Consider the following 144,179-nt stretch of genomic DNA (forward strand, 5'->3'; position numbering starts at 1 on the left):
GCCTCTGTCGCTCGCTCTCCCCCAGTGGTAATTCGGATCTCCTGTGCCGTGAGAAACTCCCAGCGCATTAAGCTCTTTTATGTACGAAGGCGGAAGGGTGGGGTTTATTTTATTTTATAACTTGAAACTTTCGACCAGCACCGTAGATCTCGCTGCCCGAGTAATTTTTGCATACGATTGCAGCCTTGACAGCTGCGTATATATCGGAGTCTTGGAAGGTACATGAGCCCCAGGATTTCTTCTTTTGAACAGTCCGTCCCCCCCGCCCCGAAGTCGTCTGCTGAGCCCTTCCTACAGCCGTTTAGGTTAACTTGTTATGCTAACTTTGTTAACTCCAAAAAAGGGAAATTTCCTGAGGGAATCCATCCGCTTGATTTCTTTTCTCGCTTTTATTCAGAGTCTGTGACTCATGACAGCTGAATGGCAGTTGTGGGGCTGAAAAGGTGTAGGTTGTGCTTCTTGGTGTTGTGAACGCTTTCAGCCCTGTGCACACTTTCCTGGAAGGAACTAAATAAAACTCTGTAAAGGCTGTTTGCTGGGTTCACTTTTGAGTAGACATTCATATTATTGCACTGTAAGTTGAGGTGTTATGGCACTGTTAGAGCTGTATAAGGCAGAAGTGGTGAAGGAGGACTGGATGCAATAGAAGGTGGGGCATCTTGAATTCATGGAAAGATGTTCTTGCAGACGCAAATATTTCAAGCCCTGTGGTGCTATAACCTTGCAGCCTACATCTGCCCAAACTCTTGCTGCTATCCAATTATTAAAGGCGCATCTCAGCACCATAAATATTAGGTGTGCCCTCTCCTTGACAATGCTTGTTCTGTGAGCTGACATGGAGGTATAGCAAGTTTAATACATAATTTATACTTTCCACCCAGAATGAAATGAAACTCTTTGGATCTTAAATATTACAATTAATCACATAAAGGTGATTCACTTACACAGATCTTCCATATAAGACTACAGTCCTATGCACATGTATGCCTGTACTTGCTTACTCCTGGATATTAGTCTGCACGTGCGACTTCAGCCTGTGAATGTGTGTAGACATGATTTACAGTAGAATTTGCTAAGATTTGCACAAAGACTGATATTGTTCCAGAATTTATTGTATGAGCATAAGAGTACCCTTATAGCATTATGTTTTCTTTGTGTAAGGGGATAAGAGTTTAATTTTGATAATTAAACTGTCAATGGTGGTGGTGGGGAAAGTGTACCCTTAAAGCAAATTAGATTGATCCATTTACCATAGCACTTATTGACAGACAGCAGCTTTTCAGCAGAGTGTTTTTTCCCCTAGTTTTAATAGCTGAAAACTTTTAGCTAGAGATACCAGTTAAATCTGAGACTTTGCCTCGCAGGCAAGACCACATGTTCTGACACTAACCAATACCTGTTTATATTTAGCATCCTGAAGAAACTGGGAGGGGTGGCTAACACCCCAGAGGACAGGATCACACTTCAAAACGACCTTGACAAATTAGAGAACTGGGCAAAAACAAACAAGATGAATTTTAACAGGGAGAAATGTAAAGTATTGCACTTGGGCAAAAAAAATGAGAGGCACAAATACAAGATGGGGGACACCTGGCTTGAGAGCAGTACATGTGAAAAGGATCTAGGAGTCTTGGTTGACCACAAACTTGACATGAGCCAACAGTGTGACGCGGCAGCTAAAAAAGCCAATGCAATTCTGGGATGCATCAATAGGAGTATAGCATCTAGATCAAGGGAAGTAATAGTGCCACTGTATTCTGCTCTGGTCAGACCTCACCTGGAGTACTGTGTCCAGTTCTGGGCACCACAGTTCAAGAAGGACACTGACAAACTGGAACGTGTCCAGAGGAGGGCAACCAAAATGGTCAAAGGCCTGGAAACGATGCCTTATGAGGAACGGCTAAGGGAGCTGGGCATGTTTAGCCTGGAGAAGAGGAGGTTAAGGGGTGATATGATAGCCATGTTCAAATATATAAAAGGATGTCACATAGAGGAGGGAGAAAGGTTGTTTTCTGCTGCTCCAGAGAAGCGGACTCGGACCAATGGATCCAAACTACAAGAAAGAAGATTCCACCTAAACATTAGGAAGAACTTCCTGACAGTAAGAGCTGTTTGACAGTGGAATTTGCTGCCAAGGAGTGTGGTGGAGTCTCCTACTTTGGAGGTCTTTAAGCAGAGGCTTGACAACCATATGTCAGGAGTGCTCTGATGGTGTTTCCTGCTTGGCAGGGGGTTGGACTCGATGGCCCTTGTGGTCTCTTCCAACTCTATGATTCTATGAAACATTTGTATGCTGGCTAAATACACACACCATCAGACTGGATTCACCCATGCAATTAACAGATTATGGGTTTTGTTGACTCAACATTTGTCTGTTTAGCATGCAAAAGATTTTGTAAGAGGTTTACCAGTACCACCACTCTCAATCCAAACTTTTCCCTGCTGTTGTACTTTTAAAATCTTACATAACAGAAATTTACCTTAGTTGCTAGACCTGTTGTATGACTTTGGACGTACACCAGGAGAAAACATCACACAGCTCTTTTGTGTGAGAAAGATCTCTTTAGGATACAGAGTTGTATGTGTGGCACAGTTTTGTCTGTCTCAAGTCTTAAAAGATGTTGATTAATTAGGTCCAGATAGTCTGTGGAAATTGGGTGTTGTTTCTGAAAGAAATTGTAATAAACTTTTGTAAATTAGGAAGATAAAGCTGTGATGGGAACACTAGGCAAGATGACTCATACAACAGCTTCTGTATATATATTCAATTTGGTTTTACAGTGATTTTCTGTAACTAGGTAAAGCCCACCACCTGAACTAACAAATTAAACAAGCACATTATGAAATGAGTCTTAACTGATGTGGCTAGGCTCTACTCCATTTTCCATCATTTGTATTGCAGAGTTTTTCAAACTGTTAATAGTAAGCCTTTCTGTGTCAAGGGAGGAAAAAAAATTCCCTTTCTCTCCCAAAGGATAAATAAGGCAAAACTAGAACTTAAACACACAAAAATGGCTAGTTATTAAACACACACAAAATGGGGAGTATGAAGAAAAAACAGGGGGGGGGATTAAAAAATTGTCCAGTAGCAACCCAGACACCAACTAAGTTTTTTCTTGGTATAAGCTTTTGTGTGGTATAAGCTTTCATGTGCATGCACACTTCTTCAGGTATCTTAAGAAGTGTGCATGCACACGAAAGCTTATACCAAGAACAAACTTAGTTGGTCTCTAAGGTGCTACTGGACAATTTATTTTATTTTTTTATATATTTCGACTGTGTCAGACCAACATGGCTACCTACCTGAATCAAGAAAAAACATAGTTTGGGATATGAAACATTGGGGCTTCTGTAATGCCCTGTAACTTTTTTTTCATCTTCTGTGTGTGTGTGTGTGTCTTAAATTAAGAGTTCTTATAAAATGTGCTCACTATTTTGTTACATGGTAGCTGGCCTTATTGAAGACCCTGCCGTTTGCTTTAGATTTCACCTTTACGTTTTAGTTCTGCACAGTGTTTTTTCTAGAAAAATAGGTGCCAGTACTCACAATGAAGTTGTTACAGTAGGTAGCACATTTTTAACAACAAAAAGGTGCCATACTGAGTACCCTTGAGTATCCCCTTGGGGGGGGGGGAGCACTGGTCCTACACTTGATTTCCCCCTGCTGTATCTAAATGAAGTTATGTCTAACCCTTTCAATGAAAAATTAAAAGGAGAGTTGATTGTTAAGTACAGCATTCAGCAACATACTTTGCTCATAGTAAAGAAGTGTGTGGATGTAGCTTGAAGTTGCTAATAAAGCTGATAATAGGAACGCTTTGTTTTTAGTTCTCCAGCAGAAGGAAACTGGCTTAAAATGCAGTGAAAAGGAGGAACGTGAGAAGGTCAGAGGAAGATTAAAAAACAACGGGGATGACAGATTTGAATCATTTATTGAACTTAAATAATTTTATCACTAGCTAAGGACTTATAAAAAAAGGCTTGTAATTAAAGGCTGTTGTAATGCATTATGTCATGTAGGCTGAAATATGTAGTGTGAGCTGTATTTTGAATACTTGGTTATCTTTCAATGAATGTTACCCTTTATACAGAAATAATTCTTAAAAAGTAGAACTGAAAGTACTAGAATGCTGTAATTACAGATAAGGGAATGAAATAAGTTTAGTATTTTTGCAAGAATCCCTTGAGAACAAGGACAGCTGGCCATTCCCTAAAATTAACATAATATAGACAGAATTAAGCTTATTTTTTATTTGTATTATCGCCATATGAATATGTTGGGCATCTTTGCTACAAACTAACTTCAATCTATTTGTTTCCAAACTCTTATTTAAGATTGTTGATTGATATGGGTGTTTGCATCACATGTTGGAATTGCATTTTACTGTGGGTTCTAAAGTTTTACTTCTCCCACTTTTATTCTTTTATTGTGTGACAGTCCTGAGCATTACTTAATTCAGTTTGAGACCTGGTTCCATGCAGATACTTGTCACATGGCAGATAAACAGGGGTGCTCACATACTATTGCCATAAAGCTTGCAGTATAGGGATACGGGAACCTTGAGCCCTGCAGAGTATTATTGCACTACAGCGCTAACCATCCTTGACAATATCGGTCAAGACTGATGGAAATTGGGAGTCCAACTTCTAAGGAGCCAAAGGGCAACATTCCAATAACAATGTATCAGTATTAAATCCTAATACTATAGAGATGTTGCCTGTGGAAACAGAAAATAACCTCATTAACATAAAGAATACAAATGTTTGTTACTAACAGAACATGTGGTAATGCATACCATTAAAAATGTTCCCCCTCCATTGACAGACTCAATATAGTAAACTATTTTTTTTACTTAACTTTTTAATATTCTGTTGGAAGCCGCCCAGAGTGGCTGGGGAAACCCAGCCAGATGGGTAGAGAATAAATAGTATATCATTATTATTAATCATATAATTAAAAGCATTTTTTACCATCCAATGAAATATAATAGTTTCATGTACTTTCACTATGATCTGCAAGCTACAGGACTGCCTTCAGATGTCTTCTAAAAGTCAGAAAGTTATGTCCTTAAGATATCAATGACTTCCCTTCTTCTTTCCATTTCATGTATCACAAATCCCTGCATATTATATATATATATAAAAAAACCTATACCAGGGATGTCCAAGCAGTAGATCACGATCTACCGGTAGATCCCCAGCTGATTCTGGTAGATCGCTGGATCCTTATCATGTACAAAAAGTTATGGGGGGAAAGCTAAAAAACTCGGTGCAATCCCCCCCCCCAAGGTCAACAACTCTGGGCACTTCCCTCCTAAAGAAATTCTGGACAAGCCATCCATCCCAGGCTCGCTCCTCCTCCCTCCAATGACAATGGGTAGATCACTGCCTGTTTTTTAATACTAGGAGTAGATCACAGTCTCTTGGGAGTGGAACATGCCTGCCCTATAACCATTCAGTATTCCATTATTTCATCCATGAAAACTTGGAAAGGTGGGCTTTCACGGGGGTGCCAAAAGTACGTCAGTGAAGGCGGGCCCCAAATTGGGGGCCGAATCCTGGCTTTAAAGCCCTCTGCATCAAAGAAGATGAAGATCTAAAGGGGCTGGGTCCGTTTAATCTCCCCAAATACAGTGCGATCTCGAGCGGCAAAGAACCTGACGCGTCAGAACTACCCAGCCGATCCTACGACAACTTCTCCTCGCTCCTGGCCCCGCAAGGAGAAAACGCCACGCCGCGGAAGATCGCCCAAGAAAGGGCCGCGTGCTCCCTTCCCATCCGCCTCGTCCATTCCTGAACCCGGCAGCAGCCTGCGCTCTTAACAAACCCGACGCGCTCTCGGCCCCGCCCACCTCGCTCCCGTGGATTGGTTGGCGGCGGGCGGATGACGATGACGGCGGCGCAAGGGCGGGGCGGGGCCTCCGTGGCTCCGCCCCCAGAACGCGCGTCGTCGTCGTCGTCCGCGGGGCTGGGAGGTGCCTGGCGCCCTCGCGTCCCGCTGCTGCTCCTCCCCCGCCTCCCTCCCTCCCCTCCCCCGCCGGCGCGAGCGCTGTGGTGAAGCCGCCGCATTGTTTGTGCCGAAGGGGGGAGGAGGAGGAGGGGAAGGTTCTCGGCCACGGGAGCCTCGGCGACCAACCCGCAGCCGGTCCTCCGCCCCCGAATGCGTCGCGGCAGCCGGAGACAGCAACCGCCGCCGCCGCCGCCACCGGGAGCCCCAAGGCGGCCGGGACAGCGCGGACGACGAGGCCCCTCCCTCAGTCTCCTCACAGCCGCTCGGCGTTAGCAAGCTGAGGGAGCCGCCATTAGCCCCGGAGTCTCGCAGCCAAGGGAGGGGTCGGCCAGCTCCCTCAGGTGAGCGCCCGCGGCCCGTCAAACCGCGACTCCCACCCCCGCGCGCCACCACCCACCTCACGGGCGGGCGGGCGGGCGCCATGTTTGCGGCCCGAGCATTGTCCCGGGTGGGGGGAGGAAAAGCGAGGCGGGCCCGGCGGGGAGAGGTAGGGCCTCGCAAAGGATAAGGCGCCGGGCCTGGCGTGGGAGGAACCACTCGGCGAGAGGGGAGGGGCGGTGGGGGAGGGGAAGGAACCATCGGCGCTCCAGCGGGAGGGGCGCCCGCTGTTGTTGATGTCGCGGCCGGGCGGTGGGGGGAGGCGACGTTCGGGGAAGGGGGTGGGCGGCGGCGGGGGTTGTACGGGAATCTCGTGCAGGGCGCAACCATTCCGCGAAACCGAGGAGGGGGGGTTGGATTGGGAAGAGGGAGGGTGGCCCGCGCCTCCCGCAAAACCGATCGAGTCTTCCTGTTTCGCCTCGTTCCCGTCGGGGAGGAAAGGGTTACTTCCTGGGGAGTTCGCTTTCGTTTTCGGGGCGAAGCGCGACTTTCCCCACCTTCCCCCTCGCCTTTCTGTTGTAACTCCCAGCTGGGAGCTGGCCCGGCCGGATTCAGCGCACCGGGTTCCGCAGTTTGTAAGAGGAGCGTTACCTCCCAGGGACCAGGGCCTTTTAACTCGTCGGCATGCAGTTGGAAGAGGCTTTCATCTTCCTTTCTGTAACAAGAGATGATGTAAGACGCTCCGCAAATGGACGTGTGATTTATTATTTTGCGTTCCCAAGGGAACTGCAGATAGGGTAAACCCTGACTATAGTACTATAGTAGAAGCCTCGCAAACGGTATGCTTCTTGAGGAAGGCTTTATTTTGGCTGTGTGGTCTGGTGATAAAATGTCACTTTTAAGACGCTTTGGCTGTTGCTGAACTTCGAGAAATGTTGATGATGATGATGATTTATACCCCGCCCATCTATCTGGGTTTCCCCAGCCACTCTGGGCAGCTCCCAACAGAATATTAAAAACACAGTAAAATATCAAACATTTAAAACTTCTCTAAACAGGGCTGCATTGAGATAGTTGTTTGCACATACGGTAGGCATTTCTTTCTGTCATTCTTCTAGACGCGGAATTCATTATCTCTGAATTTATGATAGAGGAATACGCTCTCAGAATAACTTGCATGGTTCTTCCTTTTCCCATGGTTTTCCTTCTTTTTAAAATCCATGGGGAAACAGTTGTAGTTTAGCACGAATATTTCTTCCAGTTTTAGTTCAGTTTTCATTTATATGATGTTTGAGATTTCGAAATGAATTATGGCTGTCAAATAGTACTGTAAACACAGCTTGGGTATTTTAAAAGTTTGCTTGGATCTAAAAATGTCTGGATGCGAGATCCATTTCTGTCTTTCTCATCAGTTCACCAATTATAAAATGAGAGAAGTAGTGGCCTACCTCACAAGGTTGTCAAGTCAGTTGGCTCTCCAAGGATTCATTCTGATTCAATGTAATGGGTAAATCCCATTGAAATGGAAAGCCATAGGATTATGTTGCAATAGCTCTCTATAAAAAGCTTAGAAATGCTCCCCATTGTGTGTACACACACAAACATAGCCCTCTTTCTGTTACAAAAATTGAAATGTGACATTGGATTTGATGCAGTTCAGTCTGGAACCAGTAAAAAAAAAGCGGGGGAGGTGGGAGATGAGTTGCAAGCTACCAGAACAGGTCTGAGTGGCTGTTTCATAAGAGTGCCAATTTTGATGAAGGTTTGTATAGATGCCTCTTGCATTTGGGTGTTCACTTGATGAACTAGCTATTAAAACACTGCAATTTCACAAAGTTCATGTAGCGTCTGCTCCTCTTTCTTACCCCTCAGTATTTGTGATTAAGGATTTAGTGGGAATATTTGGACTTCCCAAAAGTGCTTATTGTGGGGAAAATGTCAACACAATTTGAAAATAAGGAATATTCATCCTCTGTAACATGGGGAAGTGGGAGAACTGTCATTTGAAGGGAGGGCATTGACACAAATGTTTCAAATAGAGTTGGTGCCATGCATTATCCATGAATATGTGTAAAATGTTTTCCCCAGTGCAGACATTTGTTGAGTGTTGCTTGTTTTATGTCTTCAGATATCATTGCACAGCTACCCTATTCTTTTCTTACTAACAGCTGCGGTTACTGGAAGAGAAAATGATGATTACTATCCAGTAGTCTTCTATTACTACTTTTTTTTAAAAAGCAGCTGTTGCCTGTTGAATTGCTTTCTGATACATGTTTTGCAGTCTGCACAGTTTTCTAAAGTAATATATCAAAGCTAAGTTTTGCAGTGATAACTTTATAAATACTATTTTGTTTTGTGCTTCAGTTCTTTTTATAAGGCTGTATAAGAAGCTTGAGAAATTACGACAGTCTAAGCTCAAATAAACCACAAACACAACCAGTTATTGGGTAATAACACAAAAAAGATTGTGACCTAAGAATCAATCTGCATGTGAAGGCGTGTAGGACTTGGGGCCTGTGTCCATAAAATGTTTGAGCAAGGTTTTTTTAGGCATTCATTCCTTTAAGTGTCTGTTCTAGCTTTGTAGTCCATGGGGGAACAGTGGGAGGAAGGGAGATAGGGTGCTTTGCTCAAGATTACCAAATACTAGTAACCCTTTACAACTTTAACTCCATTGGCATACTTGTCATCTGGGTGCGTGGACCTTCCTGTTGTGGTTGTAGCATCCGCAAAGGCAAGGGATACCCATAGTATTTCTGTCCTGCTACACCCCACTCGCAGATGAGTGCTTCCCAAACCACAAACTCATTTTTCTTGACTATATTGTGGATATGAGAGTTGTACACAGACCAATATTTCCTATAACAGCCTAGTTCACTGAGTGTTCATATACTGAGCTGGAGGACATGGAAATACAGGACCATTGCCCTGTTCATTTGGGGGATTCTGTGTACGTGTACATACAAAGGATTTTTACTTCCCGTGCTTTTTAAGGTGAATACGTGAATGCACATGAGCTATCGGTGATGTGGGCAATTAAAATTAAATACAGTCTGGAGTAGGCATATGTGATCTTGTGTAGGTGGCATAGGCCCTTCAGCGCACTTGATGCACACCCTCTTGTGCACTTACTGAAATGAAATAATTAGCTTTTTATCAAACCTCTCAGAGGAATTGAGTGAACTTAGATAATGGTTGAAAAAAAATATATTTAATTTAATATGCTTTTACTAACTGCATGAAATTATTCTAATCCTCAGGGAGCAAAGCTTTCCTTAGTAATGTTGAATGGTTGTATGGCTCAAAATGATCAAGGCTAGCCACAGTTTTTTACTGATTAAAACAAGTTGACCACTTACTGTGGTCCATGTTCAAAGAAGCTAATTCATTGTTGACTGTGTTATAGTTTAGTCTGGAAAATAGCACTGAGGCTATCCAGATAATACTTTGTTTTATTGTCTAGTAGTCATAGTCCTGCTTTGATCCTGATAGAAAGAGTAAAATTGATCCTGTGGCAGTGAAGGTTGGTGCCTTGGGGAGAGAATCTGATGCTGTGAGACAGTCTTCTCCAACCTTTTGTCCTCCAGATAGTTTGGACCGTTGGCCATGCTGGCTGGGTCTGATGGGAGTTGTAATCAAAACATCTGGAAAATCTGGCTTAACTGAATACTTGTTCAACAGATAGTTTGACAGAGTTTATTTATTGAATGAAAAATAATTGCTGTATACAGAACAATAAAATTTGCCTACACTGTTTGTAAACAGGAAAGTTCACAGAAATGGCCAAGGTGTGATTTTGTTCCTTTCGTTTTTGAAATCAACTCACTTTATTTCCTTTCTTTCACATTTTGGCATGTGAATTTTTACAACATAACTCTTCTTTTTCTCTCTTGCCCTGTTCCCCATTAGAAGCACATTGGATCCCTCACAGGTGCTGCCTCGTACTTGCATTTATGTACTGTACTGTATTAAACATCAGCATTTTCCAGCAAATTTCTGACCCTATTACAAGACAGAGCCATTCAAATATCATTTTTCTGCTGATGAGCAAGTCAAGCAATTCACTAAAGGGGAAGGAACCAATGTCCCACTTCTTCCCAAGCATATCAGTCATAATTATGTTCCTCCAAGTTTTCTCCAAATGATTTTTTTATGGGCTCATTTACACTGCATCACAACATTTGCTGGTTCATAACTACAAATTGTATCAGTGTCTGCTTTAACCTAGAACCTGAAAGTGTTGCTATATTTCATTATGAAAACTGTCCTTTCTCAGAGGCAAGTAAAAGAGCTACGTACACAAAATATACCATCCTCTGTATAATTTCCAGACAGTATGTATTAAAAGCTACACAACCATAAACACAAGTGAAATCCTATAACATCAGGTAAAATGGTTCCTATACCACATAAGAAAAATAAGAACATTATGAAAACAATCTTTGTTGAAAGTAATAGAGGTCACAAACATGAATTATGTATATATTGTAGTTGAACAAAAATATCTACAAATTCAACTATGGATTTAATTCTGTGGATTTCACGTGCTGGCTTAGATCCAGACCATGAGAAAAATTAGGGTACTTGTGCAACAGAGTTGTTTCTTTACCCCTAAAATCACAGTTGGTGTGGGGAGAGACTCCTTTCTCACTGTAGCCCTCCATGTGCAATCCCATGTTACTTGGCTTTGCAGAGTTCTGTGGGTTACAGTCAGAAGGAGTCGGTGAGGAACCACTGCATGAAAGACCTTGTGCAAGTCCTTTTTTCATAATTAGAGGCCCATTTTGTTTGATAGAAGAGTATAATGCAATCCTCAATACTGTGGAGCTAAGGAGAATAAAAAAGTTTTAAGTACAGTGGTACCCCGCAAGACGAATGCCTCGCAAGACGGAAAACCCGCAAGACGAAAGGGTTTTCTGTTTTGGAGGCGCTTCGCAAGACGAATTTCCCTATGGGCTTGCATCGCAAGACGAAAGCCCATAGGGAAATGCTGGCGGTCGGGAGCAAAGACTTTCGCCCACAGCCGGCCTTCAGAAGAGGACCTCTTCTGAAGGCCGGCGGAGGGCAAAAGTCTTTGCTCCCCCCCCCCCCTGCCTTCCCCCCGCCTGCCCCGGGCGATCTTAAAATGCTGTTGGGCGGGAGCGAAGCGTTCGCTGCCGACCCCCAGCATTTTATAATCTCCAAGGGACAGCAGAGAAGTCTCTGTCCCGGGGAGGTTTTAAAATGCTGGGGGTCGGGAGCGTTCGCTGCCGACCCCCAGCATTTTAAAACGCTGTTCCGAAGCGGGGGGCGGGAACAGCTGCCCCAGCCGCCCCACTTCGGAACGATGTTCCGAAGTGGGGAGGTGGGGCGGGAACAGCTGCCCCAGCCGCCCCACTTCGGAACGATGTTCCGAAGTGGGGAGGTGGGGCGGGAACAGCTGCCCCAGCCGCCCCACTTCGGAACGATGTTCCGAAGGGGGGAGGGGGGCGGGAACAGCTGCCCCATCCGCCCCACTTCGGAACGATGTTCCGAAGGGGGGAGGTGGGGCGGGAACAGCTGCCCCATCCGCCCCACTTCGGAACGATGTTCCGAAGGGGGGAGGGGGGCGGGAACAGCTGCCCCATCCGCCCCACTTCGGAACGATGTTCCGAAGGGGGGAGGTGGGGCGGGAACAGCTGCCCCATCCGCCCCACTTCGGAACGATGTTCCGAAGGGGGGAGGTGGGGCGGGAACAGCTGCCCCATCCGCCCCCCTTCGGAACGATGTTCCGAAGTGGGGAGGTGGGGCGGGAACAGCTGCCCCATCCGCCCCCCTTCGGAACGATGTTCCGAAGGGGGGAGGTGGGGCGGGAACAGCTGCCCCATCCGCCCCCCTTCGGAACGATGTTCCGAAGGGGGGAGGTGGGGCGGGAACAGCTGCCCCATCCGCCCCACTTCGGAACGATGTTCCGAAGGGGGGAGGTGGGGCGGGAACAGCTGCCCCATCCGCCCCACTTCGGAACGATGTTCCGAAGTGGGGAGGTGGGGCGGGAACAGCTGCCCCATCCGCCCCACTTCGGAACGATGTTCCGAAGGGGGGAGGGGGGCGGGAACAGCTGCCCCATCCGCCCCACTTCGGAACGATGTTCCGAAGGGGGGAGGTGGGGCGGGAACAGCTGCCCCATCCGCCCCACTTCGGAACGATGTTCCGAAGTGGGGAGGTGGGGCGGGAACAGCTGCCCCATCCGCCCCACTTCGGAACGATGTTCCGAAGGGGGGAGGTGGGGCGGGAACAGCTGCCCCATCCGCCCCACTTCGGAACGATGTTCCGAAGGGGGGAGGTGGGGCGGGAACAGCTGCCCCATCCGCCCCACTTCGGAACGATGTTCCGAAGGGGGGAGGTGGGGCGGGAACAGCTGCCCCAGCCGCCCCCCTTCGGAACGATGTTCCGAAGGGGGGAGGTGGGGCGGGAACAGCTGCCCCAGCCGCCCCCCTTCGGAACGATGTTCCGAAGGGGGGAGGTGGGGCGGGAACAGCTGCCCCATCCGCCCCACTTCGGAACGATGTTCCGAAGGGGGGAGGGGGGGCGGGAACAGCTGCCCCATCCGCCCCACTTCGGAACGATGTTCCGAAGTGGGGAGGGGGGGCGGGAACAGCTGCCCCAGCCGCCCCACTTCGGAACGATGTTCCGAAGTGGGGAGGTGGGGCGGGAACAGCTGCCCCAGCCGCCCCACTTCGGAACGATGTTCCGAAGGGGGGAGGGGGGGCGGGAACAGCTGCCCCATCCGCCCCACTTCGGAACGATGTTCCGAAGGGGGGAGGGGGGGCGGGAACAGCTGCCCCATCCGCCCCACTTCCGAACGCTGTTCCGAAGTGGGGAGGTGGGGCGGGAACAGCTGCCCCAGCTGCCGGGCTTCGTAGCGCTGCTGCAAAGCCGGGCGGGGGGGGTGGGAACACCTTCTGAAGGCGGGCAGGGGGCGAAAGTCTTTGCTCCCCCCTGCCTGCCTTCCCAGGGGCTTTTAAATCGCCCCGGACAGCGGAGAAGTCCTCCGCTGTCCGGGGCGATTTTAAAATGCCGCCCGCCAGCATTTTAAGATCCCCCGGACAGCGGATCTCCTCCGCTGTCCCAGGGTTTTTTAAAATGCTGGGGGTGGGAAGAAAAGCCCTTGTCCCCCCCCCCCCAGCCTTCAGAAGAGGTCCGGGGACAGACTGTCCCCGGACCTGGCCTGAAGGTGGTTTCCCTAGGAACGCATTAATTGATTTTCAATGCATTCCTATGGGAAACCGTGCATCGCAAGACGAAAAACCCGCAAGACGAAGAGAATTGCGGAACGAATTAATTTCGTCTTGCGAGGCACCACTGTATTTGTTGACATCTGTCAGTTAGTTGCTGTAACAAATCCTTCATAGAAATCAGCATCTGATGCTCACTTCACATTTCTTTGAGCCATTTTTGTAGAGGTCCATTTAAAAAATATTTCAAGACATCCTGTATTAAAAACAAGGTGGTGGATTTTTATTTTCTTTCTTTCGCACTGGTGGTGGTGGGAGGCCCCAGGGATTACCTGATGGAACATTGTATTGTATAGCTATCACCTCTCCAATGATAGCCTTAGATGCCTTCATTTACAGGCTGTATTTTACTGGTACCATTCCGTTCCTTGCACCAAAATTTCAAGCTCTGGTATACCGTATTTTTCGCTCCATAGGGTGCACTGGACCATAGGGTGCACCTAGTTTTTAGGGGGGGGGAAATAAAGGGGAAAAAAATTATTTTCACCCTAGCCCCAAAGAGCAAAGAAGCCAAGACAGCCAGCGGGATCCATCACTGACCCCTCTTGCTCTCCAGGCTTCAGCAAAAGCCTGCATTCGCGCCATAGGACGCACACACATTTCCCCTTCATTTTTGAAGGGGAAAAAGTGCGTCCTATAGAGTGAAAAATACGGTAATTCAATATCTGTCTTCAGGATAATCCATCTAAATAAAACAAATAAGTGCAAAATAAACTTTCCAAATAATGTTAAAGTGTTTGATCCAAAAGGCTATGCACAGTATTCTGCAAATGCATTGGAGCTTCCTAGCTCCTTTCATTGCAGGTGTACTATCTCTCACTCTGTCATTCAAACACACACACACACACACACACACACACACACACACACTCTTACTTTTCTCCATTCTGCCTCCTTGCTTTTGGAAGTCACAGGACCCTTCAGGATTCTTCATGCTGTGAAATGCTGCAAAAATTGGCAGCCCCAATCCGTACAAGCAGAAGGTTTTTTTCTGCCTGTGCATAGGACTCTGGTGTCAGTGAAGTGTACCTGTTTCAGTTTATGCTATGCTATGTTACACCTGTGACTGATGGATAGTTGTTTGAACGTGAATTAAGGAGTGGCTCACTATTTCAAATATATATAGTGAAAGTAGGAAGTGGCATGCCCAATGAATGATTAATCTCTCCAATAAACAAATCTGCATTCAAAGCTTGCTATTGCTTGAAGGACTGGTTCACATTCTGCACACTTCTGAAAGCACAAGTGCTTTGTTCTCCCTTTGCTTCTGCCAGTCCTTAGCTGCAGGAAAGCAAACCAGAAGCTAGCTTTCCATTATGCATGAACCAGAAGTAATGGTTTGTTCCCTGCTCCCACACAAGCCATGAGCAGTATGGCTGGGCGATATATCATCCAAAACAGTTTTGAAGTCCATGTAATGATACTGGTTTCATAAATTTTAACCGGGCAATATATCATGAATCATGATGAGTGTTAGGGCTGGGCGATATATATCGTCCCAAACCTGTTTGAAGTCCATATTGTGATACCAGTTTCATAATTTTTTACCTTGCAATATTTTACAAACTGTGATGTGTGTGTTTGTGTGCTGTGCAAAAATCACAATGTAGGAAAAACTGTGAAGCCATCCAATGCCTCTACATAGCTCCATCCTTATTTCAGACATTGTGATATATTGCTACATTGCATTGTTTAGCTGGTGATATATCACGGTGTTGAAAGGCCAGCCTTAATGAGCAGTATGCAAATATTTGTTTTTGGCTTACACTGTGTGGTGTGTGTGCGAGTTCGGGCAAATGACAACCACTGGGTTGTAAGTAACTTGAAGCCACCCTCCAATTTCTTCTCCAGTGTGCTGAAGGCAAAAACAAAGCACAGTATTTCAATCAACGTGCTCCAACACACTGTTTGATCACTTTATACCAGGCCAACTCCCAAGAGACTGCAATCTACTCACAGAGTTAAAAACTGGCAGCGCTCTACCCCTTTTTGAGGGGTTCAGGTCAAAGTTTATGAGCTTTTTTTTTTTTAGGAAGGGGGAAGGCCTGTTTTTGGGGGGGAGCAGGGCGAAAATGATGAGCTTTTTTAGGGCAGTCAAACTTGTTGAGTTTCTTTGGGGGGAGACAGTGATCTACCTGTGATCTACCACAGACATTCAGTGATCTACCAGTAGATCATGATCTACCTGTTGGACGTGCTTGCTTTATACCATAGTTTATTTTAAACTATGTTTTAAAATGACATGTGAACTGGACTGTAGACAGGCTCACCGATCATCTGTTCAAGTTACTAATGAATGTACTGCATATTACATGCTGTTAGTCTCTTTCCCCTTTTATTTAATATCAGGCAAAATGTGCTATGCATGCATTTTTATCAGCGCAATATTTACATCGACTTCAATGCCCCTTACTCCCAAGTAAGCGTGCATAGGATTTAAGCAATGCTGTCACCAGGGAGGCTCTTATGTTGCCATCACTAAATAGCTTCAGGTTTCAGGTGAAAACATTCCTCTTCAACCAGGCCTTTGACTTTTAACAGTATATAGCCTTTTAACGTTTTTCTTTTCATTTCTGGTTTTAACGTTTTATGTGTTTTTAAAAAATGACTTCCTGCCCGAGGCAAAAAATGCAACACACAAATGGAATAATAATAATAAGTGGAAAAACTACTTATTGTTAAGAAATGGGCTTGTTTGTGCCTTGTGTGAGTAGAAAAATGCTTCTGAAACCTTGCTGAATTATTCTGAATATACCTGCCCTGCTGCAACTCCCTGTTTCTCATCCCAAGCCATTAGACAAGGGCTCTCAACCCTCAGGAGCAGCTTCGGGGTGGTTGTAGTCAGGAAAGCCCTATTGTACAAGCAGATTTTCTCTGACAGTTCTCTGGATCCAACTCATTTTGAATTCCAGTGACCAGCAAACCAGTAAATATATCATGCTACTAGATCACACTATACCTCTGTTTCTTCAGATACTGTTAAACTACAATCTTCATTACTTCTAGCCATTGTGGCCAGTAGTCAGGGATGATGGGAGTTGTAGTACAACAACATCTGGGTAGCTAAGGTTGGGGAAGGCTGACTTAATGACAGCACACACATCTGTTTAACTGCAGGGATGTTTTATAAAATGAATTGTTAAGAGTTTTCTTAAATTACAAAAATGTGTGGAGTTCTTACTGTGGTCTTATGAAAGTATTTTGTTTCATAGTTTTTAAATGCCTTCAAGATACTACATTTAATTTTTATCATAGAAACCACCTAGTAGGTAAAAAAATGTTTCTCCGTTTGTCTTTCCTGTTTTCATATTAAAATATACAATTTCATCTTACAATCATGCTTCTAATTTTAGGTAATCAGTACCAAATGAGGAGGAAAGGAAGATGTCATCGAGTATCTTCAGCAAGACACTCTTCTTCTCCATGCAGTATTAAACACTCCCCTACTAGAGAAACTTTGACCTATGCCCAGGCTCAAAGGATGGTAGAAATAGAAATTGAAGGGCGATTGCACAGGATCAGTATCTTTGAACCCCTGGAAATTATATTAGAAGATGATCTTACAGCCCAAGAATTAAGTGAATGCAACAGCAATAAAGAAAATAGTGAAAGGCCACCAATCTTTCTGAGAACAAAGAGGCATAGAAACAACAAAGTTAAAAAGAAAAATGAAACGTCTCCGAGTGCGCATGGCATCCCGTCTACAGCAAGTACTCTTCCAGAACCCAAAGTTCATATTGTTGAGTACAGTCCACCTTCTGCACCCCGGAGGCCTCCATCGTACTATAAATTTATTGAAAAGTCTTCGGAAGAACTTGATAATGAAGTGGAGTATGATATGGATGAAGAAGATTACGCGTGGCTAGAAATAATCAATGAAAAGCGAAAGAGTGATGGATTCTCGGTTGTATCGCAAAACATGTTTGAATTTCTTATGGACCGTTTTGAGAAAGAATCTTATTGTGAGACTCAAAAACAGGGTGAGCATCAGTCTTTAATTGATGAAGATGCAGTTTGTTGTATTTGCATGGATGGAGAGTGTCAGAACAGCAATGTAATTCTTTTTTGTGATGTGTGTAACTTAGCAGTGCATCAGGAGTGTTATGGGGTGCCATATATACCTGAGGGCCAGTGGCTCTGCAGACAGTGTCTACAGTCCCGTTCACGGCCTGTAGACTGTGTACTGTGTCCAAACAAAGGAGGTGCCTTTAAAAAGACAGATGATGATCGATGGGGACATGTTGTTTGTGCTCTTTGGATTCCGGAAGTTGGATTTGCCAATACAGTTTTTATTGAGCCAATAGATGGAGTTAAGAACATTCCCCCTGCCCGATGGAAGTTAACATGCTACCTCTGTAAACAGAAAGGTGTTGGTGCCTGTATTCAGTGCCACAAAGCAAACTGCTACACAGCATTCCATGTTACATGTGCTCAAAAAGCTGGTTTGTATATGAAAATGGAACCAGTGAAAGAATTAACTGGTAGTGGCACGACATTCTCAGTAAAAAAGACTGCATATTGTGATGTACATACACCACCAGGTTCCATTCGGAGACCTCTGAACATTTATGGAGAAGCTGAAATGAAAAATGGCCTCTATAGAAAAGAGGGCTCTGCCAAAACAAGGTCCACATCAAAGGTCAGAAAAAAGGCTAAAAAGTCAAAGAAGACACCGGCTGAACCCTGTACAGTTATGCCTGCAGTATCTGCTCCGTGTATCCCTCCTCAGAGGTAAGAAAAACGTTAGAAGTCAATGCTTTATTTACCTTAATAGTACGCTAAAGTTCAATTTGCTTTATTTTAATTTTCTTTTAGTTCTCAGCTTATTGATAGGGAATGAAACCTGCAATACTTTATGGCACTATTTGACAAACAAGTTAATAGAATTTTTTTTAAATCTTCTTACTCAGTAACTTAATATTTTTGTAGAAGAGTGAGGATAGCTTTCAGAGTCATCATTGCTGTGGTTTGAGTTCACTTACCGTATTTTTCGCCCTATAGGACACACCGCCCCATAAGGCGCACCTAGTTTTTGGGGGGGAAATAAAGGGGGGGAATTATTTCCCACCCAGGCGCAGGGCTGGGGTGGGGGAAGCCCAAGCTTCCCCCGACCCCAGCCCCCAGAACAGGCAACTCTCCGCAAGCCGCGGGAGCCCAGCGCCAGGCTCCCGCGCTTTGCGGAGAACTGCGCGAAGCCTGGGCGCGCTGAGCTCAGCGCACCCAGGCTTCAGCATGCAGGCAACTCTCCGCAAGCCATGGGAGCCCAGTGCCGGGCTCCCACACCTTGTGGAGAGCTGCACGAAGTCTGGGCGTGCTGAGCTCAGCGCGCCCAGGCTTCAGCATGCAGGCAACTCTCCGGTGCGGACTCCCACAGCTTGTGGAGAGCTGCGTGAAGCCTGCATTCGCCCCATAGGACGCACACACATTTCCCCTTCATTTTTGAAGGGGAAAAAGTGCGTCCTATAGGGCGAAAAATATGGTAAATTGAACAGGAAACCTTTAAATTATTTGCCTAGATCACAGGTGGATGGTCTGTAGCCTTTGACCTCATTTTATTCAGCCTTCAGTGTTTCTTGAAGCTGCCACCTTTCCCCATCCCATCAACATTTCTTCTCTGCTCATACATTTCCTACTTACTCTTCTTTGTTTTTCAAAGTGTTCTTCCCCTCCTTATGTAGCTTCGGAGCAACTGCAAGTGGCAGTATTTTGCTTAATTTAAATTTATGTTTGTTTCTCTAAAGAAAATAAATTCCCCTGCTTGTATGGCTTGAGGAAATGGATGTCTGAGAACAAATGGATAGGCTTTTGCTGTTTGTGTGACCCATCGAAAGAATTACTTTTACTTGCTTTCCAAAACAACAGCTATTAATCTGTTCTAAAAAAAAACCAAAAAATCCCCTGTATGCTTATTTGAGAGCAACCCGGTCACAGTCCCATGAGACTTTCTTCTGAGTAGACTTTCACAGAATGGTCTTGATTCTCACATTTATCTAGTCAATGTTTCTAGTTCTACGCATCATCATCATCTCTGTTTCTGTCCACCACTGAAATGCAGCCCTGAAAAAGGGGTTGCCTACCCCTGTCCTACATCCTCAATTAGCAGTTAGAATTTATTTTATTTTCTGGGGTTCCCTGTTTTCCCCCAGCTATGCTATGTTAGTGGAGATGGGTTTGTGAATCGGGGGGCTATTCAAGAGTGACTTCCTGTTTGTATGATGGTGTCAACCTCTAAACATTCAGAGGGGTTAAACACAAAACATCATGTATATATTTAAATAATTTCATGGAACTCATTAATTTTAGAAAGTAACCTTATTGGCTACATATTGCTTCTTTATATTTTAAAATTACAGTGGTGCCTCGCAAGACGAAATTAATCCGTTCCGCGAGTCTCTTCGTCTTGCGGTTTTTTCGTCTTGCGAAGCACGGCTATTAGCGGCGCTTAGCGGCTATTAACGGCTTAGCGGCTTTAAGAAAAAGGAAACAAACTCGCAAGAACTCGCAAGACGTTTCGTCTTGCGAAGCAAGCCCATAGGGAAATTCGTCTTGCGGAACGACTCAAAAAACGGAAAACTCTTTCGTCTAGTGAGTTTTTCATCTTGCGAGGCATTCGTCTTGCGGGGCACCACTGTATATCCTGCCTTCGTCCCCAGAGGAGCCCAGGGTACTTACTGTGTGTGATGTGATACCCACACTGGAAATGGAAGGTTGGGTGTTGCATACTTGTACTATTTCATATATTGACTTTGTTTATTTTGAGAAATTGATTCTTAAAGGCAACCCTAACAGGTGTAATATCTTGGGACATATTTGCCTCAACCCAGAAAACTACCGGGCAGATTATTTGATCTAATCTCGGTATTTTATCTGATAGTAGGAAGTGTTAAATATTTCCCTTTCCCCTGTGCTTTTAATAGTGTACTACTGCCTATGAAATAATTACATATACAGACCTATGGCCCAGATCCAAGTCTGATTGTATTCAGGGAGGTTGGGAGGGTTGCCAATCTTGCTTTTGATTTATAGCTCCTAATTCTGAATTTAAATTTACTCTTGATGGTTCCCAACCTTCAGGAGCAGTGGAATAGGCACTTGGAGAGAGAGAGTGAGGGTTACATTAGGATGGGTGGCCAAAAAACCCCCTTGTATATGTGCATGTGCAGTTCTTTGGATGCTATATGCGGTTCTAATACCTTCATATAATCCCTTGAATAAAATTAGTGAAGTTACATGCAGAAGTGTAAGGAGAATTGTTTCTAATAACAGTTTTAGCACTCATCTGTAAATTTGTTTTCCAAAAAAAATATTTTGGCTAATTACTAGAAGGTTATTTCTGTCTCAACATTCCTAATGCAATCCCCTATTATCCAGATTGGCATGCCATGAAGAAGAAAAAACTAGTGGAAATAAGATGCACCTGTTGGTACTTAGATAAAGCAAACACAGCTGGCATAGTAATAGAAATATAGCAGTCTGATACATCAAACTTGTAAATGGCAACTTGCCTGGATCTTATATCAGTTGAGAATTATCTCTAGGCAACCAGGTTAATTGAAAGAGAGTTGATTCTTTTTTTAGTATTACACAGCCAAATGTGACTTAACAGGTATGTGTTTGGGCATATGATACTATAAGTCTTGTAAACTTGCTTCCCAGGCTTCACTACATAACTTCAGTAGCAAAACTGTTAAATAATTTAATCAAAGAAAGGAATTCAATGAATATGTATTGATTTGTCAAAGGTATGTCTTAGGGTATGTATGTAGTTCAGGCTCTTTCTTTTCTTTTTTGGTCTTTATTGTGAAACATTCCACAAGGAAATAACAGGTGAAAATAACATTCTAGCTATATCAGGTTTGTAAGATTTATGTAACTGTTTATAATACCCTGGTACTAAAAGTATGACTAGCTCCCAAGTACCTAAAAGAATTTTCAGTTAGTGTTTCTTGGAGAGCAGTCCCTTACCCCCAGTACATGGTAAAACTTTTGAAATCAAGGGGAATTCCAACACAAGTTTGCGATGTAACATAGGTGTGTCATCCAAAATAAAGGGGGGGGGGGACACCTGGCTTTCCTGAAGTTCTTTTTACACCAGCCCATGTAAATGTTGTATCATTTCAAAACAACATTTCCGATTCAGAAGTATTCCATTTTCTTTCTTAATTAAAATATGCAGTGCTGAGTTACAAAAATTAATATGTTTGTTTCCCCCCTATGCTTTAGATTAAATAAAATTATGAATCAGGTGGCTATTCAGCGAAAGAAGCAATTCGTTGAAAGAGTACATAGTTACTGGTTACTTAAAAGGTTGTCCAGAAATGGTGTCCCTTTATTGAGAAGACTGCAGTCTAGTTTGCAGTCACAAAGAAACACACAACAGGTATGTATCTTCCGTAATTTCCAGCATAATTAAACTGCTCATGTGATTTGAGTTGATAATATATGGCATAGGTAGCTAGGAACAGTATAATTGTGTATTAAGTGAAAATGAAGATGAGATTTTAATTCCTATCTTTGTTCTATCAGAGAAAAATAGTATACCTGGAATTGTAAGTAACTTCACAGGCTAGCTGGACTCAAAATTATTCTTGAAATGCTTGCTAGAAGCTACTGTTAGCTGTAGAGTTAAGAGCAGAATAACATAGAAACTACTACTTTTCTTTCGTAAGAGGGAAGATGATGAAGAAACCCAAGCCTTAAAGGAGAAGTTGAAGTACTGGCAAAGGCTCCGTCATGATCTGGAGAGAGCACGGCTGCTGATAGAACTTATACGAAAACGAGAAAAGTTAAAAAGAGAACAGGTATATGAGTAATTTCATTTATTAGGATTTTGAAGGGAAACGTTGCCGAGTCAGGATTGATTCAAAGGATACACACTCGGGGACCCACAAATCTTGAGTGGCCTTGGTAGCCGCCAGAATTTATGGTTACCAGAAACTTGCTCTTCTCATAATGAGGGAGGGGTGGGATCCCCTTGTATCTGACACCACACTATGTGGAGGACATCTCCGAAGCACAGTGAAATGTCAGGAAGAACCCCTTTCTCAAATTCTAATCTCCAGGGGTTTTTTAAGCATGTGTCATGCTCCATTTCTGAAACACTTTGGACGCCCACAAAGTGAATGTGCATGAATCCTACCCTCTTCCCAATCTTAGAGCTTTGGGGATCAGAGATCTCATGCATTTGTACTGTGCTTGCTCATAGAATTGGAAGGTACCCCAAAGATTGCCTAGCAAACCTAGCGCCGCATCCCAGATGGCTGGCCATCCAGCGTTAAAACACTTTAATGAATGAGAGTCTACCTGCCAAGACTCTTTGTTCTACTGTCAAGCAGTTTGCATTGTCAGAAAGTTGTTTCCTAATGTTTAGATTAATTCTGTCCCGTCCCCCGTCCCCCCCGCTTTGTAATTTGAACCCATTGTTTTGGGGTCCTGCCTTCTAGAGCAACAAAAGACGAATTTGCTGTTACTTATGTGATGGCCATCTTCAAATATTTGACTACGGCTATCGTGTCATTTTTTTAAAGTCTCTTCTCCAAGCTAAATATACCCAGCTCCTTCAACCTTTCCTAATAGGACTTAGTCTCAAGATCCCTTACTTTCTCTGTAGGTGTTCTTTGCGCATGTTTCAGTGCAACGTGGAACAGCCTTAGAGCACCTTGGTAGCGTGGGGTAACTGGGAAGGCTCCAGACTTTGAAAGAGCACCATGATTATGTGTCGTGTTTTCTTTGGTATACTCTTTAATGTTACCCATGGCTCTATGTTAGTTGTATTGCCAAAAGCACACAGGGTTTTGTAATTAAGCTGTAAATATTGCCAGATACAGGCAAATCAATTTTTTCCTGTGTTATTGCACATTGAACATACATCACATTTAAGCTGCAGTCCTGTGTACACTTACTTTGTGAGTAAGCACCATTAAACTTGTTGGAATTTATTTCTGAATACAGTTGCTTAGGATTGATAAATTCAATTTTTCATACTTGCAGTCTGCAATCGTATCCATGAATGAAATGGGCTCTGTTTGTCTTCCATTGCATAGATCAAAGTGGAACAGGTTGCCATGGAACTTCAGCTAACTCCATTTACTGTACTACTGCGGTCAGTTCTAGACCAACTACAGGAAAAGGATTCTGCTCGCATATTTGCTCAACCAGTGAATCTTAAAGAGGTGAAACTTTAATATTTCTGATACAGTTGATCAGTTTTGTATTGAAGCGCTAGCTTGGTAGTCATAGGTGTCATGGAATTTCATGCAGGTGAGTGAGTAACCTGGCTGAGGATGAACAGATCCACTCCATTTCTCCTCTGCACTCAGCATAGAGATTGAGGGAGTTGCCTGAGGAGAAAAGTCCCCCTCTGCCATCAGCATGGAAATACACTGCAGGATGTGGAACCTGGTATCACCAGACTTGCACATGAAGGATAAAATGCTTTAATTTGCAAACAATAAAACGTTAATACCTTCATTTTCTAGACTTTGTGAAAGCATAAATATAAAAATAATTATTTTGTTAAAATTAAACATTAAAGGAGGAATCCAGTATCTGTTGGTGCAAGGATTTCTGCTCCTGCTAGTGCAACTGTTTAGTTCAATCCAGCCCTAATATTTGATTCTTCAAGCAGGTGATAGCATTTAATCATACAAATCTCAGAAGAGTACTTTAGATTATTTTCTAGCTTAAATATTAAAATTAATTTGTCTGTGCCCAGGTCACTTTAAAATAAAGGTTGCCTTTAAAAGTAGATTAAGGGAACAGAAGTTTGGAAAGTGCAAAGCTTCAAATTATCAAGGTCACAAACGTACACATTTATACATTTCTATGTATTTCACCGAGTTAATATTTTTAGGAAGAAATTAAGTAATTTTTGCTTTCTGTTAATATTTATATTTCTGCTTCAATCAAAGAGCAAAGAATATATATATATATATATTTAAAAAATGTACTTGCAGGTTCCAGATTATTTGGATCATATTAAACATCCCATGGATTTTTCTACTATGAGAAAACGGTTGGATGCCCAAGCTTATAAAAATCTCAACGAGTTTGAAGAAGATTTTAACCTTATCATTGAAAACTGTATGAAATACAATGCAAAAGATACAATATTCTATAGAGCTGCTGTGCGGTTAAGAGATCAAGGAGGTATTGTTCTGCGACAAGCTAGAAGAGATGCGGAGGCAATTGGGTATAATAACGAAACTGGAATGCACTTACCTGAACGGCCTAAACTTGAATCTCCTCCACCTTTTACCTGGGAAGATGGTAAGGACGCATCAGAATGAACGCTGATATAATATTTTCAGGTTATTGAGTGGGTCAATTCTTGTTCAGAATTCTTGAAGCCTTTTAAACAAGGTGTGTTTCTCACACAAAGCTCATCTTTGCCTATAGCACTAAGCTAACGTGGTTTATTAAAATCTACTGTGCATGAGCTGTGTGCAACCCAAGCATTCCTATGTCACTCCTCTTCTTTCACAAGTGGAAAGAATCTATGAAGTGGAAAGTTTGATGTTATATCCAAACCCAGCATGTAATGTTAAGTACAAGCCACAATTTATAGCCAGCTTTAAATGATGGTTGTTGGCTTAGCCATTAAAAAAACAACAACATGATCTCAGGTTCGAAACACAAAAGCTAGGACCATTGTGATTTGGTTAGCCGCTCCATTCCCAGGAACAAAGGAGTGAAGTTAGGCAGCGTATGCAGTGTGGTTCGATAAATGAAGCTTCATGGCTTAGCAGTATATGCAATTGGTACCAAAGTGAGGCGCTTTAGAGATATGGCAAGGGTTTCCTGCACTTGTGGCATCGTGGGGACTGCTGTAATGTAGAAAGCCCTATCACAAATTATTTGCATCTCCGCGATTAAAGATCATTTTGTGATGTGAAGCAGGAGGACTGCTCCTTAGGAAAGTAAATACTGAAATCCTATTGTTTATTTGCATGTTTTGTGGACTCTGCTTCTGGAATGTAGGGGTTGCAATAGGAAAAAAGTGTTGGACAGTAAAAAAAAACTTATAAGAGCATAATAAAGCAAAATAAAAATAATTTAGAGTAGAAAGAAGGCAAAATATTTTAACATGGGAGGTTAAACTAGGGGTGAATGGACTTTCCTCATTTCATTCTGGATTCCTTCCACAGATTAACTGACAGTGCCTCTTATGTTTGTCTTCCAGTTTATAGTGAATTTCTAGAACATGTACTATTTGCTTTTGCCACAGCTTCCTGTTTCTACCATTAATTTGCATAATTTTCCCATCTACTCACTCCTACCTCGATATGATTTATATTCCTGCCTGTATCATAATTATCATTCTAGCCTCCTAGGAAAAGAAAGGAATCTTGATTTCAGCTTCTGTACATACAGAAGCAATTTTTAATGTATATGTCGAGAGGGTTAATTAAATCTGTGGTAGGCTGTCTTCCTTCAAAAGCATTATGTAAACTAGCAGTAGTGCAATAGTAATCCATTTGTTATTATGCCGTGAGATTTGAGAAAAAAGCACTTCACATACATTCATATGAGATTTTGGGGATGGCAAAGAGAGTTTTTATAGCAATTCAAAAAAACATACTCCCAGTGCAGAAGACTTTACAAATCCCTGGAATGCAGAGTGGAAGAATAGCAGAAAGCAAATGTATCAGTGCTGTTTCATGACCTGTGCAAGGTAAATTTGAGTCGCTAAATCTGTGGAGAAATTCACAGGGAGGAAAATTCTACATACAGGCTTACACATATAATTTGTTTCAGATTGGATGGCCAAATACATTAGTAGGTTTGATACAATAACTCATAAAGGCATTTTTATGCCCTTCAGAACATAAAATTCATGTTCAGTTCATGTTGCAGAGGGGCTGGATGTGGAAAGTGAATGAGATCATCAGTAGAGCTTGTGGAACTGCCAGGACAGCATTGAATATTTGACACTGCCATCTTGAATCATACCATTGGCTCATTTTGCTCAGTATTGTTCATTGTGATTAGCTGTAGCTCTCGGGTTTCAGTCATAGGTTTTGCCCAGCCCTGCTATTGAGGGTCCTTTCAAGTGGAGATGCCAGTGATTACACCTGGGTCCTTTGGCATGCAAAGTTAGTACAGTCGCACCTTGGTTGTCGAGCGCCTTGGTACTCGTACGTTTTGGCACCCGAACACCGCAAACCAGGAAGTGAGTGTTCTGGTTTGTGAACATTCTTTGGAACCCGAACATCCGACTTCTGCTTCTGCGGCTTCCAATTGAGTGCAGGAAGCTCCTGCAGCCAATCGGAAGCCGCCCCTTGGTTTTCGAAGTTGAACGGACTTCCAGAATCTGTTCGAGAACCAAGGTACGACTGTACTTTGGAACATCTGCTTTGCATGTGGAACGTCCACTGCACAAGAGATTTCCTAGGGATGTTTTAATGATTTTAGTGAAAACTGCTGTTGGGACAATACCAGCTGCAGTGGGAGAACAGAATCCTACACTTTATCAAGTGTTTCTGCTGCACCCGTGTCACACTGTTTTAGCTGTGCTCTTAATGCTATAGGGTGGAAAACATTGTTCAAATGCCTATATTTTTAACTTCAGTGGATAGGTTACTGAATCCTGCTAACCGAGTGCACATGTCTTTGGAAGAACAGCTGAAAGAGTTACTAGAAAAACTTGATCTCACCTGTGCAATGAAATCCAGTGGTTCTAGGAGTAAGCGAGCAAAGCTTTTAAAGAAAGAAATTAACTTGATTCGCCTCAAGATAAGCCAGCAACAGCATCAGCCCTCTCAGATTGAATCAGGTATTGGAAGTTTTGAAGAAGAAAATGCAGTATTAGAACAAGAAGGCGAAGAAGGTAAGATCTGTTAATTTAAGCAAGTATTAATAGAAAGTTGATAGAAAGTTGATAGAAATTGCCACAATCCTTGAGTGAAAGGGGATAAGAAATTACTTAGTGTTATCAAAAGCCCTGCACTTCTGTATACTTTTGTAGGTTCTAAATACAAATGTAGGAATCTAAACTTAATTTGGTTAGTATATAATCAGAGGTGGGGGTTTTTCTCTTATGTTCCCTGCCCAGATTCCAAGAGTACCTTAATCCTACAATGAATGAATTACAAATAATTGCTTTTGAGTAAACATATATAATATCAGAGTGATGCTGGCAGGATTGCACAGGGATTAAGAGATTTCAGAAAATCCATATTTGTGCATCCTTGCTCAGTTTCTTGCAGTGGTAAAATAAGTTGTTTTCCAGATAAACTAGAAATCACTATAATCCAGTTTAAACGGGAGCATATAGGAATGGAAAAAATAAGAGTAGATTGAAGAGGTGAGAATAATCTAATGTGCCTAAAGAAGCTTACTGTTGCACCTATCTGTTTCCAAGCGATTATCCAGTTTTTACATTACTGTATTTTTCGTATTTTGGACGCACCGGACCACAGGACGCACCTAGTTTTTAGAGGGGGAAATAAGGAAAAAAATATTATTCCCCCCCCCAGCCCCAAAGAGCAACGGACAGGCTGTGCGCTTCCTCTTTAGCCTTGAGCAGCATCTTTAGCCTTGCACAACGGGATGGATCGTGCCCGATGTCCACCGGGGCTGGACTAGATGACTCCTGGGGTTCCCTTCCAACCCTGCAATTCTGTGACCTCGGAAGTTGTTGGGGGTCTCCACCACTGGAGGCTTTTAAGCAGCGGTTGGGGGACCATCTGCCTGGCATTCTTTAGCTGTGATTCCTACATTGTGAGGGGGCTAGGCTAGATGACCCTCGGGTGGCCCTCCCAATTCTATACAGTCCTACACTTCTGCGGCAGGAGATCCACAGCCACTTCACACAATGCCCACTCCCAATTTTCATTGGAGAGACATGTGGCTTCACTGTCTAGGTAGGTACCCCCCCTACCTGCCACTCTTCCCTCACCCCACTTAAGCCGAGGGAATTCCTGCCCAGAGAAGCTCCCAGGTGAGGCAAGGGTTAAGATCTACCTCTGGTAAATGGCTTTGTATCCTCCCTCTTTCCCTTTTCTTCTTCTATGCTAGTTCCTTCTCTTGTGTTTTGTTTAATCTGTTTTTATTGTATACTAAAATAAAAGCTGCAAAGTTTCCTTTTTTATAATATTCCCCCCCCTCCAAACTAAAACGTTAATCTAGATAAAAACACTGATCCAGAGGAAAATAAGGGGGTGGAGAAAGGACGAAAAAGAAAAAGAGGTAGAGATAGAGAGATTTTTAAAAAGTTGGCTTCTTTAGCCTTGTGCAGCCTCCCGCGGCTGGAGAGGCGTGCTAGGCAAAAGAAGAAGCCCAGGCAGCGAGCGGGATGGATCGCACTCGCTGCCCGGGCTTCCTCTTTAGCCTTGCACAGCTTCCCGCGGCTGGAGAGATTGCGCAAGGCTTTTCTAGAGGACGGAGAAGGGTCTGACTGGCCGCGTCAGTCCCTTCTCCCTCCTGGGGAAAAGCCCGCAAGAGCCGCACAAAGCTTGTGTGTGGCTCTTGGGGGCTTTTCCTGCTTGCCTCCTCCCCCGCATTCACTCCATAGGACGCACAGACTTTTCCCCTTAGTTTTTAAGACGGAAAAACTGTGTACTATGGTGCGAAAAATACGGTACATAGAAAGTTGCATTTGTTGCAGTGGGCCTTCATATTTTCATTAGCGGCTAGTTTCTTTCCCTGCTGTCGCATTGGAAATTGCTCCCGATACACCCGATAAGGCGGTTGTTTATAGCCCTCCCACCAGATGTCAAAGAGAACAACAACTACCAGACTTTTAGAAGACATCTGAAGGCAGCCCTGTTTAGGGAAGCTTTTAATGTTTGATGTATCACAGTATTTTAATATTCTTTTGGAAGCCGCCCAGAGTGGCTGGGGAAACCCAGCCAGAGGGGCGGGGTATAAATAATATATTATTATTATTATTATTATTATTATTATTATTATTATTATTATTATTATTATTATTATTCACAGTCATGGCCATGCAGGTTTTATAGGTGAACTTCAAAAAAAGGGGAAAAACAGAAAAATTAAAAGGTTGAGATGTGAATAAAGAATGTAGGCTGAATCCTTTTTTAAGTCAAAAATATGGAAAAAGGTTAAAATCCAGAGCAAGTTTAAATGGGGAGCTGCTTAGTATTGTGTAGAAGCAAATTGCACGAGAGGAGAAACCTGTGGGAAGCGTTAAGTATCCTCAAAGTCACAAAAGCATCCGCTCAGTACTGTTGGTGTAAGATACTGACACAATATTTCGGTAGAAATAGCTGTTTTCTCTGTGTCCTCTTTCATTCTGCATGGAGTTTGTAGATAATGTGTATGGATTGTTAAGTGAGAGAAGCTCCTGTGCTTGAAAACAAAGGTGATAGACTTTATTGACCCAAAGAGCAGGCATTCTCCCAGGTAAACAATTCCTGTAAAGAATGTCAGAACGATGCTAAACTAAATAGTGGTGGGAAAGATGAATTGGTAAAAGGAATGGTTTTTTTAAAAAAAATATATCCTCCAAATAGTCAGTGGGTGAAATTCAGTGTCATGTAAGCAGTCCACGGATCAGTCAGGTACACTACAGAATGTCATCCTTAGGGTTGGGTTCATTGTAAGCATGACTTAAGGCTGGAGCCAACCTATGCTATTAAAGGGTTTTGCCATTAAGAGTTTTACTGAATTGAAACTGGTAACCGTAATTCTAAGCTGTTTTGCAATTCTTAATAATACATTAATTTAGCAAAGCTTTCAAAGCCCCCTGTTAATTCTCAACAGTTTCAGGCTCCAAAAGTGTTTTTTAAAAAAACAAACTAACTGAAAAAGTTTAAACAGGTAAGGTGGCTATATTACTCAGCTTACTGTATTTGAAGTACTTTTATAAACAGCTTACGTCATGAAACGCTATGCAATTTGAAAGCTAATCGTATTTTAGAGGCTTAAAACTTTGGCACAAATTGGATTTCTTAAGATTCAATCCACAATGCAAGAGTGAGTCCTTTGGTTCCAGTGGGACTCGCTATGAAATAAATACATTGAAGATTAGAGCCAATCTTTTCCACACTTACCCTATTCCCCTAAATCCAGGCACTAACTAGGACAGTTGGTTTAAAGTTTATGTGTTATACTTTGTATCAAACAACAATAATTATTGCGGGCTACATATTTGATACTAAGTTTTATGTAGTAGCTCTTATAACTATCAGTTTTCAAAAACCCACCTTTATTAATTTTTTCAGGAGATAAATCTCCCCCTAAACTTGAACCATCAGATGCGTTACCTCTTCCTTCAAACTCGGAGACTAATTCAGAGCCACCAACCCTCAAACCTGTAGAACTCAATCCAGAGCAGAATAAACTTTACAAAAGAGTAAAATTTGACAATGAATTGTATAGTACTTCCATTCAGAAAGAAATAAATGGACACACTCCAGAACACTTACTTGACAGTAATCTCAGTGAGTCGACCGTTTCTGCTGTAGCTGAGTCATCAACTGATGTAAACAGACGTACTTCTGTTCTCTTCTGCAAATCGAAAAGTGTAAGCCCCCCAAAGTCTGCAAAGAACACTGAAACCCAGCCAACTTCTCCACAGCTAGGGACCAAAACCTTTTTGTCTGTAGTCCTTCCAAGGTTGGAGACACTACTGCAGCCCAGGAAAAGATCAAGGAGTGCTTGTGGAGATTCTGAGGTGGATGATGAGTCCCCTGTAAAGCGTTTGGATACAGGTAAACATTTGCTTCCATATTCTTTTTAAAGATAACATGGATAAATAATTATTGAATCCTTTTTTTTAAAAAAGCCCACATTAAATTGACAGTATAAATGTACAACTTTATATTTGTAGAAGCCTGATACCTTCTGACATCTGATTAATTTGTTTTATCCATGTTGTCTAACTTCATATTCAGGGATGGTTGTTTTTTCTTTTCCTTTACTGCTGTGATCTGCTCTTCTTTTAAATTAAATTGAATGTTAGATCTTTCTTCAAACCTTCTCCACTAATGAATCTGAATGCTTGCAGCCTAGTTAGCTATCTTTTATATGGCTACCTTTGTGTCTAATCATGAGAAGAATATACATGGATTCTGTTAAAGGTCAACTTTAGGATTTACATTCAAACCCAAAAAGGTTTGGACCAGTTCTGTTGGGCCATTCCCAGAAGCAGCCCTCTATTGAGTATAAAATGTAGTTCCCCCCCTAAGTTTTATGCGTTGGATCCAAGCAGCCGTGTACGTTGCTTGCCGGGATTAAGCGTCATGGTTTTCCTTTAGTGCTCTAGCACTGAGAGTGCCCTTTGGATCCAATCCTATATTACACTGTGTGTGTGTGTGTGTGTGTGTGTGTGTGTGTGTTTCAGAGAAAATCCTCAAAGTTATGAATGAGATTAATCTGGAAAAAAGTTTTATTAGTGTTATGAATTATTATTTTTTTGAGTGATAGGTTCCTACAAAGCAAACCAAATCCCTACTCTGCCACTCCGGCCAGGGCTTGGATGAAGAAGTGGTTTCCCCCCTACTCAACTGTGCCTGGGCTTTGTTGGCAGGAAGCGGAGCCCCCGTGGAGCTCTCCTTTATTCACCTGCCTGAACGGTGGTTATATGGAAGCTGTTGCTGGTGCTATCTAGTATAAAGCCCCCCCCCCCAAAGGGGTGTCTGGGAAGGCAGAGGTGGAGCTGAACCAGCAAAGGGTTAACTGAATTAAAAAGGTGGCCTTGCTGGTGGTAAGTTGCGGATCTGGACCTGTTTGCTGTGCCAGCCTGGCGTGACAAACCATAAGGTTTTCCTGTCCATCTCCTTTCTTCCTATGATGAAGATTGTGTGGGAGCAGGAAAGGCGATTTTGAGTCCGTTACACACAGCCAGTCTCTTAACCGTGGTCAGACGAGAGGGAATGTTATATCTGCAATGTGTCATTGAAAAAGTGTATCATTTTAAAAGGATCAGTTTGGTGATACAAAATACACAAGCCACACTTGATTATGACGTGCTGCTGTTAATGCCAACTTTTCAAGCATTTGAGCAGCTTGTTGTATTAAGCGTAATAGTCTGACATTCATCTTTCATGTACTTGTTGTGTTAAGCAGGTTTATTTGTTTGCAATGTAGAAAATAGTGGTGATTTACACTTTTCCTTTTGCGTGAAATGGCAAAAGCAGAAAGTAGCTTGGTGAACAGTGTTCGCTTTAGTGGTTCAAGCCATCAGACCTGATTCACAGCAAAGAGTTGTTCTGTTGAGCAAACCAGTAATTGAGCAAACCAGTAACAGTAGCAAACCAGATTTCCGGGATGTTACCCTTCAAGAAGCATATTCAGTAAACTTGTTGACTTCAGCTAATTATCTCTTTAAATCAGCCAACGAGATTGCTTTCCTTTCTACTGTTCTGCTTCCATGTTTTTCTTTTCTGTGGCCAGGAGTTCAGTTGAAGAGGCTGCAGTTGGCATACATTTTCAAGTATTAATTGTTCGGAGAATACTGCAGTATCAAATATGGGTTTAAATCCAGAGCAAGTTAGTTTTACTTGGGTCCTGTTGAAGGAAATGGAACTTAGATCCCATTGAACTCAGTGCAACTTACGTGCAGTTCTGGATGCATACAGTTGTGTTCTGCATCTCGATGGGGAATGTGTCACAGGAACAACTGTTTAATGGGCTGCCCCAACTATCACACACTATAGAATGCACTGTTTTTACCCACAAAGTCTATATTTGAGTTTCCACCCACACCATTTCTCATTGCAGTTTCTAGAAATGTCAAATCAAACTGTGTTGACTAGCATTTGGTGGAGAGAGAGAAATGTCATTTGTAGTTGGTGCCTCTGTACGTTTCCATGTGTGTTTATTTATTTAGTCATTTTTTCATTTATATACACACACATATACATAGATACAAACCCCATTTACCTGAATATCCAACAGAAGCATGTTCTTAGCCTGACTTGTTTTAGCAAATAGTAGCATCTAGTACAGGCTTCCTCAACCTCGGCCCTCCAGATATTTTTTGAGACTACAATTCCCAGCATCCCTGACCACTGGTCCTGCTAGCTAGGGATCATGGGAGTTGTAGTCCAAAAACATCTGGAGGGCCAACATTGAGGAAGCCTGATCTAGTAGGTGCTTGATTTAGTTTTAAAATCAATATTTTTACAAGTGGAACTCATTTTTCCTTGTGTCTAGAATGCCATCTGAACAAAGTTTACCTGTGTCTGTTTGTTCTCATTGTGTTGCATTATGCCTCTACATGCCTAAGGAACCTCTAACGCAAGAGTATGCCACTTGCTAGTTTGTTTCTTGCAGCTCACTATGAACTCATAGCAGAGCCCCCCCAACTTTCTCCATATTTCTCAGAATCTTCCTACTGAACACGTTTTCTCTTTTTTACTGAGGTTATAGCAAAGTTCCAGAAGCGCACAAGACCGTCAACCAGTGGTTCACAAACATTCCTTGGCTTACTGGCCAGCTATCATATGTAATTGCTACCAATCCCCTCTCCTGCGTCATCTGGCATTCACAGAATGCCTGGGTGGGTAGGCATTTGTGTGGAGGTAAGGGGGCCGGCAGTAAGAAATAGTGGAAGTGTCACCATTTACTTGGTAGGAACTTCTGCTATTTCTTACCTGCTCAAAAACTGCAATGGAAATTAGACTTGAGAGTAGCGATCGGTGTCGTGTTCTCTAGAGGCTCTTGCCGCTTCCTGGTGAGTGGCCTTGTTGATCCCTTTTGATCCCTTGTTGATCAGTTGCCTGGAACTTGGGTTGCAAGGACACCATCCGAGGAATCATGCCCTTTCCTTCCTACCATTGGAACGGTGAGTTTCTCTCTTCCTTACTCTTCTCGGCCCAGCCTCCTCACGCTTTCCTGAGAAGTTCCAATTGTGCCGTTCCAGTTTCACAATGAACACGTGACGACACATAGTGCTGTTTCTTTTCTCTCCTCCCCGCCGCCCGCCTCACTGCTACCCATGAAAGAGCAAAAGTGCCCCTAAAGTTGAGAAGCAGTAGGGGGAGAGAAGTGTTGGTGTCCCCCTTTTTTCAGAACTCCAATTTTTACTGTTGATTTTTTAAATTAAAAAAAAAATCGCTCGGGTTGCGAATGTGATCCGTGCGGGAAGCACATTCGCAACCCGCAATGCCGCGTCTGCACACATGCGGGTTGCGATTTGGCACTTTGCGCATGCGCAAGCGCCATAACCTGGAAGTAACCCGTTCCGGTACTTCCAGGTTCATCGCAGTCTGCAACCCGAAGCATCTGTAACCCGAGGTATGACTGTACAGTGGTACCTCTGGTTAAGTACTTAATTCGTTCCGGAGGTCTGTTCTTAACCTGAAACTGTTCTTAACCTGAAGCACCACTTTAGCTAATGGGGACTCCTGCTGCTGCTGCTGCGCTGCCGGAGCACGATTTCTATTCTCATCCTGAAGCAAAGTTCTTAACCCGAGGTACTATTTCTGGGTTAGCGGAGTCTGTAACCTGAAGCGTATGTAACCCGAGGTACCACTGTATAGGTAAATGTTTAATATATGTTTCCTGGCAAATGTTTTATATCACCTATTTTAAATAGCTGCAAAATCTAGAAAGCAGGGTGAGTTTATAATCCTAACCCAGAAATAAGTTTTTCCCTGATGGTATCAACTGAATATTCCCTTCTGAGGGAAAGAAGAGGAAAATGCTATACAGCTTTTTTTTTTATTTGTGTGTGTTTCTGTCCCATCTCTCTGATATAGAACTTTTTAAACCAGCTTCGTAAACCCATAAAATATTCAGGTAGTATTAGTTAATTGGCAAATGTTTCTTCTTTGCACGTAAATAGACCTTTTGTAAATACTGTTGTGCTTTGATTAGAAGGATGGCATAGTGCAGTATTTTTTTGGTCGAATAAAGCTGTTTCAGAGTGTCAACACTATTTCAAATAATCATCTTACAAGACTCTTGTAATGTATATTGTGGATGCAAATGACTTGCTGCTGGCCTTATTAAGAAAACTTCCGTAAAGCTGTCTTTCTAGATCCCTAGTGTTCATGCAGTCTTTGATATCTGTTAGCAGAAAAAAAAACTCTTTCTAAGTGTTCTTATGACTGTTGATCAAAACTCAAGTTTAACTTAAGTATAAAATTGGCAGAAAAAAACTAATAGACTATCAACTATACTAGAGTATCTTACCCGGTTTTTGTTAGAAATATTGAAATGATAATGTTTCCAGTACTTTACTGAAAATGTAAGAAATATTGAAATGATAATGTTTCCAGTACTTTACTGAAAATGTAAGCAGGACAATTCTATAGCTATAGCTCTGATGTGGAAAAGTAAAATCCTTTATTTAATTGTGTGTGTTATGTAATTATTAAGGAAATACTGTGAGAGTGTTTTGGAAAGAATAACTCAGTTTATTTCTGAAATTGCGGAACTTGATGCCCTCTAGTCTGTTTTCTTATTTGTGGAGCAATTGACAGTAGCTGGAAACATTTCTAAAATGCTGCATAGAACTCTTAGGATCCAGCAATTAACTGCAGCGTATATTGTTTTCTTTGAACTACTTAACTATTGTACATGGTAAAAGCAAAATTTGGAATAAACAATTTAGTAGTTCCTTCACTCTAAGCCTACGATTCCCTTTTTAAAAAATTATGTGTGCTGAAAACCAGTTCGGTAGCATCTTGTGACCCTTAGCACATGCTTCTGCTAACTCACAACACACCTTCTAAATTCACATGTGCCAGATACTTCCTTGGGCTTCATCTGCTAATGTCTTACTGCACTGTTGAAGCATCTTTAGAGGTACTGATGCTCCAAATATAGAAATAGGTGGATAAATTAATCTGTCATCTTCTTTCATTGGAATGAATTTCTGCAAAAATGCAGCCCCTGTTCATGGCATCTCTTATGAAAAATGCCCCTAAGCTCTCTGCTGCTACATCTTTCAGTAATGAGCAGTTGATTCAAAGTGGAGAATATTTCAGTCTTCCACTTTCAGATATTACATGAAATATGACTAGTAGAAGACATTGATAGTTTGCATAGTTTTTGTTAATCTTGCTCTGGATACTGCTGGGCGGAGGGCTTATTTAATTAAAGCTCTTTTCCCTTTCAGTGAGACTAAATGGCTTTTTCACTGTCTTCCAGGTTCTCATATTAACTAATATGCTGAGTATTTATCTATTTGGATCCTAATTATTTTCTATTATCCTGAACACGGACTGGAATTCAATGTAATGATCATTTTGGAACGCAGAAAGACAATTACATTTCAAGTAATTATTTTGGATCATGTTGGAGACACCAGCCATCCTTAAAACAAAATCAATATCTTGAACCCTGTTGGAGGAAGTCTTTGATATATATGAACCTATGCTCTTCATTCAGTATATTTCCCCATCTCCGTAAGTTATGAAGTTGTATGTTGCAATCTTATGTGACATAAATTGGTCGCAGTTTTACCAATCCCCAGACGTCTTACCTCAAACGTGCTCCTTGTGGGTTGATTGGTTAAGAATGTTCCTTTCCATCGCCATTCCTCTGCAAGCCAATCTAATCTTCCCTTGGCCAGGATATAGACTCCATAATACATTCACCAAATATAATAACTACATTTCTCTCCATCTTTATTTTGTTGCAGAAAATACAGGGCTCTATAGGAATTGAACATGATTTTACACTAGCACTCGGCAGCAAAAAGGGTCTATATAGTGGTGCCATTCATTGATTATTGAAAATACTTGCCAGCCGACACCCTCAATTACCGCCTAGATCAGAAAACCCAATCCTGCGTTATACAGAGAGGGAATTAGGCAAGGGTTTTGTAACTTCCTAAGCCAAAGGGATTTTGAATTCCTAAATGCAGTATCTTATGTTTACTTTCCAAACTTTCAGTATTCCTCATTTTTTTAAAAAAAATCCTTCCCTTTTTCTTCTATTTCTTCATAACTGATTGCTTTCTACTGCATTGACTTTTTTCAGAGTCCAGTCGAGAATTCTTATCTGGTAGACACGGGTCTGCTTCTTTTTTACATAAATTTTAAACACTCTTGACACAATAAGTTTGACTCCATATTTACAGATTGGGTATAACTTCAGTTCCAAAATAATGAAATAGATTTTTTAAATTGTTTTGTGTATCCTGTGTTTCCATGAAATGGTTAGTTGTGTTACAGCAAGGAGTAGTTGTAGTTGTAGCTTCTACTGTGACAGTTGCATATCTGCTTCAACTTACACTCAAGTAAAAGGTAAAGGGACCCCTGACCATTAGGTCCAGCCATGGACGACTCTGGGGTTGCGGCGCTCATCTCACTTTACTGGCCGAGGGAGCCGGAGTACAACTTCCGGGTCATGTGGCCAGCATGACTAAGCTGCTTCTGGCGAACCAGAGCAGCGCACGGAAACACTGTTTACCTTCCCGCTGGAGCGGTACCTATTTACTTGCACTGCGTGCTTTCGAACTGCTAGGTGGGCAGGAGCTGGGACCGAGCAACGGGAGCTCACCCCGTCGCAGAGATTCGAACCGACGGCCTTCTGATTGGCAAGCCCTAGGCTCGCTCTGTCTTCACCTATTAAAAATAATATTTTTTGTGAGGAAGGTTTTCTTTTCACAGTATGAAAATCTTAAGTACAGGTTATTACATAGATCTTTATCAATAGTACTTACTACTTAGAAAGTGTTCTGTTGTCCCTTAAATAGCTTCTTGCAGCATGAGCTGGTGTAGGCAAGAGCCTGTTCCTCAGAAGTGCGAAGGATCTGAAATGGACTATAAACAATGAAACTTCATAGGCTGTTAACATCTAGAATGCCACACTCTTCCTTGTTGAAACAGACTAACATGGCTTTTCTTCTGAATGTACTCAAAATAGCTGTAGCAAAGAATGGTGTGTTCTTAGGAAAACGTTGCTTGGACAACTAATGAAAACTTAGAAACACAGAAGGATCATTGTAAAAGTCTGTTAACTTCCTGTGGAGTACTAAAGGTTCCAGAAAACTTCAGTGTGGATCTGACAGAGCATCTCAAATGCAGAAGAAAATGAAAACAGATTCAGCTATTTTACCATTGCTCCAACGGAGTCTCTAAAATTGCTTGAGATATTGATAAGTATCCGGCTACCAAGTGCTTCTTCCTTGTTACGCTCTATTTTTGGTAAATTGTGTTAGGCCAAGCCAAAATGTTTTATGCAACTCTATCTGTTTCTGGCAACACCTGGGAATCAGCTATACTGCTGCAAATAAAAAGTTTTGTGTGTGTTGTAAAGTGAAATATACAGATGTGGCACTAGATGACAATGGTGAGCTATGGCAAATTCAATATATTTTTCAAAAACTTTTTTTAAGAAAAAGCATTTTCACAGCATTTTTATATATGTGTAGATTCCACCCTGTTCTTGCTAAATTATCATTTATGTTTTTGTATACTTCTATGGCTGTGTTTGGATTTAATGGTGAATTATGGTTTAGCATTACACAAACAAACCTTGGAGTGCTTCCTCCTTGCCTTTCTCTACTAGAGTGGCTAAGAGAAGTCTGGAAGCTTTTTTAAAAAAATAATAATATTAACTGTAGTTTAGCTTACAGCTGCAAGACATGCTGCAGCTCATTTTTGTAATGCTAGACTACATTTTCGTGTCATTCTTGAACCAGCCCTGTATGTTTTACACATATTTCTGCAATTTATTAGCACTTTAGTTGTTGAATAGTGTGGGGATATAAGGAATAGACTTTGGTTGGATATGGTATTTGAACTGTGCTTGAACTGCTCATATAGAAGTGTGTGTACAAAAGTTTTAAATTGTCTTTCCAGTTTGCCTGAAATATTTTGCTGTTTGGCTCACAAAACAGATCAGCACGCAGTATTACACTAGTTTCAATTCTAAGCATTTGATCCTCTGGTCTCTTAGAAATAATGATGCTGGCCCTTTCAAGCCCTGCTGTGTGTACATACTACTTGAAAATATTCACTTTGCAAATATTGCATTTACATCTAGCTTATATTTAGCATTCCTCCCCCCAATTCATGTTGTCCTGTTTTGGAGGAGGATGAAGATCTTACCTGCGTGGGGCTTCAGCCCTATAACTGCTCTTTCTAACAGTAGTTTTTCAGTAAGATTTGTGCACCATGTCAGTAATGGAGTAATCTTTGCCTATGCACCACCACCTTGTAAAATGAGTATATAAAACAATTATATACACCTTCAAAGCTGATACGACACAAGCTATTGTTGACTGCTTCTCATTTTGATTTCTCTGTACCCGGTATATTCTGGCGTAAAAATGCAGAGTGACTAACTGAACGACAAGAAGGAGCGTATGTGGGTATAGGGAAATTGTAATGACAGTTTGCCTGCATTCTGTATTGCAGTTGGTTGTCTTCAGCTTGTATTGCCACAGGTTCATATCTTGTTGGATCAACTAGTGTCTGACTTGTTCATCACACAGTACCAGTTTTAGAAAAAGTTATTTCTTAGACCAGGTTTCTTTTTTTGAAAAATGAAAGATTGGAAACATGTTATTTAAAACACTCCAAGGAAACATAATTTTAGCATTGCTGTGTTCTGGCGGAACCGTGCCTCCATACAAGCTATCTTACCCTCTGCAGCTGGTGTGCCAAACAGATCTTATCCCCCCACCCCCCATCAAGGCAGAGAGCTTTTAAGCTCTCAGACTTGCTTACTTGGGCTCACAGGCGTCTTCTGAATTCTCGCAAGAGGCTCCCAGAGCCAGGCAGAGAGCTTAAAAGCTCTTTTTGCCCCAGGAAAACCCTGCACAAAAAGCTCTCTGCCTTCCATGCTCTTAATTTATGGGATGTCAAACAATCAGTTTTCAGCAGTGTAAAAAATGTACGTAAGTTGTGAGTCACCTGCGTGCCTTCAACATATTTTATGCATCTGTTGAATCTTACGTACAATTTTCATTCATGGTCAATTGAAGCATCTTTCAGTTTTATTTATTATTACGATATGAGACACTACCATTCCTGTTTCTAAAATAAGAGAAGATCAAATTTCAAAGTTGGCAGATAAGCTGTTTGGGTTGTGGACTTTTAGACTAGTTTAGTGCTGTATTAGGCTTCTGTACATAGGTTCTGAATCCTAAACTGAATATGTGCAGACAGTGTTAGCATTTTCTAGGGCTCTATTGAAAGTTAGCAGTCGCCTATTTGATACCAGACTGGTCCTTGCGCTGCTGGGAGGTTGGAGACAGCCATGTTCCATTTTCTTCTGACGATTTGAGGAATAGAATGAGTTTGCTGTCACTTGCAACTCAGATGCTTTAAGTACTGTATTAACTCACATTCTTTTAATTTTTAGATATTTAATGAAAATGTAGACCTGTCTTTTGTATGTTTGCATAGACTTCGTTCTGCATGCATTGCTTTAGGAGCGGCACAGTTTGATATATCTTGCAACAAGTATCAGTCTCTTGATTTTACCTCCTCTGTCTTCACTGATGTCTACACATTCTGCATGTTTCACTTAACTATTTAACGTTTAATCTCATTCCTCTTGCACATGTTACAGCTCTATTAACAGAGGTACTAAAACATGCACATATTGAAACATGTATGAAAATGCAATCCACTTCCACATTATGTGTATTTTTCTTTTGTTAACCTGCCAGGTCTTTCGAATGGTTTTGGAGATGGCAGTAAAGAGCCGGAGTTAAATGATACTCCAGGGAGAAAAGTTGAACCTCGTCGCCGTTGTGCATCAGAGTCTAGTATATCCTCAAGTAACAGCCTGTTGTGTAATTCAAGGTAAAAAAATGTGGTGTTATTAGCCCAAAGTTAAAGTATGTTCAAAATATAATTATTTGGATCTAGACTTCCCATAAGCAGAGGTACTCCGGTTTGTCATTTGCCCTGTGCCTCTTGAAAATATTCTCTGGAGGGTTGCAAGACCCTCTGGAAAAGTGAGGGGAGTGGTAAAAATCCCCATTTCCCTTCCTCAAGCAAGAATCTTCACTGGATTTCAGAAGTGGGCAGCCCAACAGTAATATTAGTTACTGGGGTGAGAGACTTCTGGCATATAAATGTCCATGAAACCTTGTAAAGAAGTATAATGATCCACATCTGCAAGCTGTTGTTGTTGTTGTTGTTGTTGTTGTTGTTGTTGTTGTTGTTGTTGTTACATTTTCTGACACTTCAAATGTTTCTAGTTTTAGCCTGCCAAAATGTGGGAAAGGCAAACCAGCGCTTATACGAAGACACACGTTAGAAGACCGAAGTGAGTTGATATCATGCATTGAAAATGGAAACTACGCAAAAGCAGCAAGAATTGCGGCTGGTAACTGATATATTTACGCTATGTATTCATAAAAAATATCTGGCGTTTCTTCCTGCCTGCTCTCTAGAAATGATGGGTGATGCCTTCCCAGGACATCCTATTCTGTGGCCAGATGAATGTGAGACTTTGCCTATTTGTGTCTACCTCTTGACGATACCCGTTAGGTTTTCCCACTTGCCCCCGATGCGCCTCCTTCTAATCGATCTCTTATTTCCTTTGCCTCAGACATTTCAAGGTTGAACATAACAAACACAAACCTTCTCCCACCCATATTTCCCACCTATGCACCCTTTTCTAAATTCATCTGCTTTGAACACCCGTTACACCTTTAAACTCCTCTTTCCTTGTCTTGTCTTGTCTTGTGTTCTGCTCTTTGTGATTATAGCAGTTGGTCCCTTATGACTATTTAACCATTCCCGTTAGCACATCTCCACCTCGAGGCCTTGTTAGCATTGCCTTTCCTGCACCAGCCTCGCTTCACCTCATCTGCTTTCCCTCAGCTGTTGTCTCTTGTTCACACCCTCATTACTTCTTTTGTCCATCTAATATAAACTGTAATCCCTTTGAGCACTATATTTTCCCTGTTCTATATATTGCCTTAACACACTGGTGTCACTAAACAAATAAATTCAATTAACAAAGAACTCTTAGTTTGCATGTTGTGTTCAGGGCTTTCCATGTTGACTCTGCTCCAAAATGCCAGGAAATCGCAGCTGAGAACAAGACACATTATTGAGGCAGTATGGTACGGGATCCATGCTGTGGTTAGTTCAAGCTTCGCCGCCACCTTGGAGCAGAATGGCTTGCAGTTCAGAATCAGAAGAACCTTTATTTGCATCAGCCACTAGCCGTAGCAATAAAATAAAATACAGTGTACTGAAGATAGAGGTAAAAACTTAACTATACAAAATACATTCTGGAGGTTTACATCAATGATCAAATAATAGATCTTATTCTAATTGCCCCTGCTAAATTTTTTGCAGTTTTTGCTGTCACCCGATTATCTTGATCTGCTAGAAGAAAGGACACAGTAGCAAAGGTTGAGCGACCTGGTATAGATAGCATTTGAGGGGTAATAACTTCTCTCCTCAAAGGCTTTCCGTTGCAGAGGGATCAGCCTAACTCCCAGATTTGTCTGTTCACTGGAATAGACATGTGGGGTCTATGCAGCTGAAGCTAACATGCAACTGAAGTTACCCTTCCATGTTACAACTACACAACTGGCACAAATGATAAGAGTTGGAAGGGACTGTTTAAGAGGGGAGGAGGAAGAGTTGACACACACAGAGACACACACAACCAGGGTTTGCCTTCCGCCACAAAATGGCCATTGTCGGTTTTAAACTTCTGCTTATAGGTATGGTACTGTATTTGAGTGCTGGGACCTCTTAATAAATTACCTGCTCAGAAACTGTATGTATAATTCACAACACTGTGTGGAACGAGATCCTGGGCATAAACTTATACCATCATTATACCTGAACCATATTTCAGCTTTTCTGGAGTTCAGTCTGTAGGTGCCTCAAGTCTGTTAGACTTAACTGAGATGCTCCTGAAGAGCCTGTGGGAAACTGAGTTGTCGAGAAGTCTAGTCATTTGATACGATTAAAACACAACACACATCTGCATCCATTTCTAGTTACAGCAGTGGAAAGTGGAACTGTGTATTGGTAATTTAAAATTACAGTGGTACCTTGGTTCTTGAACATAATCTGTTCTGGAAGTCCTTTTGACTTCTGAAATGTTCGAAAGCCAAGGCACGGCTTCTGATTGGCACTGGCACCCCGGAAACAATAGCTGAAAGCTGCATCAGACGTTTAGCTTCCGAAAAACATTTTAAAACTGGAACACTTCTGGGTTTTTAGCGTTTGGGAGCCGAAATGTTCGAGTACCAAGGCGTTCGAGAACCAAGGTTCCTTCGTATAAACTTGAAATAATTTTCTATGCTTCCTCCAAGGAGCTTGAGGTAGTGTACATAGTTCTGCCTCTTCCATTTCATCCTCGCAAAAAACCCTGTGGTACCTTAGCCCTCATGGCTGATGAGGATTCCTTATCCACCAAAGGAACCCTTAGCCTACATTGGTTCACTTTATAAACTATTCTTTTGGAATCTGGCATACAGAATGTAACTGAGGTAGGGTATAATTTGACCAAATTTCACTCACACTTCGTATTGATTTTCTCTTGAACATTGGGTTTGCTGTGTGCACAGAATGGCAGGCTGGCGGAAGGACCTTTTTTACTTGCAAACTTCTCTGACTCGTAAAATGGGCTGCCTTTCAAACTTGCTGGGCAATGCTGGTTCATACTGAGCACGTGCATAAATTTCCTCATTCATGGGAGCTTAGGCAAACTTTGGACCAGAAAATGTGTTGTTGCTTTTTTTTTTTTTTAAACAAAAAGGCAACTCCTGGGTAATGGCACGAGTTAGACATTCCCCTTGATCTATTGCAATAAAAAGTTTTGCAAAAGATGCAGTAAAAACAAAAATCTTTCCAAAAAGTCCACCCACTCCCCCTCTCCTTTTTCTTAATTGCAAGTCTGAGGGCAAGGACCATCTAATTATAATTTTTTTGTAAGCTGCTCTTAAAAGTCTTTTTGGCAAAAGGGTTGGGGAATAAATGCCGTACATAAATAAAACCAAACCATCAATGCCTTTGGGAAGGAAAAAAAATAGTTCAAAAGTGCTAGTCGCTCATCAAACATTTTTCTCGTTCAAAACAAGTCATTTTATAGCATTTCTACCTCAAATTCAGTATGGACCTAACTCTTCTACCCTTTCAAGTTCCCAATCAAGCCATAGAACTTGAATCCCCACTTCCAGATTCCTTATTATAGTTCCAGAATGTGAGTCAACTGGCTTAACGTGGGACCATGACTGTGGCCTTATAACTAATGTGATCAATTATTTCAGTCCTACTTGTTTCCATGCCATGTAAAACTAATTACTATCCTTTGCAGGAATGCTGATTCTTGTGAACAAGCTATAGGAGTTGCCTAGTCAAAAGCATCATCATTATTCAACTAACCTTTACTCAGAGTCGACCCATTGAAGTTCATGGCTCAAACTTAATTTCAGTGGGTCTACTGTGACTAAAAGTTAGTTGACTTACTGTTTGATTTTTCTTCTTCAAATCTACACTAAAGAACAGGAGAACAGAATCACAAGACTGCCAGTTTCAGTTTGTGGAAATGATCACTCGAGAGTCTTAAAAGGCCACAGCCAACAAATTCTCTTAGCTCAACGTATCTGTGGCTTTCACATGCATAATATTAACTGGTTAAACTGGTCAGTGTGTTACTCTGTTCTCCCAGTCAGCCAATGAACAATGTGTAACAATATATTGAGCCACCTCCAACCTTGATGTTGACAACGTAGCCGCTTTTCTGCATGGAATGGTTTGTTCCGAAACCTATGTGATATGGACTGGTTTTCACCACACCAAAGGCTTGAGCAAGTAGAAGAGCAAAGATTAACAGCTGGCTACAATTGCCCAAACAATATAGGAGCTGCTTCATGCTAATGCCCTACTCAAAGGGCACACACAAAGTTTACCTTTTCAGTGTGTCAACCATTGCATCAACTGTAGCTGTTATTGATTTACTCTCTCTCTCTCTTTTCCCCTTTAGAAGTTGGGCACAGCAGCATGTGGATTTCAACAGATGCTTCCAATTCTGTCCTTGAGCCTCTAAAAGTTGTGTGGGCCAAATGCAGTGGGTATCCTTCCTATCCAGCACTGGTGAGTTATTTGTCATTTATATTAGAGGTGACTAGAAGTAACATACCTTTTTTTATTCCAGTTATGGATGCATCTGAGTTCATGAAATGGCAAGTGGTAGTTGTCATATTCTGACGCTTTCAGAGTCAGTTTCCATGTAAGTGTCATGCTAGCCCAATTTTGGAAGTAATACCCATTATTCCAACTTGTGTGTGTATGTCCCTTCATATCCATGTTTGGAGATGTCAACTCTCCAATGCGTTCTTAAACAACAACAACAAGCAGCAAACCTGGTTTTCTGTACCAAGTTGGAATAAATTGATACTGGAAATCTTAATAGATCCATTTCAATAAGAGTTTATGCCTGGTTTTGGTACAGAAATGGTTTTGGTCTCCTTTTATGATGACCTCTGTTAGGAGAGTGGGGAAATGCGTTCCAGTTATTTCTCCTTGACTTCTCAGCAGCTTTTGATACCATCAATCACGGTATCTTCTGGAGCGGCTGTCCGAGTTAGGGGTGGGCAGCACTGCTTGGTCTTCCTTAGCCATTTCCAAGAGAGTGATGCCTGGGGAGTGCTCTTCAGCTCTGTGGAGTCGTCAGTGTGGGTTCAGTTTTATCCCCCATGCTGTTTAGTATCGACATGAAACCACCAAGTTGGGCTATCCACAATTTGGGACTGTGTTGTCAGCAATATGCTGATGACACACAGCTCTACTTCTCCTTTGCATCTGCAGGTGAGGCAGTTGAAGTGCTGGACCAGTGTCTTGCCTGGTAATGGGGCTGGATGAGAGCCAACAAACTGGAGCTCAATCCAGATAAGACTAAGCCACTGTTAGTGGGTGGTTCCCTAGAGCGAATGAATGGGAAGTTGCCTGCTCTTGACGGGGTCACATTCCCTCTGAAGGAGTGGTTACATAGCTTGGGGGTACTCCTGGATCCATTGCTGTCACTTGAGGCTCAGGTGGCCGCGGTGGTGCAGAGTTCCTTCCCTCAGCTTTGACTGGTGGCCCAGCTGTGTCCCTATCTGGACAGGGATAGCTTCGCTTTTGCTGCCTGTGCTTTGGCAATCTCCAGTGTAGATTACTACAATGCATTGTACATGTGGCTGCTTCTGAAGGTGGTTTGGAAACTTCAGCTGGTGTAGAAAATGGCGGCCACATTGCTCAGTTAGTTGCCAGGCCCAATTCAAAGTGCTGGTTTGGACCTATAAAGCCTTAAATGGCTCAGTACTGCTCTGTGGTCCAAACCACTGAGCCTCTTGGGCTTGCCGATCAGAAGGTTGGTGGTTCGAATCCGCACAAAGGGATGAGCTCCTGTTGCTCTGTCCCAGCTTCTGCCAACCTAGCAGTTCGAAAGCACACCAGTGCAAGTAGATAAATAGAGGTACCGCTGTGGCGGGATGGTAAACGGCGTTTCCGTGTGCTCTGGTTTCCATCATGGTGTTCTGTTGTGCCAGAAGCGGTTTAGTCATGCTGGCCACATGACCCGGAAAGCTGTCTGTGGACAAACGCCTGCTCCCTCGGCCTGAAAAGCAAGATGAGCGCCACACCCCATAGTCACCTCTTACTGGACCAGGCGTCTTTTACCCTTTTATCTTTTACCTGAAGGTCTGAACCAGGCCTTCAAATCATCATCCAAGGTCCTCCTTCATGTGCTTCCTCCACAAGAGGTCTAGAGGGTGGCAACACGAAAATGGGCCTTTTCTGCCATGGCTCTCTGTGGAATGCTCTCTCCAGAGAGGCTCTCCTAGTGCCTTTGCTACATATCTTTAGGCTCCAGGCAAAAATGTTCCTCTCTAACCAGGCCTTTGACTAATTAAACAATCTGGACTTTCAGTTTTGTTTATGAGAGGGAGTTGTTGGTGATGGTGGTGGTTGTATGTATTTTGTGTTTCCATTCTGTAGTGTTATGCTATGAACCGGCCTGTGATATTCGGTCAATGGGTGGTATATGAATTTAATAAATAACCATAATAACCATAATGTCTAACAAACTAAAGTCTTAAGCATTGGATACCAAAGTGTACTTAATGGGTAAATAGTTGGTTATTTCAAAGAGGTTACTGTAGCACAGGGCTGGCTCGCCTGTGGCCCTTCAGAGATAGCTGGATTCAAACTTGCATCATCCCTGATTGTTGATTAGGCTGGCTGGAATTGACAGGAGTTGGAATTCAGCTACCTCTGGAGGACCACAAGTTAGTTATCCTTGCTGTAGCAGCCTGGGGCTTGATCATGTGGGAACCGAATGGGAAGTTACCACATTATTAAGAGTGTGACTCCTGTGAATTGAGTTTAATGTTGTGTACATTGGTTTGAGATTTATGTTAGTAGATGGCTGCCTAATATACAATAAAATCTTTAAGAACAGTTACTAAATTATTATCCTTTCCCCTCCATTTTATAGATAATTGACCCTAAAATGCCTCGTGTTGCTGGTCATCACAATGGTGTTACAATACCAGTGCCACCCCTCGATGTGTTGAAAATTGGAGAACAAATGCAGACCAAATCGGATGAGAAGCTTTTCTTGGTTTTATTTTTTGACAATAAAAGGAGCTGGTATGTAACTTCTTTCTCAAATGAAAAGTCCTGTATATTCTAACTGTAAGGGCAGCTGTGATAAATTGGGTTCCACAGCTCCTTATTTGCTCAGAAATGGAGTTTTGCAGGAGAAGAAAACGTTACTTGCGTGATCCAAATAATTTTAGGAAGCATAAAAGCTCCAGCTTCTGAAAAACCTGATCCCTCCTATAGTAACTGTGTTTAGTCATCATGATAAACCATAGGTTATTTTGAAAGGAATAAGGCTGTGCTAGCCTTGGGCTTAAAGGCTTCCCCTTTCCCTCTTCCAGCGCAAAAGTGAAGCTTAACTTGAACTTTATTTTAAACGAGCCACCAACATGATTCATGGTTTGAAGTTGGCTTGTTTTAAACCATACTTAAGGGTAACCATGGTTTTTTCAGGTTCAGATGTAATGATCAGCTACAGTGAACCAGAAACTGAATTGAAAGCTTCAGAACTTCTCAATAGCAGCACCAGTGGAAAATTTGGAGCGTGCAAACACAAGATTTGTGCAGGCACGTTCCTGCCATGATGAACTAGTGATTTATTGTGTTCCTGCCATGATGAACTAGTGATTTATTGTGACGTCCAGTTGTAATCAAGGGCCTTATTTGCACATACCATAAAGCCAAGCCATGTTTGAACAAGTACACACTGAGTGCATGGAGTGAAAATTGCAACTGTTTTGCTCTGGTCCTGCTGTGAGTTAAAGCCATAGTTATCTGGGCTTTTGTCCCTCCGAGCAAAGCATGTCCTGTGACCAAGGTTCATTTCATTGCTTTACCAGTCATGGCATATCTGGGGCAGATAAACCACAAGCTCGGGCTCAGATGTAACACTACATCTGGTACGCAGGCTGAGACCCTACCTGCCCACAAACTGTCTTGCCAGAGTAGTGCATGCTCTAGCTATCTCCCGCTTAGACTACTGCAATGCGTCCTACGTGGGACTACCTTTAAAGGTGACCTGGAAACTGCAACTAATCCAGAATGCGGCAGCTAGACTGGTGACTGGGAGTGGCCACCAAGACCGTATAATACAGAAAAATCTGTATTGCCTCCCAGTACATTTCCGAGCACAATTCAAAGTGTTGGTGCTGACCTTTAAAGCCCTAAACAGCCTTGGTCCAGTATACCTGAAGGAGCGTCTCCACCCCCATCGTTCAGCCTGGACACTGAGGTCCAGTTCTGAGGGCTTTCTGGTGGTTCCCTCACTGCGAGAAGTGAGGTTACAGGGTAGTGGCGCCTGCTGTGTGGAACACCCTCCCACCAGATGTCAAGGAAATAAACAACTGACTTTTAGATGACATCTGAAGGTGGCCCTATTTAGGGAAGTTTTTAATGTTTGATGTTTTATTGTGTTTTTAATATCCTGTTGGGAGCTGCCCAGAGTGGCTGGGGAAACCCAGCCAGATGGGCCCAGTATAAATTATTATTATTATTATTATTATTATTATTATTATTATTATTAACCATGTGGCAGGAGTAGCAAAGCTGCCTCTATCATTCACATGTAGCCATAACTTGGCTTAACGTTGCATATGAATTTATCCTCTGCAGACTCTGTTGTAATGTTTGTCATTGTTAGCCTCTGATCCTGTTCAGTATCCATCCTGATTGTATATTTAGACCTTCAGCTGAGAAATGATGAAACTGCCATCTCATACCAATGCCATGTTTTAAAAAAGTAATCTTGTTAGCCTGCTTGATAATATGGTCCTCATTGAAATGGCCTTGGTTGTCTGAAAAATAAAGTGCAGGCCTAATACTGATGTTCTTGACTGCTGCACATCTTTTCCATGGACCACAGTTTTAAAACCACTTCCTTAGAGAATTTGTCCATTATGAGATTTGTATGAAATTTTGGTTTACTTCCCTGTTTGAAGACCACTTGGGGCTGGTGGTAATGTATGGTTTTAAACATTGGACTCAAACATTTTTGTTCCACCATGCGTTTTTAGCTTTTCATTATTCCGATTACCGGTAATCTATAAGTGTAGGTTTCTTTTATTTCCAACAGTTATCCTTGCAATTTTTAATGGAAGTTGGTTTTAATTGTCTGTTGTAGACTGCTGTGAGCATTGTTTCGAGTGGGAAGGAGGACTTAAAACAAAACAAAAATTGCACAAGAACCAGGGTATTTTTAATTTTCCAAAATGGTGATAAGTATCTGAGATGTTGACTTATCCTCTTCCAGGCAATGGCTTCCAAAATCCAAAATGATTCCGCTTGGGATTGATGAAACAATAGACAAGTTAAAAATGATGGAAGGTCGGAACTCAAGTATTCGCAAAGCCGTAAGGGTTGCTTTTGACCGTGCTATGAACCATCTCAGTAGAGTCCACGGAGAACCAGTCAGTGACTTCAGTGATATTGACTAACATAGGTGCAGCCAAGGCACACAAAAAACCACCCTGTATAGAGATCTACAAATTAACTTCTTCGTCTACAAGAATGTATTGAGGATACAACTTCGTAATCATTGATCCAGTGGCAGAGTTCTGCAGCAGATCCTCTGAATCACCATTGCCATATTGATTTAAAGATTTTTTTATCATTGTGTTGCTGTTTGGAGGATTTTTCCACTAAAATATCTTGTTCATAGTGTTCATAAAGTGTACATATATGTATATTCAACTCTTAACTTATTCTGATTTTAGATGTACCTTTTTATTTCTTTTATTTTGGCTGGGAAAGGGATAGATTGTCATTTCCATTTCTTTCCGCATTTTTTTTTAATTAAAAAAAAAAAACTTCAGCACCACCTTCCAGCTTAAGGTGCTAGGTGTTTCTTGAAGTAAATAACATCAGATAGATTTGGCTAAATCATATATTATGATATGGTGCTGCTTATGAAACTTGTATGTGATCTGTAGCTTTTTAACAAGACCTCTGAATGTTTGATTTTGCATAAATCAATTAATCTTTGCACAAAGTACCACATAGTTAAGATGTAAATTTACAACAGCAAATGTGTATTTTAAGAGAAGAAATTACATTATTTTGGAGGGTACTTTGTGAGAAAGACAACAGAAGTAAAAAAAAATTATGCTATGTACATCACTTGAAAAATCACCAAAAACACTCCATTGTTGCCCAAAATATCACTTTAGAAATTATTTGTGTTTTACACACAACCGGCTTAAAGCCTGTGAGTACATTATTTCTTGCAAACCATATCTCATCTATCTCCCCTGGATTTTATGTGCCTCCCTGTGTTATATTTATTGTAGAAAATGTATTACTTTGCTTTATAAAGAGAAATAAATGAGAAAGTATATTGATATACATTTTTATATAGGCACATAAGACAATTTGCTTTGGGAGAAAAAGCTGTCTTGGAAATGGTTGTACAAAATAACTTGATGGGTTGTGTGTCATTTGACCTTTTTTTGTAACTTGTAATCTTTCTTTCAAAGGGGATTTATGTAACTTTTAATTTTAGAACACTTTGGTAGCAATAGAAACTTTGGATACATTTTTGTATGGTACATGTGATGTATATAGAATTAGTACTTTATTTTTATTTCGAAGAATTAAAGCATTACATTTAGGGAAGGAAAATGATAGGGTGGGTTTCGAGTAATAACTTTTATATTAAAAAATAAAGTAAAACTATTGATTGTTGTAGCTACTTTATTTCTATGTTCACTGGAATACTGAATTTGTAACAATGGAAATGGCAAGTATGTTTTCAATGTGATTTATAATGACTACACTATTTATAAGTGCACTGCGGTGGACTCTTCAGTGATAACTTAAATGCTGTACCGAGATACATAATATGCAACACCAAATAATGCATATGAATGCACGAAATATTTATGCCCAGCTTCTTTTTTTTATAATGGGTTAGCAAAGTTGGCAAAGCCAATACTTTTAAAGTCTTTTTAAACAATTTCATTGAATAGCGTTCTTCATTGTAAAACCTGCTTGGATTTTTATTTTAAAGCTACAACCAATTTTGGAATAGTTTCTAATGTTTTTTATTATCTATGGTTTGTAATACCCCCTTAGAAGCTTGAAATAAACTTCCTTTCTCAAGTGATACTTTTGTCATGCATTTGGCCCCTTAGAATGTCTACATGAGAGCCAGAATCGCCTAACCACTTTCTCATAACGGAAATCACTACAGATGCAATACAAAGGATCCGGTTTTGCACCGAGTTGCATTTTGAGCCACCTAACTGCAGTAATATTTGTGATCGCTAAGGAACACTTCTAGGATCTCGAAGGTTTAACTTCTCTGTGTTTGTGTTACAAGAAGAACTCTGCAGGGGCACTTAACGTAATGTCAGAGCAGCCCAAAGAAAATTGAAGTTGCGGTAGCTTAAATGTGAGGACTCCAAAACTACGTAAAATCTGATGTCACCGCTGGACAAAAGGATGTGCATTTGGGGCTGATTGAAAAAAGAGCTCCTGTGCTTTTGCACAGTTGATTTTTCATTAATCATGCTATAAACTGCAGTAGGCATAGGGCAGGTCACATATCCAAAAGAGGTCTGCATTGGAAACTCATCGTATTTTTCGCTCTATAGGACGCACCAGACCATAAGGCACACCTAGTTTTTGGAGGAGGAAAACAAGAAAAAAAATATTCTGAATCTCAGAAGCCAGAGCAGCAAGAGGGATCGCTGTGCAGTGAAAGCAGCGATCCCTCTTGCTGTTCTGGCTTCTGGGATAGCTGCACAGCCTGCATTCACTCCATAAGACGCACACACATTTCCCCTTCCTTTTAAGGAGGGAAAAAGTGAGTCTTATAGAGCAAAAAATACGGTATCTTCACATCAATAGTTTCTTCATTGTGCATCTTCTAGATCTGTAAGTACCTTGTACAGTGGTGCCCCGCAAGACGAATGCCTCACAAGACGGAAAACTCGCTAGACGAAAGAGTTTTCCGTTTTGGAGGTGCTTCGCAAAACAAATTTCCTATGGGCTTGCTTCGCAAGACGACAATGTCTTGCGAGTTCCTGCGGGGTTTTTTTCTCCTTCCCCCCCCCTTTTTCTAAGCCGCTTATCAGCTGATCCGATCAGCAGATAAGCCGCTAATAGCGCTAATCCGCTAATCCTTCAATGGGCTTGCTTCGCAAGATGAAAAAACCGCTAGACGAAGAGAATCACAGAACGGATTCTTTTCGTCTTGCGAGGCACCAGTGTATAATTTTTGGGTTGCCATTTGCAGGAGTTCCAATAAAATTGGAACATTTGAGAGTTTGTTGAAAGTGCTGGAGATGATGGAATGTGGCTTAAGGAACAGAAACATGGGTCACAAAGGTGAGTGTTGATCTCTTTGACCTGTCAGGAAAGAGAAGTTGTACAGTGCAGTGACTTCTGGCCTGCGTGACTCTGTTCTTGTTTTCTCGGAAAGGAAGCGAGCAAGTGAATGTGTGCTTTGAGCTTAAACTTCTACAAGACCTGCTAGAAAGTTAGGGTGCTTTCTCTAAACACCGAGTAAACTGGCAAAAATGTTTAAATCCAAATCAAATAAGTGTTGGAAATGTAAAGAGAAAGAATGTTCCTTTTATCATATGTGGTGGTCTTGCAGTAAGGTTAAGGCTTACTGGGAAGTCCTGTGGACATGAGCTCTGTAAGCTCCATTGGAGAAAGGCAGGTTATAAATCATGGGTATGCAAACTAAGGCCCGGGGGCCGGATCCAGCCCAATCGCCTTCTAAATCCGGCCCATGGATGGTCCGGAAATCAGCGTGTTTTTACATGAGTAGAATGTGTCCTTTTATTTAAAATGCATCTCTGGGTTATTTGTGGGGCCTGCCTGGTGTTTTTACATGAGTAGAATGTGTGCTTTTATTTAAAATGCATCCCTGGGTTATTTGTGGGGCATAGAAATTCGTTCATTATTATTATTATTATTATTTCCAAAATATAGTCTGGCCCCATACAAGAACTGAGGGACAGTGGACCAGCCCCCTGCTGAAAAAGTTTGCTGACCCCTGGTATAAATGCAGCGCAAAGGCTTCATATGAGATGCACCTTGTCTTGGTTCATAAAAATCTCAAGAAACTAAGGAGATCCTCATGTACCTGAAGAGGGCTCACAGGCAGGGAGGAGCACGGTAGTTCTGCTCTCCACTCATTGGAGGGCGTTTGTCTAAAGGAGGGAACCTCTTTGAGGCTCCCAACGTGGCACCAAAGCTTGAGATATCTCATAATTATGCATCTGCGAGCACATCAATATGGAGGGGATTAGTTGAAAGGCCATGCAGCTGAGGGTGGCCACAGTGTCGGGGTGAAAATAGGGTTGCAATTCTAGGTGAGGACTTCAACTCCATTAGGCAGATTGGCTGGGATTGAGGGAAGTTGGAGTCCAAGAACCATCTGAAGCAGGCATCCCCAAACTCAGCCCTCCAGATGTTTTGGGACTACAACTCCCATCATCCCTAGCTAACAGGTCCAGTGGTCAGGGGTGATGGGAATTGTAGTCCCAAAACATGGAGGGCTGTGTTTGGGGATGCCTGCTCTGAAGGGTCATACAGATGGAAATTTTGGGACCATAGCTGAGAGAATACAGTCATACCTCTTGTTGCATTTGCTTCACGTTGAGGCTTTTCCGGTTGTGGACATGGCAAACCCGGAAGTGTATACTTCCGGGTTGCGTCGCATGCGCAGAAGCATTCTGCATGCTTCATGCATGCGCAGAAGCGCTCTCTTGCTCAGAAGCACCACTCTAGTTGCAGACTTTTCAGGGTGCGAACGGCACCCTGGAATGGATCGTGTCCACAACTAGAAGTACAAGACTCCATTGCCTCAGTGAGAACAAGCTACCCATTCAAACTTATACTACTAAGACTGAATCAGAGAAGTGCTGGAGATGCAATGAGGTCAAGGATATGTTCTTTCATATGTGGTGGACCTGAAAAAGGGTAAAAGAGTAAAGTGGTACCTCGGGTTAAGTACTTGATTCGTTCCGGAGGTCCGTTATTAACCTGAAACTATTCTTAACCTGAAGCACCACTTTAGCTAATCAGGCCTCCCGCTGCTGCCACGCCGCCGGAGCACAATTTCTGTTCTCATCCTGAAGCAAAGTTCTTAACCTGAGGTAATATTTCTGGGTTAGCGGAGTATGTAACCTGAAGCATATGTAACCTGAAGCGTATGTAACCCGAGGTACCACTGTATTGGGAAATAATGTATAATGAATTGGAAAAAATGTTTAAAAGCACCTTTCCCCCAAAAAACCCAGAGTCCTTTTTGTTGGGGATAATTCAGGTGGAAATTCCCAGGTGTCAAAAAAGGTTATTTATGTATGCCACTACGGCGGCCCGTGTTTTGTTAGCCCAAAAATGGAAAACGAGTGAGGTCCCAACCAAAAAAGAATGGCAGCTTAAACATGGAATATACGCAGCTTGCGGATCTAGCGTATAGAATAAGAGAACAAGAAGAGCATACGTGTAAAGAAGATTGGAAAATGTTTATTGAATATATGGGGGGGAATTGTGTACACTTGAAAACGTGGGCAGCATTAAGATAAATCCAACATGTCTAAGTTTTGATGGAAGCAATAATGGATTACTGAATGGTTTAGTTTATATAAAATATGCATGGATTAACGCTATGTAAAAAGAACCATGGAAAGAGAAGAAAGGAAGTCATGGGTATTTTAAGGTTGTATAAATGAATACTCTAAATGGTAAAATAGAAAATTTAATAAAAACTATTTTTTAAAAAGGGAAACAGGCTACCCAAACATTGCTTGTTATTTAATTTGATAGGGGTGAGAATTCCATGCTTGATAAACCAGGGGGTGAGGGGGGTAGACTAGAAGTGTAAGGAACATCCTACTTGCTGAGATCTAGCAGCTTGAAAATTTTAACACCTGCATGTTTTGTTCATGTGCGTACACACCCAGACACACACAATCTGCTTTACGACATAAGGCAAAAGATCAGAGATGCGCTTGGACAATGGATTTGAAAGTTAAATGGGGATGCAGACAATTCTACATGATTCTCAGTCCCTAGCTATTATCTTGTAGCCGGGACTCGCCCTCCTTTCTCCCCACCGAAAGGAAGGCTAGCACTACAGAACTGGGGTCTCCCAGGAATTCTACTTTCTAAAGCAAAATATTCACCTACTGTAATGCTTTCAAGATAAATCTAAGCTTTTTAACTTCAAGGTTTTACATCCATTTAATGGCATTCTGCCACAGTAAAAGGTAGTTCTTAACGTTGGATATCCTTTTTTTTAAAAAAAGCCAACAACACACTTTGCACTGGACAGTTGAGCTCCTGTTAAAAAGGGGAAGTTTTTTCCCCCCTGCAAGAAAATAAACCTGTCATAATTCTCCTTAGGCATCTGGGTATTTGCACTAAATGAACACATAATCCATCAATGTGAAGTGCTAAAACCCCTTAAAGACCATTATGCTAATTTAATGCTGTCGCTTGATTAATCCCTTGGTCTAAAACAGCAGAAGCACAAAAATGAAAAAGAAAAAAATGGTTGGGGGGAAATAAGAGAGCGTTACTACTTTTTAACATAATGAAACAAGGGGTTTAGCAGTCGATCATTTTTACAGTCTGCTTAGTAAACTTTTAACGCAATAAACATACACATTCTGCGCACAGGAAAAGACCAACTTGGATGCTAAGACAATGAATAATAATAATAATAACAACAATAATAATAATAAGCGTCTCCACCCGCATCGTTCTACCCGGACACTGAGGTCCAGCACCGAGGGCCTTCTGGCGGTTCCCTCTCCCTACAGGAGAGAGTCGGAATTTCCATTTACAATGGCAGCTTTCCCATCAATTTTTACTAAAATTTAATCTCTTTCCACTTTTTGTGCTTAGCACCAGGGTTCAGCTGCCTCTTGAGGACTGGGGGCACAGAAGTTTAAAATCATTTCCCCACTTATCAATGATGGCTTTTTCTGTTATTTTTCTATTAATGTGCTTTTTTTATAAAAAAAAAGCAACACGTTGAAAATATTTCTTATAAATGGTTCATAGACATGAGACAATACCTGGATAGGATAGTAAAAGCCATCGTTTCTGTCAGTTGTGCCGGCAATGTGATTTTGCCATCAGCTTTTCAGACTGGTTTTCTTCAAAATAGGCAGTTCATTTAACCGCCGTGAGTAGATCTGATATGTTCTGCCTGACTACCATGAATAATAGCTTTTTAAAAAAGTGTTTTCTTCTTCCTGCTGCCAAAGTAGTAATTAAAGCATGTTAAGAGAGCAATCCAGAGGGTGGTGCTGTGGGTTAAACCACAGAGCCTAGGACTTGCCGATCAGAAGGTCGGCGGTTCGAATCCCCACAGCGGGGTGAGCTCCCGTTGCTCGGTCCCAGCTCCTGCCAACCTAGCAGTTCGAAAGCACGTCAAAGTGCAAGTAGATAAATAGGTACCACTCTGGTGGGAAGGTAAACGGCGTTTCCGTGTGCTGCTCTGGTTCACCAGAAGCGGCTTAGTCATGCTGGCCACATGACCCGGAAGCTGTACACCGGCTCCCTCGACCAATAAAGCGAGATCAGTGCCGCAACCCCAGAGTCAGCCATGACTGGACCTAATGGCCAGGGGTCCGTTTACCTGTAACTTTAAGAGAGCAATCCAAGCCCCTTCTGTGATGGTCTGCCGGTCGAATTGGACAGACATCTCTCTCCAGCAGCATGAGAGATCATTCAACTGGTGTGAAGCAATTCCTTATGGCCACTCAATTGGGAGCAGGGAGGAGGGGAAGTGGTTCTGTCCAGGGGTGGGATAGAGCTGGTCCCAAGATCCATTGGATCTTCAGCTGGCCCAGTTGCTGTCATTTGACAGCATCGGGCCTGATCATGCCAACTCTACGCTGGTACAGTTATCTGCCTCTCCATCCACTGTGCAGGGCAGGGCTGGCTGCGCAGGGGTGCCGCTGTGGTCTAAACCGCTGAGCCTCTTTGGCTTGCTGATCAGAAGACTGGCAGTTTTAATCCCCACAACGGGATGAGCTCCCGTGGCTCTGTCCCAACTCCTGCCAACCTAGCAGTTAGAAAGCACACCAGTGCAAGTAGATAAATAGGTACCGTTGTGGCGGGAAGGTAAACAGTGTTTCCGTGCGCTCTGGTTTCTATCACGATGTCCCATTGCGCCAGAAGTGGTTTCGTCATGCTGGCCAGATGACCCGGAAAGCTGTCTGTGAACAAATGCTGGCCCCCATGGCCATAAAATAGAGATGAGCTGAGAGTTGTTAGGAGTCCCTGGGAAGTGGGACTGGCTGGGAATTGTAGCTTTGTGAGGGGAATAGGAGTCTTCCAGCAATTCTCAGAACCCATAACAAAGGGCAGTTCCCAGTTTTGTTTCCTTCCGGAGGGAACCACACCTGAGTAAGAGCTGTCCCTTGAACCTCCACTCCTCTCTGAGATATGGACTGACCACACATCAAATGCTGCAGGGGTAGTCGATGTGTCACCCTCAGGATATCATCGGACTACAACTCCCATCAGCCCCAGGCGGCATGGTCCATGGACAGGCATAATTGATTCTGTGGTCCAACAACCCCTACAGGGTTGGCCATCCCTGGAATACAGAGTGAGTTCAGGCTCCAGTCACATAAGTCCATTGCTTTCAATGGGTGTACTCTGTGTATGACTTAGTCAGGTATCACCCACCAATCTCTCCACACAAAAGCACACATATCATTGTGGTGAAAGCATATTCTTCATTGGCAAACTTGTTGCCGAGTAAGATTGTCTTCCATGAATATGGTCTTAACGACCTGTCCATAAGCAAATGTGGAGGCCAATTCTGATCCACGCGTCCTTCCACAGTGGGGACATAGGTTTCCAGGCGGGAGTTGATCATGATGAGGGTTTGCCAAGCGTGCCTTCCTCTTAGCACATTTCTCCCTTTCGTCCTGAGTTTGAGTGTCTTCAAAGCCCATGACACCTTTGGTAAAGGCTGTTCTCCAATTGGAGCGCTCGCAGGCCAGTGTTTCCCAGTTGTCGGTGTTTATGCTACATTTTTAAAAAGATTTGCCTTGAGAGAGTCTTTAAACCTCTTGTTGACCACCAGCATGACGCTTTCCTTTTTTAAGTTCGGAATAGAGTAGTAGCTTTGGAAGATGATCATCAGGCATCCGCACAACATGACCAGTCCAACAAAGTTGACGTTGAAGAATCATTGCTTTGACACTGGTGATCTTTGCTTCTTCCAGTACCCTGGCATTAGTTCACCTGTCTTCCCAAGTGACATGTAAAATTTTTTGAAGACACCGTTGATGGAATCATTCAAGGAGTTGGAGCTGGTGTTTATAAGTGGTCCATGTTTCACAAGCATACAATAAGGTTGGCAGTACAATAGCTTTATAAACAAGCATTTTGGTAATACACACATCACTGTGGTAAAAGCATACAGTGGTGCCCCGCAAGACGAATGCCTCGCAAGACGAAAAACCCGCTAGACGAAAGGGTTTTCCCTTTCGATGCGCTTCGCAAGATGAATTTCCCTATAGGCTTGCTTCGCAAGATGAAAACGTCTTGCGAGTCTTGCGATTTTTTCCCTCCCCCCTTTTCTAAGCCGCTAATAGCCTTTTAGCCGCTAAGCCTTTAATAGCCGCTAAATCGCTAAACCGCTAATAGCGCTAATCCGCTAAGCCGCTAATAGGGTTGCTTCGCAAGACGAAAAAACCGCTAGACGAAGAGACTTGCGGAACGGATTATTTTCGTCTTGCGAGGCACCACTGTACAGGGAACTCAAGTTATACAGCTGCAAATAAAACCTTTTTAATGCAATGTACACAGGGGACACTAGATAGCGAGAGTGAGCCACACCAAATCCAATGTGTTTTTCAAAATGTTTTTTAGAAAAGCATTTTCGCAGCGTTTTCTATACGTGTGTAGATCCCACCACCACTGGAATTTCTTGTGGGAGAAATTATGGAACCGAATGAGTTTTTTTTAGTCTTCAGGACCTTCCATCCAGATTCTTATTAAACGCTCCTTCATTTTTTAAAACGCAAACGAGACTGCCTTCAGTCCGAGACTGGTTACCTTGCATGCCAAAAAGTCCATCATTTCATTTGAAATGCATGTCAGTATTTTTGGTAAACAGACACTATGGATCTCAACAATGAGCAGGGCCACCTGTCTGGAGTTAAAGAGAAAATCCTTGAGGTCTTGTTTTTGGCCAGGAGGCAACATTAACCACCTGGCTATGCATATGTCTAAGCGCACTTGCAGGACTAGGTCTGTGTGATCTTCATGTCTTTTTAGATTTATTTTAACAAACAGCATGCAGTGCCAAAACAAAAACTGCCCATTTAGCATTGCCCGTAGAAATGACTATGGACTTGGCAGGTATTGTGGATTTTATTGTGTGTGCACCTCCGGCAGGTGAGGGGGGAGGCTAGGACAGAGTGAATGAACAAGCTGAGTTTTATCTGTGTTTTTGAAGTTTAGCAGTGTAAAAAACAACAACGGGGAGACATTTGAAATGTGGCACCTCACAAAATATCGGGGCACAGGAAGCACTGAAGACCCTCCAAGTGTCCCTATTTTCCAGAGACGTCCCTGATTTAGAGAAGCCATCCCGGTTTCTGATTTGATTCCAGAATGTCCCACTTTTCCTTAGGATGTCTCTATTTTCATTGGAGAAATGTTGGAGGATATGGAGTTATCCGACCCACAAGCCGTCTGAAGGCAATCCTGTACAGTCATACCTCATGTTACATCTGCTTCGTGTTATGTTCTTTCAGGTTACGTCCCACGGCGACCTGGAAGTACTGGAAAGGGATAGTTGCTGCTCGCGCATGCGCAGACATGCAGAATGCTATCATGTGCATGCGCAGAAGCGGTGAATCACAACCCGCACTTGTGCAGACACCCTGCTGCGGGTTGCGCTCTTTTCATGTTGTGAACGGGCCTCCAGAACGGATTCTGTTCACAACCAGAGGTACCACTGCATAGGGAAGTTTTTTTTAATGTTTAATATTTTTTTATGTTTTTATGCATGTTGGAAGCCGGCCAGAGTGGCTGGGACAACCCAGTAAGATGTGTGGGGTATAAATAGTAAAATTAACAATTTTGGAACGGGGCCTCCCTATTTTCATCGGAGAAATGTTGGAGGGTATGGTATCTGCCCCTGCGTACACTTTGCCCAGCCTAGGTGCAGGTTTCAAACTACTCGGCTTACTTTGGGTCCAAACTGGAATTCAGGACACAGACAAATAAGCAAATGACAAACTTTTGGTGACAAACTACTTGGAGCATTCTGTCAGTCTGTTATGTACTGAAGTTCTCACTCTGGGCCAGCAGGGGGATACTGTAGATAGTTTTTACTCAGGTCCACATACGCAAATAAGGGATCGAAAGTGACGTTCAGTGATTGGATAGTTACAGAAAGTTGTTACACTTACGTTGTGCTGGAGCTCTGTATAAGTAGGCTGGCTGAGCCCTTCAGTTCAGTTCTGTTCTGGCCTGTGAATAAACAAGAGCTGTTTGAAGAATCACTGTGTTGTCTGATATGTTCACCCACAACTTAACACAGTCAGTCAAGATTGACTTTCTCCAGGAATTTTCAAGACAGGATCATAAGATACCAAGTAATATATCAACAAGGCGAAATCTAAATAATAAAGTTTTCCACCTTGCATTTTTTATGGGCTTTGCATCTTTTTAGTGAAGCTCTCTCAAAATTATTTCAATACCTTAGCAATGGATTCAGGTCGCTCTGATTTTTCTTGGTAAAGGGTGTGAAACCTATGGCCCCAAACTGGATTTTCTATATTTGTTGGCTGGAGTAGGGCAAATGAGGACGAGTCATCTCATTCAACCATTTCCAAGTCTTTCTGGAGAAATTACCTGTCATTTCCCTAACACATTCCTGAGGACAGGAACCTGTCATTTTTATTTTTTTCTTATTTCGCTTAGGTTGTTATCTAAAGTTCCCTGTACACCGATGGCTCTCTATAATGAATGCATGACTGAATGAGCAAATGAAAGATGGCGGCAGCAAGTTGTCAATTGGCAATGACAACTGTGAGAAACAAGCAAGCAAGCAAACAAACAAACAGATAGCATTCTAGGAAAGAAATGAGGATTGATAGGAACTCATGAATGTTGCCTTAGGAATGTTGCAGGCAGCAAACGGCCCGTTTCCATGGAAAATAATAAATGGACACAAATCTAACATTGGAAATGGCTATATCTAAAGACGAGTGGGAAAACTCTTCAACTACCCAGGATACTCTGTAAGTGACCTTAAAATGGCCATACCTGAAGAAAGGAAATGTAGTGTGAAACTGCTGACTTACATTTCAATATGTTCCATGCTATTGTTTGAAGATTAAGACGAGGCAAATTATTTTTGTCACGCTAGATGTGTGAATTGAGTCACCAGTGCCATACCCTCCAACATTGCTCCAATAAAAATAGGGATGATGATGATGATGATTATATTCTGACTGGATTGTGCCAGCCACTCTGGGTGGCTTCCAACATATATAAAAACATAATAAAACATTAAACATTTAAAAACTTCCCTATAAAGGGCTGCCTTCAGATGTCTTCTAAATGTTCTCTAGTTACTTTTCTCCTTGGCTTGGGGGTTGCATAACTCCAGACCCTCCAACATTTCTCAGGAATGTTCTAGTGAAAAGCAGGACATTGTGGGATCAAATCAGAAACTGGGGCGGCTTCTGTAAATCTGGGACTGTCCCTGGAAAATAGGGACACTTGGAGGGTCTGCAGGAAGCTGCCTCAGGGCAATATGGCACCCTGAGGGAGGACAAAATATGCTTTAAATGTATGGTGCAACAGTCAGTGAGAAAGAGGAGGATTGGTTTGAGAAGATATTGAATTATTTGGGTAGGTTTGAACAATTTGAGGCAATTAAAATGTTAAAAGTTAAATAAACCTTGTGGAGGGAGGAGTGTTAATGTATATAGAATTGTACATATGGTTGATTTGAATATGTTATTACAGTGGTACCCCAGGTTAAGTACTTAATTCGTTCTGGAGATCCATAATTAACCTGAAACCGTTCTTAACCTGAAGACCACTTTAGCTAATGGGGCCTCCTGCTGCTGCTGCTGCGCTGCCAGAGCATGATTTCTGTTCTCATCCTGAAGCAAAGTTCTTAACCTGAAGCACTATTTCTGGGTTAGCAGAGTCTGTAACCTGAAGCATATGTAACCTGAAGCGTATGTAACCTGAGGTACCACTGTATTGGTTATGTATATCCAATGTATCAGTTGCCTGGGAGGTTTCACTGTTTTGGTTGCTGGTAAAAAAATATTTTTAAAAATAAAAAATAAAAAATGTATGATGCAACAGTGCCTAAGTCTGTGTAGACAAGAGGGTTCACCCTAAAAATTCTCCATTCATTTCTGTTGATGGCCACAAAGAGGAAATAAAACCCTACCTCCCTTCTCTTTGCATTCTGGTGCCTTATTCTTCCAGGTTACCACATCCTGTTTGCTGCAGTAGATGCTCTTTTGTTCTGTGGGACGGTTGTTGTTTTGCTCACAGATCTGGCGCCTTTCAGGATGGAAGAGCTTTCAAACCGTGACGTTTGTGTCCCCTTTCCTGTAACCCGGGCTAATAATGTCGATAGCGATTAAGGGTCCCTTTCTTTGAGTGCGCCGCGATCCTCAAGGTCTCCTTCGAAAGCTGTGTTCTTAATTGTACAAGGAAGGAGCTGCCCAGGCGGCCGAGGCCGAGGAAACATGAAACAATACTCCTGCCTTTTTATCTTGCAGATAAAATAGACTTCTTGATAGTTGATGACAGAGCAGGGAGTACGGCTCAGGCAGCTGTCTGCATAATGAACCTGCTTCCTCCAGATGTGCCCTTCTCTGGCGAAGATCTGATTGCCGGAGAAGGGAGCCAAGCCCCAGAGATCAGACCAAAGGAAGGAGAAGCTTTCAGAGCAGTTTTTGAAACGCCGTGGCAAAGGGAGGAAGGCGAGGTTGCGTAGGTGCCATGCTAATGAAGGCCTTTGCCAGCCTGGTACCCTATAGATGCCATGACTCCCATTCGCCCCAGCAAGCACGGCCGATGGGAGATGCCGTCCAAAACATCTGGCCAGCAAAGGGATGCCTGCAGTGTTAAAAACTCGGATACAGTGGTACCTCGGGTTACATACGCTTCAGGTTACATTCGCTTCAGGTTACAGACTCCGCTAACCCAGAAATAGTGCTTCAGGTTAAGAACTTTGCTTCAGGATGAGAACAGAAATTGTGCTCCGGCGGCACAGCAGCAGCAGGAGGCCCCATTAGCTAAAGTGGTGCTTCAGGTTAAGAACAGTTTCAGGTTAAGTATGGACCTCCAGAACGAATTAAGTACTTAAGCCGAGGTACCACTGTATATGAGCAGGGCCAGATTTCGGTTTGATGAGGCCCTAAGCTACTGAAGGTAATGGCGGGGGCGTCTTATCCATAGAGCCTAGTGGCACGAGGTGCCAGGGCGCCAAGTTCTGGAGGGCGCCAGGGAAGAGGCAGAGGCTGGATGCGCTGCCTCCTGGCATCAGTTTGCCGCCCTTGCCTGCCTCCGCCATGCCGCGCCAAAGCACTGCAGCACCTGGAGCCTCTATCTGTCGTGGCCACTGTGGCACGAAGTGGGCAGCTGAGCTGGGAGGCGCCACGTCCAGCCTCTGCCTCTTCCCCACCGGAGGAGCCGCCCTCTAGCCGCTGCCCGCCTCCTCCAGCCCCGCCGGCAGCTCCTTCCTCCCTTAAAAATCTCTGGGAAACGGCGGGGGTGTGTGTGTGCGCGCACTGGAGTGAGCTTTGCACCACGGCGCCAGATATGCTTAAGATGGCCCTGGATAATGGGGCCCTTTATATGTCCGGCTGTCCTTTGTCAACAACAAATTGTCACTGTTTTTTGTGTTTAATAATAATAATAATAATAATAATAATAATAATAATAATAATAATAAATTTTATTTATACCCCGCCCTCCCCGGCCAGAGCTGGGCTCAGGGTGGCTAACACCAGTAAAATTACAATAGAAACATAATAGGGGGAAAAGAAAAAAAGAAACCCAGTTTAAAAAACAGGTTAAAATGCAATTTAAAATGCAGCCTCATTTTAAAAGTAGCCCATGGATCAAAACCGTAAGGGGAGGGAAGACAGAAGGGTCAGACTGAGTCCAAACCAAAGGCCAGGCAGAACAGCTCTGTCTTGCAGGCCTTGCAGAAAGATGTCAAGTCCCACAGGGCCCTAGTCTCTTGTGACAGAGCGTTCCACCAAGTCGGGGCCAGTACTGAAAAGGCCCTGGCTCTAGTTGAGACCAATCTAACCACCTTGCGACTTGGGACCTCCATATGCTATAAGGCAATTTATGGACCTAATAGGTATCTAAAGCCATTGCCCATAATATGTATTTTATCAAAGTAATTGTTGAACTGAAATACAGTTAAGAAGCATATTAATAGTGAAATAATTATTAAGCTCTAACTTAAAATGATTGGGGGCCCATTACTTACATCATAGGAGCCTACACAACACAAAACACTCTTGCTCTATGTAGGTTTTATTTTATTTGTTTTTATCTTTTATTTTGGAAATGTACATCCAGTGTTTTCTTCCTTTATTTTTTTGCCCCCCCCCCCAAGAGAGTGGGGCCCTAAGCTATAGCTTGTTTATCTTATACGTAAATCCAGCACTGTATATGAAAACTGCAGAACAAAGTTTAGGCATGCCGAAATTTCAAAGGATGGCTGTGTTTTGGTTCTCATAGCGACAATTTGATAGATTTGCCTCCAAATATAAACTGGATCAAAATTTTCCTAAATCCCTAAGAAAGGTAGGATAGATAGATAAGATAGAAAGATGGAGCTTCTAAAGGACTATGCCAGCAGGGGAAAGGATGTTCTTATGATCGTATCCAGCATAAATAAAGGTTCTTCTTGTTCCTTGAAAAAAAGAAACTCAGATAAATAATCTAATTGCGATCCCGGTGGGGTGCCATTGCAGCTGCCCCCCCCCCCCGTGCTGGGCACCATGCCCCTGCAGGTGGCGTGCCCTGCCCCACCCTCGCCTGCTCTCCGTCCCTGACTTTCATCAATTTACTGTATTTATTTTTCCCTATCTGATGTTGGGAAAGATGGAGGGCACAAGGAGAAGGGGACGACAGAGGATGAGATGGCTGGACAGTGTTCTCGAAGCTACCAGCATGAGTTTGACCAAACTGCGGGAGGCAGTGGAAGACAGGAGTGCCTGGCGTGCTCTGGTCCATGGGGTCACAAAGAGTCGGACATGACTAAACGACTAAACAACAACATAATTTAAACTATAAAATGGTGATTTTCTTGAGTCAAAATGGGAGTACCCCTAAACTTTTTTTAAAGAAAAAAACAGTGTGTCTGTCTCTGTCTCTCTCTCTCTCTCTCTCTCTGTGTGTGTGTGTGTGTAACCAGTTACCCCAAAGAGTGATGGGCTTTCTCTATGATTATCTTCAAGATGAGGCTGGGAGACTAGGAATGGTCCAGCTCTGGGTTTTCAGCATCAAAAAGGGAGCTAGACTAAATCCTAGGCCACATAGATAGACTGGCCTCCACCCACCTGATGCAACTGCGAGGTCAGGTGACCCATTTTTCCTTTGCAGTGTAAGAAAAGCCAAACTTAGCCAAATAGGGCATGAAACTGCTGCCACCTGTCAGGCCTGTTGTATGATCCACTAGACCAGGGGTAGGCAACCTAAGGCCTGTGGGCCAGATGCGGCCCAATTGCCTTCTCAATCCGGCCCGTGGACGGTCCGGGAATCAGCGTGTTTTTACATGGGTAGAATGTGTGCTTTTACAGTGGTACCTCAGGTTACATACGCTTCAGGTTACATACGCTTCAGGTTACAGACTCCTCTAACCCAGAAATAGTACCTTAGGTTAAGAACTTTGCTTCAGGATGAGAACAGAAATTGTGCTTCGGTGGTGCGGCGGCAGCAGGAGGCCCCATTAGCTAAAGTGGTGCTTCAGGTTAAGAACAGTTTCAGGTTAAGAACGGACCTCCGGAACGAATTAAGTACTTAACCTGAGGTACCACTGTATTTAAAATGCATCTCTGGGTTATTTGTGGGGCATAGGAATTCGTTCATTTCCCCCCCCAAAAAATATAGTCTGGCCCCCCACATGGTCTGAGGGACAGCGGACCGGCCCATGGCTGAAAAAGGTTGCTGACCCCTGCGCTAGACCCTCTCTAACTTTCAGACCCTCTTTTTCCATCTCAAGCCCTTGCGACTAGTAACATGCCTTCCAACTGCCTTGGGGTAAAAAGGGACACCCCGCTTTTTCACATGGGACTTTGGCGGCCATTTTGGGTGCTGTGATCTCTAGCGCTGTTGCCCCCCCCCATCAAAAGTGATTTTTCTGGGGCAAAAGCAAGGCTCGGGTCACTTCACTCATCCGAGAATGCGTCCCAGAAGACACACACCTCTGATTCTGGGCTGGAAAAAGTTAATAAAGATGTAAATGTTGCTTCTGAGCATATGCTGAATGTCGCACACTGCTACAGAAGAACCACAGTGCATTTGGGATTCAATCTCAAGGAGAGACTGTCCCAGTTGCTTTTTGGAAATCAACCTCCAGTTTTCAAGACTGGGAACATCATTGGCCGAAAAGGTCTGCTAGATGCGCTTCCTGGGAAAATAGGAGTTGTGGTTCGAGGACCCAACCACCGCGAAGTGAAATGAAGACACCAGGACACATGATATAAGGTTGATGGGCTAGAAAAGGCCACAACTTTATTGATTACAGCAATGAAAAGGTATTGGCTTAGGCATTGGATCGAAACAAGTGGGTTTATTCACCAGTAGGTGGAGCCTGTTGATGCTAATCCAACTATAGGCTCACCCCTGCTGTCACTGAGGGTCGTGCCATGGCCTCCCGCCAAGCAGGCATCGGACAGAATACACGACCGCCAGATTCCTTTAACGGGACGACGAAGAGGAATGAGGCCAGGGAGTGGCTGGTGCTGCAGCAAAAGCTGCTGAACACGCCCCCTCCGCAGCACCTGGTTGGGTGGCCACGGGGGGGGGGGCGTGAGCGCCAGCCGGGTGAGCTGGAGGCAGGGGGCAACGCCCCCTGCCGGGCGGTGCTCGGGCTCCCGCCCACAACCACTCCCCTCTCTTTCAGGGAGGAGAGTCTTTATGGGTTTCAATGGGGGCTTGCAGAGGAGAACTTGCTAGCGGGCGATCCCCATTAACTTGATTTCCAAATAAACTTCTTCGTAAAATAAAACACATTACAGCCTTTCAAATAACTGTACATTACTATGGGGGGGGGGAGCACCCCAGAATTATTGCTCTGAATTAGTGGGTTGTTGTCTATTGAGACAGCACCCCCTTTCTCCAATCAAGTTCGTACTGAAAAGATTTAATTAAATTTTTATGTGTAAATTTACAAACCATTAAATTAAATTAAACTATAAAAATGCTCCTTGTGACTGGGAATGATCACAGCTGTAAAATATTTATTAGAGGCTTTATTAATTTTGGGGTGGGGTGGGGGGTTAAGGTGTAAAATATTATGATTTCTCTGATGTTTGGGGAGTTCTTAGCATCCTTACACCTTTCTGAAGGCTTCATTAAGGAAGTGAGTCTGCCTCCCGTATTCCTAAATTGAATCAAGCGCAACACACAAAGTGTATAGGATTTGTCTCTTTATCACCAAGCCATAGGAATAAAATCATTTCACGAATGGCATGAAGACTGTCCACTAGATGGCAGCATCAGATTGACAAAACACAGCAGTCCATTTATTTGAGACGTCTGATGGCTGTTTATGTGGATACTGAAATTTGTCAGATATTTGAAATTTGTCAGATGTTTGACTTTAGATTGTAGCAAGCACAATCTCAGTTGCTGGGATAGAATCTCTTTCAGTGTACTCCCCCCCCCCCAACCAGAGTCCTTTCTGTTGGGGATAATTCAGAATGAAATTCCCAGATGTAAAAAAAAAAGGTTATTTATGTATGCCACTACAGTGGCCCGTGTTTTGTTAGCCCCAAAATGGAAAATGAGCGAGGTCACAACCAAAGAAGAATGGCAACTGAAGTTGACAGAATTTGCACAACTTGCACACTTAACATATAGAATAAGAGAACAAGAAGAACATACAGTGGTGCCTCGCAAGACGAAAATAATCCGTTCCGCGAGTCTCTTCGTCTAGTGGTTTTTCCGTCTTGCGAAGCAACCCTATTAGCGGATTAGCACTATTAGCGGTTTAGCTGTTTAGCGGCTATTAAAGGCTTAGCGGCTTAGCGGCTAAAAGGCTATTAGCGGCTTAGCGGCTTAGAAAAAGGGGGGGAGTGAAAAAAATTGCAAGACTCGCAAGACGTTTTCGTCTTGCGAAGCAAGCCTATAGGGAAATTCGTCTTGCGAAGCGCATCGAAAAACGGAAAACCCTTTCGTCTAGCGGGTTTTTCGTCTTGCGAGGCATTCGTCTTGCGGGGCACCACTGTATGTTTATTGGAAAACATTTATTGAATATATGGTAAATAAATGTATACAGCTGAAAACGCTGGCAGCATTAAGATAAATTCAACAGTGTAAACAAATTTTGATGGCTGCAATAACGGAATACAAAATGGTATAGTTTTTGTAAAATATGCCAGGGATTTATGATATGTAAAATGAACCATGGAAAGAGAAGAAGGGAAGTCACTGATATCTTAAGGATGTAAAATGAATATTTTAAATTGTGAAACAGAAGATTTACTAGAATTTATATCTAAGTAGAATCTCTCAACAAAGGTCCGTATAGTTAAAGCTATGGTTTTCCCAGTAGTGATGTATGGAAGTGAGAGCTGGACCATAAAGAAGGCTGATCGCCGAAGAATTGATGCTTTTGAATTATGGTGCTGGAGGAGACTCTGGAGAGTCCCATGGACTGCAAGAAGATCAAACCTATCCATTGTGAAGGAAATCAGCCCTGAGTGCTCAATGGAAGGACAGATCCTGAAGCTGAGGCTCCAATACTTTGGCCACCTCATGAGAAGAGAAGACTCCCTGGAAAAGACCCTGATGTTGGGAAAGATGGAGGGCACAAGGAGAAGGGGACGACAGAGGATGAGATGACTGGATAGTGTTCTCAAAGCTACCAGCATGAGTTTGACCAAACTGCAGGAGGCAGTGGAAGACAGGAGTGCCTGGCGTGCTCTGGTCCATGGGGTCACGAAGAGTCGGACACGACTAAATGACTAAACAACAACAACAACAAAGAATCTCTCTCAGCTGGGACCTTCTTTCTGTTCCTCTAAGGACATCTTCATTAATTTTATTAATAATTTTATAAATAGTTTTATTAATTTTCTTGCATTTATATCCCACTTTCCTTCCATCATGGAACTCAAGATGGCGTATGTGAGGGGATCTCCCATCCAGGCACCTACCAGATGTGGACCTTCTTAACTTCAGCAAAGTACTGGTCTTTTGAGCTTTCAACCCATATACTGATACATCCTACAAGGATGGTGAATAAATATGAGGATATCACTAGTTTCAGGCATGATGGAAACATACAGTGTGAACCCTTTAAGTGTCCCTTTTTCCCCAGGGACAGTCTCTGATTTTCTGAAGCCGTTCCGGTTTCTGATTTAGCGAAGCTTTTAATGTTTGATCTATTACTGTATTTTAGTATTTGGTTGGAAGCTGCCCGGAGTGGCGGGGTATAAATAACAAATTATTATTATTATTATTATTATTATTATTATTATTATTATTATTATTATACCCTGGAATGTCCCATTTTTCCTTAGGCTGTCCCTATTTTCACTGGAGAAACGTCAGAGGGTATTGGAGCTATCCAACCCCCGAGCTGTCTAAAGGCAATCTTGTATAGGGAAGTTTAATGTTTTACAGCGGAACCTCAGTTTTCGAACGTAATCCGTTTTGGAACACCGTTTGCATACCGAAACGTTCAAAAACCAAAAACTCAATATGGAAGCCTCAAAGCGGAAAAATTAATATGAAAACTAATAGGAAAAAGAAAAAAAAAGAATTTTGAAAGAGGTAGGAAGAGCAGTGAACTTGAAGCATCCTTGAACCAATCTCCTGGTGCCTGGTGCAGGATTAGCAATGATGCTACCTATTCAAAGAGTGTGGCTGCCTCCAGTATGCAAATATTATGAAGACAATTTAAATCTCAAGTGCTTCCTCGTTAAAAGAAATGAAATCTTGGAGCTCACACTCAGACACATATTCATACATAGCTTTTGCTGTCAGCTCGTGTCATCGTTTATTTGCGATCCGTTAAGGTGCCAACAAAACTCTCTGTGTTGGTTTTGCTGTAAAATACCAACACAGACATCCTTTTGGAAATGATCCCCAGCATTATCTAGGGAATCTTCATCTTCATAAGGGTGAATTATATGTTACTTAACTTCTAGCCTTAAGGGACGCGGGTGGTGCTGTGGTTGTTTGGCAATCTTAGCCGAGTAAGATTGTCTTCCATGAACACAGCCTTAACAGTGAGTCCGTAAGTGACTGTGGAGGCCAATTCTGGATCTACACGTTCTTCCACAGTGGGGACATAGATTTCTGGGTGGGAGTTGATCACGATGAGGGTTTGCCAAGCGTGCCTTCCTCCTAGCACATTTCTCCCTTTTGTCCTGAGTTCAAACGAAAGATTCCATCAACGGTGTCTCCAAAAATTTTTATACATCATTTGGGAAGACAGGCGAACTAATGCCAGTGTACTGGAAGAAGCAAAGATCACCAATATCAAAGCAATGATTCTTCAACATCAACTTTGTTGGACTGGTCATGTTCTGCAGATGCCTGATTATTGTCTTCCAAAGCAACTACTCTATTCCGAATTTAAAAATGGAAAGCGTAATGCTGGTGGTCAACAAAAGAGGTTAAAAGACTCTCTCAAGGCAAATCTTTAAAAATGTAGTATAAACACCAACAACTGGGAAACACTGGCTTGCAAGCACTCCAATTGGAGAACAGCCTTCAGCAAAGACATTATCAACACCATGCCCTAACCAACAGAGCTATCTTATCTACTTGGATTGCACATGTTCTTTTTATCACACATTTATGATTATTTGTGTTCACGATGACATCAGGGTGGTTGAGCACAATCCTGCTATCAATACTGTTCATGCCTGCAGAGGTTCTGTTTCATTTCCACTCAGCGCATGTCCCTCCCGCAGCTCCCTGCAGAGATCCTGCAATTTTTCATGCAGCAAATGTCCTGGGTTTCTTGTTGCCTTTGCTCCACTGTTGCTTTGCTATGGTGAATAAGTGCACCTCTAGATGGCAGTAATGCTTTAATATTCAGGAAAGCATCGCAGAACAACTAGTAACGTGGGTACTGTGTCGACAGTCCATGGTTAAATCTACCAGGGACACGGGTAGCACTGTGGTCTAAAGCACTGAGCCTCTTGGGCTTGCAGATCAGAAGGTCGGCGGTACGAATCCCTGCGGACAGAGTGAGCTCCTGTTGCTCTGTCCCAGCTCCTGCCAACCTTGCAGTTTGAAAGCATGCCAGATAAATAGGTACTGTGGTGGCACGAAGGTAAATGGCATTTCTGTGTGCTCTGGTTTCCCTCACAGTGTTCAGTTGCACCAGAAGTGGTTTAGTCATACTGGCCACATGACCCGGAAAGCTGTCTGTGGACAAATGCCGGCTCCCTTGGCCTGAAAGCAAGATGAGCGCCGCAACCCCATAGTCGCCTTTGACTGGACTTAACCATCCAGGGGTCCTTTACTTTTACCTTTACCTTTACCTTTACCTTTACCTTTACCTTTACCTTTATAGGAGTTGTATTTCATTGAGTGGGGTTAGAATTATAGAGTTGTAAGAGACCCCATGGATCATCTATTCCAAAACCTTGCAATGCAGAAATATGCTCTGGTCCTTTACCTTTTTTTTTTTTTATTAATAAATCTGTAAAAAGCAGAGACATCACCTTGCCAACAAAGGTCCGTAAAGTGAAAGCTATGGTTTTCCCAGTAGTGATGTATGGAAGTGAGAGCTGGACCATAAAGAAGGCTGATCGCCGAAGAATTTATTCTTTTGAATTATAGTGCTGGAAGAGACTCTTGAGAGTCCCATGGACTGCAAGAAGATCAGACCTATCCATCCTTAAGGAAATCAGCCCTGAGTGCTCACTGGAAGGACAGATCGTGAAGCTGAGGCTCCAATACTTTGGCCACCTTATGAGAATAGAAGACTCCCTGGAAAAGACCCTGATGTTGGGAAAGATGGAGGGCACTAGGAGAAGGGGACGACAGAGGACAAGGTGGTTGGACAGTGTTCTCGAAGCTACCAGCATGAGTTTGACCAAACTGCAGGAGGCAGTGGAAGACAGAAGTGCCTGGCGTGCTCTGGTCCATAGGGTCACAAAGAGTCGGATACAACTAAACAACTAAACAACAACAACAACATAAATCTACCACCAACACACTATAAGTGCACCAATTACTTATTGCAGAACACACCTGACAACAAACTCTAGTCTACTTCCTTCCCAACGAAGAGCTTTTATGCTCGCAAGACTAAGTACTTTCCCCTCCGCAGTGACCACAGGTTGATACTCACAAATTCATTATGAGGCCCACCTGTGTGCCTCTGATAAGGGAGTACCAGATTCACTGGACCATATTCTTTTGGACTGCCCTTTGCACAGCAAACTCTGCAAACAGATGCTGAGCAAGTTGTTGGACCTGCGACCCACGGCTCCTAGAGAAAGCCAAATGAGGTTCCTCCTAGCGGATAGGGAGAAGGACGTTGCTGCCTTAGTGGCTTCCTTTTTAATCTCCATTTTACCCGAAAGATTTCTTAATGAATCATCCCTCTAGGGAATAGACAAGGTGAAGCAGAACAATCAAGTGCCTTGTGACCCTCAACAGCCTCACTCCTGTCGCTTTTAAATTTATGCCAGTGATTTGATATGTTTTAACTTGTAATGCCAATAAATGTATTTGTATTGTATTGTAACTCTACTCTAGAGGGCCCCAGAGATATCAGATACTGAAGGAAGGGTAGACTGAACAAGACCCGTGGTCCATTGTCCTGGTGATGGCTTCACACCTATTTTTTTAATACATTGGTACCTCGGGTTACAAACACTTCGGGTTACAAACACTTCATGTTACAGACTCCTCTCACCCAGAAGTAATATCTCGGGTTAAGAACTTTACCTCAGGATGAGAACAGAAATTGTGCCGCAGCAGCACAGCGGCAGCAGGAGGCCCCATTATCTAAAGTGGTACCTCAGGTTAAGAACAGTTTCAGGTTAAGAACGGACCTTCAGAACAAATTAAGTTCTTAACCAGAGGTTTACATTCATCTTAGGCAGTCACTTATGACATCAGAAAGTACATGGAACCGTCAGATTTCCCTGAGCAGGAAGGCAAGGGCTGCAGTACTGTGATTTGTGATCTGAATTTTGGGATATCCTTTCCTTTGCTCTGCTTTTCCGTTTCAGTTATGTTCTCTACCCAGCCAGCAGTAAAGAAGCCTGTTCGTTTGACTGCAGTTAAGAGTTAAGTTTGTTTATTCTGCAGTTGTTATGATGAGCAGAGCAGAATTAGGTGCTTTTTGCTGAAAAGCTGTATTGTGAACCTCCCTTTCAGAATGCTTTCTTGCCTGTTTATCAAGCATTACTAAAGGAAGTCTATTATCCAGTAAATATTGTACAACATTAAGGACACAGTCTCACCGACTTCAACAAAGAAGCTATGCATATTGTTCTCAGCATCATTCTCCGTAAATTGAAATGTTGCATTGTAATATGCTCTTACCCTGTTTCTAAATCTTTTTCTTTTTTTTGTATTGGTGTTGTGATAAATGCTTTTTTTTTTTTTTTGAGAAATAAGGATCCGCACTAGTTTTTAATGTCATAGTCATAACATAGCCTAACATAACAGGTTGTTTCTTGTACCTTGTTCAATGTTTCCTTAACACCTGTTTTTTCTAATGAAACAAACAACAACAAATATGCCACATAATTAATTCCTGCTAACTTGACCTGTACATAACACATTGTGTTAGTTAGCACGGATTTTCTCCTTCTTTGGCGATCACTCACAGTCAAGTAAGATTGTCTTCCATGAATATGGTCTTAATGGTGTGTCCTCAAAATGTGGAGGTCAATTCTGGATCCACATGTCCTTCCACAGTGGGGACATGGGTTTCTGAGTGGGAGTTGATCGTGGTGAAGGTTTGCCAAGTGTGCCTTCCTCTTAGCACATTACTACCTTTCATCCTGAGTTTGTGCTTCTTCAAAGTCCATGACACCTTTGGCAAAGGTTGTTCTCCAATTGGAGCTCTCGCAGGCCAGTGTTTCCCAATTTTTTGTGTTTATATGACATTTTTTAAAAATTGCCTTGAGAGCATCTTTAAACCTTTGTGGTTGTCCACTGGCATTACACTTTCCATTTTTAAGTTGGGAATAGAGTAGTTGCTTTGGAAGACAGTAATCAGGCATCCGAACATCATGACCAGTCCAACCAAGCTTATGTGGAAGAATCATTGCTTTGACACTGGTGATCTTTGCTTCTTCAAATACAGTCATACCTTGGGTTGTGAACTTGATCCGTGCGGGAGGCACGTTCGCAACCCACAGCGTTCGCAGCCTGAAGACCATGTCTGCACACGTGCGTGATGTGATTCGGCGCGTCTACACATGCACGTGATGTCATTTTGCATTTCTGCACATGTGCAAGCGCCGAAACCAGGAAGTAACCCTTTCCAGTACTTCCAGGTTCGGCATGGTCCACAACCCGAAAACACACAACCCACAGTGTTCATAACCTGAGGTATGACTGTATTGCTATCTCCATCTTATCCTCTTTTTGTTGACCACCAGCATCACGCTTTCCATTTTTAAGTTTGCAACAGAGTAGTTGCTTTGAAAGACAATAATCAGGCATCCGCACAACTTGACCAGTCCAACGAAGTTCATGTTGAAGAATCATTGCTTTGACACTGGTGATCTTTGCTTCTTCCAGTACACTGGCATTAGTTCACCTGTCTTCCCAAGCGATATGCAAAAAACTTTCAAAGACACTGTTGATGGAATCTTTCAAGGAGTTGGCGATGGCGTTTATAAGTGGTCCATGTTTTCACAAGTGTACAGTAAAGTTTGTATGGAAGAGGTATGTCCCACCTAGAAATTTGGCAGCCAAACCAAAGAAAGTTGTCTACAGGGATGCTCCTGTGACCCCCCCCCCCAATCTTCTCTGGAAAGCTCCCTCAACACTCTGGAGCAGATTTTGAGGGTGCACGGGTGGGGGGAGGGGAGGGAAAATCTTACGTAATAAATGTGAATCTGATCCATTCATAAAACTGCAGTGATCGATTCAACCCTGTGTGTACTGGGATGCAATTTTAGGATTATGAAGCACATGCAATATATTTAGAATTGCAAATTCACATAAGAAACGGCCCAAAACTGTTTTCTCAAAACTCGGAATATAACTATTGCCCGCAGGTCAAATTTGCAGACTGTTGTGGGTAGTTAGTCAAAGTTGGTGGGATTTAACAGTTGCCAAATGCAAAATGTTGTACACTTTGCACAACCTCTTTGTTTCCTGTTTGTCAGTGAATATTCCAACTTTCCCACAATATAGTGTCAAATGCACAAGCTCCTCCGGAAGTGATTAATTCTATGCATTTTGCATGACTGTAAAGCCTATCGCTGAAAACAACTTCAGTGTTTCTTGAGAGGAGTTAGTAACATCATTTTGGTAACACATTGCATATTTTGAAGAGGCTGGGGCTTGATGTATGGGTTCTCAAACAAAAGGTAAAGGTAAAAGGGACATGGGTGGCACTGTGGTCTAAACCACTGAGCCTCTTGGGCTTGCTGATCAAAAGGTCGGCGGTTCGAATCCATGTGATGGGGTGACCTCCCGTTGCTCTGTCCCAGCTCCTGCCAACCTAGCCGTTCGAAAGCAAACCAGTGCAAGTAGATAAATAGGTACTGCTCCGGCAGGAAGGTAAACGGTGTTTCCATGGGCTCTGGTTTCTGTCATGGTGTTCTGTCATGCCAAGGAGATCAGTTCATTTTGTTTTTCTTTAAGTACTTTGTAAAGGGTTCCCATTCTTCTTTAAAATCACAGTTGTCCTTGTCGCGTAATTTATGCGTCAGTTTTGCCAGTTCCACATAGTCCATCAATTTCCCTTGCCACTGCTCTTTTGTCGGGATTTCTTCATTCTTCCATCCTTGTGCTATTAAGACCCTTGCTGCCATTTTCGCATACATGAATATGTTCTTCAATTTCCTTGGCTGGTCTTTTCCTACAATCCCTAACAAAAATGCTTCAGGCTTTTTTACAAATGTTAGTTGGAACATTTTCTTCAATTCATTGTATATCATTTCCCAGAATTTTTTAATTTCACTACAATCCCACCACATGTGATAAAAAGTCCCTTCTTTTTCCTTACATTTCCAGTTACAGATGGGTAGCCGTGTTGGTCTGCCATAGTCAAAATAAAAAAATTCCTTCCTGTAGCACCTTAAAGACCAACTAAGTTAGTTCTTGGTATAAGCTTTCATGTGCATGCACACTTCTTCAGATACACTGAAACAGAAGTTGCCAGATCCTTCTATATAGTGAGAAGGTGGGGAGGGGTACTACTAAAACTTATTACCAAACTTAAAACAATGGAGAGACCTGGTCTGAACAGAGACATTGGATTCTTATCTCATTATACATGACTAAGCCATTTCTCACCTTCTCACCCCTTGCCTTTTCCTGTAAGACCTATTACAGTCGTTAAGAGTCGTCAACAGGCTCATCCCAGCTATCTGCCAATCTCCCATTCCCACCACCCTTCTGAGTAATACCCCTCCCCACCTTCTCACTATATAGAAGGATCTGGCAACTTCTGTTTCAGTGTATCTGAAGAAGTGTGCATGCACACGAAAGCTCATACCAAGAACTAACTTAGTTGGTCTTTAAGGTGCTACAGGAAGGAATTTTTTTATTTTTACATTTCCAACATGTGACGTCTCGGCAACTTTTGAGATCCTACGAGATTTGGGAGAGAATGCTTCCTGCATTCCAACGTCTGACTCATATTGTCGCTCTCACACAGCTGCCTGTCCCTCTGGCCCTGTTTTTCTCCTCCTGTTTGTTCAGAGCTCAGATCACAGCTGCTCTCCCCCTCTTCTCTGCCTTCCACTGCTAACTGTCCTCTCCTTATGCCTGCTTCTTCTCCTCCTGTCAGCATCTGAGCTTTGCTGGCATCAAGAATGCTGCCTCTTGTTACGGAAAAATCTAGGTGCGAGGCTGCTCAGTCACCCAGCTCGTCGGGCAGAGCCCACAGGTCCCTGCGGAATAGAGGAAGGATTCCAGCCAACCAGAGCAAATAGCTGTAGACCAAAGTTTATTGTGCAATAGGTTCAAAGAGCAAATTTGAACCCCCAGGATGAGGTGACAAATATTTTTAAAACTTTCCCACCATATCCCAGAATACAGTTCGTACAGCATCATTGCTACATCACCGCTACATCACTGACATGTTACAAAAAGGGGAGGGGTTAACCTTGGCAAACATGTCCAGACAAGTCCTTGGTACAAGATTAGCATAAGCAGACATGGCAGGGCAAGACTCAGGTATAAGATTAGCATAGACAAATATGTCTTAAGTACCCACCACCCAAAAGTACAATAGAAGTTCCTTTGCATGTCTGGAGCCTGAGGCGAGTCAGGTGATGAGATTTGGCTTCCTTTGGCTGACAATGAGCCTAGCAATTGTCACCTCTGGGAACTTCCTGGAGTCCCTTTTCAAGGGGAAAATAGCTTTGGAATGGAGGAAACTGGGAAAGGAGATGATTTTATATTATTTTTAATGCTAGGTAACTTCCCTGAGCTGTCAAGTTGAAAGGATACATTCAGGCATAATATTTGTAATATAACTTTAAAGATCCCCCCCCCCGGTAATTTCCGTAACACTCTGAACAGCAACATCAGGAGAGGGTTATCTGCTTGTGGGCCTCGCAGAGGCATCCGGTTGGCCACCGAATGGAAACGAGGTGTTGGGATAGCTAGGCTTTTGAAACAATCCAGCAGGACTCTTGCTACATTGCATGGGTTGGGTTCACAGTAGGACAGAATGCTGCACTCCATTAATTTGCTCAGCGGGATTTATTAAGTGATTTGTGCAGGTAGACAAGCCCTGCTGTGCTAAAGTATTAAGGATCTATTTTGTGTTAACAGATATACCTACAGGGATTGCATTTGCTCAAGTGTGATGCTTCAGGGCATCACAGGCTGGGATATATAAAGGTAATTTTTTTTAAGCATGCGAAAACAGCCAAACAGTAAATTTGAAGTACAGTGGTACCTCGGGTTAAGAACTTAATTCATTCCGGAGGTCTGTTCTTAACCTTAAACTGTTCTTAACCTGAAGCACCACTTTAGCTAATGGGGCCTCCTGCTGCTGCCACGCCGCCGGAAAATGTTTTCTGTTCTCATCCTGAAGCAAAGTTCTTAACCTGAGGTATTATTTCTGGGTTAGCAGAGTCTGTAAGCTGAAGCGTATGTAACCTGAAGTGTATGTAACCCGAGGTACTACTGTAATCAAAAAGGTCTCCGAAAGTGAATTAATTCTACCAGCTTTGGTCGAAACTAATGCCGTATGACGATTGAGCTGAAGCTCATCTCAGTCCAATTTGCTTCACCTGACACACCTTTCCTATTCCTATACACAAGAAGTCAGCCCAGTGGAAAACATTATGTGATTCCTAACATCCGCCCTACAACCAGATACAGTGGTACCTCGGGTTACATATGCTTCGGGTTACATATGCTTCAGGTTACAGACTCCGCTAACCCAGAAATATTACCTCGGGTTAAGAACTTTGCTTCAGAATGAGAACAGAAATCGTGCTCTGGTGGCATAGCAGCAGCAGGAGGCCCCATTAGCTAAAGTGGTGCTTCAGGTTAAGAACAATTTCAGGTTAAGAACAGTTTCAGGTTAAGAACGGACCTCTGGAACGAATTAAGTACTTAACCCAAGGTAGCACTGTATCTGTTTCAGAAAGGCAGTGGAGATCAAATGAAGGCATTGGGGACAGTGCTGAATTCTAATAACTGGAAACGCAGAGGAGTTAGTGTGAATATTTGGGGGTGAAAACTGTGCCGCATAGGTCTCGTTGTGGTTGCCCCTTTTCTCCTAGTCCCAGCATGTATGTCTCAACCATAACTCCAGAGCAAAGCAAAGTGGAGGAAGACTTTCAACCTTTCTCTTGAGCGAAATGTTGTTCTGCGCCAACAAGCATATCAGCATCTGAGTCTTGCTGGATCAGGCGTAAGACCCATTTAATGCTGTGTTTCAGTTCTCTAAAGGACCAGAGACCTGGAACCCCACGGGCTTTTGCCACTGACAAGACAGAAGTACTGTTCTTGGGAGACAGGGGGAAGGCTGGTGTGGAGGACTCCCTGGTCCTGAATGGGGTAACTGTGCCCCTGAAGGACCAGGTGCGCAGCCTGGGAGTCATTTTGGACTCACAACTGTCCATGGAGGCACAGGTTAATTCTGTGTCCAGGGCAGCTGTTTACCAGCTCCATCTGGTACATAGGCTGAGACCCTACCTGCCCGCGGACTGTCTTGCCAGAGTGGTGCATTCTCTAGTTATCTCCCGCTTGGACTACTGCAACACGCTTTACATGGGGCTACCTTTGAAGGTGACTGAGAAACTGCAATTAACTGCAATGCTTGAGATTCCTGCATTGCAATGCGCTCTACGTGGGGCTACCTTTGAAGGTGACCCAGAAACTACAACTAATCCAGAATGCGGTAGCTATACTAATGACTGGGAGCAGCCGCCGAGACCATATAACACCGGTCTTGAAAGACCTACACTGGCTCCCAGTACGTTTCAAAGTGTTGGTGCTGACCTTGAAAGCCCTAAACGGCCTCGGCCCAGTATACCTGAAGGAGCGTCTCCACCTCCATTGTTCTGCCCGGACACTGAGGTCCAGCGTCGAGGGCCTTCTGGTGGTTCCCAAGTTACAGGGAACCAGGCAGAGGGCCTTCTTGGTAGTGGCGCCCGCCCTGTGGAACACCCTCCCATCAGATGTCAAGGCAATAAGCAACTATCTCACTTTTAGAAGACATCTGAAGGTGGCCATGTTTAGGGAAGTTTTTAATGTTTGATGCTGTATTGTGTTTTTAATATTCTGTTGGAAGCTGCCCAGAGTGGCTGGGGAAACCCAGCCAGACAGGTGGGGTATAAATAATAAATTACACTGGTCAACAACAAATTTGTTGTCTGCGTTTTTTCTTTTTTTTTTTTTTTAATAAATTTTTATTGGTTTTACAGCATTTTTTAAAAAAGAACAAACAAACACAAAACAAAACAAACATACAAAATACTTTCAAAGATATTTTCATGAACCTCTTTTCTTGGACTTCCCCATACCCCCCCTCTTTGCATCCCAATGTCCATATTTGAACTAGCAACTCCCAGTTGTTACTTTCTAATCTCTGTCATCTTAGTCCTCCTTTATCATCTAACCTTGTATCCCTGTACCCCGTTACTTCTAGCAACCACAACATTTTAACATTCGTTGAGTTTGTAGTAGTCCTTAAGATAGCTCTTAAATTTTTTCCATTCTTCTTCCACCATCTCTTTACGTTGGTCACGGATTCTGCCTGTCATCTCAGCCAGTGTCATATAGTCCATCACTTTCATCTGCCATTCTTCCAGAGTAGGTAAATCTTGTGTCTTCCAATACTTTGCGATGAGTATTCTTGCTGCTGTTGTGGCATACATAAAGAAATTTCTATCTTTCTTTGTCACCAATTGGCCGACAATGCCCAAGAGAAAGGCCTCTGGTTTTTTGGAAAATGTACATTTAAGTACCTTTTTCATTTCATTATAGATCATTTCCCAGAAGGCCTTTATCTTCGGGCATGTCCACCAAAGGTGGTAAAAAGTACCTTCAGTCTCTTTACATTTCCAACATTTATTATCGGGCAAATGATAGATTTTTGCCAGCTTGACTGGGGTCATGTACCACCTGTATACCATTTTCATAATGTTTTCCTTTAAGGCATTACATGCCGTAAATTTGATACCGGTGTTCCATAACCATTCCCAGTCATCTGACATAATGTTGTGTCCAACATCCTGCGCCCACTTAATCATAGCAGATTTAACTGTTTCATCCTGTGTGTTCCATTTCAACAGCAAGTTATACATTCTAGATAGATTCTTAGTATTGGGTTCTAACAATTCGGTCTCTAGTTTTGATTTCTCCACTTGGAAACCGATTTTCCTATCCTGTTTAAAAATTTCCATTATTTGGCGATATTGAAACCAATTTTCTACTTTGTGCTTCAATTTCTCCTGACTTTGTAGTTTAACCTTGTCTCCATCCTGTTCTAAAATTTCCCAATACTTCGGCCATCCGACCTCCATATTGAGTTTCTTCACTGCTTTAGCCTCCACTGGTGACACCCATCTAGGGGTTTTATTTTCCAATAAGTCTTTGTATCTTATCCAGACATTAAATAATGCTTTTCTAACAATGTGATTTTTAAAGGTACTGTTAACCTTGTCATACCAAAGATATGCATGCCAACCAAAAGCATTATTGAAGCCTTCCAGATCCAAGATGTCTGTATTCTCGAGGAGCATCCATTCTTTCAGCCAGCAAAACGCTGCTGCCTCATAGTACAATTTTAGATCCGGCAGGGCAAAACCCCCTCTTTCTTTAGCGTCAGTCAGTATTTTGAATTTAATTCGGGGCTTTTTGCCCTGCCAGACAAATTTCGAAATGTCTTTGTGCCACCTCTAATTTGTTGTCTGCGTTTTTTCAGATGATTTAGGACGAATCTGATGCGCTGAATCCAAAAATCACATTGGTTTTGCTCAATCAGGTCAAGTTTTTGAGCTATGGCCACATGTCGGTTTTTTACGTTTTTGTTCACATGTACGCTTGTGTGGAGCATTTTAGAAGAAGTTGGTGGGGGTAAAATGCCATGTCAAATAATTGTTTTGATTGGAAATGATTATTTTAATGACAAAAAGTATTCAGGTCCGATAGTTCTGGGTGATTCTGTCGAAAAGGGATCAGTTTGAAGTCATAAAACCTCGGAATCTTCCATAAATTGGTGCGGCAAAGCATAAAGTTATTTTGGTATTAAACTTGGTGACCAGGATAAAGCTTGGGCGCCACACATGGTGTGCAAGGCATGCACCAAGACTCTACGTGGGTGGACCAATGGCAAGAGGAGTCTGAACTTTGGAATTCCCTTGGTTTGGAGGGAGCCGACAAACCATGTCACTGACTGCTACTTCTGCTTTGTTGATGTGACTGGGATCAACAGAAAGAACCAGAGCTGCCTCAAGTATCCTGATCTTCAATCAGCACGTCATCCTGTAGCTCATTGTGATGAAATTCCAGTGCCTATCTTTGGAGAACTTCCTGACATTAGTGACGAAGATGCCTCCAGTGTTGAAGGACATGAAGAAGAAGAACAGGTTCTTGAAGATGATGCTCCACATCCATTTTCCCAAAAGGAGTTGAATGATCTAGTTCGCGACCTCAGCTTGTCAATGCACTCTGCCGAACTGTTGGCATCCAGATTGAAGGAGAAAAACCTCCTCTCTGACAATGCTCGCATCAGCTTCTTCCGCAACAGGCATCAAGAGTAACTCTATTTTTTCTCGGAAGAGAAGGACTTGGTGTACTGTGCAGATATTGCACAGCTTCTGCTCAAGCTTGGAGTGCCACAGTATGAACCCAAAGACTGGAGACTGTTCATTGACAGCAGCAAGCGATCACTGAAATGTGTTCTGCTACACAACGACAACCAGTTTGCCTCTATACCCCTGGCTCACTCGAGTACACTGAAGGAGAACGATGAAGTGGTGAAGTATGTGCTGGAGAAAATTGGTTATGATCAGCATAAGTGGTTTATTTGTGTTGACCTGAAGATGGTGAACTTTTTGTTGGGACAACAGTCTGGCTTCACCAAGTACCCATGTTTTCTGTGCATGTGGGATAGTAGGGACTATGCTCAGCATTACACGAAGAAGGACTGGCCTGTGCAGGAGGAATTGGTGCCTTGCAGAGAAAAGATCGTCATCAACGACCCTCTGGTGGACAGAGACAGAATACTCTTCCCACCGCTGCACATCAAGCTTGGCTTAATCAAGCAGTTCACCAAGGCTCTGGACAAGGATGGTGACTGCTTCACTTACTTGTGCCAGGCTTTTCCATGATTGACCATGGAGAAGTTGAAAGCTGTCATCTTTGACGGTCCTCAGATCCGTCAGCTCATCAGAGATCCAGAGTTCGGAAACTCAATGAACAAAGTGGAACTGGAAGCGTGGAAGGCATTTGTTCTGGTAGTGAAGAACTTTCTTGGCAACAATAAGGCCAGAAACTACTCAGAACTTGTCAACAACATGCTGACTGCTTTCAGAAACCTGGGCTGCAACATGAGCGTCAAGATGCACTACCTATTTTCACATATGGACCGGTTTCCTGAGAACCTGGGTTCAATGAGTGATGAGCAGGGGGAGAGATTCCATCAGGACATGAAAGAGATGGAGACCAGGTATCAGGGTCTCTGGGATGCAGTCATGATGGCTGACTACTGTTGGACTCTGAAGAGAGACCTCCCTGCCGCTGAGCATTCCAGGAGTTCCAAGAAACGGAAGTTCAAGCCCTGAAGTTTGAAAAATGGTGAAGCAACATGCAATTTACGTGTACTTACCTTTATCAATGCCCACCATTCAGTTTACGGTAATCGATGTTTCTATCAGGTAATCAATATATGTTGTTGGAAAAACATTTTTTTCTCTTAAAAACATATTTAGGATGATATGTGTTGACAAAAATCAGCTGATAATGCCGGAAAAATGTAATCAATTTTGTCAGAAGATCTGATTTTTTTCAAATCAACATAACACAAAAACCTGACCTGATGGAGAGAAACGGATGCCATTTCCTGATTCAGCAGTGCAAAAATACCCTAAATCAGTTGTAGAAATCTAGACAACATTCAAAAAGTAAAAAATTGTTGCCCAGTGTTGTTGTTGTTGTTGTTGTTGTTGTTGTTGTTGTTGTTGTTGTTGTTGTTATTGCTCAGCAAAGAGAGGAGGAAGCAACCAACGCTTGTAACAGTACTCTGTCACTGAGCTTGGGATTGTTCCTTTATCATATCAAGGGGATAGCAATGACTGGAGAATATTCTTGAATTTGCAAACATGGAAACAAGTCTTCTGAGGAAAACAGGGAAAGTCCCTGGGATAGACTTCAAGATTGAGAAATAAAGGTGTTTATGACCTCAAGATGGAGAAATAAAGATATCAGTCTTTTTCTCTCCACTACTCAGAATCTTCTCGTATTCAAATAAAGATGCAGCAGCACTCTTAATCATTGTTAAGTGATTATGGAAGTCACTGCGAAAATTGGCACCCAGAGGTGTCTTCTGTCTTAATTAAATATGTTGAGAAGCTTGTTTGAGCAACCTTCATGGAAGGCCGCTGGCCTGTCAGCGTCAAGCACTTAAAAGTGGATTGCATTCACTTGAGGTGTTTCTTAGGACAGTGTAAAAAAAATAAAAATGAAGCTGAGTGTCGTTGGAAATAAATAATGCATCCCTGTGAAATTTGCAACATGGATTTTAGAGGTCATTGTGAGAAAGTCATAGCAAAGCAGTGGTATTTCATTTAAAAAATAATAATATGTAAGGGTATGTTAATTGCACTGGCTTTGTTCTGATATATTTGGAAATGTTAAGCTCCCAAGGCTGATTTAAGGGAGTCCCTGACACTGTAATTGTTTATCCTTTTAATAATGAGTCCGTTAACCTGAGATTCTAGCCCTATTTAGATGTTTACTTGCCCCCAAGATAGCAGCAGTGAATATTCCTGTGCAAAGGCACCATCATTAGTACCCAATTAAAGCGAGACTCTATACTAATAAAGCCAGGAGTCACTTTACAAAAGAAGGAAAAGAAAAGTGCTTAATGAATAGATTCCTGCACACTGTTTGATGTTCGAGATAATTGGTTTAGTCTAGCTCTTAAATTAAGGACAGCTTAAAAACTGCGCAGGCATTTGAAGGCTGCTGTATTTCAGAAAGACATCTCAAAATTCATCAGGCGACGGTCAGCATCTCATGGAAAATCTCCATCTTGTCCAAGATTTGCCTGCAAAAAACATAGGTGTAAAAAAAATATCCATTTCATGGGCAGCCTTATTCTGTGCTGTATTTTAGATGCTGATCAGCTCTACTCAGTTGTCAGAGCATAAGACTCTTAATCTCAGGGTCATTGATTTGAGCCCCACATTGGACCAAAATATTCCCGTATTGTAGGGTGTTGGACTAGGTGATCCTCATGCTCCCTTCCAACTCTATGATTCTATGACTTGCTATGACTACATGTCAGGAGTCCAGGTTTCCAGCTTGATAACACAGTAAGCGTAGGTAATTAAAAGGAGCATTTATTGCAAAAACAAACAGTTCGCTCCAGACGGCTTTGACAAAGCCTCCGGCACAATTACTCAAGATGACCCTACTGAAGACTCCTTCCGGTGTCGACAGAAGATATTGAACTTACGACCTTTACATCTCTTGTTTTGCTTCCTATCTAGCAGCCCTCCCATTCGCCAACCCTTTGGACTTAGTGGAGCAGCTCCAACCTCTTCCTGTGCTGAGAGGCAGAGGAAGCCTATTTGTACTTCCTGTGAGCTTGGGCTGTGTTCTAGCCTGCTCTCAGCTACTGCCTTATCATCCTGCCCGTCAAGGTCAGAAAGAGCCTGACTAATATCTGAGCCTCTCTGATCCTGGCTGCTTTCTGCAGCTGGCTGTAAATCTTCACTGGGAACTGGCTCATTCCTGACACTACCTGCCACAGTTTGCTCCATGTTTCCATGCAGACAATATTGTGCCAGCTCCAGGCACTTTGGACAACTCTGATGGTGGTCCTTAAGGTATGGTCCAGAAACCAAGTCTTATGTGGAACAGTTGAAGGAACTGGGTATGTTTAGCCTGGAAAAGAGGAGACTAAGAGGAGATATGATAGCTGTCTTCAAATATCTTAAGGGCTGTGACATGGAAGACAGAGCAAGCTTGTTTTCTCCTGCTCTGGGGAGTAGTGTCAGTTTGCATTTCTTACTGCAGAAAGTATTGATCTGATGTGTAGAGATCTTTCCTATTCTAATTAATTCAAGAGGGTTCTGGAAGCTTCCGGAAGCTTCTCTGTGTGAATGAAACAAGCAGAAGGTTCATAATATTTGGGTTATTCCTTCAGAGAAGCTGAGTACAGCTGGTTTAAACTGGTTCTGTTATCTCTTTCAGACAAGGTCATGCTGACTATAAAAATAGGCCAGAAGGAGCCCGGGTTTCATTTTCTCTTTCTATCTCTCTACCTTATGGTGCAGTGTTCTGTACATAGTATGCTTGGTGTTAAGGTTTGGACTTATTATAAGTTATTGTAAATTTAAGTTAAGTCTGCTGCAACTAGATTTCTTATAGACTGTGCCAATCCTGAATGTACTGGATTTGTGACCATTATGTTCATTTGCCTTCAGTAGCAGTCAAGCTCTGCTGGATGAAATATTAATTGCCTCTGGTCTATTTTTTTCGAATCCTGCAACGTGTTTAAGTTTTTACTTTGCTAACTACATGTCGGAGTTCTGCTCTGGGTCAATGTTGAGTAAAATTTCAATGACGAGTAGGACTTGAACCAATGGCTTCAAGTTAGAAGAAAGAAGCTTCCGACTAAACACCAGGAAAAAGCTTTTGGACAGTAAGAGTAGTTCAGCAGTGGAACAGACTCCCAGGAGAGGTAGTGGACTCTCCTTCCTTGGAAGTTTTAAAGCAGAGGTTGGCTGGCCATCTGTCATGGATGCTTTTGTTGAGATTCCTGCATTGCAATGCGCTCTATGTGGGGCTCCCTTTGAAGGTGACCCGGAAACTACAACTAATCCAGAATGAGGCAACTAGATGGTGACTGGGAGCAGCTGCTGAGACCATATAACACTGGTCTTGAAAGACCTACACTGGCTCCCAGTATGTTTCCAAGCACAATTCAAAGTGTTGGTGCTGACCTTTAAAGCCCTAAACAGCCTCGGCCCAGTATACCTGAAGGAGCGTCTCCACCTCCATCATTCTGCCCGGACACCGAGGTCCAGTGCCGAGGGGCTTCTGGCAGTTCCCTTGCTGCGAGAAGCCAAGTTACAGGGAACCAGGCAGAAGGCCTTCTCAGTAGTGGCACCTGCCCTGTGGAACGCCCTCCCACTAGATGTCAAAGAGGAAAACAACTACCAGACTGTGGAACGCCCTCCCACCAGATGTCAAAGAGGAAAACAACTACCAGACTATTAGAAGACATCTGAAGGCAGCCCTTTTTATGGAAGTTTTTAATGTTTAATAGGTTATTGTATTTTAATGTTCTGTTGGAGGCCACCCAGAGTGGCTGGGGAAACCCAGCCAGATGGGCGGGGTATAAATAAATTATTATTATTATTATTATTATTATTATTATTATTATTATTATTATTATTATTAGGGGTTGGACTAGATGAGCCTTGGGGTCCCTTCCAACTCTAAAATGGTATGATTCTGTGATTCTCTTCACTTCTTTGGCATTTTACATCGGGGTAGCCAACATGGTTTTCTCCTAAAGTTAGACTTCAACTCCCATCAGCTCCATTCAGCATGGTCAATGGTCGGGGATAATGGAAGGTATAGTTCAATGATATCTGGAGGGTGTCATGTTGGCTGTCGCTGCATCATTATCATCATCATCATCATTATCACCACCATCATTTATATACTGCCCTATACCCCGAGGTCTCAGGGCAGTTCACAGAATCAAACCAAAAAAGAGAGAATGTAATGAAAATGCAATACAGATGGTACCTGACCCTCGTCAGACTGGCAAAAATGTATAAAAACTGCAGTGATGTCTGTTGGAGTGCAACAATGGGGCAGGAACCTTTCTACATATGTGATGGGAGTGCAAAGAGATAGTGGGATTCTGGGAAAATATCTATAACGAACTGGAAAAGATGTTTAGATTTTCATTTGAAAAAAACCCAGAATCCTTTCTCCTAGGTATCATGTCAGAGGAAATAAAAAGAACAGTCAGACCAATATTTATGTACACAACTACGGCGGCAAGGTTATTGATTGCCAAAAGTTGGAAAAGTAGCAGCGTCCCAACTAAAACAGACTGGTTATCTAAAATGATGGAATACTTCCATATTGCCGAACTAACAGGGAGGATAAGAGGAGATATGGTACAAAAAGTGAATAAGGAGTGGGCTATCTTTAAGGAATACATCAAAATTTATGTGGAAAAAGTAGAATTTCTGACAGATATTGAGTGAATCCAGAAAATGATTAGAGTGAAAGGAGAGTAAAGTCAAGATAGAAGAAGAGATTAAAAAAATAATGAAATGTGTATAAGCTAGTTGGAAAAATAAAGTAGCGTAACAAGAAGGGCTGGAAGTCAAGTCACCTGGTGGGTGTCCGTGTGGGGTAGGTGTGTAGGTATGTTGATATGCGCAGTATAAAAAGGTAAAGGGACCCCTGACCATTAGGACCAGTCGTGGCCAACTCTGGGGTTGCGGCGCTCAACTCGCTTTATTGGCCAAGGGAGCCGGCGTACAGCTTCCGGGTCATGTGGCCAGCATGACTAAGCCGCTTCTGGCGAACCAGAGCAGCGCACGGAAACGCAGTTTACCTTCCCGCCGGAGCAGTACCTATTTATCTACTTGTACTTTGACATGCTTTCGAACTGCTAGGGTGGCAGGAGCAGGGACTGAGTAACAGGAGCTCACCCCATTGCAGGGATTCGAACCGCTGACCTTCTGATCGGCAAGTCCTAGGCTCTGTGGTTTAACCCACAGCGCCACCCGCATCCCTTTTACGTACAGTATAGGTAGGTATTATATAGAGTAATGTAGGTATGTTTTATGTTATGAAAACAAAGTAGTGTGTTGTGTATGTGTATTGTGTAAATGTATATGTATGTGTTTTATATGTTAATAAAATTTAAATTATTTTTTTTTAAAAAAATATAAAACCACAAAATATATAATCAAAATAAAATCAACAATCCAGTGAGAGATAAGAGCAAAGAACAGCAACCTGACTGTTTTGCATTCAGACTCTCCACATTTTTGCTTCATTATGCAGGTAGGCTAGCTCGCATTTAATACGTCGCTGATGCAGAGCCACACAACAAGTGTTTGTCCGTGCTAAAGACATTACTATAAAAATCATGGGAAACATCTTTTTTAAAATAAAATGTGGGGGAGAACCCACAAGGAAATGGTTGACAACTGAACAGCGAGAGGTTAATGTGTATTGGGATTAAAAATTAGCAAGCAGAACAATGGAGCGTACTTGTGGTTGGCTGCAATTGAAAAGGAAAGTCAAAAATAAATACTTGAAATGCATGTTTAGAATAGAAGATTAGGCTAGGCAGACAATGCACTGAAGTGAACTTGAGTATGTCAGCTTATAGAGGAAAAGATGAAGAGGGAAAACCTTAAGATCTCTCTCTCTTTCTCTCTCTCCCTCTTTTAAAGTCTTAATACCACCAGAGAAGAAAACAGAAGCATTGTAATAAAAGGAGAGTAAATGGTTAGAAAACACAAAATAATGTGATAAAATGAAATGAAGGACTATCACTGCACGATCAATATGTAGAATATTGAAATAATAATACTGTGTAGGAAATTGTATTTTCAGTGAAGCTGAATGTAGGCAAACATTTGTGTAAGATTGCTTCTGAGTTGCTACCAGCTGCCTTTCATAGCTGAAAGGGAGATTTTATTGCCAGAAGTGGTTCTCGTGAATTAGAGTTATACCTCTCATTAGGATGATATAATGAAGATTCTAAATGTGTAACAATGAAATCTCCAAAGGACAAAAAGATTAATACTCTGATATAAAACTTACCCTATCTTTGATATATGTATATGTATATGTATATGTATGTATGTACATGTGTGTGTGTGTGTGTGCGTGCGCGTGTATGTATATATATATATATATATATATATATATATATATATATATATATATATATGCTTTCGTAGATTTTCACGGGTACAGGAATGTAGGTTTTGGTGTCTTCGGGTGTCTTCCCGTGTAAGAGTTGGGGTGTCTAGGCGACGTTTCGACGAGGTCTCACTCGTCATCTTCAGGCTGGTGCTTTCGGCTTCTTGTTACTAGAACAGAGCAGGATCTCAGTGTTTGAGTTCCTATAAATACTGTTGAGGGGGTGTGGTGTATAGCCTCCAACGTTCTGGGCAGATAGGAAGTTCCTAGGTTAATGTGCCTTTTCTTCTTTTGTTCATTAATTACTTGAGGGATATCTTGAGTGATTACTTGAGTGATATTCTGAGTACCACTTAGGAGGGTCATTAGGTGTGGATTAGTTGCTAAAGCTTTCGTGTCTTGACCTCTTGACCTTGTGAAGAGTTTTTCTGAGAAGATGGTTGTACTGCACTTAGTTGTGCTCTGGCTTGGCTTCGTGTATAGGGGCGAGCTGTGGTTTTGTGCCCTGTGCCAGCCAGATCTGTGTAGGGATTGCAGGGGCTATACACCACACCCCCTCAACAGTATTTATAGGAACTCAAACACTGAGATCCTGCTCTGTTCTAGTAACAAGAAGCCGAAAGCACCAGCCTGAAGATGACGAGTGAGACCTCGTCGAAACGTCGCCTAGACACCCCAACTCTTACACGGGAAGACACCCGAAGACACCAAAACCTACATTCCTGTACCCGTGAAAATCTACGAAAGCAAATATCTCACCTCTACGGGGAGGAAACCTTCCAGCTGACAAGAACCTACGAGAAACTAGAAATCCGAAGAGCCACCATCTTATGTGATCTCTTGTTCCTACGCAACTGCCGAGACAACAACTTAATTCCCACATGCTTCCAACTTAAATTCCACTCTAAAACCCCAGCTACCGAAAGGATCCTGAAACGAACTGAACTATCCCTAATCAGAAACGAACTACATAAGAAAAGATACCTATTAAACCAAACCAACAAAGATCTGCTCACTCTTCACCTCAAACTCTGTAACAAAATCCACCCTGCACTCTGGGACAAATGCAAACAACTAGCCGTTTGGAGAGCTGAAACAGAGTCCTCACATAAGACAGACATACACACCAACAAACTCCACAAACTAGAGAAACGCCAGAAGCCCAGCCACCCTCCACAACAACCCATGAAACAAACAGTACATAACATATCAGACAGGATCCTCACCTCAACTGAAACCAAAGTACTCTCCAAAGGTTTCAACTTTGCAGTCGCCCCGAGACGCATCCCCACGGAAAACATCATATGCGGAGTCGAAGCTAGCCTAACCAAAATCAACCCAGATGAAGCCAATAAAATCAGACTTGAAGTCACCAACATCCTCTGCTCCAGCAAACCACCCAGAAGCAATTTACACAAAGAAGAACAGAAAGCACTCACCAACCTGAGGAAAGACAACAACATAATCATTCTCCCAGCAGACAAAGGTAATGCCACTGTTGTGATGAACACATCGGACTACCAAGCAAAACTATCAAATCTACTCCAAGACCCTACCTACCAACCTATAAAAACAGATCCCACCACCTATCTGGAAAAAACCACCAAATCCAAAATAAAAGCCTCTCCTATCAGTGAAGAAATCCAGCTAAGAATCATCCCCAGAGAAAAATCATCCAGATGCCCCAAACTCTACGGTCTCCCCAAGATACACAAAGAAGGAACACCACTCAGACCAATAGTCAGCTCCATAGGCTCACCTCTACAAAATCTCGCTAAATTTCTCGCTAAGCAACTTCAGCCCTATGCAGAATCTATCGCTTCACACGTTACAAACTCCTTCCAGTTCATAGAAACAATAAAGAAGCAAAACCTACATCCCGATGACCTACTTGTGAGCTTCGATGTTGTATCTCTCTTCACACAAGTGCCCATTAATGAAGCCTTGACAGCCATTCAAAACAAATACAATCCCCCCGAATACATCCTGGACCTGACCAACCACTGCCTAACCAACACGTACTTCATCCACAATGGACAAAGATACAAACAGATAGAAGGAGCACCTATGGGATCACCCCTCTCACCGGTCATCGCAAATCTGTACATGGAACACTTTGAAACCAATGCTTTAGACAAGTCAGAACACAAACCCAAACTTTGGCTCAGATATGTTGACGACACCTTTGTAATTTGGCCACACGGGAAGGAAAAACTAGATAGCTTCCTCACACATCTCAACAGCCTACACCCCAAAATACAATTCACTATGGAAATAGAAGCCAACAACCAACTTCCCTTCCTTGACGTCCTAATCTACAAAAAACCTGATGGCTCCCTAGGACACACTATCTACCGGAAAAAACCACACACCAACCGCTACTTACATGCACAATCACACCACCACCCTGCACAAATAAACTCCGTAGCCAAGACTCTCATCTCCAGAACCAAACGCCTGGCTGACAAAGACCACTTGACAACTGAGTTACAGAATCTCTCAAATGTGTTAATCGCCAACGGATACCAGCAAAACAGGGTTACGAAGCTAATCCAAAAAGAAACACCCCCCAAAAACCAAGACACAGAAGAAAACAATGGCATGGCCCTCCTTCCTTATATCAAGGGCACTACAGATAAAATTAGCAAAATCCTCCATAAACACAATATCAAAACAGCCTTTTGCACCAACCAAAAAATAGCCAATATCCTCAGAAACCCAAAAGATAAAATCCAGTTAGAAAACCAAGGGGTCTATGAAATACCCTGCAAAGTCTGCCCAGCCACGTACATTGGACAAACAAACAGACGAATAAATGCACGTATCGCAGAACACAAGAATGCCGTCAAAAAAGAAGAAAAAACTTCCTCTCTTTACCAACACATGAAAGAAACAGGACACGAAATTAATTTTGCAGATTCCAAATTGCTCTTTAACATGGAACATCACCACAAGAGAATAATCATGGAAGCCATCGAGATAGAGAAACACCCTCACAACATGAACAAGCGTGACGACACGTCCCGCCTGCCAGACATCTGGAAATTAGCCCTCCCCACAAAAACCGACACCAGAACCAGAGGCACACAGAACGCCATCTCCAATCAACCACACCAGACCCAAACCCAGACCCTCTCCACAGATAAATTACAGACACCATCCAGTAGCCAAACCATAGTGGCACCTCCGGATGCTGCACCCCCCTGCAATCCCTACACAGATCTGGCTGGCACAGGGCACAAAACCACAGCTCGCCCCTATACACGAAGCCAAGCCAGAGCACAACTAAGTGCAGTACAACCATCTTCTCAGAAAAACTCTTCACAAGGTCAAGAGGTCAAGACACGAAAGCTTTAGCAACTAATCCACACCTAATGACCCTCCTAAGTGGTACTCAGAATATCACTCAAGTAATCACTCAAGATATCCCTCAAGTAATTAATGAACAAAAGAAGAAAAGGCACATTAACCTAGGAACTTCCTATCTGCCCAGAACGTTGGAGGCTATACACCACACCCCCTCAACAGTATTTATAGGAACTCAAACACTGAGATCCTGCTCTGTTCTAGTAACAAGAAGCCGAAAGCACCAGCCTGAAGATGACGAGTGAGACCTCGTCGAAACGTCGCCTAGACACCCCAACTCTTACACGGGAAGACACCCGAAGACACCAAAACCTACATATATATATATATATATATATATATATATGTGTGTGTGTGTGTGTGTGTGTGTGTGTGTGTGTGTGTGTGTGTGTGTATGCAATCCCTACACAGATCTGGCTGGCACAGGGCACAAAACCACAGCTCGCCCCTATACACGAAGCCAAGCCAGAGCACAACTAAGTGCAGTACAGCCATCTTCTCAGAAAAACTCTTCACAAGCTCAAGAGGTCAAGACACGAAAGCTTTAGCAACTAATCCACACCTAATGACCCTCCTAAGTGGTACTCAGATTATCACTCAAGAAATCACTCAAGATATCCCTCAAGTAATTAATGAACAAAAGAAGAAAAGGCACACTAACCTGGGAACTTCCTCTCTGCCCAGAACGTTGGAGGCTATACACCACACCCCCTCAACAGTATTTATAGGAACTCAAACACTGAGATCTTGCTCTGTTCCAGTAACAAGAAGCCGAAAGCACCAGCCTGAAGATGACGAGTGAGACCTCGTCGAAACGTCGCCTAGACACCCCAACTCTTACACGGGAAGACACCCGAAGACACCAAAACCTGCATTCTTGTACCCGTGAAAATCTACGAAAGCATATATATATATATATATATATATATATATATATATATATATATATATATATATATATATATATATAATCTAGCTAAAATGGGCAAATGTCCAAATGATACAGAGGTACATTTTACTTTTATATCAAGAAAGACTAGTGGGAAGAGCAATGGAAGTCTTTTAATTTTATTTTTGTGTGCTTGCTGCGTGGTTCAGTTCATCAACTGTTAGTGATGATGTTGTATATTTAAAAACAGTTGTACCTTGGTTTTTGAATAGCTTAGCTCCCGAACGTTTTGGCTCCCGAATGTCGCAAACCTGGAAGTGACTGTTCCATTTTGTGAACTATTTTTGGAAGCCAAACGTCCGACGGGGCTTCTGTGGCTTCTGATTGGCTGCAAGAGCTTCCTGCAGCCAATCAGAAGCCGTGCTTTGTTTTCTGAACATTTTGGAAGTCAAACAGACTTCCGGAATGGATTCCGTTTGACTTCTGAGGTACCACCGTACCTAGAACTCGATGGATGCAATCCTATGATCGCTGGGAGGACATTGGGTTGTATTCACCTAAGTTTGACACAGATGGTACCCATGGAAATAAATGGAACTGGGTAGTCAGTCAGGAGACTCTCTGAGTAAAGTTAGGCAAATACAACTCATTGGAGCTCTGTCTCTGAGGTTAGAGGGAGAGATATTGGAGAGAGAGACTTGATATTAGATTCTCCCTACCTTCTGCCCCAATGAATTCAGTTTCCCTGGCCCTGCTGGTACAAGAGCTCTGGGATGTGCTGGGGTGTACCATATAAAGACTCGGACCCAATACACATCTTCAAACCCGAGCAAAATTTACATCAGTTAAATCATTTTAGTATTTGTACTGGCAATATATTGGATAGGAAATATATTTTACAAAGCATAACTTGTACGGGGGCGGGGCGGGGGGGACGGGACACACCTATGTGATACAAAATCTTGTGACTCCAATTAAGGTCACACAAATGGTGAATCATTGCCTTGTTAATTGGTTAATGTTCTTTAAAAAGGAGCATGTGTGTGTCTTATGTAGTGAAAGGAGGGTTGGGAGTTGGAGGTTGGGTGGTTTGCTGTGTATGGAGTTTTGCTGAATGTTGTTTTGCTGAGTGTGGAGATTCCAAGAACATGCTGCCTGGAGGATAATAATAATAATAATAATAATAATAATAATAATAATAATAGTAATAATATACTATTTATACTCCACCCATCTGACTGGCTTTCCCCAGCCACTCTGGGCGGCTCCCAACAGAATATTAAAAACACGATAAAACATCAAACATTAAAAACTTCCCTAAACAGGTTTGGAGGAGTTGGTGTGGACAGACAAGCTATAATTTATAGACTGCTTCAAAGTAGTTTGGCAAGCAAGAAGACTCTCTCTTGGGCTCAAGGGAGAGAAACACATTGTATTGGACTGGATATATACAAGTAATACTACTTGTTAAGGCCATCCTGCAAGTAAAAAGTCATCTTCAGTGTCTTGTGTGTGGAGTTTGTTTCATCACTAGGGCTTCAAGGGTGAAACCATCATATGACTCAGAAAAATAGCGAACAAATCAACCCACTATATCCCTGCCATTATTCCAAAGAGGAGAGAAATCATGATTTATTTCTTATTTCTTCAGAAACCAACCAGTAAGGACAGAGGAATAGAATAACACGCTCTACGCTGACTTCCATCCTGCCAACAAGTGCCTGGTAGGGTGTTGGATAAAGGCAGAAGAATCACTTTTAGATTTCCACCACCATCACAGTATTTACAGTAAATATGGACAATGCTTTTGAATTATGGTGCTGGAGGAGACTCTTGAGAGTCCTATGGACTGCAAGAAGATCAAACGTATCCATTCTTCAGGAAATCAGCCCTGAGTGCTCACTGGAAGGACAGATCGTGAAGCTGAGGCTTCAATACTTTGGCCACCTCATGAGAAGAGAAGACTCCCTGGAAAAGACTCTGATGTTGGGAAAGATGGAGGGCACAAGGAGAAGGGGACAACAGAGGGCGAGATGGTTGGACAGTGTTCTCGAAGCTACAAATATGAGTCTGACCAAACTGTGGGAGGCAGTGGAAGACAGGAGTGCCTGGCGTGCTCTGGTCCATGGGGTCACGAAGAGTCGGACACGACTAAACGACTAAACAACAACAACATGGACAATGTAAAAGAGGAAGCAAATGAACCTAAGACTATAGATGTTAAGGAAAGATAGGAAGTTCCCCTTACTGCAACAGTTACTCAAGTTATTGAAAAGTTATACTCAATTGAACTCATGAAAGTTTTTTGTTTTTTGTTTTTTAAATCTATTTCTTATCAGGAGAGCAAAGGGTCATATGGATATGTGTTTCTTTTTTCAGAGGAAATTAGTCAAGCAATTCATTATGTGGTAGTTGGACTCAGTTGCTCATCTGTACAATTTAAGACTTAGTTTACCTGATTTCACGGAGAACTGAAAACAAATTCCACAGACCTGTCTGCTAAGGTAGATGAGGAATCTTTGGATAAGCTCCAGAATTGAGCTAGAGGAGGAGGAGACTCACACACAGAGATAATTAATGGCTGTTAAATTGTAGAAAGAAGCAGCTATTAAAAGTCATCAGGGACAACTACATTTGGCTGTAATAGAAAGCAGTCTTCACCCTTTTGGCAAATGGTTATAAAAGGATGGGGTAAGTTAAACTATTAAGTCACTAATAAAAAACAACAACTGGAAGCATTTTTTTAAAAAAATAATAATGTTACAACATGTTCTCTGAGGTCAACAATGATTGAGAATGGCCATCTGTGAGAATATCTAAGGAGAGCATTGAAAAAATAGCCCCGTTTCAGAAACAGCAAGTGTGAATTATCAGGGTAGCATTAAGTAAAGGTAAAGGGACCCCTGACCATTAGGTCCAGTCGTGGCCAACTCCGGGGTTGCGGAGCTCTTCTCGCTTTATTGGTCGAGGGAGCCGGCATACAGCTTCCAGGTCATGTGGCCAGCATAACTAAGCTGCTTCTGGCGAACCAGAGCAGCGCACGGAAACGCTGTTTACCTTCCTGCTGGAGTGGTACCTATTTATCTACTTGCACTTTGACGTGCTTTTGAACTGCTAGGTTGGCAGGAGCAGGGACAGAGCAACAGGAGCTCACCCCGTTGCGGGGATTTGAACCGCCGACCTTCTGATCAGCAAGTCCTAGGCTCTGTGGTTTAACCCACAGCGCCACACGCATCCCTAGGGTAGCATTACTGACCCAAGAATTACTCAAAACAAAATGTATATTGGTGAGTCTCAATTTTTGCAATTTAGATTAACTGAAATGGAAGTTTTCCTTCAGGGTAGAATGCTAGTATAATTGTATCCCTCTCCAGGCATTAAGAGAAATAGGCGGTTAATATGTTACATTCCATAGGTGCATAATCTGTGTACAGTGGTGCCTCGCAAGACGAAAAGAATCCGTTCTGTGATTCTCTTCGTCTAGCGGTTTTTTCGTCTTGCGAAGCAAGCCCATTGACGGATTAGCGCTATTAGCGCTATTAGCGGCTTTTAGCGGCTTATCGGCTTATCGGATCAGCTGATAAGCGGCTTAGCGGCTTAGAAAAGGGGGGGGAGGAAAAAACCCCCGCAGGAACTCGCAAGACATTTTCATCTTGCGAAGCAAGCCCATAGGAGATTCGTTTCGTGAAGCGTCTAGCGAGTTTTCCGTCTTGCGAGGCATTCGTCTTGCGGGGCACCACTGTATATCTGTATGCAAATAGCTGACTTGGAAAGTCATTCACATGTAACATTCATTGGGTGTGTGTACTTGTGTACATAATAGCTGAACTGTACATATCAAATGAACACTTTTCTACAGAAACACCTGTAGAGGTGGCTTGTACCCTGTGATGGCTGGGCAGGCTGGGCAATGTCCATTTTTTAACATCATGATGTATCACCAGCTAAACATTGCAATATACCGATATAACATGATGTCTGAAATAAGGATGGAGCTACATAGAAGCATTGGATGGCTTCATGGTTTCCCCCACATTGTGATTTTTGCAAAGCACACAAACACACACATCATGATTTGCAATATATTGCCAGGTCAAAAATTATGAAACCAGTATCACAATATTGCACTCAGGTCAGGGACCAATATCAATCGATGCAAGAATCAATATCACAATAAGGGCTTCAAACCGGTTTTGGACGATATATCGCCCAGCCCTAGCACGCATCATGATTCGTGATATATTGCCAGGTCAAAAATTATGAAACCAATATCACGATATGGACTTCAAACCAGTTTTGGACGATATATCAATAATATCGCCCAGCCCTAATTGCTGTTGCCCATTGAGACAATATAGCTGTAACTCATGTGATGTGATGTAAAAATGCCTGGTTTTCTGTAGATCAGGACCACCGAATGTAGACAAAGGACAGCTGATGGTGATGATGATTACTATTACCGCTATCATTATCTGCAGAGAATCGGTGAACATTTCCTTAAGGGAAGGAAATAAACGAGATTCCATTTTGTCTGTTTCCTGGGCAGGAACCCAGCTCTGTGGATGTGCTGGCTGAAGTAGACTGTAAAGCAAGTGAAATTTGAAATACAAAGGTTGTCCTCTTGCTCCTCATTAAACAGTTACTTCCTGATCCCTTTAGAAATCACGGCAGCCCATTATGCATTCAGAGGCTCTAAGGTAGAAAGCGATGGCACGCCACAGAGAGGCTTTGAGTCGAAAACGTTTAACCCCAAACGCATCCTTCCAGAGATAGGACTTCACTGCCTACCTCCTAACATCCCTCGACTAACAAAATTGCTGGCCCCGGTATTTTCCACCTGGGCCTTGCTACACAATGATGGTGATTTCAATTGCCTGTTCGGCTTTGTTTGAACTTATGAGGCTTTAAAGTAAAAGAAAAGAAAAGAAGAAGTTTTGATTTTTTTATTTTTTTTTCACAAAGAAAGAACAGAAATGTTTTGCTTTCCTGTTTGGGTCTATGGAAAGCTTTGACAGATGACAGGTGAACCTTTAAGCAGGGCCAAAATAAGCCCCTCGGTTTCCTTTTAAATACTCTTCCGTTTATTAGAGGCACCGTCTCGTAAGAGGCAGAGCTCTGATTGTTAGTCTGTGATTAGCAGGAGCTTCCGCCTTTCATGCTTCAATAGTTCAGATAAGCCTATTATTGAAATTCTATTTATCAGAAAGACAAATTTCAATAGGGGAAATTTAAATGCAGACCCACTTTTTTAAAAGAAGAAGCCAGAGTCACACTATCAAAAGGTGTTTGCTTTAGACATAATGTCCGCAACACAACACATTAAAATCCTATGCACGCTCGGTACCAGTTAATGCACAGCTATTTGAATCCAGAGCTGGAAAACAGCTATAATTCTGCTAGGGTATTCAGTGAGCCCTCCTCAAATATGTTATATGTTTAATAGTTCCTCCAGGTGACCTGTTTATTGAGCATGTATTTTTATTTACTTGCACAAATATTACACGGCAGTTAGATTATGTCCAGTCTTTATTGAACGGTTGTTCTGATTTTGTTTATGGGGTTTTTACTTGCCTTCCTGCTAATATTTCTCCTGCCCAATGTTTTTCAGTTCACTTCCCTGTTACTCTCAAAACCACAAATTCATTAAACTAGAGCAAAAGAGTGCTTTGATCCACATTAATTGTGCAGACCTAACATTCTGTTATGGTTCTGCCAGCATTGCGGGGTCCCATTGTCCTTACAAATGATAGATTGGTCACATCTGTTAATCTGTATTAGCATTCACCAACCTGGTACCTCCAGAACTTTTGGACTACAACCCACATCAACTGCAGCTAATGACCAGGAATGGTGGGAATTGTAGTTCTAAACATCTGGAGGGCACTAAGCCGGAGAAAGTTGGTCTTCAGAACTTCAGAAAGTGCTCAGATAGGAGTGGAGAGTCAGGAAACCAAAGTGTACCACATCAGTGGCAGAAGATGTCAGGAAGGGTGATCAACCTGTCTGATGTTCAATGGCCTAGCTGGCTATCAGTGGCTTGACTCTTTCTCAAGCTTCACTCCTAGCTTGCTTTCTTTGGTGTAGAGAGGAGGAACCTGTTAGTCATCAGACAGTGGTGGTTGGTGGACCCTGGACCTGGCAGGACCAGGGAGAACATACAGGTGTGGTCAAGTTGTTTTGGTTTTCTCCTCAACCTCCTCTACTGCAAAGGCACTGTCTGCAGTTGTACCAGTACTTAACGCCTAGCTAAACCGAAACGTATCTCATTGGTTCAGAAGTGTCCCTGCTTGTCACAGTTGCTTCTCTGCTGGGAGAAACATTGTGTGGCCTCCACCCGTTCTGCTTCTGTCCTTTCTTATGTAAAGACTTAAATGTTGCTGATTTCTAGTGTAGGGTTCAATAATACTCAGAAGGAAGCCCCATTGAATTCTAAGGGAACTGCTTCTTTTTAAGTAAGTTTTTCAGATTAAAATTTTACAGTCACACATCGAACCTATAAAATAAAACAAGACTCCAAAGAATCTCATGGACTTCCCTCCTCCCCTTTGTGGATCCTATTGTTAATCATGTCCTCCTGCATCTTTTATAATAATCCAAATCTTTTCATCTCCATTGTGTCCAAAATTCACCATTAAGCTACAAGTGATATTCCAAGCCTACCAACGATTTTAACTGCTTAACAATGGTCTTTAAGATAAGTTATAAATTTTCCCCATTCCTTATTAAAATGTTGGTCTTTCTTCCTGATTTCTGACTCTTCCAGTCATTTTAGCCATTTCGGCATAATCCATTATCTTGATCTGCCATTCTTCTCTGGTAGGGACTTTATCGTCTTTCCAAGAACAAATAACTTAAAAATCAAAGATAAAAATAATCTGGGACACGAACAGGATATTCAGGCCTACAAAAATTAGGTTTTACATGTCCCCTCAGCAAATCCAAAATTTCACTGTCTGCTAGAAGACGTTTGCCTGAATGTGCAGACAAGGTGCAATCTCTGACTCCCTACTATATTATAAACTCTACATAATGAGTTCTCATTTGAACCCTGCCCTACACCACCCTGCTTTTTGTAAAAGCATTTTAAATTTGCCAGAGTGTTTTTATCATAGTGTAATTTTAACAAAAGGAACAAAAATAACAGCACCAGCACCGTAAATACTAACAAATTTATTATGGCATAAACGTTCTTCCTCATTTTAGTGGAGAACCTCTTAGGGGTCAAAACTGTCTATTTTCTACTGTCTATTGCCACCTATGCAGATCTGAAATTGCATGGACGTGTTGACTAATTTATATTAAAAAGGTAAAGGTAAAGGACCCCTGACAGTTAAGTCCAGTAGTGACGACTCTGGGGTTGCAGTGCTCATCTCGCTTTACTGGCCAAGGGAGCCAATGTTTGTCCACAGACAGTTTTTCTGGATGATGTGGTCAGCATGACTAAGCCGCTTCTGGCGAAACCAGAGCAGCGCATGGAAATGCTGTTTATCTTCCCGCTGGAGTGGTACCTATTTATCAACTTGCACTTTGACTTGCTCTCGAACTGCTAGGTTGGCAGGAGCTGGGACAGAGCAATGGGAGCTCACCCTGTCATGGGGATTCAAACCTCTGAGCTTCCGATTGGCAAGCCCTAGGCTCAGTGGTTTAGACCACAGCATTTATATTATCCTTGCGTAATATTGTGCATATTCTGAAAACAGCCTGGAAAGGTGGATGGAGAATTTTTCTCTATCTCAACCAATAATCGAGGTTTCTGTTGTTCCCGATGGATTGTACAGAGAATATTATAAAGTGAAGTTGACTAGCCTATGAAAGTTTGGACAGATTTTTCAGAAGCAGGCAAGAATCCTAATAATGTTAATCAGGTTGTTTATTAGTCCTGGATGAACAGTTCTGCAACTCTCTTGACAAATACCTGTGCTCAAAGCATCGCAGGGGAGGATCTCTCCGTGCCCATAGCAATTCTCTGATCTGTGGAATTAAATAATCACTGAAGGAAAACAATCCATTTTCCATCTATTGAGCTTTCTTCAGTGTATTAAAGTTGTCTTTATCCAAATTAATAATCTAGGTTTGCATTTGCCTGGGATCAGAAGCTTTGATTACAAAATGAGCTGAAAGGCGGCACTTGAAAGATGTGCTACGATGCAAAGGCAGACATAGAATCTAATGTACCTACATATGGCAGGCTAAGTCAGCTCTCTTCACTAGAAGGAGGAATCTCCTGGTCTTGCAACAGCATCGGACAGTACAGCTGATGTTGCACCCATTAGTGTCCTCAGTTGCTTGTATGTAGGCTTCTTCACTATAGGGGATTGTGCCTGATGCCATAAGCAGCACCTTGCTTGTTAAAGAAATAAGTTTACTATGCATAAATGTAATGTTTGCATGCACTGCGTTTGAAAACTTTTTGCAAACAGAAGTTTGCATAAGACACAGGAGGTTTCACTCTGGCAAATGCGGTGAAAAAGGTTAGATGTTGGATTTTTGGAGACCTCATTCCTTTCTACTCTGCACAAGGTCCAGATCAGGGATTCCATTGCAGGAACTTTTAACATCATTCCATTATGTGAGGTCTCCTTTACAAGAGCAATACACAAAGGGCACTATATTATTAATGATTCGTTTATATACCAACCAATGCAAAAATAGACTTCTAAGTGGTTGACAAGTATAAAAACTATCTTTGAAATATTAACAATCATAATTAAAATACTCAATAAAGCAGGCCCAGTTGAAATTAAAGACTGACTCTGATGCAGATGTTCCTCTCCAGTCAAGGCAATGACTCGCATGTAACATAAGCAATATATGGCTAGTAACCCTTGATAGAGTCATATAATTCTAGAGTTGGAAGGGACCATTAGGGTCATCTAGTCCAACCCCCTGCAATGCAGGAACCTTTTTTGACCAACCTGGGCTCAAACACATGACCCTGAGATCAGGAGTCTCACGCTTTATTGACTGAGCTAATTTTCTCTTGCATAATCCCTTTCTAAATCTGTCAAAGCAGCCATCACCAAATCTCTGCCCAAGATCTTGGAGATCTGCTCCCAGTCCGAGTTGACATTTGTAAGCTACATGGATCACAGGGCAGACTCAATATAAGGGAGCTCCTTATAAACAGAAGGAGTGTGTGTGTGTGTGTGTGTGTGTGTGTGTGTGTGTGTGTGTGTGTAATACCCCAGAGCTTTCCTGTACAACTCATAAAAGATCCAGTACATTGCTCAAAATATGATAAAAATTTCTAGCAAGATGTTTGATTCTGCTTTTTCTAAAGAAACCCAAAACATTACAAATGGTTACTTAGCAATTGACATTTTCATACAAAATTAAGCAATGGAAGCCCAGGGCATAACAAATTGTATTTCAGGTACCATGCAGTTTCATTTACTCGGCGGTATGCGGGTGGCCTATGAGGAAGAATGCTAAGAATAGCAATTTACCTATGATGTTTAATATCTCAAAATCCACCCCACTGCCTTTGTTTGGTTTTCTACTTATGTTTAACATTGCATAAGAGAATTTGATGGCGAAAGGGAAAGGGGAAAAGACGCTTCCATAAAATGTTCGGAAGGCTGGATGCAAGCTTAAAATGTTTGGCTCCTGAGCTAGCTCATCTATTGCAGATGTGGCTCAGAAGTCATGGCCTTGGCTGGAGAGGAACATCTTCACCTGCATCACACACACACACACACACACACACACACACACACACACACTCATTCATTCCTTGCATTCCTTTCAACAGGGACCTAATGAGCACTTTAATATACACCTGTAAAGGTAAAGGGAACCCTAACCATTAGGTCCAGTCATGGCCGACTCTGGGGTTGCGGAGCTCGTCTCGCTTTATTGGCCGAGGGAGCCGGTGTACAGCTTCCGGGTCAAGTGGCCAGCATGACTAAGCCGCTTCTGGCGCACCAGAGCAGTGCACAGAAACGCCGTTTACCTTCCCGCCAGAGTGGTACCTATTTATCTACTTGCACTTTGATGTGCTTTCGAACTGCTAGGTTGGCAGGAGCAGGGACCAAGCAACGGGAGCTCACCCTGTTGTGGGGATTTGAACCACCAACCTTCTGATCGGCAAGTCCTAGGCTCTGTGGTTTAACCCGCAGTGCCACCCGCGTCCCTTCAGAAAGGATAGTGATCTATAAAAACAGGCATGCAGTTGAAATAAATAATTTAACGTCTTATATATATATGATAAGTGTCCATAAATGTACCAAGCAAACACGTGCATAAATATATAAACCTCATGTCTGAAGCAGCACAGGAAAACAGCCCTGAAACCATTTTGATTCCCAGGCTGACCAAATGTTTTCTCTGCAAGGAGGGAGGGGGTGAGGGAACCTTCCCATTCTCTCAGGAATTGGGAAATCACCATCTCAAAGGAATGGGCAGACTACCAGGAAAGGCAATCAGATAAGGCATTATCAGATAACCCGGCACACAGGAAAAAACAACAACATTCAAATTTCTGTTGTAGACCACCTTTTCTGTGATGTAGGTATGATGTTTGTGGGGGGTGGTCTTGGGTTACACCCCTTCTGTGATGTATGTATGATGTATGGAGGGGTGGCCTTGAGCTCCAGGGAAGGGAATTTAAAATGTCTATATAAGGCCTTGCGCACCATTGTTCTGGGCCCTCCTCCTTTCCTGTGTGTGAGGGGAGTACCCTGTTGCAACAGTTTCAATAAAGATCAGGCTTACTAGCTGCTTTGCTTCTCAATATTCTCTGGTTGGCCTCTTGTTATTTTCTCTGACTGATGGAGAACCTACAAAGGACTCTATAAGGGCTCTTGTGTGCCCCATAAGGGAATAAGGCAGATTTTTGTTTATTAGACAGTAGAGAAAGTAGATTCTCCATCTCTCATGCAGCTATAACATAGGGTCATTCAATGAAGAATGGTGAGAGGTCCACAACAGACCCAAAGCAGTGGTGCTGGCCTGACTTTCATTCAATGATGCTTTGCCCTGGCATGAAAATGTGTTCATGATTCTGGTCTTCTCCCTTCTGTCTTCCCCAAGGGTTATGGGAAAGCCAACAGCCTTTCGCCGATCCTCAGAGCTTAGTCCTTCCTATTGTCCCAGAAGACATCCCTTGAGGTGTATTTGGCCCAAAGAGACGAAGCAATAGCATTTCCCTCTGTTGCCTGAGATTACTTCAAGATTTTAAACTGAGATGGGGAAATGTTAGTGTTCTTATCTCGCCATAATGGGTAATGGTTCTTAGCACCTTTCATCTTCAAAGTGGCTGACGGAAAACCCCCCAGCTAATTAATCTTCTCGTTTCTTCCCGAGCTGCAAACTGTGCTCTTGCAGACCACCTCAGTAATGATAATTCCCTTTATAATTAAGATCACTCTGAAGATGACAGTTGGCTATTTTAGGTAGGGTGTCACAAATGCTAATTTGATCTGATAAGAGGCGGAGCGCAAGAGATTGTAATCACTGCAACGGTAGAGTTTTCTCTCTTTTTTCCTATACACTTCAAGATAGACACCCTGGCAGATTTCAGCAAAAAAGAAAAACAGAAAAAAGGAATGTTCTTTCATCCACCACTTATCTGTTGTATCTAGACATCACTGAACTGATAAGAGTTTGTGCAAGTAGAAAAGGAAAATTAAAGTAGAACTGCAGGTTATGAGTAGGGACTGCTCAAGATATTTTGATGTTGGAAGCTAAGGACAAGATGGTGCCCTCATTTCCCACTCATTCTGGGTTTTTTGTTGTTGGTTTTTTAATATATATATTATTTATGATATTCAGTTGTATACATTTCAACAATTTTACTAAACTTGACTTCCTTCCCCCTCTTTCTGTGGTTCCTTAAATTAATTTTTAATATTTTCTGCATATCCAAATAATTTTCTCATTTATTCATCTACTTTAAGTATATACTCTTATAAAATGGCAGGTTATTACAATAATCCTGTCAATGTTCTTATCTGTTTAAAGTTTGTTTGCAAATATTCAACAAACCATTTCCATTTGTTTGTTAAAAAGTTGATTTCTTATCTTTCCAGTAAGCTTCGCCATTTCTGCATATTCCCTAAGTTTTTGTATCCATTCTTCCTTTGCTGGGATGACTTCTTCTTTCCATTGTTGGACAAGTAACATTCTTGCCGCTGTAGTTGCATACGTGAATAAATTTCTATACAGTTTGGGACAGAACAACCTAAATTGTATAGAAATTTATTCATGTATGCAACTACAGCGGCAAGAATGTTACTTGCCCCAAAATGGAAAGAAGCAGAAGTCCCAGTAAAGGAAGAATGGATACAAAAACTGGCACAATATGCAGAAATGGCGAAACGTACCGGAAGAATAAGAAATCAAGATAACAAACTTTTAATAAAAGAATGAAAATGGTTTATTGAATATTTATGGATAAATTGTAAACAGATAAAAACTTTAGCAGGATTATTGTAATAATTGCTTCAACACTTCTTTGCTTCTTCCGGTACACTGGCATTAGTTCGCCTGTCTTCCCAAGTGATGTGAATTTTTTTTCCGGAGACACCGTTGATGGAATCTTTCGAGGAGTTGGAGATGGCGTTTATAAGTGGTCCATGTTTCACAAGCATACAGTAAGGTTGGTAGTACAATAGCTTTGTAAACAAGCATTTTGGTTTACCTGCAAATGTCCCGGTCCTCAAACACTCTGCACTTCAATTGGGAGAAAGCTCAGGCGATGCTGGATTTCAGCATCAGTGTCAGCCCTTGTGGAAAGATAGGAGAAGCCCAGGTAGGAGAAGTGATTGACATTTTCCAACGTTACACCATTGAGTTGGATTTGTGGTGCTGCAGAGGGGTTATTTTGTACTTGTTGGTGCAGCACTTTGGTTGTTGTTTTTTTGGTCAACAGCCATATGCCCACATCAATCCCACTTCTGAGGAAACTCAGAGAACTTCAGCTCTGAGGGTGTCAAGGTTTTCCTAACGACTCTCAGGACCATTAATTCACTATAGTTCTCAGGATTCTTTTGTGAGGAAGCCATGACTAAAGTGGTATAATCAGTGCTATTTTGTAGGAAAAGAGGCACCAGAACTCACCACAAATGTCTCCCTTATGGCAATGGCGCCTGTCTGAGAGGTTCCAGAATTTCCCAGACATAGTCAGGATTCGACACTCGTATACAGTGTCCAGGCAGAAATTGCTTAAATGTCTGGGGAAATCTGGATGTATGGCAGCCCATGTTGGAAGTGTAGATTTTGGTGAATTTCCTTTAAAATAGCTCAAAACTTCATTTTTCTGAAGTTTCACTGTTTGAAACATGGCTGGAGCTTATGAAGGAGTTCCCTCTTCTCCTCTGATTCTTCCTCTAAGGGGGGAAAGTGGATCCTGAGGTCAGAACAGAATTGTGAACAGGAGCACCATAACATTTTGTTGCAGTTCCCATTTGTTACAGCAGGGGTGGAGAACCTCAGGCTCAGGGTTGGTGCTTCAACTGTGGCCCTCCAGGTCTTGGGAATCTCCTTGACTCTTCGAACCAAGCCCCCTCACTGATTCTGCTCCACAATCTCCAAGAGTGTTTTTGTCTCACTGGAATATATCCTTGGACTGTGATTTAGAGCAGGCACCCCCAAACTCGGCCCTCCAGATGTTTTGGGGCTACAGTTCCCATCATCCCTGACCACTGGTCCTGCTAGCTAGGGATGATGGGAGTTGTAGTTCCAAAACATCTGGAGGGCCGAGTTTGGGGGTGCCTTATTCACAGTGTCTTTTGCTTGTGTGGCTAGAGGATGGAAAGATGCATGCGTCAGAGGGGTGTGTGTATGGATAGGAACCACCGACTTCTAGCAGGTAGCCTTCTGTACAAAGGTAAGAATTGCATGCCTTGCTCGGTCACTTCTGCCTCTGGTCTTGCTCGCCTATGTGGCCCTTGGGCAGTTGTCCATCAGAGAATGTGTCCCTCAAGTTCTCCAGTGAGAGCCAGTGTGGTTAAGAGCGGTGGACTTATAATCTGGGGAACTGGGTTCGCGTTTCCGCTCCTCCACATGCAGCTGCTGGGTGACCTTGGGCCAGTCACACTTCTCTGAAGTCTCTCAGCCCCACTCACCTCACAGAGTGTTTGTTGTGGGGGAGGAAGGGAAAGGAGAATGTTAGCGAGACTCCTTCAGGTAGTGATAAAGCGGGATATCAAATCCAAACTACTACTACTACTACTACTACTACTACTACTACTACTACTACTACTCTTCTTCTTCTTCTTCTTCTTCTTCTTCTTCTTCTTCTTCTTCTTCTTCTTCTTCTCCTCCTCCTCCTCCTCCTCCTCCTCCTCCTCCTCCTCCTCCTTCTTCTTCTTCTTCTTCTTCCATCCTCTTTGTTTTGACTTAAAGGGGAAACAGTCATTTATGCTTAATCCAAACCTACATGTTTATAATATAATAATATCCGGATGCTCAATGCACAAGCTGTGGCCGTAGCTCCTCAGTTAGCTTATAATTTCTGTTCTTTAAGTAATTTCATGTTACTTAAAGGGCAGGCGGTACTTTAAAAAAGATGAGCAGTTGCCCCAGAATTCGAAGGCGGAGACAGCAAACGCATTCATTCCAAAGCAATAGTGCAAGTCCCTCAGACAAAAAAACCTCTTTTCTCTCCAGAGACAAGCCGAATGAGGTGAAGCTCATCATTATTCATCTTTTCAAGGGCAAAGCCATGATCGACAGGGCTTAATGTGTATCTTGGTAGAATTGGATTTGATCCTCAGGGCTGGGCCAGAGGGTTGCTTTGTTAGATTTGTTAGATTCTCTTTCTCTCTCTTACTCTCCCTCCTCACAAACAAAATTACCTCTCCGAGGCCAGCATCAACCCCCAGCATCCTGAGACGATCTGCTGCTCTTGATTTCAGTCACATCTAAATCTGTTTAAATTGTCGACATGATGATTTGTGGAGAGACGGGGATTAAGCAGGAGGGAGATTAACACAGTTGTCTGTCTTCTTCGAAATAATATACCTGCTGACAGTAAGGGCATTCTTCAATTTACATAACTTAGTTCACAAGCCGGGCTCTGCAGTTGTTTTTCGGTAGCTTTCAGCTATCAGCAGCATAGCTCCTTGTGCATTTGAAACTATGACATTCCATCTCCTCCAAGTGATAAGCACCCCACTCTTCCATCTTCGACGGAAAGTGTTTCCTTGAGATTGGACATGTGTGCACATGCACTTAGATGTGTTATAATTATTCTTGATTACGGGATGCCTTTTCTTAGCTTAACACCACCCCCTCAAAAACAAAACCGCTCTCAAATTTTTCATTGAAGAGTGAGTTCCGGAGGGCAATTATATTGACTCGAAGTTTATGGCATGTTTTTCTTTGAAGGAGAACTACCCGAAAATGATTCACAGGTGGTATTTAACTCTGAGTGGCACTGTGGGTTAAACCACAGAGCCTAGGACTTGCCGATCAGAAGGTTGGCAGTTTGAATCCCCGCAACTGGGTGAGCTCCCATTGCTCGGTCCCAGCTCCTGCCAACCTAGCAGTTTGAAAGCATGTCAAAGTGCAAGTAGATAAATAGGTACCGCTCCTGCGGGAAGGTAAACGGCATTTCCATTCACTGCTCTGGTTCACCAGAAGTGGCTTAGTCATGCTGGCCACATGACCTGGAAGCTGTACGCTGGCTCCCTCGGCCAGTAAAGCGAGATGAGCGCCGCAACCCCAGAGTCGTCCACGACTGGACCTAATGGTCATGGGTCCCTTTACCTTTACCTTTAGGCTTGCTAAAATGTGTAAGACTGAATCAGATAAATGTTGGAGATGCAAAGAGGAAGAGGGAACATTCTTTCATATGTGGTGGACTTGTAAAAGGGTTAAAAGAGTATTGGGAAATGATCCATAATGAATTAAAAAAATGTTTAACTGTACTTCCCCCTCCCAAAAAAACTCCAGAGTCCTTTCTGCTGGGGATAATTCAGACTGAAATTCCCAGGTGTCAAAAAAAGGTCATTTATGTGTGCTACCACTGTGGCCCATGTTTTGTTAGCCCCAACATGGAAAATGAGTGAGGTCCCAATTACAGAAGAATGGCAACTGAAGTTGACGGAACATGCACAATTTGTGGACTTAATATGCAGGGATTTATGATATGTAAAATGCACCCTGGAAGTAGAAGGGATGTCACTGATATTTTAAGGATGTAAGATGAGTATTTAAAATTGTAGAACAGAAAATTTAATAAAAATTATATATGTATATATAAAAGAAAATTTAAGATGAGTTTGTTAAATTGAGAGTCATTTCTCAATGTGGGTGATTTAGCTGCAAACTGTTGCTGCTGTGTTGCACTTCACATGTGTCATGGCACTGTCTGTATTTGCAGGAGGGATTCAAGCGCACATCAGAAATTTAGGTCTGCACAATTAAAGTGGATTGAGGGGTACTATAGGACTGGGTGATATCTGGTTTTCAATATTGTGATATATCACCAGCTAAACGCTGCAATGTACTGATATATCACAATGTCTAAAATAAGGATGGGGCTACGTAGAGGCATTGCCTGGCTTCACGGTTTTTCCTGCATCATGTTTTTTGCACGGCACACAAACACACACACCATGATTTGCAAAATATTGCAAGGTCAAAAATTATGAAACCGATGTCACCAAATGGACTTCCAACTGGTTTTGGATGATATATCGATATATCGCCCAGCCTTAGTGTACTGTCATTTAAGTGAAACAAATTCATTTTTTAAACAGACTTTTTGCAGTTAGGAAAGTGGTGGGGAGATGAATAAAAATTGTGGGCTGAAGGAATGACTGATGGGAAGGCATAGAAACCCTCAGCAAGGAAATGAGAATGAATGTTTAATAAAGACCAGGCATGGCCCAATCTCCCTATATGGTTTGTGCAAGCAAATCAGAATGTAAGCCACACATCGCTAATGGAATAGCAACTCTAGCTTTTGAAGATGCTGTCTAGATTTGTCATTGCTTTTCTCCCAAGAAGCAGGTGTCTTTTAATTTGTGACTGCTGACACCATCTGCAGTGATCATGGAGCCCAAGAAAGTAAAATCTCTCACTGCCTCCATTTCTTCCCCTTCTATTTGCCAGGAGGTGATGGGACCAGTGGCCATGATCTTAGTTTTTTGATGTTGAGCTTCAGACTACCTCTCTTACTGCATCCAAAACATTGCATCAGAAAAGGCCCATGTTTTGTTAGCCCCAAAATGGAAAATGATCTGAAGAAGAATGGCAAGTTAAGTTGACAGGATATGCACAACTTGTGGACTTAACATATAGGATAAGAGAACAAGAAGAACATAGGCTTAAAGAAAATTGGAAAACATTTATTGAATATATGGAAAATTACTGCGTACAGCTGAAAACGCTGGCAGCATTAATATAAATTCAATGGTGTAAATAAGTTTTGATGGATGCAATAATGGAAAACCGATTGGTATAGTTTTGGTAAAATATGCAGGGATTTAAGATATGTAAAATGAACCATGGAAAGAGAAGGAGAGAAGTCACTGATATCTTCAGGAAGTAAAATGAGTATTTGAAATTGTAAAACAGAATGTGTGTGTGTGTGTGTGTGTATGACACACACATACACACACATGCATTTCATCAGAAAAGACCATCGTTCAGTAATAGAGCACTGATAGAGCACATCCAAAAGTCTTTGGCATTTCCTTGTGGGGCTAGGAAAGACTAGGAAAGTCTTAAGTCTTGCCTCTCAGTGAGCAATACTGAGAGGCAAGATACTGAAGAAGATAGACCAATGGGCTCACTTGATATGAAGTACCTCCCTATGTTCTCATATTTCCACTCTCTGTTAGCCTTCAAGATAAAGGGCTTCCGAATTCCTTTCCGATCATTCCTTTTTTAATCTGTGATCCTGCCATGACTTCTCAACAGGGAGCACTGAGCCTCTCCCCTCCCAGAACCTGGCCCTGCTCGACTGTCTTCCCAGATGCCAACCCAGTAAAACTGGGTCACTGAATCCATGTGATAAGTTACATTAATAAGCAGGAAAGCGAGGCAGCCTCCCTCTTCTGTCTGCAACCAACATTGCCTTGGAAAGAAAGGTTTAGATGGCTGCTTCGTGTGGATTTAGATTATAAGGCTGCCCGCCATTCAGCTAACTTTGCATCCATTGCAAAGGGTTAACTTAGCTAATCTATTTTTATATATTCACATCATTCCTAGCTGCTGGGAACATCAGTTGGGTGAATAAATTTGCTGTTGGTTCTCTCTCTCTCTCTCTTGGCTCATCAGTAACCCTTGTACAAAATCGGATAGTATACCAGTAGGATTTTTATTGCCGCAATAGGGAGAGATGATTACTGATGCCGTGAAGCCTGGTCGCCTTTTTCTTTCCCCCCCCCTCCTTTGCTGATTTGATTAGAAAGAGCAGAGTTATGGGGCGAAAGAAATCACATCTGAATATTTACAAAAGCTAGTGTCCACTGGAAATGATCATCCTAGAATTTCACTGCTGGTTGTAGTCCCTGCTCTCGTCCCCCCCTCCAATTTATTACAAATTCTTTAATCAACCTTTCTAATGCGCGCCTGGAAATGGGCTGTCCATATTAACCAGGGAAATGTCAATTCAAGGCTATAGGGGCTGGCACTAATAAGGTTAATGAATAGCTGGCCTGAAAAGCAACAGATGGACCTAGTGGAGCGAGCTCCTTAATGACATTTATAATGCCTAAGGTCAACTGCAGTTTATCTTCATTTTTGCCTCATTTAAAATATTCCAAAGGAATAATAAAGTCAGTCTAAATTTTCCCTACAGGGAAATGAAATTTTATGCGCTGCTGTTTATTGAATGCCAATGCGCCAGGCAATAAACAAGGGACTGCCGCATCATCATGCGAGCGCCGTAGACACGGCATATCTGAGTTTGTTTGCATGTGCTGAGACAACAGCATCTCTCAGATTATTATTATTTTAAAATAACTCGTTCCATTTTAGGAGTGGCGGCCACAGGCTGCTCTTTTTTCCTTTTGTTGTGATTCTGCGGCAGCAGCGATCAGGCGAAGGTTAGACCCACCCACTGAAGCAAGCAAAACTTTGGTTTTCGTAAGGAAATTGAAGCTATGTGCAAATGAGATTACTGGCTTTAGACTTTGGGCACAGTTACTGCTCCCTTCTCCCCCAGTCTCCTGAAATGTGCGTTACTGCTTACTATCTTCATCACTGGCTGTCACAGGTGGTGACGGTGTTAACTGTGTTATTGTATCACATGGAAAGGGTTTACAAGGGTCAATATGAAGATGCTGTTTCTGTCCATGGCTCTGTAAAGTGCAGGTTTACCCCTGCCATCCACACATGTAAGCTTTCCCTGCTTCATAGAAGCCAGAAATAGGGAAACCTTTGGCTGTCTGGGTGTTCCAGAACGACAACTCTCATCAGCCCTGATATGCATGCTCAATGGTTAGGGATAATGGGAGTTGTGGGGTGTGGATGGTGTTGTGGTCTAAACCACCGCCTGACTGTAAAGCCTATCGCTGAAAACAACTTCAGTGTGCCCTGAGAGGAGTTAGTAACATCATTTTGGTAACACATTGCATATCTCGAAAAGTCTATGGCTTGATGTATGGGTTCTCCAACAAAAGGTAAAGGTAAAAGGGACGTGGGTTATTTCTGCCCGACGCTGAGGTCCAGCTCCAAGGGCCTTCTGGTGGTTCCCTCACTGTGAGAAGCTAAGCTATAGGGAACCAGGCAGAGGGCCTTCTCGGTAGTGGCGCCCGCCCTGTGGAACGCCCTCCCATCAGATGTCAAAGAGATAAACAACTACCTGACATTTAGAAGACATCTGAAGGCAGCGCTGTTTAGGGAAGTTTTTAATGTGTGACATTTTAAAGTATTTTTGATCTTTGTTGGAAGCCGCCCAGAGTAGCTGGGGAAGCCCAGCCAGATGGGCGGGGTACAAGTAATATATTATTATTATTATTATTATTATTATTATTATTATTATTATTATTATTATTATTACTACTACTACTACTACTACTACTACTACTACTACTTTATGTGGGGCTACTCAGTCAGATGGGTGGCAAACTACTACTACTACTACTACTACTACTACTACCACTAATGCACCCATATGGGGATCATACCTGTGACCTTGACATTATCAGCACTACTGTCTAACCAACTGAACTAACCAGGAAGGCTAAAGTTTAGGAACATCCAAAGGACCAAAAGTTCTCCACTTTTGATACAAGCCCTATTCACAATTACAACAGTTGTAATTGTTGTAATCGGGACGGACAATGTCGTCCTGCTCATTACCCCAGATCTGAAAAAACAGAGCCAGCATGACTAGCTCAGGCTCCCCATTTCAGAGCTTTCCCCTTTTGAAGATCAGTTGGTTTGGGAAATTTCTCTTTGCAACCCAGAAGGCGGACTGCCGCTATATGTTCTGCAAACTAACTCACTTAAGATTAGTCTTCCGGGGGAAAGAAATGTGTTCTATTCCTTCTGCTGATTTTCACTCTGCCTACGATTTCCATATAGTTTTTATTGTAATGTGGGCTTTTCAATTTTCTTAGCTATGCAAAGAATAACAAAGTGCAACAAGGATAACCCGCCTCCCAATCCCTGATTGTACCATTGTATTCAAATATTGCAATAATGTCTTTATGTTTGCTTCGCAGCTTGGGGAAAACATTTGATCCAAACCCAGCTCTGCACAATGGTATGGTTGTTGTTTTTTAAAGCTCTGTATGTCATTTAGATACATTTTGCATAGTGTTGAACTATTGAACTATTGAACAATTGAACTAAATAATAACAATAATAATTCTATTTTGAGCACCTTCCAAAGTGTGCAATGAAAGTGGCTTCCATGTTTTTCTAGGGCTGATGTTCTAGGGCTGAGGGCAGCCCTGTTTAGGGAAGTTTTCAACATTTGATGTTTCATCGTGTTTTTAATATTCTGTCGGGAGCCACCCAGAGTGGCTGGGGAAACCCAGCAAATGAGCAGGGTATAAATAATAAATTATTATTATAAAACAAAGAGAACGAGTCAACTATGCTGGGAAGGCTACACAAAGCATAGCATGAAAAAAACAGCGATTAACATTAGAGCTGGGCGATATGTCGATATATTGTCCAAAACCGGTTTGAAATCAATATCATGATATCGGTTTCAGAATTTTTGACCTGGCAATCTATATTGAATTGTGGTGTGTATTTATCCTATGCAAAAATCACAATGTGAGATAAACCGTGAAGCCAGGCAATGCCTCTGCGTAGCTCCATCCTCATTTCAGACATCATGATATATTGTGACGGTTAACTGGTGATATATCACGATGTTGTCTCCCAGCCCTACCGTTTGTCTCTACTTAGTTCCATCCTTATTTAAGTCATCGTGATATTTTGCGATGGTTAGCTCCTGCATGGATATCAAGTGTTCTACCATAGGTCTAAAGTCCCTTTCTGTAGGCATCAAGCCTTTAATAGCTGCATGTCAAGTGTCCCTTCTGATTTTTCCAATAATTTTTATTAATTTTCCCCAAATATCTTAAACACAATACAGCTTAACAATATTATTCTCCTTTAAATCTATATCTTATCTGAGTTAACTTCCCTCCACCCCTCTTCTGGCTTCTCTACATTGCTCTTGCTTAAGTGTGATTACTATATATACATTCTATAAGTGTCTATAATTCCTTAATAAATTTTTGTATTATACTTTAGACATACATTCCTTATTATAAATCAGCATTACATCTTGTGATCTAACCAAATGTTTACAATAAGCGTTATGAGTTTTATTTCAGTCCTGTGAGTGTCTTTATTTATGTACAGTTTTCTCTAAGTATACCATAAATTTGGACCATTGTCTATGGAATTTCTCATCATCCTGCTGTCGGATTCTTCCAGTTAGCCTTGCTATTTCCACATACTCCAATACTTTCTGTTGCCATTCTTCAATTGTCAGGATATCCTGTTGTATCCATTTCTGTGCGAGGAGTAGTCTTCCTGCTGTTGTGGTATACAAGAAGAATTTCTGATCTTCCTTTTTAATGTCCTCTCCAACCATTCCTAGCAAAAATGCCTCTGGTTTTTTATAAAAGGTGTACCTAAATATCTTTTTAAACTCATTATACACACTACCCCAAAAAGTCTTTACCTTGTCGCACAACCACCACATGTGGAGAAAATTTTCCCTCTTTTACAGTGCATTTCCAACAGTTCTTATTTTTCATTTTATACATCTTTGCTAGTTTGGTGGGTGTTAAGTACTCAAGTGTACCTTCTGGCTCAGCCTTCCCCAGCTTCTGTTTTGAACTACAACCAGTGGCGTAGCGTGGGGGGTGCCAGGGGTGCCAGCCGCACCGGGCGCAACACCTGGGGGGGCGCGAGTCCAGAGGGAAGGGACAAGCAATCGAGGCTTGGTTGGGGTGGGGGGTCGTCGTCTCCGCCACTGCTTCTGTTTTCCGCTGCGCTGAGGTGAGCTGGGCGCGGCCAGGCATGCAAGCGCAGCGCCTGGCCAAGCGCTGCAGCCTGGGGAGCCGGCGCCTTAGCGCCTCGCCGTCGTCGGCGCAGCCGTTGCCCAAGCTCGACAACTCGTGGAGGGCGCCTCTCTCTCTCTCTCTCTCTCTCTCTCTCTCTGCCTGGAGGGGAGGGGCTTTCCCTGCTCTTTGTTCCATTTGAGCAAACACAGCAACGAAACAGAGCAGGGTGGGCAGTAAGACCCTGAGGCAGAATGCAGGAAAGCAGCCACTTCCTCTTTTCAGGTTTCCCTTCTCCGGTACCTACCCACCCACGTTTATTGCGAGGGAAATCTAGCTGACTGCAGGGAAGGGGTTGGGTGCATGTAATGTGTGACAAAGGCATCAGGTGTATGTCTTGGGTGGAAAGGGTATAAGGGTGGGGAGGTAGAGTGCATTTAAAAAAACCAAAACATTGTGGATTTAAACAAGGAAAATGTAGCATAATCTACTGTTTGTAAGGGCCCTTTGGGATTGGTTTTACCCATCTCAGACAGTTAGCTCATAGTGTAAATAAAGATGGCTGTTGTTTACATTTTTTTAATAAAAGCATCAACAACGATCCTTTTGCACGGTCTGTTGTGCTGTGTTGCAGAACTTTTTGCAGTTGCAGGATTAGGGATGGTGTTCTGTGCTACAGTGGCGTAGCGTGGGGGGTGCAGGCTGGGTCGGCCACACCGGGCGCAACATCTGGGGGGCCGCGCTCCACGGGTTAGGGGGCGCAAAATCCACGGGTTAGGGGGCGCAAATTACTTGCCTTGCCCCGGGTGCTGACAACCCACGCTACGCCACTGACTACAACCCCCATTAGGCCTGGCCAACTTTGTCAAAGAGAGTTGAGCTCCCAGCCTGCTGCCTTTACAGCTAAATTACCAGGCGAAAGGAGTCAACTCAAAGAGCAGTTTAGCAAGCATGGTTCAAGGTAATTTGCTCCATTTATAAAGAGAAAGATTCCATTGTTGTTATTATCTTCTTTTTTTAAAATAATATTTATTGAAACACAAAAAAATTAAAATTACACAGGAAAAAAAACATTACAAAAAAGAGAAAAAAAGACAGAAACACAAAAAGAAAAAGAGAAAATAAAACCATCACTTTCAAATTCTCCAATTTCTGTTACCTTCTTTCCATGACCTCCTCCTCCTCCCATCTCTTGTATCTTAATTAATAATTGTCACAGCAAATCCTTTCCATAATTCATAATGTTTTATCATCATTGTTGTTATTATCATTATTAAAAAATAAATAAAATACTGGGCTGTTAGCTTAATATGAAGAGATGGGATTTATTTGAAGAAAAGCAATACAGAAATAACACTGAAAGGCAGCAGCTGGTTTCTATTGTTTGGGTGGAACAACATAGTCAGTATAATTAAACTGTAATGCCTTCTGTAATGTAATATTTGTGTGTTCCAAACACAAGTGTTCTTTAGATTAAGGCTGCCAATGGCCTTATGATGAAATCTCCTGTATATTTCTATCTCTCTGGATATGTATGCAAAATTATAACATGAAGGCAATTCAAGCACTGTAGAACAGACTTCGCATGTGAATTTTCTCCAAAATCTAATATTAATGAAACCTGGTAGATGGCAGTGTTGGATTGTTGATGAAGGAGGCTGAAAAAACACCCGCTCTCCCCCAAACACCCATATCTTATCTTTACTGGGATTTTAAATGTGTTTATTATCCATTGTTTTCAGAAAAGGTGTCACAAAAGCTTTGTCAGGAATTAATTTAGCAAATTGCTAAAGGTATAAAAACAAATGTTTCTTTCAGTACATCAGGAGCAGCAACCCAGCCGAGGAGGCAATAAGGTGTTATTTGGTGCATCGGTTTTTGCTGTAAATGAGGTTGGGGTGTGTTTGTGGGAAACCCAAACCGGTATCACTCTTTTTGAGGAGGGCAATTGATGAGAGATGTCAAACAGAGGTGACCAAAGATGTCGTTTCTGAGCCAATTCACAAATTGCAAATTAAATAGTCTCCGGGTCCAGATGGCATTCACTTGAGAGTTCCTAAAGAACTCATATGTGAAATGGCTGAGTTTTAAAGGAAATAAAAACCCAATTTATCCTTAAAACCAGCCTCCTCAACAGAATGGAGGCAAAATAACTTCTGCCCAAGGCAAATAGGTGGAAAGAATGATTGACGCTGCAGTGGTTAAACGCAAAGGCCTGGTACATAAACCATGGTTTGTTAAACCATGGCTCAAGGTTATGTGTGCACCCAGCCCAGCAGTTTAACTATGGCTAAAGGTTGCTCATCAACCAAGGTTCGTAATTGGTCAACATTAACTGTAGCTTTGTGTTACGTGCAAACCTGACTTCTGCCTTAGCTGTGGTTAAGGAACAATCACTGCTGAAGCGCTACAGAATTGTGGGTGGCAAGTTGCATCAGGCATTCACTCAGCATGACCTGCATATATTCTGGAGGCTGCTAACCGTCAACAGCCATCCTTGGCGATCACTCATAGCTGAGTAAGATTGTCTTCCATGAACACAGTCTTAAAAGTGACTGTGGAGGCCAATTCTGGATCCACACATCCTTCCACAGTGCAGACATAGGTTTCCAGGCAGGAGTTGATCATGGTGAGGGTTTGCCAAGCTTGCCTTCCTCTTAGCACATTTCTTTCTTTTGTCCTGAGTTTGTTCTTCTTCAAACTCCATGATGCCTTTGGTAAAGGCTGTTCTCCAATCGGAGTGTTCGCAGGACAGTGTTTCCCAATTTTCAGTGCTTATACTGCATTTTTAAGGTTAGCTTTGAGAGCCTCTTTAAACCTCTTTTGTTGTCCACCAGCTGTTCGCTTTCCACTTTTAAGTTGGGAATAGAGTAGTTGCTTTGGAAGACGATAATCAGGCATCTGAACCACATGACCAGTCCAACGAAGCTGGTGTTGAAGAGTCATTGCTTTGACACTGGTGATCTTTGCTTCTTCCAGTACTTGCTATCTCTATCTTATCCCCATCCTGAGTAAACATAAGGACATTTGTCTGAATGCTACTCCCTACTAACAACCAACTGATAAATAAACTTAGATCAAATTGTCTGATACCAGGGGCAGTGCAAAAGAAGATGTTACTAATTTGTTGTTGTTTAGTTGTTTAGTCGTGTCCGACTCTTCGTGACCCCATGGACCAGAGCACGCCAGGCACTCCTGTCTTCCACTGCCTCCCACAGTTTGGTCAAACTCATGTTAGTAGCTTCTAGAACACTATCCAACCATCTCATCCTCTGTCGTCCCCTTTTCCTTGTGCCCTCAATCTTTCCCAACATCAGGGTCTTTCCCAGGGAGTCTTCTCTTCTCATGAGGTGGCCAAAGTATTGGAGCCTCAGCTTCAGAATCTGTCCTTCCAGTGAGCACTCAGGGCTGATTTCCTTAAGAATGGATAGGTTTGATCTTCTTGCAGTCCATGGGACTCTCAAGAGTCTCCCCCAGCACCATAATTCAAAAGCATCAATTCTTCGGCGATCAGTCTTCTTTATGGTTCAGCTCTCACTTCCATGCATGACTACTGGGGAAACCATAGCTTTAACTATACAGACCTTTGCCAGCAAGGTGATGTCAATACACAAATTCAAAAACTTGTCATATGGCTTAATTTCTTAAGAAGAGGTGTGGAGTTAATCTTGGCCCATCTTACATGGAAGCTCTTCTCTTGTCCTAGCATGCACAGTGGCAGCAGCAGGTTCTGGTGAGATATCGCTGAACTCTCATGAAGTCTCGTGAGATCTCACTGAAATCTCACGAGATTTTGTTTCGATATCGCTAGAAATTGGCACCAACGCCAGCAGCGGGGCAGGCAGATCACCCTCAGTAGTGTCACCTCAAGGTTTTCTGGTGGCCCTGGCAGGTGCCTTACCACTGAACCAGGATCTTTCCCCTGTCGAGACAGAAATATTTCACACGCAGGTCTCCACCTTTACCTTTCCAGTACGCCTGGCATCTTTCCTTGAAGGCAGCGTTATGTAATTGCTTAGTGGAGGTTTATGGAGGTCTTCGCCTCGAATCCATGAATATGATTGCAGAGATGAAAATCCTCCTTGCACAGGGTCTGACAATATGAGAGAATGTTCCTAAACAAATGGTGCTAAACAAGGAAATGATGCAGCAAGGAAATGAAGCATCTGTCCTTCGATACATAATGATGCTGTTGAGTAACGTGTGCAATTAAAGAGTTGTTTTTATGCACAACTGGGATTGTGTCATACATAAATCTGCATGCCGGTTGTGAATTCTTGATTGCTGCAACAAAACTGAAAGCTAGATGGAGACTTGTTGAACATCTGTTTTGCAGTATTAATTCTGTCTCCACCGTGCTATTTAATCCCCGTACCCTCCATGTCTCCAGCAAATGATATCCGTGGCAAAGACATTCGGTGGAAGAAACGGGACGGCGTGTATATATGCAGCTTTATTTCATATGATTTACCGGGTTTCTTTCTTTTCTTTTTAAAGTACTGCAGACAATGGTCACAATGCAGCTCAGCTCTCTCCCATTGACACTAGTGAAATACCAATTTATCTTAGTGGATAAACAAGGAGACTTCAGTTATGCAAATGGGAGCTCCACCATGAATGATTGAAGTCCCGTAAGTCTGTAGAAGTCCATTGCCACTGCCATCAGTGGGAAGCCTGCACATACCCTGGACTCCATGACACAGCGCATGATAACAAATGTTTCACCAGGGTTGGAACTACACTAAGGGGAAAAACCCCAGCTATAAATAAGTCACATTTATATATGAAGGAGCATCTCCACCCCCATTGTTCTGCCCAGACACTGAGGTCCAGCGCCGAGGGCCTTCTGGCGGTTCCCTCACTGCAAGAAGCCAAGTTACAGGGAAGAAGGCGGAGGGCCTTCTCGGTAGTGGCACCTGCTCTGTGGAACGCCCTTCCACCAGATGTCAGAGAGAAAAACAACTACCAGACTTTTAGAAGACATCTGAAGGCAGCCCTGTTTAGGGAAGCTTTTAATATTTAATAGACTATTGTATTTTAATATTCTTTTGGAAGCCACCCAGAGTGGCTGGGGAAACCCAGCCAGATGGGCGGAGTATAAATAAATTATTATTATTATTATTATTATTATTATTATTATTATTATTATTATTATTATTATTAAATTAAATTGTTATAGCAACAGAAAAAACCCTCTCTGTGTAAAATCACATAGAGGAAGTTTTGTGCTCTACAGGGCCATGTGGTGTCACATGTGTATAACACAGTTATACTGTTGCAACATGGCTAATGTAGCTGAGTCTCAGGATTCATTGAAAATCATGTTCCATTGGGTATATACATTCCCATCAACACACATGGGACCCTGGGCTCTTGTGCCAAGGAATAAAGGGGCTGGAAGGATCACAGGAATTATGTGTACAGGCCAGTGGTGGGGCATATGCCTGCGCTGCCCAGGGCAGGCGTGCTTCCCAGGGCCATGGGGGTGTGCTCCCAGGTGCAGGACGGCCACGCACGCACCCACCAATCCTGCTTCCTTCCTCTCCCCTTCCCACTCGCTTGCCTCCTTTCCGTCCTCTCCCCTGCCTGCCTGCCTCCTCCAGCCAGGAGCATGGGGCAAAAGCGCACCACCCACCCATGACTCCTGCACCTACTGCCAGCCATCAGGGGAAGGGGGGAGCTGTGCCGCGCTCCCAGCTGAAGGAGGCAGGCAGGCAGGGGAGAGGATGGGAAGGAGACAGGCGAGCGGGAAGGGGAGAGGAAGGAAGCGGCAAAGCGTTGCAGCAGCTCCCTTCTTTCCCCGACAGCTCGCAGTAGGCGTGGGAGTCTGAGTCATGAGCGGCACACCAAATGTCATTCCCGCTCAGGGATGTCACCCAGAGTGGTGCGCCCCCCACCTTCCTCCACCAGTGGTACAGGCTGATCCATAGAGCTGATTCTTATGTGACTGTTGATGTCCCAAGGCGTTCATGCCGTCCTGTAAAGAGGAACCACATGAGACTGGGGAAACGACACGGTTCCTTCCTATGCTAGCATCACCTCTGCTGGCATGACTGGTGGATAAAGGAATCATGCCGTTTAGCTGACCATCTTGCAGTACTTAACAAGAAAAAGAAAGCATGATATAGTATGTGTCGTTCGTATTTGTACTGTATTTATTAGAAAATGTATTTTACAAAGAATACATTGCACTGGAGGAAAGAAAACCCACGTCATGCAATGTAACAGCTGCAAAATCTTGTGACTCCAATTAAGGTCACAGAAACGTCGAATCATTGCGTTGTTAATTTGTTAACTCCCTTGAAAACTGAGTGTGTATGTGTTTTAGGTAAGGATAGGAGAGATGGGAGGTTTTTTTTTTTGTGAGTGTGGAGTGTGGAGACTCCAAGAACCTGAGGAGTTGGTGAAGACTATAATTTACGGTGAAGCTGTAATTTACAGACTGCTTCAAAGGAGTTTTAGAAGCAAGAAACAAGAAGACCCTCTCTTGGGCTCAAGGGAGAGAAATGGACTTGGATTTGATATATTTATGACACTGCTTGTTTATAGTTGCCACCCTGCAAGTAAAAAGTCATCTTCAAAGTCTTGTGTGTGGAGTCTATGTCATCACTAGGGCTTTGAGGATGAAACTGTTGCATCATTCTACATGACTCAGAAAAAGAACCATCATGTGTGAATCGAACTGGGAACAAATGAAGGCAACCGCATAGTATGGAATCTAGTTTTAAAGCATTGCATTGATTCCCAATTTTTAAAATCGATCATGGGCACCCTTAATACCTAGCTACCACATGCTTGGCATCAGAGAAAAGAAAAGTAAGTGTACACCTTTCAGGTATGTCTGGCTGAATTGCTATTTGTGGTCCTAATAAGCTTTGATGTTTTCAATAGGCTACTTGCCATGATCTCAATACGTCTTTCCTAAGGGACGCGGGTGGCGCTGTGATCTAAACAACTGAGCCTCTTGGGCTTGCCGATCAGAAGGTCGGAGGTTAGAATCCGTGCATTGGGGTGAGCTCCCATTGCTCTGCCCCAGCTCCTGCCAACCTAGCAGTTCGTAAGCACACCAGTGCAAGTAGATAAATAGGCACCACTGCAGTGGGAAGGTAAATGGCATTTCCATGTGCTCTGGTTTCCGTCACGGTGTTCTGTTGTGCCAGAAGTGGTTTTGTCCTGCTGGCCACATGACCCGGAAAGCTGTCTGGACAATTGCCGGCTCCCTCGGCTTGAAAGTGAGATGAGTGAGCAACCCCATAGTCGCCTTTGATCAGACTTAACCATCCAGGAGTCCTTTACCTTTTTTATGTCTTTCTTATTAAGTCACTACCAGTTTAGATTGCATCAGTTTGTATGTGAAATTTTGATCCAATATGCATCACTTTTTGCTTGCATGTGAATGCCTAGTCAGGGTTTTTTGGGTTTTTTGACCATTGCAGACACTGAAATTTATGACTGTTCTGGGAGGTGGCTTTTCCATCCTTTGTAGTGGCCTAGAAAGTGGCTGGACCATGAGTCTGCTTAGCTCTGCTCCTGATGGTACATTTGGTTTTTCTACCATGCTGCAGTGGACTTCGCTTAGCTGAACATGGATAAAATAAAAACCTTTAGTGTTCAGACAGGGTGTTCAGGAACCTGACAACATTTCTTGCATAATTATAAACATTAGACATTTTTCACTTGTTTTTCCCATGGCTGACCATGTGAATCATTTCTAATGCAGGTTTGCTTCTGAGTGATTTCTGTGACCGTCTGCTTAATATTTAGAAGGAAATGAGTTAGTAAGTGCAAAGAGGGGAAAAATACAGCCTGCCCACTTACACAGAATAAAACAGAACTTGGAAGTGATCAGGGACTACTTGAGTGCCTATAAGAATTCATCAAGGCAGACTTTCTGCCTAATGAACCAGCCGTTGCCATAAATTAAAGGAGCAATATTTTTCCAGCTAGTTTTTGTTTCAAGCAGAGGACAAAAAAGATGTTTGTTACTGTGATGAATTCATTTCACCCAGATCTGTTTTCCTCTCTTCAAAAGCATAGTTTGTTATTGCTTTATTTCTTTTATTGTCAACTTCTAAAGGCTTGTAGATTTAAGCAGCTTTATTTATACCAAGCTAGACCAATGGTTCATTTAACTCAGAACATTTTTATCTGACTAGCTGTAGACAGTGTTAGAAACTGGGATACGAAAGCTAGCAGCAAAATGGCACTTTACATTTAGGTGGAATCTACACACATATTAAAAACATACACTGTGAAAATGCTTTTTTAAAAAAGCATTTTGAAAAATACATTGATTTTTGAATAGCTCAGTCTCGCCATCTAGTGTCACTTTAAAAGGTAAAGGGACCCCTGACCATTAGGTCCAGTCGTGACTGACTCTGGGGTTGCGGCGCTCATCTCGCTTTATTGGCCGAGGGAGCCGGCGTACAGCTGGTCATGTGGCCAGCATGACTAAGCCGCTTCCGGTGAACCAGAGCAGCGCACGGAAACACCGTTTACCTTCCCGCCAGAGCGGTACCTATGTATCTACTTGCACTTTGACGTGCTTTCGAACTGCTAGGTTGGCAGGAGCAGGGACCAAGCAACGGGAGCTCACCCCATCGTTTGGATTCGAACCACTGACCTTCTGATCAGCAAGTCCTAGGCTCTGTGGTTTAACCCACAGCACCACCCGCGTCCCTAAAACACATTTAAAAAGTTTTAGTTGCAGCTGTATAGTGTGCTTTCGAACTGCTAGGTTGGCAGGAGCTAGGGCAGAGCAACAGAGCCCACCCCATCATGCAGATTTTAACCTCCGACCTTCCGATTGGCAAGCCCAAGAGGCCCAGTGGTTTAGACCACAGCGCCACCCATGTAAATAGGTGTAAATAGATGCATAAGCCATTATTTCTTAAACCAAGACAGTTTCTGCCATTTCTCAGTTCTCCAAAGGAACACAGACCCTGTGTGAGGGCCTGGTAATCTATGGACTCTTGCAACTGCTTGGCAGAGAGATGGGGAGGTACCCAGCTTTTGTAACAATAGTTTGTTTCTTCATCAAGGAAAGGTCATTAGCAGAGAGTCTGTTTTGCATGCGGAAGATCCGAGTTCAATCTCCAGCATCTTCAGGCAGGGCCGAGAAAGATCTCAGCCTGTAACCCTGCTACTCATTGTAGACAATCTTGCTCTAGATCTTGGACCAGTGGTCCTTACATGAGCATCCTTGTGTCTGGCTGTTTCCTGTGTTCCTAGAATGCTCATGGTGTCAGACTTGGAGAACTTCACCTTTAGAAAAAGATGCTCTCCAATATGACAACTCCAGTTTATAATAGTGCTATGACGATGCCAGTGGGAAAACAATGCTTTCGAAACCAACCACTGTTAATATCTATGTTATTGTAATAATTAGATTAAATTGGGCAAGGGATGTTTTGCCGAACAGCCGAGCTGTGAATGTCTGGCTGCATTTAGAGGTGTTGTAAATCAGCCTTGCGATGAGAATGGAGGGGGCACCAAAGGGAAGCCAAGCTTGAGCTCTGGTTTTATGAAGACAATGAAATCACACTTCATTAAACCCTTGGTCTGTTAGACAAGCAGCATTTGGGGGCATTGACTGGAGAGTGACTTAGTTCCAACACTTTGTATTGCAGTAGGAGAGTTCCAGAGCCATCCTGATTCAGCAAAGAAGCACGGTGATGTGATGATGTCTTTACTTTTTGAATAGATTAATAAGTCCCCTGCATTATTCTACATGTCAGGAGTTGTGAAAAATGGAGACGTGCAGCTAAAAAGATTAAGGGTTGGAGCTAATGCTGCCATTCCACCAATCTCCATCCTCTCCTTTCTTCTATCCTCTCTGGACCCTCTCAGTTGGGTTACCCTGTGCAGCAGTTTTTTTTTTTGGGGGGGGGGAGTGCTGGAGATGAGAGGAAGGTGAAGTTCCATTGCACGTGGAATATCTCTTCTGCAGCATTGAATACAACACTAATTAATGCTACTGGTTTATCCGTAAGACGCCTTGAGTTCTGTCAGTGATGAAAATAAATATTAACAAAAATTTATACTTTAGATCGATCAAATAATATTTAATAGATAAGGTGTGTTGTAACAATAGTGATAATTAGCGATGGCAGACTCTACCAGGGTTCTCATTTCTCCAATGGTAAAATCAGTTCTCCGCATTTTGCAGCAATTTGCAGTTCTTTATTTTTAAAAATACAACATTTCAGTGTGAATTTTTCTTAATAAACATTTAATATTGTTTCCTGCTTGGCAGGGGGTTGGACTCGATGGCCCTTGTGGTCTATTCCAACTCTATGATTCTATGAATATGATTTTTCTGTCTAAAGCGCACGTTCTTGCAAGCAACTCCCCTATAAGGCATTTTAGTGTTATTTTTACAAAGTGTGTTCTCCTTCATGGAGAGCACGTGTTGCGGTGGGGGCCGCCAGGACACTCCAAAGTTGGGGGGCGGGCTAATTGATCATTAGCCACTGATGTGATTGGGGCTTCCCTCGTTGTTGGGAAGAAGTTAATGTTGCCATTTATTGATTGACAGCCAGAAATGCTAAAACTCCTTGCACGAGGCTAGGACTTCCTCTTTTCGCCCGTGCAGCGGATTGCCCGTCCCTCCCTCCCTAGAATAGGGTTGTTCGCTTTGACCTTGCTATGCCTGTCATGGGGTCGTCTGCTTTGGAGCGAGGGCCTGGTAGGAATTTTGTCCATCTGACTGACTGGCTGGGGCCATTTGGTTTTTGCCTACTGCGTAGCAAATCGTCACAACTTGTAAGGTTGTGGTTAGGCATTGGTTTATGGTTTGGTTGGTTGAGGAGCATGGATTGGCTGTGCCTGCCCCTCTAATGTTGCTGCTGCAAGGGATTCCATTAAAGGAATTGGGGGCTAACTATTGCTTGTCTACTCTGTCAAAGGTGCTCGGTCCATAGCAATGAGCTCCTGGTTGCATTTGGGGTGAGGGCAGGTTCCCTGCTCCGCGTTACCCCCAAGTGTATTCCCCTATTCTGACTTTCACATCGTGCGGAATGTCAGTCTGTCCCCCATGGTGGGGGCAGATAGTCGCAACCAATGCCTACGCAACCACCCACAAATTTGTATTTTAATAAAGTTGTGGCCAAAATTATGCCAAAAATCTTAAACAAAAAATTCTGTGTGATGTGTGAGTTATTGGGGTGGACCTGGGGACCTTGACACGCAAATATCTTTCATTTGTATGCATATTTCCCCCTGATGTATGCATTTTTGTAGACGTTATTTGTTCAAGAATTACACCACCAAATTGGGAGAAGTGTGACTTTTGAAGGATAGCTGTGTTTCAGTTTGCATATTTTTTTAGAAAATGCTCATTTGGCAGATCAAGCTTTAAATATGCAGTGAATTGGATTTCTCTTTCATCCCTGGAGATAATAATAGATTTAATTGAAACAGAAATTTGTGAGTGGGATAGACACAGAATTTACATCCCCCCCCCATTTCATTTGCATTCTTCAGGTTGCCATACATGGTCCCCCCCCCATTTGATCCTTACAACAACCATGTGAGGGAGGTTGGGGTGAGAGAGGATGACTGGTCCAAGGCTTGGGCCTGACTCATGATGAGCTTTTGCCATGACTCTCAGTCCCCACCACTGTGGCCAGCTCCCTCCTCTGCTGCAGAATTTACTTGGCAGCAACTGCCATAATAAGAGGTCTTACCTTATTGCCAGTGCTTGGAATGAGCTAGTGTGGAATGAACTCATTCAGCTGGATAAAGTTCACTGACCTAGTTCAAAAATCTCTGAATTACACCTGAAAGTAATTTCCACAATGGCTGGGTGAAATAAAGGTGAATTGTTCCTTGAAGAATAAAAGTTTGAATAAGTTCTAATACATTTTCACAAAAATCCACCCCCCTGTTTCTCTAGCACAGGCATAGGCAAACTGGGCCCTCCAGATGTTTTGGGATTACAACTCCCATCATCCCTAGCTAACAGGACCAGTGGTCAGGGATGATGGGAATTGTAGTCTCAAAACATCTGCAGGGCTGAGTTTGCCTATGCCTGCTCAAGAAGGAGGCTTGGACACTTAGCTTCCATTAGAAATAAAATAGAATTATGTATAATGGATCTCTATAAAGAAAGTTAGAAAGCAAAAGATGGAGACAATATTCTCAGATGTATTAAGCAGATATGAAGATGCTGCTGTTGCTAATGTCCGGAACGAGTTCCTTTTTGAATAAGATGAATTTGAACTGCAATGAACTTTCCAAGAACGGTTTGTTATTCCCTGGCACCTGAATGCTCAAATAGTTTCCAATCTCCTATAAGAGCCTGCTTGATAGGAAGGGCAAACACACAACCCTGAGGCTCATTCATATCATGCTAAACCACTCTTTATTGCTGCATCCAAATGCAGCCAGTATAAAGGAACGACAAATTGTCTCAAATCCAAAGACATGCATTATATTGATTCTTGTCCAAATTTGCTTTTCGTGTTTCAATAAAATTCACGTCTAGTTTGAAAGCCATGCTCAGGAAGGCATAAGTAGCACAACTTTTCATAAACCTTTGTAATTACATTTCAGTTTTGTTTTTGTATCTTTCTTTGACCAGAATAATCAATCATCAGACTTTTATGTCACTGAATGAGAGAGAGAGGAAATCAGAAAGAAAACTTAACACAGCTAGAGACAACATCCAATTGCTTAAATTGTCCACCCAAGTCTCTTTAATTTCTACTAGGATACCCTTGATCAGCACCATTTTCTTGGTAATAGCTGTAAATTTGCTATAACCAATAAATTTTGAACAGCTGTGAGCAACCATCAGGTATCATACTTCTTAGACAGACCTAGTTTTCAGTTCCAATCTTTGTCATTATTTAATTTAATGACACATGTTATGGCCATAGTTCAGGGGGGGGGGAGAGTGAAACTTGCTTATTGTAACAAATATAAGACTTCTAATCAATATTCACTCAGCCATGTGTCTGTCTAATACAAATGAAATGGCACATCCTCTGAATCACATACATGAACCACAGTGTCCAATTTGTTTGCTATTAAATCAGAGCTGTTTCAGTGACTGATGGCTGGCATTACGGACATTGAGCTAAAGACAAATTTTGCCATTGGATATGTTGCACATCATTACAGGAAAATTCTTGAAGCATTAATAAGAGGGAGGAACTGTGCCTGTATTGCTTGATCATTTTATTTACTTGAAGAAGAAGAAGAAGAAAACACTTTCCAAATGTAGAATCCTGGCTGCAATGAAAGTTTTGGGAGATTATTATTGTTATTGTTATTAATATTATTATTTAGATTTCCTATGTTCACCATACAGCTCCAGGTTGGGTTGCAACAATCTAAAAGTATGGTATTAACATCCATTAAAACAAATTACATAACTGAGAAATAGGGTGAGTTCTAAAATATATATCTCATGTGTCAAGGTTTGAGAGGCTGCAACAAATACCCTGAGAGTAAGTCCCATTGAAATTAATGGGACTTTCTTCTTGGTAAACACACAGAATTGCACTGTCAGTAAAGGTTTTCCATTAGCAAACTAACTTCACATCTCTTTCAAATATTGTTTATAATATATTCATTTAGGCATAGTCAATTGTATATTCATTTGTACTGGCCAGATTTTGTCTTTTTAAGCATTCACTTTCTTAAAAATGACAAAAAGCACATTAATCATCCACATGCAATGTTTATGGTAATTTAACAAATCTAACATTCCCCCCCCTCTCTCTCCAGAAAGGGTAATGAATCATTCAAATTTAATGTTAGGTAAAGTTTCTATAAATGCAAATGATTCAGTGTGCTGTTCTTTTTTGGGGGCTTTTATCCTGCAATGCCATGGTCAGACTACAGATAATTTTAAATACTTAAAGTAAAAAGCTAATGAAACAGTGACCGTTGTCACCAATTATTCAATAAGGCAACTCATGTTTGCCCTTGCATGTTGAAACCAAACTGGGCAGGCAAAGGAGTAGTGTTTTGCAAGCTGCGGCAATCAGTTGCTTGGCAGCCCTTGCAAAGTCCAGCACACGATACCTTACAAAGGGCTCTGCAGATGATGGAGGAAGCCTCTCCTCCTTCTGGAGGGGAGGGATTGTGAACGGGAGACGATTCCCGCGTCACGCAGGGGGTGTCCTGCCCCCTGCCCTATCATCATCACTGGCGCGGCACGCCTCCCCATTGGGCACCCAATCGGGAGACACCACGGGGGCGTGGTTTAGCCACTCAAATGCGGCCGTGCCAGCTCTCCTCGCCATTGCGCCCCTGTTTTCGCCACGAGTCACCCACCCACCACTCTCTGTAGGGTGTAGCTTCTTGCTGGACCCATGGTTGGTCACCCTGGTTGCCCAGGGGGACTGGTGGGAGTTTTTTTTCCAATTGGCAAATTGGCACCAGCCTCTTGGGTTTTTTTGCCTACCTCGTAGCAATCGTCACAACTTTCTTGGTATTTGGCGGTTAGGCATTGGAATGTGTCGTTGGTTTATGGAAGGACAAGGTGTGGCCATCGCCTACCCCTTCACTTAAGGGTATTCCGTTAAAGGAATCCGGCGGTCGTGGATCCTGTCTGATGCCTGTGTGGCGGGGGGCCATGGCACGACTCTTGGTGACATCAGGGGAGAGCTTATAGTTGTATTTGCTTCAACAAGTTGTATTTGTGTTGTATTTGTGGCCTTTTCTAGCCCATTAACCTAATATATGGTGTCCACGTGTCTTTATTCCCCAAGCGGGGATCGGGTCCTCGAATCACAACCCTCTTTTGGTCAAGCCCTGCCTTTTCCTGCCTCATATATGATGTCAGGTGTAGAGCAGGAGGGCACGACTTGGCCACAGCGGTTATGTTTGAGCACCACCCTTGGAAGCCGTATGCCTCTGAATGCCTCTTGTTGGGAATCAGAGGCGTAGAGTGGGAGAAAAGGGGGAGTAGACCTGGGAGCAGAATTGTGATGGGGCAGAACCAGGCATCCCGACACCAGCCTCCCTGATAAGCTCCTGCCACTTTCTGGAGCCACAGGGAGGCAAGCTGCACCTGGGCCGGGCCTTCACCCCTTGGGGTTGGCCCAGTGAGGCGAGGCCAAGAGATGAGGGCTTGCCTGACCTGTGAGGCATTGAGAATGGAGGCAGCATAGAACTTTTTTTATGTATGCTACAACAGCAGCAAGAATACTCATTGCAAAGTATTGGAAGACACAAGATCTACCCACTCTGGAAGAATGGCAGATGAAGGTGATGGACTACATGGAATTGGCAGAAATGACTGGCAGAATCCGAGACCAGGGAGAAGAGTCGGTGAAAGAAGATTGGAAGAAATTCAAAGACTATTTACAGAAATATTGTAAAATTAATGAATGTTAGAATGATGTTGGATAGAAATTAAGTGGTTTCCAGCTGCAATGCTTTAAGAGACATAAAAAAAGGTTTATAAATGGGTAAAAGCTTAATGGTAAGGATTTGCTGAACTAACAAATTGAAGTGGAATACAAAAAAGGGAGGTATGAGGAGGTCCGGGGAAATAAGTGTAAGAAAAATATGCATCGAAAAATTAAGGTGTTTTTAACTGTTTTTATTTTGTATTTTTTCTTGTATTTTTCATTTTTACTGTAATATCTTAAATTTTTTAATAAATATCTTATAAAAAAAAGAGAATGGAGGCAGCATGGCCTGGGGAGTGCTGAGCACTGGTGGGAACAGTGGCCCAGGCCAGGGATGAGGAGGCGGCGGCTGTGGCAGAGGCCAAGCCAGGGTTGGTGCTGTTGCTGCAGGCAGAGCGGTGGCACCTCCACTTGGCGCTCCTGGCCCTGGCCTTGCCAGCTGTGGGGGGCCATGGCCAATGGGCACTGGCAGGGCGTGTGAGGGCAGCCTCAAGCTGTCCCATTCCTGGTGCTCACTGTGGCGATCACACAGGGTCCCCGGACATTTCACCGTCTGTTGATCCCTGTGCCACCACTTTATTTCTCGCTGCCACCACCCAGGCCCTACCTGGTACAATCCTGAGTCCAGTCAGGGTTAAATTGGAACATAAACTTCTGTTTATTTATTGCAGTTTAACAAACGTGTGGTTTCATAAACGGTATCGGTCAATTACAATCATGGGGTGCCTATCCAGACCTATATCTTCCGCTACCTGCTCTCACTCACTAAACCACCTCTCAGATATTTACTTGACTTCCTAGTTCCTAACTGTTCCTGATTCAGCTTATTTCGCTACACTAACTCAACCTACCCCCAGACTCTATCCCAATTCACTCCCACTCCAGCCAACCACCCAACTCTCTCTTCGCCCCTCCCAGAGCTGGTTTTATAGTCCCTCTGACTCCACCCCCCTGGGTTCTGATTGGGTAACCTGTTTAACTATTTCACCTCCTGCACTTTCATATGTTAACGTCACACCCACCAGAATGCCCCACCCACCTCACCTTGCTACTGCCACCTGAGTGCTGCCTGGCTTGGCTGAAAGGGAATGGTGTGGCTTCCACCCACTGAGGAGGGAGGCAGAGGAACGTGGGAAAGCGCCCAAGTGGGGAAGCCCTGCCGGCACATGCTTCCACCTCAGCTGCCCAATCCATCAGGGGGATTCAGCACTTGCCCTGCCCCGGGCACCAGCAAGCCACGCTATGCCACTGCTGTGAATCACAAGTAGGGAGAGTCCTGCTGTGTTCAGGTCCTTCTTACGAGCTTCTTGTAGGCATCTACTTAGGCATGTGGTCCCAAATATACCTGGAGATGATGGGGACTGAAACTGCATGCAAATCAGATGCTCTACCACTGAACTGTGGCTTCTGAACTCCGTTATCATATGTTACATGATATGATATCAAAATCCCAACAAGTGGAAGTAACATAAATGGGGCATCACTGACAAGGGGGATGCTTTTCTAACGGGTAAGATAAATTCAGTGCAGAACGTTAAGGTATAGTAGGAAGAAAAATGCGCAAGCATTTGCAAACGGCTAGAATTTTAAGGACAATAATCCTTAGACAACTTCCAGATGTCTTTAGTGGAGACAACGTAGGTCAGACATGAACTACAGGTGCTTCCAATTGACACCAACATGATAAACTGCCAAGGCAGATGGGTCTTTAGCCTGCAGCTACATAGAAACCACATGGCTTTCTTATCAGAATACAGAAAACCTAAATTTGATGAAAGAAGCAATTAGAAGGCAAGGCAGGCAGATATGCATCCTTGACTTCAGAATCATCTGGCAATCTGCTCTGAGCTAGAAGCTTCATAACACAAGAAGAAATATATATAAATTTGCTAAATCCCCGATACTGGCTTAATGTAAAATGTGCTCGGATGGAGGAAAGACAGAAGTGCCCAACTTCTAACCCTCCTCCCTGCCCCAAATGTACTTGGAAAAAGTCACATTTGTCAGTTAAGCAAAACACACTTAGGACCCCAGGGATATAGGTAAGTTATGTGTGGGAGGGAGCTACAAGTTAGCAAAATCTTGAAAACACAGAAAGACGTGATCCATACAATTTGCCGTCATGCTTGATTTTCTTAGAGTAATGAGAAAATACCTGCGGGTTGTTCAAAGCCTGTGATTTGCTTATAAAACAAAGAATGGCCATCTGCCCATCTCTTTGTTGCTTTAAGGTTCATGGTCCCATCAGTTTCCTGCAGCCACAAAGAGTTTTTTCCCCCCAGGGTGGAAATTAAGAATTGCAAAGGTACCAAGAGCAAACATATGGCTATCTCTCTCGCACCTTTTAAAAACATCTGATCTCATTTAAAACTCACATTTTTAAATTCTCCAACCGCCTCTTTGAATTGACACCATCCACTTACATAATAATAATAATAATAATAATAATAATAATAATAATAATAATAATATTTTTTTTATTTATACCCCACCCTCCCTGGCCACAGCTGGGCTCAGGGCGGCCGACACCAATAAAATTACAATAAAACATAATAGGGGAAAACAAGCAAGCAAGCAAGCAAGCAAAAAACCAGGTTATTAAAATACGGGTTAAAATACAATTTAAAATGCAGCCTCCTTTTAATAGTAGCCCATAAAGCAAAACCATTAGGGAAGGGAAACATAAAGGTCAGACTGAGTCCAAACCAAAGGCCAGGTGGAACAGCTCTGTCTTGCAGGCCCTGCGGAAAGATGTCAAGTCCCGCAGAGCCCTAGTTTCTCGTGACAGAGCTTTCCACCAAGTCGGGGCCAGTACTGAAAAGGCCCTGGCCCTAGCTGAGACCAATCTAACCACCATGTGGCTTGGGACCTCCAAAGTGTTGTTATTTGTGGACCTTAATGTCCTCCACGGGGCATACCAGGAGAGGCGGTCCCATAAGTAGACAAGATCAAGACATGAGATGTTTAGTGTCCTTTGCAGTTGACATGCTAAGGGTTTTGATTAATGCCAACAACTATCTGTATCTCTACTTGCAGCTATGTCTTTCTGTCATGCCTAAGCGTATGGAGAATTAGCTGTTATCCCATCCTGCTTGGGAGAAGACTCAGCAACTCCAAATCTATGTCACTGGTGGGTCTCCCATTAGACCCATCCAACATGGCCACCACTAAGGTAGTAGTCTAGCAACATTGGCGCGCGCGGGGGGGGGGTAATCACAGATTCCTTGCCCCTGTCCTACAATGTAATTAAAGGCTGACGAATGAAGCAGCTCTTCTGGCATTAATATTTTGAAGCCCGTGGAGCTGACATCTCATTGGCTTTCCGGGATGAAGCTGGCTCCTTCATCGGAACCAGATGTGTGCCTATTTCCACGCTGTTTTTTGCTTTTACTCTTTCATGAGTGAACGCTTCGAGCATGCTGTTGCCAGCTACCTTGTGAACTCATGGGGAGTAAAAGTGCAGCTGAAATGCAGAGCTGGACCAAGGCATTTTGCTCTCTGAGACAAAGGACCAGATGATCCCTTCTCCATCCCACATACCTGAAGGAAGCAGGCTATCTTAGAGGAGGCAGGATAGACCAAATGGTCAATCCTCTGGCACGTTGTCACCTCTCTGTGTACCCCAACAACTGTTGCCCGAGGTGGCCGCCTCGCAATGCAGTTAATTAACTGTCACCTTGGGGATTCCATCTCAGTGGATAGAATAAAATATCTCTGCTACCTCAAGCTGTTCCCCCAAAATTCAGCCCGTTGCCATGCAACAATGTCAGATACTGTACCAATTGTACTAGAGATCTTTCCTCTTGCTAAGAGAGCTGGTTAGCCAGTACCACTAGTATATATATATATTGTGGGTGGTTGATAGACATCTCAAGAGTGTAGTGTGTTAAAAGATAACAATAGCGTAATTATTCTAAACGAGGCCATTTAATTGAAGTTCTTTTTATTGTCCATGGCCCCTGAGGGGTAAAGAGACTTTCCGATAACTCTTCCCCTTCACTTATTTTTGTATCATAAGCCAGAAGTAATATCTGATAATATTTGTCATGTAATCTTTCTCTTATCAAGCCTATAAGATTAAAAGTACTCGTATATCACTGCTGTCTTATCTGCTAAATTGGCAACATTGGAAGGGGAACAAACATTACATAATCTTCCCTATCAGTTTTATTCATTCTTAAGCCACATTCTGTTTGAATATGAGGTGTCGGCTTGGCTCGAATCGACGTGCAGAGCACGTTCCAGAATTTTGCAAGAGAGAAGCCCAGGCTCTCTCTCTCTCGGCAATCTTTTCCCCCTCATAAATGCTGCCTCATGAAATAAAATGGCTTCTAATAATTAAAAGATCCCCACCAGTGATTTTGTTGTGGGGGGTGGGGGAAACGTGTCGGTCAGGCAAGTGGGGTGATTTCTCTTCAGGTTGAACAACGTTATGATGAAAGCCAAAATGTTTTTTATCTTATGAAGATATTTAAACTTAATTGGGTAAAAAGAAATTAAACAACCCAACATAATTATAGCATAAACATAAATGGGTTCGGATCATTGGGGAAGATTGGATTCCCCCTATGTGTGATATATTGCCGAGCACGCTTAGGAGAAAGAGGCTATCTCATGTGTAGCACATTATGGTAAGGCTTCATATATATATATATATATATATATATATATATATATATATATATATATTTAAAATCATGTTATGTGCGATGTTAATGCATTGCTTTCAGTATCCAGAGACTTTTCAGGCTTCGGAAGAGTGTGGTTGCATATCATACTGTTAAACAGGGTGTGTGTTTTTTGGTACTGTTTTCACACAGACCTGGTTCCATCTCCTCCCTCTCCTCTCCATTTGAACATCATATTGCATAAGAATTAGGGACAAATATTACACCTCAGGCCCCTTCTACAATGCAAACCACCCACAAGAAAGGCAGTCTTGAAGCACAGAAGGGAGCAAATCCTTAACCCCTTTTTTGCCAGTTTCTTTCCCCCCAAACTCCCTCCCCTGGCTGCTTTTATTCCCACCCGTGTTATGGAGCCATGCCTATCCCATGCAGTCTAGAGAAACTTCTAAGTGCCGACCAGAGAGGAATGGCAGACCAAGTTAATGGAATATGCAGAAATTTGGTCCTCCTTAAAGAGGGCACGTATTGCGGTAAGACCTGGAAAACCAACACCCTGTGTTGTGGGCATGATTGGTCAGCCACAACACCCTATTGGTAGGTCCCTCGAAGCTGGGTACAATCTGTCCAATGGGATGCAGTCCAAATTGTTTGAGGGACCTATTTATGCCCATGCACGTGACCCAGAGCTTCCTCTTTCAGCATGTGCATTCAGAACACCTGCCAACCTCTCCCTATTTTTAGGGACACACCAACAGTGGATTTGTAAATTTGTAAGAGTGGATCTGTAAATTAAGTGAGTAGATAGAATTGGCAAAATTAACTTCAATTATAAGATATCAATCAAATCAAAAGTTAAGAATGGAGTGGAAATATTTCGAAGATTATATGTCAAAATATTGTTCTAAATTTGCCATGCTAATAGGCGTAGAATAAAAAATGTAAGCAATAAGAAAACTAATAAAGAAAGAAGGAAAAAATAAGAATTTAACAAAAAAAATTATCATAGAATGCAAGGGGGAAAAGGTAGAAAGAAATAGAAAGAAGTCAAATTGCTGTGGAGGGAAGTAGAGGGTGGGTGGTGGGTTTTATAATTAAGTGTATAATTATGCAACTGTTGTAATTTAGATATTATATTTTATGTGAGGGAATCATTGGGAATTTTGGTTATTATGTATATATGTTAAGTTTCAGTGAAGATCTTTGAAAAAAGAAAGAAAGAAATGTAGTAGATAAATACAGTGGTACCTCAGGTTACATAAGCTTCAGGTTACATACACTTCAGGTTACAGACTCCGCTAACCCAGAAATAGTGCTTCAGGTTAAGAACTTTGCTTCAGGATGAGAACAGAAATCATGCTCCGGCGGTGTGGCAGCAGCAGGAGGCCCCATTAGCTAAAGTGGTGCTTCAGGTTCAGAACAGTTTCAGGTTAAGTACGGACCTCCGGAACAAATTAAATACTTAACTCGAGGTACCACTGTAGTTGAGCTACGTGCTCCTTCAGTTATTCCCATGTAACATTCAATGAGTGTACAGTCTGTGTACCTGTGTGGACAATAGTTGAGCTGTACAAATCAGTGAGTGGAGACTCTTTCACGCATACCCATGTAGACACAGCTTGCACCTGCGTTTCGTGTCATGTGAGAATCAGCCTATTGTGGATTTTCATTCCTAATGTACAGTCGAAGACAAAGTGCAGACAAGGTGCACTGCACCAAGGTGTTTGCAAAACTTACTCTGGAGTAAGGGAAATAAGACAAATGCTATAGGGGAAGCAAGATTGACGCAGTGATGAAAGTTTGACAGAGGAAGCACTCTCATCTGTCAAGTCAAGTCATAAACAGGGGTACATGCTCACCCACTTAACAGGCTGCTTAAGGTTCTTGGACATGAACTACTTCCCCCTATGGTCAAAAAACGAAGATTATGGCCACCGGTCCCATCACCTCCTGGCAAACAGAAGGCGAAGAAATGGAGGCAGTGAGAGATTTTACTTTCTTGGGCTCCATGATCACTGCAGATGGTGACAGCAGCCACGAAATTAAAAGACGCCTGCTTCTTGGGAGAAAAGCAATGACAAACCTAGACAGCATCTTAAAAAGCAGAGACATCACCTTGCCAACAAAGGTCCATATAGTTAAAGCTATGGTTTTCCCAGTAGTGATGTATGGAAGTGAGAGCTGGACCATAAAGAAGGCTGATCGCTGAAGAATTGATGCTTTTGAATTATGGTGCTGGAGGAGACTCCTGAGAGTCCCATGGACAGCAAGAAGATCAAACTTATCCATTCTTAAGGAAATCAGCCTTGAGTGCTCACTGGAATGACAGATCGTGAAGCTGAGACTCCAATACTTTGGCCACCTTATGAGAAGAGAAGACTCCCTGGAAAAGACCCTGATGTTGGGAAAGATGGAGGGCACAAGGAGAAGGGGACGACAGAGGACGAGATGGTTGGACAGTGTTCTCGAAGCTACCAGCATGAGTTTGACTAAACTGCAGGAGGCAGTGGAAGACAGAAGTGCCTGGAGTGCTCTGGTCCATGGGGTCACGAGGAGTCGGACACGACTAAACAACAACAACAACAAATGATCTAGTGAAGTCCTTGAACGTAGGCCACTTGAGTCAGCTGACTTCAATTGGATTAAAACCACGTACCTCCTTTTACCTTGCAGCTCTTTCCAGAATCAAGTTCTGTCAATGCCGAGCCGCTTAAATTCACATAATTTTCTTTCTCTGGATTAGGTTGTGGGTAAGATCAGTTTTACCTCCAACCTTGAATAACCCAAAATGGAAAGCAAAATGGAAGCTCTAGGGCTATGTCATAAAAGAAAATGTGACTTTTTAGCCATCCTAGACTGGTTCTTATGTCCCAGGGATACCAAGCAGTATATTCCAATTTTCAACTCCAGGTAACAATCATCCACCCTTTTCTATTCTGTCTCTTCCCCAAGAGGGATAATCTCAAAAGGCAAGAGGACTTCATTTCATTTTACTACTGACTCAGAGGCATTCTGAATCTCTTTCCGATAGCATAACTGTAATGACATTACTCCCCAAGCTCCATAAGATAATGTCCAACATGAAGACAATTCCAAGGAGATATTTCCCCCCTCCCTGATACAAGCACGGATCGTTGCTAATCCTGTTAACCAGATGATTAAAATGACAAGAACATCTGTAAATCAAATTTGCAAGCAGCCTTGCAGTGCCTGGCAAACTTTGCTTTTTTTATGGATTCAATGGCACTGTGATTATTTGGCAAATTAGTGTTCTTCAATGGATGTGTGCTGATTCTTCAATAATCATTCTTTTGCTACTTTATTATTTTCAGTTCAACTAAGTGCAAGTTACTTCATCATTACCTGATAGGGTAATTCCGAAATGGTGCACCTTTGGTACAACTGGATTAGGCTGATTCCACCTTCCTTGATTTTAGCTCTTGAAATAAGTACAAGTACCTACTGCAAAGGACAAGCACAGCATGACTCCAGAGAATAACAGCCAAGACACAAAATTTGTGGGTCAAATAAGGCTGCAACTTTATTGACTACAGATGTAAGAGGTTTGGCATAGGCACTGGGGATAACCATTTGACTTCTGGCCCACCTGCCAGAAGTGAACCATTGTTGGGTCAATCCAGAAGGTGTGGGTTTATGACTTACATCAAATAGTAACACCCTGTTGAAGTGCGGGTAGATGCCTTTCTTTGGAAATCAAACCAATGTTCTGACTTTAAAATTCAAAAACTTTGCTTGCAGAAACTTATAGATGAATTAAAACATAATATTTACAGTCACATGCTTCTCCAAGAATGGGCTTGCAGTTTCTTCTTCTAACTTCCAAACAACTCTATTTTCCTCTCTTTCCAGAGCTCTGCACCCAGCCTTTTGTATTTCAACTGGGCCATGCCTTGCAGCTCTTATGAGAGATGTCCACTTTTAGTGGACATCTTTTTGGTGTAGTGGTTAAGAGCGGTAGCCTTGTAATCTCATGAACCAGGTTCGCACCTCCGCTCCTCCACATGCAGCTGCTGGGTGACCTTGGGCTAGTCACACTTCTTTGAAGTCTCTCAGCCCCACTCACCTCACAGAGTGTTTGGTGTGGGGGAGGAAGGGAAAGGAGAATGTTAGCCACTTTGAGACTCCTTCAGGTAGTGATAAAGCGGGATATCAAACCCAAACTCTTCTTCTTCTTCTCTTCTTCTCCTGCAACTTTGCTCTTTCTTTCAAGAAGAGAAGAAGCACTCCAACACTCTCTTCAACTTAGCAGTGTTCACAGTGGATTCTAAAACGCAGTCATCTTGCTTCACATAAAATCTAGTCTCTTTTTCACTAGGTGCCTCCCATGTGACCAACGTTAGCCCATCACATGAGAAGTACTAGAGAACGCTCTAGAATTCAGCTACCAACCAATCAAATTTAAACACATAGTAATGCATACAAGCATTTACAATTTCAGTGAATCAAATCACTTTACTTAACACACACACCCCTGCAGGACTGCCATTTTGAGGAATGCTATGGCCCTAGCCTCCATCTGCGTGTCTGCACAGAAGCATCTCCATCTCTTTAACCAGATTGCCCTTTCCTTCAGAGGGGCAAAGAGGCTACAACCTCTCTCTGCAGAAGACTAAGATTAAGGCTTATTGAATGTCTAAACCACCTTTTGGTGGTTCCCTCAATGCGAGGGGAGAGGTTACAGGGAACCAGGCAGAGGCCTTCTCGGTAGTGGTGCCTGACCTGTGAAACACCCTCCCATCAGATTTCAAACAGATAAACAACTATTTGACTTTTAGAAGACATCTGAAGACATCAGGGAAATTTTTAATATTTTGTTGGGAGCTGCCCAGAGTAGCTGGGGCAACCAAATCAGATGGGTGGCTAACAACAACAACAACAACAACAACAACAACAACAACAACAACAACAACAACAACAAGTCTAAGAACCAATCACACAAACTTTTAAAGATAGGCATCCATAATTGAATTACAAAATAAAGCAATCTAATCAAAATGTTAAAATATAAATAGCTGTAATTAAAATATGCAATGAGACAATCCAATTAAAACAAATCAGCGCTTGAAACAGAGGTTGAGAGATTGCGGGAATGCCTGTATAAGCAAGTGCTTCCATCTTCAAAAGGGGAACACCAGTACTCATGGGTTGCTTCATATTTCAGCAAGGATGTGGTTTTCAGACTTCTCTCCTTGGGAGAATGCTCTGCATATCTATTTGTCTCCTGAGGAATCTCTGAGCACCTGCTGCAAAGCCCTGCATGCATGCTCAGTTAGTTGACACCGGGCTTGGGTTAGATCTCCTGTGTTATGTACTGAAGTTCTCACCCTGGGCCAGCAGGGGGATACAGTAGATAGTTTCCACTCAGGTCCACATATGCAAATAAGGAATTGAAAGTGGCGTTCAGTGATTGGATAGTTACAGAAAATTGTTACTGTTGCTTTGTAGTTGAGCTCTATATAAGCAGGTTGGCTGAACCCTTCAGCCCAGTTCTGTTCTGGCCTGTGAATAAACAAGAGCTGTTTGAAGAATCGCTGTGCCGTCTGATATGTTCACCCACAACTTAACATCTTGGGTTCGTACAATGCAGCCAATGCACTCGGCTGCAGCTGTACATTACAGGGGGAGTGGTGGGGAAGTTGTCTGGAACTTCTCTTGAACCCTGGATTGCCCGACAGAGCAATGGAGAACTTCTGAAAGGGATATTAGCTCTGCCCAAGGCATGATGGAGAGCAGCAACGGCTGGGAAAAGATATACACAACATTTTGCAAGGACAGGAAGGAACACCGCGGACAGAATAATGGTTACACACAGGAGGAATAAGGATATTGTTTGAATGCTTCACCTATAGTTTTATAAATCGTTTAATGTGTCAAGACGAATGGATGTCATTAACATTGCAGTTGTTGTATAAGGGATGGTTGTTTTGACTGAAATGTAATTGAGATGAATGAGATTTTGGAACACAGAAACAAAGTAAATCATCAAACCATCAATTCTAGCACGCAGGAGGCCACCTAAATTATATAATTTGGCATCTGAATGACTGGGATTAGTAATTGTATTACAGTGGTACCTCAGGTTAAGTACTTAATTCGTTCCGGAGGTCCGTTCTTAATCTGAGGTCCGTTCTTAACCTGAAACTGTTCTTAACCTGAAGCACCACTTTAGCTTAAGGGGCCTCCTGCTGCTGCCGTGCCACCAGAGCCCGATTTCTGTTCTCATCCTGAAGCAAAGTTCTTAACCTGAAGCACTATTTCTGGGTTAGCGGAGTCTGTAACCTGAAGCGTATGTAACCTGAAGCGTATGTAACCTGAGGTACCACTGTATAATTTGGCATTGTTATAATGAGGCTACCATTGGATTATTGTAATTGAAAACTAATATAAATTATTGTCAAATCCTGGATTACCCACAATACAGTTTGGAAATCACTGAGATGTGCGTAAGTTAGCTAACCCTTGTTTTGTGGTATATT

The 144,179-nt window shown here is 42.7% G+C and overlaps 1 protein-coding gene and 1 long non-coding RNA gene across 4 annotated transcripts; one reads left to right on the forward strand and one right to left on the reverse strand.

Annotated features, from left to right (window-relative positions):
- Positions 1-6,008: 6,008 nt before the first annotated feature.
- On the forward strand, positions 6,009-52,119 carry BRD1 (bromodomain containing 1). Of its 3 annotated transcripts, none has more exons than XM_081211485.1 (13): positions 6,009-6,351; positions 16,935-18,312; positions 21,805-21,961; positions 22,251-22,382; positions 23,625-23,753; positions 24,537-24,849; positions 27,152-27,409; positions 30,771-31,259; positions 41,126-41,261; positions 41,663-41,790; positions 45,421-45,530; positions 47,914-48,068; positions 50,269-52,119. In XM_081211485.1, exons 2-13 carry the CDS (start codon positions 16,949-16,951, stop codon positions 50,450-50,452), a joined length of 3,555 nt encoding a protein of 1,184 aa, XP_081067611.1. In that variant the 5' UTR covers positions 6,009-6,351; positions 16,935-16,948; the 3' UTR covers positions 50,453-52,119. The 3 variants fall into 3 exon arrangements, with proteins under 3 accessions (XP_081067611.1, XP_081067610.1, XP_081067612.1); XM_081211484.1 differs by having other exon boundaries at positions 6,218-6,351; positions 41,663-41,730; XM_081211486.1 differs by having other exon boundaries at positions 6,218-6,351; positions 31,155-31,259.
- A 70,134-nt stretch (positions 52,120-122,253) lies between these two features.
- On the reverse strand, positions 122,254-136,705 carry LOC308596693. Its single transcript, XR_014012660.1, has 4 exons — positions 136,598-136,705; positions 129,377-129,469; positions 123,587-123,666; positions 122,254-122,425 (listed from the first exon to the last, which is right to left on the reverse strand). It is a non-coding gene; the product is annotated as an uncharacterized lncRNA (long non-coding RNA).
- Between the last annotated feature and the right edge of the window lie 7,474 nt (positions 136,706-144,179).

This window comes from Podarcis bocagei (assembly GCF_964188305.1).
Source record: "Podarcis bocagei genome assembly, chromosome: 10".
NCBI lineage: Eukaryota > Metazoa > Chordata > Lepidosauria > Squamata > Lacertidae > Podarcis > Podarcis bocagei.

Excerpts from the sequence above, each read along its gene's own strand:
- BRD1 (XM_081211485.1), top strand. The coding sequence starts at position 16,949 with ATGAGGAGGAAAGGAAGATGTCATCGAGTATCTTCAGCAAGACACTCT. Across the intron at positions 23,754-24,536 it reads AACCAGTGAATCTTAAAGAG|GTTCCAGATTATTTGGATCA; the intron begins GTGAAACTTTAA and ends ATGTACTTGCAG. Across the intron at positions 24,850-27,151 it reads ACCTTTTACCTGGGAAGATG|TGGATAGGTTACTGAATCCT; the intron begins GTAAGGACGCAT and ends TTTTAACTTCAG.